The 110,674-nt window shown below is 35.7% G+C and overlaps 8 protein-coding genes and 1 non-coding gene across 12 annotated transcripts; 3 read left to right on the top strand and 6 right to left on the bottom strand.

The window, feature by feature from the left end:
* Positions 1-2,111: 2,111 nt before the first annotated feature.
* On the bottom strand, positions 2,112-7,469 carry ndufab1a (NADH:ubiquinone oxidoreductase subunit AB1a). Its single transcript, NM_001003418.1, is given in 5 exon segments — positions 2,112-2,348; positions 2,442-2,548; positions 5,406-5,493; positions 5,637-5,765; positions 7,284-7,469. Coding segments are annotated over 4 exon segments (468 nt in total). The 5' UTR covers positions 7,443-7,469; the 3' UTR covers positions 2,112-2,348; positions 2,442-2,456.
* A 1,569-nt stretch (positions 7,470-9,038) lies between these two features.
* On the bottom strand, positions 9,039-17,837 carry palb2 (partner and localizer of BRCA2). Its single transcript, XM_021471112.2, has 13 exons — positions 17,783-17,837; positions 17,487-17,538; positions 17,102-17,161; positions 16,822-16,963; positions 14,965-16,269; positions 13,560-14,878; positions 13,324-13,479; positions 12,243-12,325; positions 11,958-12,119; positions 11,757-11,873; positions 11,385-11,472; positions 9,641-9,789; positions 9,039-9,455 (listed from the first exon to the last, which is right to left on the bottom strand). Exons 2-13 carry the CDS (start codon positions 17,523-17,525, stop codon positions 9,248-9,250), a joined length of 3,828 nt encoding a protein of 1,275 aa, XP_021326787.1. The 5' UTR covers positions 17,526-17,538; positions 17,783-17,837; the 3' UTR covers positions 9,039-9,247.
* A 3,647-nt stretch (positions 17,838-21,484) lies between these two features.
* Positions 21,485-22,423, top strand: rasd3 (RASD family member 3). Its single transcript, NM_001079934.1, has one exon. The coding sequence runs from the start codon at positions 21,580-21,582 to the stop codon at positions 22,213-22,215; it is 636 nt and encodes a 211-aa protein (NP_001073403.1). The 5' UTR covers positions 21,485-21,579; the 3' UTR covers positions 22,216-22,423.
* Positions 22,424-28,345: 5,922 nt separating this feature from the next.
* Positions 28,346-36,857, top strand: plk1 (polo-like kinase 1 (Drosophila)). The gene is given in 11 exon segments (NM_001003890.3): positions 28,346-28,985; positions 30,066-30,234; positions 30,320-30,464; positions 30,599-30,692; positions 31,319-31,541; positions 32,011-32,077; positions 32,244-32,344; positions 32,544-32,621; positions 33,374-33,528; positions 33,610-33,792; positions 36,369-36,857. Coding segments are annotated over 11 exon segments (1,788 nt in total). The 5' UTR covers positions 28,346-28,619; the 3' UTR covers positions 36,576-36,857.
* A 2,133-nt stretch (positions 36,858-38,990) lies between these two features.
* On the bottom strand, positions 38,991-70,708 carry ern2 (endoplasmic reticulum to nucleus signaling 2). Of its 2 annotated transcripts, XM_001919315.8 has the most exons (22): positions 70,365-70,708; positions 66,663-66,780; positions 63,825-63,858; positions 62,696-62,768; positions 62,544-62,616; positions 61,285-61,407; positions 61,104-61,208; positions 59,604-59,871; positions 58,709-58,787; positions 58,479-58,632; positions 58,256-58,383; positions 57,983-58,111; positions 56,833-57,052; positions 56,387-56,477; positions 53,983-54,172; positions 51,735-51,834; positions 51,365-51,564; positions 49,376-49,523; positions 48,728-48,855; positions 46,544-46,667; positions 46,345-46,412; positions 38,991-44,563 (listed from the first exon to the last, which is right to left on the bottom strand). In XM_001919315.8, exons 1-22 carry the CDS (start codon positions 70,434-70,436, stop codon positions 44,393-44,395), a joined length of 2,796 nt encoding a protein of 931 aa, XP_001919350.4. In that variant the 5' UTR covers positions 70,437-70,708; the 3' UTR covers positions 38,991-44,392. The 2 variants fall into 2 exon arrangements, with proteins under 2 accessions (XP_001919350.4, XP_073805451.1); XM_073949350.1 differs by lacking the exons at positions 61,104-61,208; positions 61,285-61,407; positions 62,544-62,616; ... (2 more) ...; positions 66,663-66,780; positions 70,365-70,708 and adding an exon at positions 60,673-60,719 and having other exon boundaries at positions 42,929-44,563; positions 59,604-59,894.
* Positions 70,709-72,635: 1,927 nt separating this feature from the next.
* On the bottom strand, positions 72,636-72,743 carry LOC137489971 (U6 spliceosomal RNA). Its single transcript, XR_011009319.1, has one exon. It is a non-coding gene; the product is annotated as a U6 spliceosomal RNA (small nuclear RNA).
* A 1,097-nt stretch (positions 72,744-73,840) lies between these two features.
* chtf18 (CTF18, chromosome transmission fidelity factor 18 homolog (S. cerevisiae)) lies at positions 73,841-103,034 on the top strand. Of its 2 annotated transcripts, NM_001110102.3 has the most exon segments (22): positions 73,841-74,046; positions 75,908-76,075; positions 78,152-78,272; positions 78,353-78,578; positions 78,671-78,763; positions 80,446-80,498; positions 80,576-80,714; positions 81,216-81,428; positions 82,111-82,208; positions 82,289-82,412; positions 82,499-82,638; positions 84,346-84,439; positions 84,524-84,622; positions 84,696-84,826; positions 86,166-86,289; positions 89,389-89,613; positions 91,326-91,475; positions 93,864-93,994; positions 98,520-98,664; positions 99,515-99,631; positions 101,285-101,348; positions 102,667-103,034. In NM_001110102.3, coding segments are annotated over 22 exon segments (2,874 nt in total). In that variant the 5' UTR covers positions 73,841-73,958; the 3' UTR covers positions 102,798-103,034.
* Positions 102,909-103,847, bottom strand: gng13a (guanine nucleotide binding protein (G protein), gamma 13a). Of its 2 annotated transcripts, none has more exon segments than NM_001198746.1 (3): positions 102,909-103,237; positions 103,519-103,616; positions 103,744-103,847. In NM_001198746.1, coding segments are annotated over 2 exon segments (204 nt in total). In that variant the 5' UTR covers positions 103,744-103,847; the 3' UTR covers positions 102,909-103,131.
* Positions 103,848-106,090: 2,243 nt separating this feature from the next.
* On the bottom strand, positions 106,091-108,100 carry si:dkeyp-57d7.4. Its single transcript, XM_005170886.3, has 2 exons — positions 107,899-108,100; positions 106,091-107,821 (listed from the first exon to the last, which is right to left on the bottom strand). The coding sequence occupies exon 2, from the start codon at positions 107,690-107,692 to the stop codon at positions 106,832-106,834; it is 861 nt and encodes a 286-aa protein (XP_005170943.1). The 5' UTR covers positions 107,693-107,821; positions 107,899-108,100; the 3' UTR covers positions 106,091-106,831.
* Between the last annotated feature and the right edge of the window lie 2,574 nt (positions 108,101-110,674).

Raw genomic sequence — 110,674 nt, forward strand, 5'->3', positions numbered from 1 at the left:
TAGGAGGACCACAACAAACTTTTAAACCTCGAGATGACTACAAAATAATTGAAAATAAAATACTAGCTTTAAAATACATCTAAACAAAAAGAAAATCGATATATTTCTTGTTTATTTGCTTGATTTTTATGTGATATTTCTGCAGTAATGTTCTGCAAATATTGGAGAGGCCTTTAAATGTAAAGATGGTTCATATAGGTCTTTTAAAGGTTTACTGTCATCTTTTTTTAAATACATACATTAGTTTTTAATGAATTCATGGCTATTTATGTTTATTTAATGCTTTAAATGTTCTATAAGAAGATCCAAAGCTTCAGATGGTCCTTTTATGCTGAGGAGCCAATCCCAAAACTTAAAATTAAAGGAAACCATTTGCAAATGTAAGCAATAATGTTAAAGTATCACTTTTTAAACCTTTCTGCAATAAAATGTTAGGAGCTCAATAGGATTTAAAGTTAAGGTCATGACAGAGGAAGACTGTATTAGTTTTCATTTGCATTTACTTAAGGGGTGAAGGTTGAGCAGTGGACAGCATTTCTTAACAACGTCGCCTGGCTCAAACTGTGGAAAATTCTTGGGTAAGACTGGATTTGGACATCATTTCCACTGGGTGGTGCTATATCATACTAAACACGACCACTACTATACAGTACTGTATATGTGAACTGACATAAGTACTTTTAGAAAAAACTATTTGAATTTGACATGAACCTATAACAACAAATTTTGTGTCACTAATAAAGTCAGTGAAAACTAACTCAAAATTATACATAAAATATATCCAGTTCTCTCAAGAGATAAAGTTGATTATTCTGAATCTTGTGTTTTTTGTGGAATGAATGTTGAGACTGCTATGCATTTGTTTTTTGATTGTATGTATGTTAAGCATTTCTGGTTTGATGTTCACGGCAGCCCTGGTTTGGTTCCCGCCTCGGGGTCCTGTGCCGATCCTTCCCCTCTCTCTGCTCCCCACGCTTTCCTGTCTGTACTATCTACTGTCCTATTAATTAAAGGTGAAAACCCCGGGAAAAAAATATATACAGTTGAAGTCAGAATTATTAGCCCCCTTTTGATTTTTTTTTTTTTTTTTTAATTTCCCCAATTATTTTTAACAGAGCAAGGAAATTTTCACAGTATGTCTGATAATATTTTATCCTCTGGAGAAAGTCTTATTTGTTTTATTTCGGCTAGAATAAAAGCAGTTATTAATGTTTTTAAAAACAATTTTGGGACAAAACTATTAGCCCCTTTAAGCTAATTTTTTTTCTCGATAATCTACAGAACAAACCATCGTTATACAATAACTTGCCTAATTACCTTAACCTGCCTAGTTCACCTTATTAACCTACAGTAGTTAAGCTTTTAAATGTCACTTTAAGATGTATAGAAGTGTCTTGAAAAATATCAAGCTAAATATTATCTACTGTCATCATGTCAAAAATGAAATAAATCCGTTATTAGAAATGAGTTTTTAAAACTATTATGCTTAGAAATGTGCTGAAACAATCTTCCATCCATTAAACAGAAATTGGTGAAAAAAATAATAATTGCTGTGTAATAATTCAGGGGGGCTAATAATTCTGACTTCAACTGTATATATATATATATATAAAAAAAAATCTGATTTCTTAAAAACAAAAAAACAGCATAAAAATCAGCGATCTTCACTTCCTGCCTGCGATATGATATAAAGTGGGTATGAGACCAAACATAAAAATACTGCATTAAACTATATTTTTCTGTGTCATGTCTTTAAAATATGAAAATTAATTATACCCCAGTATTTTCAATGGAATTTCTGTGCTGGCCGCCTGTGGCTAATAATGGCACCTGCTTTTAAACAAGTCTCTTTTTACAAATGGATGCTTAAGTCTATTTTACTGATTATATTTAAAATACATTACAGCATCGATGCTGTAAAAGGAACCTTCTAGCTGTGCATATTGCCCATTAAATAAATGCAACCTTGGTGAGCAGAGACTTACTTTAAAAAAATCTTACAAACCCCAGATTATTGGTCATATCGATGATAAATCTTTTCAATAACTGACATGTTATAAGATTGATAAAGATTCATAATGTAAATGTGAAGACAAAAGTAATCTCCTTTAAACTGATTTAAAGTTTTTATTTTGCAGCATTCATAAGAATTATTCACAATATTTGCACGCTCTTTGTGCATGTCTCTAGCAGAAGAATACTGCAAACCAGAAAATGACAAGTGGCCACCAACAAAATAATGAACACAGATTTAAACATGTATCGAAATACAAAACGAATAAAGAACAGCAGAAAGAGTTCACGACAGAGTCTCCATGATCTTTTTCATCTGATGGGATTGTCTTGATCTGAATGAAAAAAAGCAACAAATAAATGTTTATGAGCAGGAGATTCATCTGAAGTCACACTATAACGTCTCGAAGATGTGAATATTAACTCACAATGAAAGGTCATGCTCATTCATGAACTTCCTTCTTTTCTGCGATGTACTGTACAACCTGTTCTGGGGTCATCAACTTTTCTGCATCCTCATCAGGGATCTCAAAACCTGAACATGAAAGCACACAATGTATCATCTGGGTAAATACACATACTATTAGATTGCACATTCATAATCTTTAAACAGAAGAAGCGTTTAAGAGAAAGAGAAAAAAAATAAATGTTGCACATCATGTATTTGTCAACAGTTATGTTAACCCTAACAGATGCATTAGGTGGATTTTTCTTAATGATAATAATAATAATAATAATAATAATAATAATAATAATAATAATAATAATAATAATAATAATAATATATTTGTATGGTGCATTTCTGGGTACTCAAAGTGCTTTAAAGGTTATGGGAATCTGCTCAACCATCACCAGTGTGATGCATCCACCTGTATGATGTGACATCAGCCATTTTGTGTCAGACCGCACACCACACACCAGATTATTGGTGAAGAGGAGACAGAATTAATGAAGCCATGATATATATATGGATAGAAAGACCGGTGGGAAAATTTGGCCAGGATACCTGAGACACCCCCTACTCTTTTTGAAGGACATCCTGGGATTTTTAATGATCACTGAGATTCAGGACCTCGGTTTAACTTCTCATCCAAAAGACGGTGCTTATTGGCAGTATGGTGTCATACCTTCACTATACTGGGGCTTTAGGACACACACAGACTGCAAGGTGAGCACCACCTGCTGTCTTCACTAACACCACTTTTAGCGGCAACCTAATTTTCCCATGTGGAATAAAGCATGTTGGAAGACCTTATCCCATGATCATATTTCAGGATGACAATGCAAAGACACATGACCCTCCAAATGTGAATTTTCATAGAGAAATTTGCCAAGAATTGACTCAGAGAGCAGATCATATAGGTTTTAACAAAATATTTAATTTGCAGTTTGTAAAGTAGCTGTTCTTCGAATGTAAACATCTGCAAAGTTCATCAAAAAAGTGCATGATAAATACTTGTTTGTATATTTATATACTATACTTACTCGTTTATTAATTTATTTGTATATTGACTATATAAAATTATAGCCCTCCAGTAAAATCTAAATGATTTTTTAAATATTTTTGACATAGCTGATGTTTAACAGAGCAAGGAAAATTTTCACAGAATTTCCAATAATACTTTTCTTCTGGAGAAAGTCTTATTTCATTTAGTTTGGCTGGGAAAAATAATTATATAATTGCATAGGTCAATATTATTAGCCTCCTTAAGAAATCTGATCCAAAATTAAATACATATGTGTTTAAAAACTCCCCTTTAAACAGCACTTGGGGATTAATTAAAAGTGAATTTAAATTTAACAAGTGGGCTAATAATTCTGCCCTAAACTATAGCAGTTTTAGAAATAAAAAGTTCCCTTCTTTGTACATGTAACTCCTAAATGCCAGAAACTCTGCATGTTCAAAACCAGACTTTAATATGCAGTTTGCATGTCATGTACTTACTGTCATTCAAGTTTCAGCTTAATAAAACATTATATAAAAAAAATAACTAAAAAGTTTCACTCTGCATCAGTTAGAGTTAAATGAATTATTGTGAAATGTTTAACAATCCAGATACATATTAATAACTAGTGATGTGACGTTGTGCATCGATGCTTCGACACATGTATCAAAAAAACGATACATGTCGCAGTGAAGCAGTGTACTGGAGCTTGATTCGTCTTACCATCATCACGTGATCAGTGACGTACGAAGCTTCATTTTCACCTATACTCACGTGACTGCTTTGAATTTTGATTCAAAGGTTTAAACACCCTCCTGGGTGTTATAGCGAGAGAATAGGCGTCGATTACATACATTTCTACTGTTTTAAAGCACTGATCCCACACACCAGTACTTAAACCAAAAAAATAATAGCAATTTATAGTAAAAATGTCTTGAACCATACTGTATTAGCGTATTTTTTACAACTATCTTTAAAGAAATCCTCTGCATATCGTAGTATAGTGTTTAAAGGAGGCCAGCTAGCGAGTGCAGCCCGAAAGCATCACTCACATAGCCTCCTCCTAGACTAGAGCATTCCCCTCCCATGCAGGAATCGCTGGTTCGATTCCCGCTTGGAACGAATGGGTGGGTGAACGACTAACTGGTATATTCATTCATTTTCTTGTCGGCTTAGTCCCTTTATTAATCCGGGGTCGCCACAGCGGAATGAACCGCCAATTTATCCAGCACATTTTTACGCAGCGGATTCCCTTCCAGCCGCAACCCATCTCTGGGAAACATCCACACACAAACACGCATTCACACACACTCATACACGACTACGGACAATTTAGCTTACCCAAGCTGTACCGCATGTCTTTGGACTGTGGGGGAAACCAGAGCACCCGAAGAAAACCCATGTGAACAAAGGGAGAACATGCAAACTCCACACAGAAACGCCAACTGAGCCGAGGATCGAACCAGCAACCTTTTTGCTGTGAGATGACAGCACTACCTACTGCGCCACTGCATAATTGGAATATGATAAATGTAATTACTTTTAAATAACTTGGATTTTACTATAGTCATCGGAGGTGTAATGTAACATACCTTATGTGTAAAAACTACAGTAACTGAGTAATTTGTTTATATTAATGTTACATGAATGAGTTGGTCAGTTGTGAACATTTGACATTATTGCAGCACAGTGCTTTCCCACACTTTAACCAGAAAAGGTCCTCATCGAGCTTTGATTTAGAAAGCTTCGAGAAACGAACCTTTTTCAGATCCAATTGAGTCGAGCATTTCAGAAAGCTTCATTTCACCATCACTAATAATAACTGCAGTAAGAAAAATTTGGCCAGGCAGTGCCCACAATAATAACAAAAGATCGCAATGCGCGCAATAAAAAAATGGTCAATGTGTGATACCGGGAAGAATTACAATTGTTAATGTAGTTACAAACCAAATTCATCTTCCATGGCCATGATGATCTCCACCTGGTCTAAACTGTCCAGTCCCAAATCTTTCATGAAGTGAGAGGTGACCTGAAGCTGAACAGAAATAATGAAAACAACCTTTAAATCATCACCAAACACAGATCATCTACAGAGTTTAATATAAATCTAAAGCTGGTATGGACCAATTCAATCTCACATGTTTGTTGTTGACCTGCTCAAACCGCTGGTGTGCTTACCTTCTCAGGGTTGATCTTGTCATAAAGCTTCAGGACGTAGAGCACACGCTCATGGACAGTCTTTAGGGTTAACGGAGGCGAGTCACAGAACTGCCTCCACTGAAAGATCTGTGGTGAACTGCCAGACACCTACAAAACACAACAAATACATTAAGCTAGGGAATGTGCCATTTTAGAGTAACTCATGAATATTGAAACAGATGCTACTATGACTATTATTCTGTACCATTTTAGCTTTGTATTGTTGTTTCAATATTTCTATAGTAAGTTAATCATTACAAGTTATCTGCTTTGACAAAATGTCAATATTTTTATCAAATATTTGATAAAACAAATAATTATTCTGTTAATATAGGTATGAAAAATAATAATAAGTTAATTCAAAAAGTATTATTATTATTCAATGAATCCATTAAGCTCAGTTTTATATATATATATTTTTATACTAAATTGTGTTTATGAAATATTTGTAATCCATATTTAACATGTTACCCACTAAATATAGCTTATAGTAGCACTTCAAAGTTTTATCTTTCAAAACAGACACGTGGCAGATTTAAAGTGAAATTAAAGCAATAACATGAACAACACATGCCATTATCAAACTATTTTGTATTTGATAGTAAATATCAGTAAACAAGCTATTAATAACTGAGAAAATTATCACTAAGATATTTAAGAAAAATTTCACTAAGATATTTTTCACCACAGTGTTGAACGCTCCCCACTGGATGAATTTAACTTGCCATTGGTCTCCTGTACTGTCAGTTTTGACCACGAAGAACACAATAGTGACTTTTTTCCCCAAAATTATTTAACATTTTCCAGCCATGTCCATGAGTTTACGCGTTTACAAAATGGCAAGTGCCAAAGACACAATTTGATGATTGAGGTAATGTTGGGTTTTTTCATTTGATCATTAGTTTAGTGACATGTGCCGTCTCAAATCGCATACAAGTATGACTTCAAAACAACATTAGCAATATTTAAATGACTGAACAATGTTGTAGTTTGATGGTCATTGACTGCTGATATGATTTCACTATTTAGGATTAGCAATGAATACTTTTCTAAAATTATATTATTAAGGAGAAAGTCTGAATCTGTGAACATAAAACCAACTTAACCTCAATGTTCTAATGATGTAAAAAAAAAAGTACATTTTTAGTTGTTTGTTTTGGTAAAAATGACTGAACAGAAGGATAATATCAAAGAATGGCAATAAAAATATATAAAAGATATAGCATATTTACGTTAAACAAATATCACATATTACAACAAAACCAAAAAAGGCACTTTTATTCTATCATAAACGTTTACGAACAGTGGTGTAATGGCCTATTCACGTATAAATCATTACAACTGATATACCGCAATTTAATACAGTACTAAAGCCAAATAAACATGTAAACAAAGACTACACGAACAATCTCTTATAACGTTACGTAAAGATAATGAGTGAGTTAAAGCAGTAAAATTAACCGTTAACCATTAACATTCATCTCATTTGTCTTAAACTTCTGCAGACTTATATAACACAGCACTGAGATGAAGCGAAATGAGGTTGTTTGTCGATATTGCTGAAGCCTTTCTAACTAAAGACACGGGTAGGTCATCGGACGTCATCAGTCACTCAGGAACACACACCTGCGCCAGTGAAGACTTGTGTCCGGTTGTCAGATGTGAAAGTGTGCGGCCATGGATGAGCGGAGCTGCTGTTAAAGTCGCGACAGTGTTTACACGGTTAAAATATAGAGAACGGTGGTTCAGCGATCGGACACACCGGGCAAGGATGCGCGCCGCCATGTTTCTCAACTAGCTCCCACAATGCACGAGACGGCTGCTGCGCATGCGCGACACAACACTCTCAAAGAATAAATCGAAATATCCCTCGAGTTAAGTTAAAATAATTTATGAGAATATTTTTTCATAGTATCTATGTACTATATTAACTCTCAGTGCATAGCAGCAACATTTATCCAATTTCGCACATTCAAAAAAGTGACGTTTGCGCCTTTGTTCTTTATTTCATAAACCACATTTTGAGTTGTACATAGTAGCTAACGTTAGCTGTATTAAAAACCCTTTTCTAAGGAGTTTCTCTCATATAAAAACGTTAAAATAGTTGCAATTTACAAAAAAATGGTCAATGACAATTTCATATAATTATATTTAGAATAAATTTATTTGTACACATCACTTCAGAAATATTGTTAATCTAAAACCACTTTAGCTCTGATGTTATTTTAAATGTTTGTTTAAAGTTTATTGTATGAAGTACAATTATGAATCTGATCCTGAACACTTAAAGGGAACCTATTTTACCCCTTTTTCAAGATGTAAGATAAGTCTTTTGTGTCTCCGGAATGTGTCTGTAAAGTTTCAGCTCAAAATACCCATCAGATTATTTATTATACCTTTCAGAATACTGGATTTTCTGCTTTGAACACAATGTAGCTGTTTTTGTGGACTGCCTTTAAAAGTTCACAAAACCCTCGAGAACTTTTTTGAGATTTTAACAGATTTGTGTGTGTTGAGCATCAGTTAAGACAAACTGGACAATTTTAAACTTTTGTCAGCTAATTTCAGCTTCCGGGTTTAAAATGATTTTTGGGGTAGGATCAAAATCAGCGACGTAGTGCAAAACTACAAGTGCAAAGATCACGCGTCGGTTTCTTATTATTATTCATAGCTGAATTTTCTTATCCTATGAGAAGAGCCGGCTTCCTAATTATTCATGACTGCAAGTGCTTTCCGAAGGGAAGGCAGACCTGCCAGTGCCAAGCTGTGAGACACAGACCCACGGCACACAGTATTTAGCTGTACATGAAGGGTTGAATGTGTTTATTTCTATGATCCACGGGGTTAGTTGCATGTTTTTCCCCGCAATGCTGTCAAGGTCGATAAAGCCAAGCTGTTTGTGTGCAGCAAGCATTTTTTGTCGGTAGAGCAGTACGAGAATTGGAGAATGGCGGCTTTTTCTTTTATCAGGAGTTTGTTCACATTTAGACACATCGCCGTGCTGCTGTGTTCACCTAAATCCTCTAGATCAGGGGTTCTCAACTGGTTTGACCATGGGACCCACATTTTTACATGATCATCAAGCCGCAACCCAAATTTTTAGGAACTATAACACAATTTTAAAAAATTATAATTAATTTGTATTTATTTACACAAGTAGTGTGCATAACATAGACAAGTAGTGTGCATTCAACATCTGGTAATTCAGTTTGGGAGATAAACAAATAAGAAGAGTCAATTAAAAGCTCTGTTGCGAACTTTCTACTCATTACTCTATATAATATATTGTAATTGCCATTTATTATAAAAAAGAACAGAAGCTTTTTAAATTATAAACATTTTACAGCTACAGTAACAATAATAATTAAACACAACAAATGCTTCATCTGCAGAATTGCCAGAATTTAGTTTTATTTTGTAAAATATATTTTTACATATCCAAAAGTACAACTGTTTCTGGTAATGCTTATATTTATGAATAGCTTGCATAAGACAGTGCACAACTCGCACAAACAACCGAAATCTGAAAACGTATCTTGATTTTTCTTTAACATTTAAAAAAAGATTCACAGAAACTTTGTATGAACCGTTTACGCCGATTTATAATGAAACACACTGACATCCCCGTTGAGATATCCAGTCAGTAGTGTGTCTGGTCCTGCCCATCGAGCTAATCGACACGACTCATCCAGCACAACAGTAGCTTTAGCTACACTCTCCCTAAGATCCCAAACAGCGAGATGACCATTCTGGAAAACACCAACCAGCCTGGAGCCCGAGACATCACCATCTAATAATCTGGAGAAAGAGAAACATGCTTATTCATTCAAACCATCAGCTACATAAGTTGATACTATCCACACTTTTAAAAACAGAATTGTTTTTGTCTTTGTTTTTGTTTTACTGTAATTTGCCATAAAATTCATTTAAAAGGAAAAGAAAATGCAGCAAAGATTTTGTGGATACTAAAACCCGAGTCTTACGGCTGTTTGGGTTGATCAGGGTGGCTGATGGAGGACAGTGTGATATGTTTGCCAGTCAGAGGATTTGTGGCAACCAGAGTAAAAAGGCATGTGTTACTCTCTTCATCACACACATATCCAGAATTTTGAAGCAATACACACAGCACACCCTGCAGGAAAAAAAGCAAGTTATTACTGACACGTTTATTAAAGGGTATCTGCTTGAAAATATTTGTTTATGACCAATTTTTAGTCATATTAAATATTGAAGTGAATTTCTTACAAAACTGTGGCAAACACAACAGTCTCTGGACTTTAAAATTAAGGAAAAAAAATTTTGTAATCTTTCTGGCCATCTGATATTAGGCATGAATATTTATTGCGATCATGATTAAGGAAAATATTAGTGCATTGTAAGCGTTTACTATTACCATTGATGTCAGACTCAAAATGTTTAATTCTGTCATCCTTTACTCACCCTTGACTTGTTTGAAACCTCTTTGAGTTTTGTTCTTTTGTTGAACACAAAAGATATCTTGAAAATTGCTGATATCTGGCACCCATTGATATACATAGTAATTTTGTTCTTACTATGGAAGTTGATGGGTGCCAGCAATCAGAATTCTTCAAAATATATTTAACAGAAGAAAGAAACTCATAGGTTCTAAATTACATGAGGGAGAATAAACAATGAGTTCATTTTCATTTTTGGGTGAGCTATCTAGTTAAAGTGCTGCACGGTGGCGCAGTAAGTAGCACAATCGCCTCACAGCAAGAAGGTCGCTGGTTCGAGCCTCAGCTGTGTCAGTTGGCGTTTCTGTGCGGAGTTTGCATGTTCTCCCTGTGTTGACATGGGTTTCCTCCGGGTGCTCCGGTTTCCCCCACAAGTCCAAAGACATGCGCAATGGGTGAATTGGGTAAGACAAAATTGTCCGTAAAATTGTGTGTGTGTGAGTGTGTGTGTTATTGAGTTTGTATGGATGTTTCTCAGTGATGAGTTGCAGCTGTGTAAAACATGTGCTGGATAAGTTGGCGGTTTATTCCACTGTGGCCACCACAGTTTAATAAAGGGACTAAGCTGAAAAGAAAATAAACCAATGAATGTATTAACATCCCTTTAAAGTGATCATTTATCCATATTCACAACATTATTACCTTTGATCCAAAGCCTCTGCAAACAGTCCTGAGTGCATTCATGAAGGTCTCATATGTGAGCTGACATATTTGTTTATTAACTTTATTTGCCTGTATATAGTGCTGATAGTTGCTGACTTGCGTTTTATGAATGACCAATGATCTTTCAGCTAAAACTCTAACTATCATCTTCTGAAGACAAAAACAGCACCTAATATTAGACGCCAACCAATTAGGATATGATTACACCAAGTACGACATGTTCTTGGATTAACATATATGTTGATCCTGGAACAACATTTCAATCAGCCAATCAGAATTAAGGGATATGTTTTCTGTTTATGTTAAGTTTAGGCTTACGGTTAGGTTTATGCACTTCTACATGATTGTTATCCAATTATTATTCCCCTCTGATTTTGGGAATAATTGACAGTTATGGTTGGGTTTAGGGGTGAGGAATAGGTAAGGATTACATTTTCGAACAAAAATGATGTTCCAAGATCAGCACAGATGTTAATCCAGGATCGCATCGTACTTGGCAAAATCATGACATCCTAGCCTTGGATGCCCTGAAAGAGTGTAAATTACCAGCACATTTTCCCTTTATTACAAAAACATAACATTTACTTACTCTGTAGGAATATCCCTTCATACAGTTGGTCCTGGTTAAAGTCTTCTCCAGGCATATAGTCTGAAGCAGCTGGCCTGACTTCATGCTCCTAAAATTTATCAAAGGGATAATCAATTATAACATTTAAACACTAAAGAAACTGACAACATGCACAAAATGTATCTAAACTGGACCACCACTTGGCTACCTATAAAAAACTGAACTGCCAAAACTATTTTATCATAATTTAATAATAAAAAAATAAAACAATAGTAAAACATCACTAACTGAATGTATCCCTATTATTTGATCTCATTGTACTGAATGAATACATTTAAAATGGTTTTTCAAAATGCACTGCAGTTAAACAGAATAAGTTGTCAAAATCATCACCATATAAGGAGGGTTTTACATTCTGTCAATCCAATCAGAGCCTCTTTTTCTCCTTCTACAGCTGCAAGGGTCTGAATGTTCTGCTTAGCAGAGATGAAGGGAAGACTTTTCACTACACTGTAATTATAAGACGAATGAAACATGAGTGAATGATGAATAGTTTTAGTTCAGGTGTTTAAAATACACATGATGGTTTGTTACCTTCCCTCTTGAGACAAGGTTAACATGCTGACTCTTTGCTGATATCCAGGGGTGGAGCAACACACTAGCCGACAGTTGGACACACCGACCACAGCTTGTAACGTGTCCGTGCACACAACAGTCTGAGAGAATGGTCCATCATTACCTGGACAGCAGAGCACCCTGTACTCAAAAACAAAGGGTGAATTAGCTTAGATTTTAGGTTCTGCAACAACAGCAAGAAGAAACCCCTCAAAAGGGTCTACCAGACAGTATTTTGCGGTTCATTTATGCTGTTTTTATTACCTTGCCTCTGCAATTTCCAATTGACCCAAAGTCACACAAAGCAACCCAGAAGAGTCTGCAATTGCTTGCAAAGACATGACGGACTGCAAATACAAGCAGAAGAATCAAATATTGCAGGGACACAGATACAGTGGGGGAAATGAGTATTAAACAAGTCATGTTTTTTTCTGTGAATAATCTAGAAGAATTTCTAAAGGAGCTGTTGACATGCAATTGAACCATATTTTGGAAAAAAAACACAAACATTACAAACATAACAATAAAATAAAACAAACAAAAAAAAAAATCTGAAAATGAGTTCTGTGTAATACCAATGGAATGACACTAGGAGAAAGAGTGGAACTACTGAAACGTATTTAATACTTTATATAAAAGGCTTTTTTGGTGATGGCAGCTGAAGGACGCCTCTCATATGGAGAATTAATTCACATGAACTGCTCAGGTGTGATTTTTTTTCTACAAAGTGTATACATCTTGATGGTTCTGTAGGTCTCGTCTATTGAATCAGATCTTTATTTTGTATTTACTACTGCATTCGAAACAGGCGATTGGCTGGGCCATTCTACAGCTTGATTTTCTTTCTCTGAAAGCATTAGGGAGTTTCCTTGGCTGTGTTTTGCATCATTGTCTTGCTTAAATGTTCACTCTGGTTTCATCTTCATCATCCTGGTTATGTAGATGTTTGACTGAAGCAGCTAATTTTAATTTACAATGAGGAAAGGCAGAGGGCTGCTAAAGAACTACTGAGAGATTTCAGCTGCTGTCTGGGCTTTCGCTGCCTTTTTACACCTCCCTTTCTTCACGTTCAATACTTTTTCCTTGTGTCATTTTATTTCATTACACATAACTTAATTTGTAAACTAAATAGTTTTGGTTTTTTGCATATATGGATTTCTATTTTTGTTAATAACATTCAGTGAAAATTTCAAGTCAACAGCACCTGTAGAAATAGGTTTTCTGAGAAAAATGCTGATTTGTCCAATACTTATTTGCCCAACTGTATATTTTACTTTTAATGGTAAACATCCACAACTACTACTCTTTAAATTAACACTGAAATGCAGTTAGCAAATAAATTCACCTGTGCAAATGTCCAGGAATGTGAAAGACTCCACGTCTGATCTCCCTTCCTTTGAGCCCAAAGACAAACACTCCATTGTCCAGCCACACATATGCAGCAGTCCTCTGATGGCCATCGCACCAAACACAAATCCAACACGCATCCATCTTCCAGCGCCTGAGTACAAAGATATACATATTAAGCAAATATAATTTTCATTCCAAATCAATCAAATATTTATTAACCTTTACTGACACCTTAAAAGTATGCATCTCCTGCAGGACTGTGGAAAAATGACCTGCATCAGAGAATGGCGTTTGCTCATGAAATAATGTCAGATTGTTGGAAGAAAATTCCTCTGACTCATTCCTTCTTTCTGTTCTCTGATTTACAGAAGTCTCCAAAGATATCTTATCAAAGGGAGTTTGACTTTGGGTTTCAGACCAAAGCTTAGAGCTTTCACAATTTTGAACAGGATTAATACTCTCCAGTTGGGGATTATTGTGGAGCTGAGCTTCATTTTCTGTTGTGCACTTGGTTTTATTTCCACATTCAAGATTGCTTTCTTCATCAAAACTTCTTTCATGTTCCAGGTAATTTCCTGAGATGCATGAGGACTCTCTCTTTGGGGTTTCTGGACTTTTTAAATGTTCATATCCCAATGCAATGTTCCTCTGAGAAGACATATTCAGTTTCACATTATTTTGAGCTTTTGTTATTGACTCTTGAGTCATTTTAGATGGTGTCTGAATCCTAGAGCCTCTCTGAACTTCAGCTCGACCTCCTCGCTTTATAAAGTTACTATTTTTTATGTTCTCTGAAGTTTTGGCTGAGACGGATTCTGGAGAAACACAACCCATGAGTGTCACTGAAGAGGTAGACTTAAGGATGCCAGATGATGAAAAGAGAGGGCTCCGGAGATCTAAGGGTGAAGCTGGAGTCAAAAAGTGAGGGGACATTCCTAGAGATGGCAGCACAGGATCTTGACTCTTCTGCGTGTGCGCGGTCAAAGATGGACTCAACTTCAGTATCACAGGAGAAAGTGAGGTTTTCTCTAGGAGTATGTCAGATTGTTTTTGTATTTGTGATTGCAGCCCTTTAATGTTTTCTGCTTCTGAGGATTCAACCTTTCTCTCATTATTCATGCATTCGCCTGGTTCAGTGCAGTTCATCAGAGCTGAAGAGATTTCATTTACAGCATGAGGATCTTTTGGTATCTCTGTCTGCGATTGGTCAGTGGCATCTGATTGGCAATGTGGTAAACTGTCCTCAAGTGAAGAGATATATATGGGTTCTGGAGTAAACAATTCCCCCACTGAAAAATGTGCATCAGTTTTACACTTTCTCGCTCTCTGGCGCCTGCTGCTCTGCCGTGTTTTGTACGCTAGATGGTGCTGTGGGAAGGGTTCTACGATTGAAGTGGGCAAGCATAATCTTTCAAGCTTCAGCTGGCCAAAATCCTCATCGGGTAAGTGGAAATCCTGGATATCATCAAGAGTTACTTGTCCACTTGTTGTTTTCTTTTCTTGAAGACCCTGGATAAGTGAAGTTAATGATGGCAAAAATGGCGACTGATCTAAAATGCAAAATAAAAAACAACAACAAATAAAAAATCATGACTGAAACACAACATTTTAGCCACAAGTAGGAAATAATTCTCACCATATTTATTTGTTCCTTTCTGAGACTCTAATCCAGTTTGTCCAAGCTTTCTCCTGAAAATAGGATACAAATTTGAATCCGGGATGAGTTGGGAGTCAATGTAAAGCTGAGAATCTGGGAGATGCTTTAAATCTTGAGTAGCTCCTTGCTCTGGGTTTAAATTCACTGCAGGCTCATGCAAATCGTTTGACTGAGACTCAACCTGCGGACCTTCAAGAACCAATTCTGATTGCCTGAGTAATTCATCGTGAGATTTGTTAAGAGACTCTGGAGAATCTGCTGTAAGATTGGCACATGATGTGGGTCCTACAGTCGTTCTTCGACGTCCTCTCCTCCCTCTCCGTCCTCTTCCTCTGCCTCTTTGTTGGTCAGTGGTCCTACAGACTGGTTCTAAACGCTCTGGGGTCACCTGACCTCTACTGCTCAATTGTGATTGGCTCAGTCTGCGTCTGCCTCGCCCTCCTGTGAGCTGGCTATAAATGACAGCATCTAGATCAATGGAGCTGTTAGATGCAGCCATGCGTCGTGTCGTCCGAACATAATACTCCACTGGAAATGGTAAACCCTCGACAAGTGTGCATGAGTCTAGAACACCAGATGTAAATGAGGATTGTTTAACATCAATTTTGTCATCATAATCTTTTTTAGTTGATGGCTGTTTGGTTTGTTTTAACATCTCTACTGATTTGTCAGTTGCCTCAGCTGACTGAGAGAAAAATGAGATAGACACTGGTGGACCAAAGTGTAATTCTTCCTTAACAGGCCAATCAGTAAGAGGTAAATCAACCTCTGCCTTGCTACTGTCAGCATTTTGATTTTCTAAATGAATTTCTATACTTGAAACCACTGGCAGTTTGTCATTTGATTGACTCACAGAGCAGTTTAATACACAGTGTTCCTCTTTTTTCCCATCATTCTCCAGAACTTGAGGTGGCTTCACAATTTTACTGTCTGTTTTTACTCGTGATGGCCTATCCTTACACTTCTCCTTCTCAATGTCTCTTTCTTTTATCTTTTCAAAGTCCTTCTCTTCATTTTTAACTTTTTTCAGACTGTTCCCTTTACTATTAGGACATTCCCTTATTTCGGCGTTCTCTCTTTCATGGATATTCTCTTGGCTGATGTCAGTGTCTGATTCTCGCTCTTTGTTCTGTAGGCGCAGTCGACTGCGTTTTGAACGGAGCCGGTGAGCAGGGCTTCGCTTGCATGCAGGGGAGTACAAAGACGGTGTAGATGTAATCTCAGCTAGTTGCAATTGGAAGGCAGGGGTTTTCTCAACAGCAGAAAAATCTGAGATGTTTCTGTCTGGAGAGCAAAATGAAAACCAATGTTTGTTAGTATTCAGAATTGATTAGAATTTTAAATAGGCTTTATGTAATTTGAACACACTTTAACTTTAGCACTACACCTAAATCTGGATAAAAACACTTTTTTTTCTTATTGTCCAAGGGTTGTTTTTTTCTGTTCATATGTCCAGTTGTAAAGAAACTGCTATTTCTACAGTATTAATAGTGGACAAATGTATGGTGAAAGTTCTAAAAATATGTTTGTTATATAAAAATTATGAAAACATTTGTTTTCATAAAATAAAATACATTTTAAATTAAAACATTAAATGTATTTAAAAGTAAAACTTAAAAATATTGAGAAAGCATTACCTTAGCAATAAATGAAAATAATGTAGCCTTGTAGAGGCTTAATGGCTTAATGTTTAAAACATTAAATGATAAGTTATAAAAAAAAATTATGCTACCTTTAGTTATTTGCAATACACAAATAAGAGTAAAACTTCATTATAATTCAGTAACATTAACAGTTCTATTTGCATGTGTTTCTTTACATTGAAACTGGCCTTACTTGTTTGTAATTGCAGATTCTGATGGTTTTCAAAATGATCTGAGGTTGACATGGAAGAAGCTGCAGAGGACGGCTCAGAAGTCTGTGACAACTCAATCTGTGTAAGTCTGTGTCTGCGAATGGCATCATGATGCTCTGCTCTCTTTAAAAAAAGCAAAAATACATAAACATCATCAACAGCTTTGACTGATTAAAATATACTACAATTCAAGCTTTGAACAATTTGAACATCAGCTTGACGAATAATTCTTGTATAACCATAAATATAGCACATCTTTACCTGTAGTCTTTGCGCCGTCCTTTCATATTCTTGCTTCAACTGCTCCAGTCTTCTCCTCAGCTAGAATATTACATCAATGACAGTTAAATATATTTTATTTTACTGCATTTTATGTACAAACACAAAATAAAAACATTGAATATTAAGGTAATTAAAAAGGCTACTGTGGTACAGGTAGGATTTCAGACGTTAATACAACGACACTACATAGTATTTACATCGCGTGCTTTACAAAATACCATGGTACTTACATGTCAACACTGTAATTGTACAGGTAGTTTGGTTATTTACATAAAGCAGTTGTGGTTAGTTGTCTGGATAATTAAAAGCATTTTTTATCTAGGTCGTTCACAAGTATATATATAAAACATAAACAAGAACTTACAGTCTCTTTGTCCTCGTTATGGAGAATCTCCTCCGACATCCTGTAAACTTATCTGCACATGTTTATTCATATTTTTACAGCTAAAACTTACTTGTCAAGTATAAATCTGACACAAGAAAATGAACATATAGAGTAAACAACAAACAACCACATATCATCTGACGCAATAAATTCACAAATAAACATATTTGGCTGGTCAGGCGATCGTTTATACAAACCAAACACCCATTCACACACACACAGGAGGAAAACAATACTCTCAAAAGTATCTTTTTAACGTTACTTTAGTTTCTAACCTGACAAGACTTGCGGAATATTTTGCCACGCTCAACCGTCCCGCGAGTTCTGACTGCAGACTAAACTAATCGATAACAACTCACTTTTATCAAACTTCGCTATCGCGTAAACAAAGACTGTATATGAAGTTACTCGGTTTTCCTACTAGTATTACAGTGTAATGTATTAAATTATCACATTAAATAGTCGCAGAAGAACAGTATTTAGGTTAAAACGGACTTGTGCATGACCTGTCTGATCATGTCATCGGGACTCGTCACTAATGTCTGTCCACAAGTTTCTCATGTGCTTGGCAGCAGATTTGAGGTCGTCTTCCCCATCTGGCTGCTGTAAGGTTTGCAGTTGTAGATTAAATATTAGCTAAAGGTGAATATTTGCATAAGAGAGAATGGTGCTTCATAAATCTTGTTTTAAAGGCTCACGTGTACAGATATTAGTTGCTATTGTAGGTTCAAGTGGCCAATATAGCAGGTGGTTTCTGCATTTATCATTAACCTTTCTGCCACCAGCCAAGACTGTAAATGTGCCTCTTTTTAATGAATTAGAAGGTGTTTGTGCTCTAAAAATTAGAGGAGAGTGGTAAGGAAAGTAACATTTTTCATAAAAAAATATTTTAAAAGAGAATATTAGATGTTTTAGTCCAGTATTATGGATGTCACATTTGCCATGAAATGTTTAAACATAAGTTAACGTAGAAAGTATACGTTAAGATTATATTGAAACATCTGTTTATTTTTTTCCAAAACAGCTCATCACAATCTGTAAACATATTTTATATTTTAATTGAGGAAAATTAACATGCGTTATGGATGTGACGAAAAAAGTCTGCGAGCTTACAGTATACAACATACTTTGTAGAGTGCACAACCCCAAAATAATGCTAATCTAAGGCTTGGCTCACTATAGAACAAACATGATTGGTTTTATTTTATTTGACAATTTTTGCATTTATTAGAAAAAGGCTCCATAACGGATGTGATGGATGTGAAATTGGCACCTGTGTGATTTTTGATGGTATGTTTAGAGTCAAAAAGGAAAATAAAGGAAATTTTTTTTCACTGATTTTTTAATTGGACAGTGTAGAAAACAATTATACTTACAACACCATATTTACGTAAAGCAGGGTGGTACAAAAAAAACTCATATCATCCAACATCATCTCATATACTTTATATCATCATGATACCTTTTCTATATATTCAGTCAGTTAATACCCTGACCATGTGCAAACGACTGAAAACACATTCATTCATTTTCTTTCGGCTTAGTCCTTTTATTAATCCGGGGTCGCCACAGCGGAATGAACTGCCAACTTATCCAGCACGTTTTTACGCAGCGGATGCCCTTTCAGCCACAACCCATCTCTGGGAAACATCCACACACACTCATTCACACTCATACACTACGGACAATTTAGCCTGCCCAATTTACCTGTACCGCATGTCTTTGGACAGTGGGGGAAACCAGAGCACCCGGAGGAAACCCACATGAACACAGGGAGAACATGCAAACTCCACACAGAAACGCTAACAGAGCCGAGGTTCGAACCAGTGACCCAGCGACCTTCTTGCTTCGAGGCGACAGCACTACCTATTGCACCACTGCATCGCCACATTTTTATTATACTACAAAAATAATAACACATGTCTAATATCACCTAATAAGATTTGCATCAGTTTTTTATTTAGTGTTTCTGTATCAGGACACTTGTTCTCTGCGAGCACGTACCTGTGGTCTGACGTAATGGTTTGTGGAGGTGATAGTGTTATTCAGATGTATCTGCATGTGGAGTGAAGACGGTGTGTCCCCAGTAGGTTAATCCGGAGGATTTGCACATAAAAGGTCAGTTCTTGCTCTCTGACATTTCCGGTCTGATTTCACAAAAGCTTACCTTGTTGTTGCTCATAAATACAATGTACTAAATGTACTCAAATACATGAAGCCATGGTTGTCTTGTAAATATCCTGTTTCCCAAATGCGATTACAAATGCATTTTTGTAGATCTGAAATTTTGATCTAACTTTTAGTTGCACTTGTTACACAATCAATTTTTAAAGTGATGCATAATAGAGCATGCATAAAAAACAACAGCATCTAAACTAAAACCAAATTATTATTGTCGCTTCAGAATTGCGTAAATCCAGTTTATGTCTGTAAAATGTCTTTGCTCTGAGATGACCGTGTGTATTGCCATGACTACCGTCAGATAGCATGATTTTAAATATGCAGCAAGTGGAAAGTCATCTCTGACGTGATGGCCTCATGAAGCATGTGAGCTGTACCTGACCTCAGGATGGGGTTGCCTGCTTTGATAACAATCCCAGCCTTGCTTATAGAAGCATTTGACTATTAAAGCCAATATTTTTATTCATTTTTTCATGGAAGAATTATATAAAATATGTAGTATGATGAATAATTAAGCTATTACTGGTAGTATTATTAATATTTCCTGGAGTCTTATGAAAGGTCAGTCAGTACATCAAGCTTGAGATGATTAAACATTATTCATCAAATAGTCTTGTAAAGTTCAATAATTAACCCTGCTATAGGTGTTTTAGCAAGCTGCCAAACCACACCTACAATATGTCAAGCATTCTCCAGTCAGAAATCCTGTTTGGGACAGCATAGCTCTCTATAATAACTCACAAATTAAAAACTGATTCTATTTAAAGATAAAACATGATTGAGAACAAAATATGCAGCAGCTCTTTTAAAAAGCGGCATTGTTGTCTCTGCAATTAATATTGTTTGAGTTCTTCTTTTCGAATTAATAGGTTATGATGCATAAATGGAACAAATGTTTGACATTTGCATATAAACAGATCCAGTTGTTAAGTTAAAGCTAATTAATTTGCAAATAAAATTAATTATTAACATGACATTTGACTTTTTTCAAAGGTTTCAGAAAAGATTTAAAGACTAATGCAAGCAGAAATCATGTTCCTCTGAGGATACAGTATTGTGTTGTGTGACAAAAAATGATAGTTTATTATCTTTTTAAATATCGCATATGTGGAAAAGCAAGTAAATTTGGTTATTGATACTTAAAGAGATCTATCACCTAAAAATGTAAATCTACTATTATAAAAGCCGTGTACCTTACAGAAGAACAATAAGCAAGATTATTAGCTGAAATCATCCATGATGATTCTTTAAATACATGTGAATGGTTACTGGCACTTTGAGTCTCTGAGTCAAAAAATGTATTGAGGTGAAACAAAAATCAATCAAATGGCTTTATAGTCTGAAGGCTTAAAACAAAAAAAAAATGATCTAGCTGAAAAATGTATACCTTTAATTCACAGACTAAATGGACCTTCCTGAGCACATTAAGCTTCTGAGCTTGTGCTGCTGCCTTTGACTTGCATTTTTAATTGCCAAGAGGTTTTCTAGCAAAACTCTTTCTAAGTGTTTTACTTAATAAAAAAGGTAACTACTTTGCAAAAACTATTTGAAAGCGCTAACAGACCACTCTTGCGCGAGAAACCTCAACCGGTTGCGCAAATTGCGACCCGAAAATTTCCCACTGACCCTCGCTGAACTCCCGAACACACTGAATAATAAGCACACTGTCTTGCAAACTGAACCTCTACAACGCAAGACACCCACGCGTCACGTCACTTGCGTTTCCATTGGCCACACCTGATCAGTGCGTAGGACGCAGGTGGGCTAATATAAGGACAGCAATTCTTGTCTCTGTTAAACATTGCAGGTCAGCATCTCGATGACGCTCAGATTTGCTCATCAAAAGTCTCCTCTGAGAGCTGTAACTTATTAAATTAATAACTGAGGCAAGATGTCTCTGTTAGTGCAGGAGCGTCGGACGGTGCGCTTTGTGTTTCTGGGCGCAGCCGGGGTTGGTAAAACCGCCCTGATCACCCGCTTCTTGCAGGATCGATTCGACTCCAAATACACGCGCACGGTGGAAGAGCTTCACGCGCTCGAGTACGACACTGAAGGCGCTCGGGTGCGCATTGAGATCTTGGATACGAGCGGAAGTTATTCCTTTCCTGCGATGCGCGCTCTTTGCATCCGAACCGGGGACGCGTTTGCGCTCGTGTACGCAGCCGACGAGCCAGATTCCCTGGAGGAGGTGCAGAGACTTCGTGAGGAGATTCTGGAGCTAAAAGGAGAGAGTTTTACTGGCATCACGGTGATCGAGAACAAAGCGGACCTGTGCAGCCGGAGTCGCCAGGCCACTGCGGAGGCGATGCGCGCGGTGGAGGAGGACTGGGGCGCGGGCTTCGTGGAAACCTCCGCGCGCACCGGCGACAATGTCACAGCCGTGTTTCGGGACTTGCTTCAACAGATGAAGTTACCGAGCCGGGTGAGTCCGGCACTGCGCAGACGGACACAGACAATGTCCAGAGAGCTCACAGAGAAGCGGGAAAAGCCCCCAATGAAGAAAAACAACAGCTGCATCTTGTCTTGATGGACATTTATATGAAAATGTAGTTATGCATCATACTGATGCTTAAGTGATCTGGATCAAATATAGACCCCACATAAATGTTTTATGTGTGTTTATGCTTTATCATTATCATTTAAGGGAATTCTCTGAATGCTGTATGTCTGGTCTCTCTAAATGAGAGCTAAAGTGATCTTTTGTGAGTGAATAAATGCAAATATGTTCCAGTCAACTTGTGTTCTTCTGCTTTTAATGAAATTTTAATAATGCATCTTAATGAAAATGTGTCTTACAGGTCAAAGGCGGAGAGGGGTTTTCATCCATTAAAACAATTAAAGTGTAATACAGTTTTACATTTTTTTCACACATGACATTCGGTGGTTGTCAGCAGAGACATGTTATTAGGCTATACACCAAAGACTTAAAACAATCTTGTCAGGCATATTTATAGCAAGAATTCCTTTAAAAATTTAACTGCATGCATCCCCCCAAATGCACACTGCATGCACACCTCAAATAAACAACATCATTGTTATACTTTGCCATCTTTCATAACACTTGACATCTTTTGGTTTATAACAAATTAATAATAATTAAAAAAGAATAAAATGAATCACTCATATACCTTCATATATAAATATGGTTAGAATAAGTGGTGAAAAATGTTTAAATATCTGTTACGTTAAATGACAAAACATTATTTTACTCATATTTTTGCATTTATTCATTTATTCATTTTCTATTCGGCTTAGTCCCTTTATTAATCTGAGGTCGCCACAGCGGAATGGACCGCCAATTCATCCAGCAAATGTTTTATGCATTGGATGTCCTTCCAGCTACAACCCATCACTGGGAAACATCCATACACACTCATTCACACACATACACTACAAACTATTTAGCTTACCCAATTCACCCATACCGCATGTTTTTGAACTTGTGGGGAAAACCCATGCGAACAAAAGAAGAACATGCAAACTCCACACAGAAAATGCCAACTGATCCATCCAAGGCTCGAACCAGTGACCGTCTTGCTGTGAGGCGATCGCGCTACCCACTGCGCCACCATGACGTCCCTTCTTACATTTATACAACCCTTTATGTAACATAAAAGTATACAATACTCATATTTAATATCCTTTCTATGCATATAAAGTCACTGTTGAAAATGCAATTTGATTCAGACACTATCTGGGCATCTTGTCTTTGACCTATAAAGAGATCTAATCTAACTAAACATATAGACTCTGGTTTATGGACATGTGTGTGTGTGTGTGTGTGTATGTATATATATATATATATATATATATATATATATATATATATATATATATATATATATATATATATATATATGGGCAGATAACAGCATGCAATAACAACATGCTTACTTAGTTTGACCCATCAGTTTTTCAAGAGAGCCATTGCATGAACATTTAATGGTAAAAAAGGTATAAAAAATGTCCTTTTGAGTCAAAACCTAAACCTCCCATCTAATAATTTCTAATTGATAAGATGTCGGAATATGAAACTGGTTTGAGCCTTGGCTGGATCAGTTGCCATTTCTGTGTGGAGTTTGCATGTTCTCCCCATGCTGGCGTTGGTTTTCCTTTGAGTGCTCCGATTTCTCTCACAGTCCAAAGACATGCACTAGGTCAATTGGGTAAACAAAATTGCCCATGGTGCATGAACGTGTGTGTGATTGCGAGAGTGTATGGGTGTTTCCCAGCACTGGGTTGCAGCTGGAAGGGCATCCGCTGTGTGAAACATATATTGAAATAGCTGGCAGTTCATTCTGCTGTGGCGACCCATGATAAATAAAGGACTAAGCTGAAGAAAAATGAATGAATGAATGAATAACCATCCAAATTGTCAAGACAGTTGTCAGGTTAATCTGCTATTTTTGGACTGTTTAATATAGCATATGCATAATTTATGCAGCTTTAAAGGAGGCTTTCTTGTTTTATGCAAAAACTTGAGTACATCATGCAACCCACCGTTTCACACATGCTAAAATTATCTAACTGCCATGACAACCTTTTAGAGAGACACTTGTGCTGTTTTAATGAGGAAACGCTGGACGCGTGACGTGTGCATTTGTGAATGAACTGGACAGGAGAAAGTCGTGAACACGAGCGTGGAGAAGCTGCCATGAAAAACAGTAAACAACCTTATTAGGAAACACTTCAGTAAGAGACAGACAAAAACACCTACACAGCTTATTAAAGTAACGTCTTGCACTTTAACAAATATCTGTTGATTAACACTCGCTATTTTGTGATTCAAAAGTGTTTTCTGTTTGTTTATGGTTGTGAATTGCATTATGGGAGCTTGATCTCTGCTCTGTCGTCTTTTGGTGTTGAAAATTCAATTCTACAGTTGAACAAAGTGACTTTTATAGACTTTTTAAAATAACATAATGGATAAGAAATACGGGGCGGCAGTGGCTCAGTGGTTAGCACTGTCACCTCACAGCAAGAAGGTTACTGGTTCGAGCTCCTGCTTAGTTGGCATTTCCGTGTGGAGTTTGCATGTTCTGCCCCTGTTGGTGTGGGTTTCCTCCAGTTTGCTCCGGTCCAAAGACATGCGCTGTAGGTGAACTGAATAGGCCGTAGTGAATGTGTGTTATTAAGGATGTATAGGTGTTTCCCAGTATTGCAGCTGGAAGGGCATCCGCTGTGTAAAACATATGCTGGATACGTTGGCGGTTCATTCCGCTGTGGCGACTCCTGATAAATAAACAGACTAAGCTAAAGGAAAATGTATGGAAGGATATTGAAATGCTGTTTGTTATTGCTCACTGACCTTGTTGCACAAAAACCAAAACAACGTTACAAGGGCAACCTTTCGGTTTATCTTGCTTTTTTTTCTCCTCCACACTTACACCCACACTTGTACAAATAAAAATGTGTGTTATCATAATCGACATGCTATTTTTTCCCCTGCACAAAGGAAAACGTGCCCTCGTTTGACCATTCGCACATGCACAAAAGTACACAAAGCATTAAAAGCACGTTGGTTTAGCTGGCAAGAAGTAAAACTGGAGCAAGATACTGGCTTTAAAATTGACTTTGAGATTAGATACTAAACAGACTTTAATGCTGCATGAATAGTAAAAACACAACACCAACTGTGCACGTGGCACATGGTTAAACACATGGAAAAATCTATTAAACTGATTCATTTTTTACATTTATTTATTCTTTTTCCTGCGGCTAGTTAGAATGAACCGCCAACTTATTCCGCATAAGTTTTACACAGCAGATGCACTTTCAGCTGCAACCCATTACTGGGAAACATACAAACTCATCCATTGGGGAGAACATGCAAACTCTTCACAGAAATGCCAACTGAACCAGCCAGGGCAAAATCATGACATTTCTTGATGTTTCTTTCTTCTCTTAAAAGATATTTTGAAAAAAACTAATTATGAACATTCTTCAAAGTATCTTCTTTTATGGTCAATGGGAGAAATAGTGTTTGGAATGGAGGATAAATTCAAATAATTTAAATTATGGCAGATTTTGTGTTTTTTTTGGGGGGTAAAATGTTTCTTCAAGGTGTTTGAATTTTAAAATAGATGATTGTTATTCTTTAGCCCATGTTGAGAGACCCCATCTAAAAGTCATCTTTTGGTATAAAGAAGCAACTTACATTAAATGGAGCTAAAACTCATTCATTCATTTTCTTTTCAGCTTAGTCTCTTTAATAAACTGGGGTCGCCACAGCGGAATGAACCGCCAACTTATCCAGCATATGTTCCACGCAGCAGATGCCCTTCCAGCATCAACCCAGTACTGGAAAACACCCACACACTTCCATTCACACACATACACTACGGCAAATTTTATCTTACCCAATTCACCTATATGTCTTTGGACTTTGCAAACTCCACACAGAAACGCCAGCTGACCCAGCCGAGGCTCAAACCAGTGACCTTCTTGGTGTGAGGCGACAGTGCTACCCACTGTGCCGCCATGCCGCCCTTGGACCTGAAATGTCATTGAGAAAATATTTAGTTTAGTTATTTTTAGTTATTTTATTTTATTTTAGTATTACAAAGTGGTATGATCTAATGCTTACAGTTAATAATTGTGTTTTGAAAATGTGTTTGCAGTATATACCTAATTAAATATTATACACTGTTGTTTTATTATACATTTTTATAATGTTTTTAAATACTTTTAAAATAAGTTTAATTAGGTTTTTAGATTTTATTCCTTAAATTATAATTATTTTTTTTATTTTACAATGTATCATTTCATATTTAGAATTATTTTACAATTCATTATTGTGTTAATTTCTTATTTTCTTATTTCTAATTTCTTGTGATGTTTTTATTATTATTATTGTAAAATTATTTTATAATTCATATTTTTTTATTTAATTATTTATACATTCATTGTAGCAATTTTACCATTTATTTTAAGTCTTATCCAAAATTAAAGGTATATTTTGCCCATAGATTAAATTTTATTAATGGAATTTACTCACCCTCAAATGATTAAAAACTTTTATGAGTTTCTTTCTTCTGTTGAAAGATATTTTGAAAAACGTTCATTCTTCAAAATATCTTCTTTTATGGTCAACAGAAGAGAGAAACTCATGTTTGGAGTAAATAGTTTTTCAAGGTGTTTGAAATTTAAAATAGATGGTTGTTACTGTTTTTGGCAAAGGACCTCACCTCATTCAAAAGTAATCTTTTGTTGTAAAGATGCAGCGAAATGGAGCTAAAATATTATTCAGAAAATATTTTAGTTCTATTTGTTTGTTGTTGTTATTTTATTACATTCTTTATTACAAAATACTATAATAATGCTAATATAATTGGTAATTGTGTTTTGAATATACTTTTGCACTATTTGTTAGAATATTATATATATATATATATATATATATATATATATATATATATATATATATTTGTTTTTATTATAAACTTTTATAATGTTTTTAAATACTTTTTAAAATAAGTTTAATTTGGTTTTAATTTTAAATCCTTTTTTATTATTGTTTATTATTTTACAATGAGGGCGACATGGTGGCTCAGTGGTTAGCACTGTCATCTTACAGCAAGAGGGTCGCTGCAAGAAGTCTCAGGTGGGCCAGTGTGCATTTCTGTGTGGAGTTTGCATGTTCTCCCACTGTTGGTGTGGGTTTCCTCCGGTTGCTTTGGTTTCCCCCACAGTCCAAAGACATTTGGTATAGGTGAACTGACAAAACTAAATTGGCTGTACAGTATGAGTGCATGTGCAAGTGAGAGTGTATAGGTGTTTCCCAGTACTGGATTGCAGCTGGAAAGGTTTCCTCTGTCCAAAACATATGATTCATTCAAGTTGGCGGTTTAATCCGCTGTGATGACTCCTGATGAATAAAGGGACTAAGCCAAAGGAAAATTAATGAATTATTTACTCATTTATATATCATATATTTTTGTTTTATTATACATTTTTATAAGATTTTTAAATAATTTTTAAAATAAGTTTAGTTTAGTTTTTTTATTTTAATCATTTTATTATTAATTATTAATTTATTATTATTTTACAATGAATAATTGTTATATTATTAGTTTTACAATTAATTATTGTCTTCTTTTCTTATGTTCATTAATTAATTATTTATGCAAAATTATAGGGAACATTTAGTGTAGCATTTTTACTATTTAATTTTACAATTAAATATATTTGTACACAATAATTATGTATACTTCTAACCTCTTTAAAAGCAGTCCATATTTTTCCAAAAGAATTTTTTTAAAGAATTTAAAGCACATAACTATTATTTTAGACATGAGAAAACGATATACAACAAAATCTCATCATGTAGCATTGTCCACAATCACGCTGTTCACATTTTAATATCGTATTTTTATATTAATTATATAAGTTATCAATTAAACGTAGTTATTGGTGTTTTATATTGTTGTTATTGACATGATTCACATTATAACGTGCCCCGTTCCAAAACAAAACTACATTTTCCCACATGCCTTTCCCATAAGAGTTAAATATCCACACAACACAAATAAAGTTTTTCAGAGCGTGCACGCCGAGTCCCATGATGCTTCGCTGTGTTTGGTCAGAATTTAAATCGCAGCAGCCAATCAGAGGCGGAGGCAACGAATCGAGCACAATTCAAAAAGTAGCAGCGATTCACTGCATTCCCAACCGAGCTGCGGGCCGACGCGCTTCACCACCGCCCGTTTACATCCACGAAATTCGACAAATGCGGTGAATATACGGCGTTTAGATACTTTGTTGTGCCTTTTTGTCTTGGCTGGCGGTATTATTTGAATGCGGATTTCAGCGGAGGAGTGAAGTACTGCGTGTTGTTTACGGATAAAGGAGCAGGAAACATCGCCTCGGTTGTTTATTTTTCAGGACGTTAGGGTGTATTTTTGTACTTAAGAGCATTTGTAGTGTACAACGATGAGTGCTGCAATTGCAAAGCCATCGGCGAAGCCATCGGCTCACGTCGATCCCAAATCTGCTCCTCTGAAAGAGATTCCCGACGTTCTGGTGGATCCGAGAACCATGAAGAGATACATGAGAGGTCGCTTTTTGGGAAAAGGAGGATTCGCCAAATGCTACGAAATCACAGATATGGACACAAAAGAGGTCTTCGCTGGGAAAGTTGTGCCGAAGTCGATGCTGCTGAAGCCGCACCAGAAGGAGAAAATGAGCACAGAAATCGCCATTCACAAAAGTCTCGATAATCCGCATGTTGTGGGCTTTCACGGGTTCTTTGAGGATGATGACTTCGTGTATGTGGTGCTGGAAATCTGTCGCAGAAGGGTAAGAGCTGGGAAAGCATTTTGAAAACAGACCGTCAACGGTCGGTATTCCTGTCACTGCCTCGTAGTATCTTGCAAAGCTCGACGTTTAACTCGTTTAAATTGCATTCTGTTAGGATGAACAACTACCCATTGTGATCTTTTTAAAAATGTTAATTATTTATTTAAACGAGGCACATATAAAGTGATTTAACTCCACTTTCCCCTGTACACTGCAAGTGGATTTTAAACTGGAGGAAGTGACGTCGGTTGACTTCGTATCTCGGACAAATTGTTGTTCAAACGAACTGCGTCTAAACGTCGCTTTTGTCGTCAAATTTTAGTGTAATGCGGATTTTAACATTTAAACCCTCACCAAAACAATTATTTAATTGTTGTAAACTTATCGCAACCATGTATTTGGCGTATTGTTAACGTTAACATTTTATCCAGTTTCACTAAACGTAACGTTACTGTGATTGTGTACAGTACAACCATAAAAACATGTTTATTGAACTTGATTATTTGTAAATTGTGAGCCCTCGTATAGTTGTAGTAAGTAAAATTATTATTCGTTTTGGGAAACTAAATCCTTTAAGAGAGAAATTGTTTTATTCTACAAGAGACCCGTTACGTTAAATAATTAAATTTTATCATTTTAAATCCTTTTCACAGGGTGTCTTAAATTACAAACTAAATTTTGGACCTTAAAAGTCTCAAATTTGCTAATTTATGGTCTTGTTGGTCTTAAATTTTTAATTGTTCTTAAGTTTCCTATGCCCATTTAAAGTTAACCACATGGGCAAAGACCTACCCAATCAGCAGCAACAGAACTCTATAAAACGTTTAACTAAATATAATAACTATTTACCTATATGGTTTTATTTTCCTTTGCGTAAAATTTATTTATTTTAAGGCTTCTTAGCATTAAGCCCATTTGTGAGTCTGAAATTTCGTTTATAATGGTCTTAAGAGTCTTAGATTTGACGAGACCTGCAGAGACCCTGTATTCAGTATTACAATATGGTCTATTCCTTTTATTTTTTTTATAAATTAGTTTTTGTTTGTTTTCTGCTGTTAACTTTTTTCCCCCCTCTTCCAGTCTCTCCTTGAATTGCACAAAAGGAGGAAGGCAGTGACTGAGCCTGAGGCCCGATACTTCATGCGCCAGACTATTCAGGGTGTTCAGTACTTGCACAACAACAGAGTCATTCACCGTGATCTCAAACTTGGGAATCTGTTCCTCAATGATGACATGGATGTGAAGATCGGTAAGCACACACAGATTTTTACAATTTTTATACCTGACTTTTTATATATACTTAAAATTAAGGCTATTTGTTCTCCTCTTTGTAGGTGACTTTGGTTTAGCCACTAAGATTGAGTTTGATGGGGAGCGAAAGAAGACCCTTTGTGGCACTCCAAACTACATTGCTCCTGAGGTGCTCTGCAAGAAAGGCCACAGCTTTGAAGTTGACATTTGGTCACTAGGATGCATTCTGTGAGTACCTTGTTGAATTAATTGCACAATGATGTTTTCACAATGTTATGTTCTCTGATGGTGTTTCATTCTTGCTAAAGCTTTAATTTTGTTTAACATGTACTGTACTCGCAGTAATTTCTTTTCTTTATCAGATACACACTGCTGGTTGGAAAGCCTCCATTTGAGACATCCTGTCTGAAAGAGACCTACATTAGGATTAAGAAGAATGAGTACTCAGTTCCTAGAGTAAGTATCTTTGTATTATTAGGTTTTCTAGTGTTAAGTCAAATCAAAGTTATTTTAGTGTTAAATCAAAGTTACTTCATTTTGTTTTTAAAATTCATAAGGTTAAGCTTATTGTGCAGTGTTCATTTATTCCCTTTTTAAGCTCAATATTTCTTTCATTCTTGTAGCTCAAACAGTAGAGCATGGTGCTAGGAAAATGTTTTCTGCAGAAAGATTTGCTTTGCTGTGATGAAATGTGTCAAAAAATTGAATCAAAGTTGTCATTTCCATTATTTTACTTGCTCTGCTGTGCAGGATATTTTCATTTTAGCAGTACATTTGTTTGTAGCACCCCCAAATGTCATCTAAAGTGAGTTAAAAAAATAACAGTAGGGAAGGGTATGAGTTTTAGGAAAACTGGTCACAAGAATAATTGAATGCTGGTTACTATCAGATTGAAATGTAATTAATCTTTAGCTGACCACTTGAGATTGGATCACTGAGAGCACAATATATCTGAAAATTGATTGATTTAATACCATCTGGAATTTGTAGCTTCTAATGTGGAATGCTTAACCCATTTATACAAGCTTAAACATGAAAAACAGATTGGTGACTTATTACATTGTTGGTGGTTTTTTTTTAAGCACATTAATCCAGTTGCATCTGCTTTGATTCGTCGGATGCTGCACGCTGACCCTACACTCAGACCTTCTGTAGCTGAACTGCTGACTGATGAGTTTTTCACCTCTGGTTATGCACCCATGCGGCTGCCCACTTCCTGTCTCACTGTTCCTCCCAGGTTCTCCATCGCCCCCTCCAGCCTGGATCCTGCCCTCCTCCGCAAACCTCTCTCATCACTTAATAAAGGTATACAAGTGTTTTTATTATTTTATTATAATTTTTTATATATTTATATATATATATATATATATATATATATATATATATATATATATATATATATATATATATATATATATATATATATATATATATATATATATATATATAAGACCATTTTAATGTGGTCATGTCATTGTGCCATGAACATTTCCTGCTTAAACTTTTATAGCCGTAACGAGGCAATTCAATCATAACTTGATGTTAAAACAGCTATCATAGCATTATTTATCAATATGTGGATCTTTTTGGAAGCATGAGAAATTAAAACTGTAAGACAAGAAATGCGTTGACACCATTGTGTTTTGTTTGCATCCCTCAAAATGGTTAATAGTCTTAGTGCATTCTTTATTAATCGAAAATTGTATTTGTGAATTTAAAGTAACAATTGTAAACATGCAATTTACCTGTTACTCTTTTGTATGTGCGCACACAGGCACAGATAGTCCAATTGAGAAAATGGGGAAAATGGATCAGCCACAAAGAGAAGATCTGCAACAAAGGTCAGTTCTTTAATCCTGTGTTGTGTTTATCACCCAATTTGGTAGTACTATTAAACCTATGCATATTGACTTGTATTAAATAGAGCAAATCTTTTAATAGATGTAGGGTTACAGCAATTGAGAATACATGTGTGCTTAATGGATGTCACTGAATTGTTTTGCTCAGAGATGGACCAGAGCAGCCTGACACTCACCTAACTGACATGCTGCAGCAGCTGGCTGTCGTCAATGCAGCCAAGCCGTCTGATAGAGACTTTATTAGACAAGGTAATGAATTTCTGTGTCTTGTACTTGGGAAGAGTTTAATTACTATATTTTAGTACTCTTTAAAAGGATTTTTGTATGACTGCGTTTAATTGCCGTCTATGTATTCATACAACAATCAAGTGCTGTTTGGAAAGGGTTACATGTTCTCAAATTGACAATCTTGTTGCAAATATTTTTTTTTCCCCTTACACTTTTACAGAGGAAGCTGAAGACCCTGCTTGTATTCCTGTCTTCTGGATTAGTAAATGGGTTGACTACTCTGACAAATATGGCCTTGGTAAGACACCATGCTAAAGTTCCTTAGTGTTTTTTATTTTATTTTATTTTTTTTTTTACACTGTTTTAATGCCTGAGGGGAAAAACGCTTGCAAATTAAAAATGTACTTGCAAGTATAATATTATGGAACATTTTCCTAAAAAATATGTGTCCGCTTGTTAAATGTGACGTCACGCTAAGCGGCTTCCGCGTCCAAGCGCTCTATTCAACTGTATGGGGAGACTCGTGAAATGGTAATAATAAACGTTAACAAAACTATTGAATACTTTCCAAAATCACGATCGCAATATATATGGCCATGCCTAATATCTGATGGCCAGAAAATAATTTTTTTACATTTTTTTTTATAAATTGTTAATTTTGGTATTTGTGATGCAGCAAGCCCAGAGATTGTTGTGTACACTGACTATATATAAAATTAAATTATGTGTAATATGAATAAAAAGTGATCATAAACGAATGATTTCTCAAGTCAAATGAGTGACTGCTTGGACCTGGAAACAATATTAAATGCGTCACAACTTAACAAGTGGATTGAAACATCCCACCTGTTGAATGGTAATCTTTAAGAGTGAGATAAAATAATGGTTTGCGGAGCCTTCCAATTGATAAGTATAATTAAAATAATGATACAAGTATGATTTGCAGCATCTGATAGTGCCAAATCTAACACTTTTTTTTTTTTGTTGTTGTTTTTTTTTTTTGGAAAATACTGCCACTTATGCAAATGTTTATTTATTTTTTTTTATTAGGTTACCAGTTGTCTGATAACAGTGTAGGTGTTCTGTTCAATGATTCCACACGGTTGATCATGTGTGCTGACGGTGATAGCCTGCAGTACATCGATCGCAACTCTCTAGAATCCTACCTCAGTGTTCGCTCGTATCCCTCTGCACTCTCCAAAAAGGTCTGCATGGTTCTGGAAATAATGTGTTGGATAAGTGACACTGATTTGATGTCCAGAACTAACATACTGTCTTTATTTTAGATTACACTCCTTAAGTACTTCAGGAATTACATGAGTGAGCACTTGCTGAAGGCTGGAGCGAATATAACTCCTCGGGAAGGGGATGAACTGACCCGATTGCCTTACCTTCGCCACTGGTTCCGCACAAAGAGTGCTATTGTGCTACACCTGAGTAATGGGACTGTGCAAATCAATTTTTTCCAGGTAAGAATGCTGCGTAACAATCTTGTATTAATCTAAAGCATTTGTCAGTATTAAATTTATCCATTTATAGACCATTTTCAGTGTGGTCATGACATTGGCCCATGAACATTTGCTGCTTGGTATCAAACTACTTCATAACTGTAGCGAGGCAATACAATCATAACCTAGTGTTAAAACAGCCATCATAACATTTATCCATATGGGATTCTCAAAAGTTATAGAAAAGATGTAAAACTGGAAATATATTGGGATCATCGTTTTGTTTACATCTCTCAAAATGGTCCATACTACAAGGCTGATGAATGCTTTTATCTGATTGGTTGTTCTAAGGTATTTATTTTCTATTAAATGCACAGCTGAAGTTCCAGACAGGTTTTAACCACATTAGTTCCATATCACCTCTGAATTATTTATTTCACCGCTTTCAAAAGTCATATCAGAACAAAATGTTTTGGACGAGATGTGTTACAAAACTAGTCTCACACTCCAGAGTTATTTGAGGACAAAAATATGACAAATGTTTTAATATATAACTGTTACCACTGTTCACTGTGACACTGTTCAAATGCTGTATAAGCAGAATAATTAAATTATCACCACTTTGAGTTTTTTTTTTTTTTTTAAATAAGAATAAGAGATAGATTGACCAAAAAGTCAAATCTGTTATTTGGTCATCTTTACTCGTTTCAAAATTTTGACTGACAAAAGCCACTTTCACATACACAGACTTTTCTGTAAAATTACCAGCAATTTTTCGAAAAGGGATCATGTGAGAACAGGATGTTTACTACGAATTGGACAAATCAGATGAATTCACATCTGTGCTGTTTATGAAAAATGCATTTTGAATACTTTTCCAGAAGCATTTAGCTGCTGCTTGTTAGTCGGGTAACATTTTTATGTTCCGTCTTAGTGCAAACTGGGGGAAAAATGATCAATAAGATTCTTATGATACACTGAGTTTACCTGCAGTTCAAGGCACATACAAAGGAGTGCTCCAGTCAGTCAGATTTGGGTAACCTATGGCAGGGCTGTGCGATTTTTGGGGAAAATATTGAATTGAGTTTATTTTTTTATATGTATATAAGCTTTGCTAAAATGCAGTGAGTGCTAGTTAAAAAAAAAAAAAAAAAAAAGAAAGAAAGAAAAGAAATGTTGGAGTTGTTTAATATCTTTTCAGTTATTCAAATTTTCTTTAAATATTTAGAAATAAAACTATCTCCTAGAGAAAACCGTAAGCACAATTAAAAATGTCCTTTTGCATCATATTATGGAGAGTGTTGTTTATTATAAAAACAAAAAAATTATAATTACAAAAATAAAGAACACAGCAAAACTTAACATGGCTTTTTGTACCTTTTTATATGGTCTAAAAGCAAAATTGTTGTCAGATGCTACACTAAAGATCATGACATTTAACGTAGAGCTGCATTACTGCAAAATGGGAAAAATATGTTTGAGTTGAAAGTGTTTATCAATAATTGGCAATTCTCCAATGGCTTTGACTTTAAAACCCAAAATATTCTCATATTAGCGATGGCCTGATTTTCTTTGATAGTAATTTAGTCTAATGATGTTTTGAAGTGGCAGCAGCCATCATCCTCTTTGTTTGGGGTTTAAAAAAATATATATTGTGAGCATTCTGAAGTTTGATTGGCCAGAACGAAAGTGTACCTTCTCAATTAGCTAAAAACTGTATACACACATAGACAGCAGTCCCACATTGGCTCTGGGTGGGGGAAATTAAATAACAGATTTAATATCGCAGCCTCTTGCATGGCTTTTTTTTTATTTTAAGCTAATCGCAATGTTTCCAATTGCAATTCTATTTCGATTAATTGCACTGGCCTACTCGACATGTGAAAGTCTTCCTTTATATCATCAGCATTTGTAATGTAGTCAAAAGTGTAAACAGCTGTTTTTAGCTGCGTTTAGCGCCTCTGCCATTGGATGGTAATGTTTATTTTGGTCTGTCTCTGGGACAAAAGCAGCATGAATGCCAGCATTTATAACAAAAGTGAAACCAACTTTGTTTACAAATACAAGTGTGGCTGTTTAGAGCTCGTTTATGGTAATGTCTGAATTTTACCAGTGTTTTGGAATGGATGTTTGCATGATCTTTTTCTAGATAAATTCTGAAACCTTCTTGCCTGTCTAAACGACACATTTTAATTTCCAGGTAAAGTTGTTACAGAAGTTTTTCTGGAAATTGACCAGTATTACTGTGTGAAAGGGGCTAAAGATTATATTTTGAGAACCGCTGGGAAAAACTGTCACCATTAACATTGACTTTTCACTTTCCTACTATTGTAGTCAGTGGTTGCATGCTTTGTTTTCTTCAAAATATAATCTTTGAGTTCAAGAGAATAAAGAAGCTCATAAAGGTTTGAAGCCACAAGTGTGTGAAATCAATGATTAATTTTAGAGTGAGCGTTTGTTAGGTTTATTTGGTAGATTTAATTTCCCATCATCAGTTATTCCTTGCATAATGTCAAGTGAATTTTGAATAAAGTTTATTTTAAGGTCAATAAAAAGGTCAAACTGAAACTGTAAATTCTTCTTTTTGTGCTCTCCAGGATCACACTAAGCTTATTTTGTGTCCACTAATGGGAGCAGTGACGTACATCAATGAGAAGCGAGAGTTTTACACCTACAAGATGACCTTAATCGAGGAGTTCGGCTGCTGTAAAGAGTTGGCTAGCCGTTTGCGCTATGCTCGCAACATGGTGGAGAAGCTCATGGCCTGCAAAAGCAGCACAACAGCTGCTACTTCAGCACGCTAACCCACTGACGTCATAAATTGTATAGCTATGAGTTCACCATCGGCTCTCACTTGAGTCTGAGGGCCCGTAAATATTACTACAGCAAAACTTGAACAGTTTTCTGAGTTCTACACTATGATGTCCTCTTCTGGATCTGTTTACTCTCTCTCGCTGTCGTTTGTTCATCAGGGTTGCACATCTGTGGCCATCTCTGTATCATGTGAATGCTCTTGTACATGTTTTAATATTTTAGATGCTGTTTATCTGTCCTCTGTTCTTTGTATAAAAGCTTTTGGATGAGAATCTTTTAACGTGTAAGAATATTTGAAATAATTTGGTATTCCAAAAATAAAGATCTTTTTAGACAAAATTTTGGATTGTTAGATACTATTGAGAAATACAAGTTTATATTCGAGTGTTTAATTAAAATATTCATGTTTGGAAAGTTAAAGTGTTTCAGAACTTTAACAAGCTGCTGAATGTTTGATTTTGATTGGCTGATGAGCATTTATTTGCTGAATAATATAAAGCTGAAGTAGTTCCAGGCAGATCCCGATCGCATTTCAATTTCATATCATGAAGCGGTTCAATTTCAGTCAACAAAAGCAAAAAGCTCAGAGAGATATGTAAGAAATGAATACTATACCAACACTGGAGCTGTATGAGGACCAAAACCTGACAAATTTCCTGAAATAAGTCATCTAAACCAGGAACTTCCAAATTCTGAAAGGCAAATTCTTTTAATTAAACTGTTTTTTTTTATCCAAAATCTACAAAAGAAAAAAAAATAGTACTTATTAGTTGCATTATAAAAACAGGCTATTTTTTTTCTCCATTGGATTACAACCTATTTACTAAATGCTAATGTAAGAAACTAAAACATTATTCATAATCTAAATGCAGTCTATTAAATCTAGCTAATTCAGTCTGGCACCTAAAGAACTGCAGAAATAAGTGTTGCCTTGGTTACTGAGGTAAACAAAGCAGCATAATGTCAAATCACGTGAAGGTGCGCGTTTACAACAGCCATTACGGTGTTTCCATTAGAGCGAGCAGCACAACAGGCCAACGTCAAGCTAGTAGGTTGTAGTTTTATTTTGCCCCACAAAAGTGTTCTTGGAGCTTCGTTTGGTTTCATTTAAACCACTGAAGTATCATGGAGTGCCCTGACAACATTGTGTTTGGCACCTTTTCTGCTCTTCGAATGCCTTGAGACCCTTGCTGTTTATGGAGGATAAGGGAGCTCTCGGATTTCACCTGAAGTATCTTAATTTTTGTCTCCCGAAGACGAACGAAGGTCTTGGGGAATTGAAACAACATGAGGGTGAGTGATTAATCTCAGCCAATCACATGGCAGCAACTTAATTCTTTGTAGGCCTGTAGACAAGGTCAAGATGATCAGCTGCAGTTCAAACCGAGCATCAGAAATGGGAAGAAAGGGGATATAAGTGACTTTGAATGTGGCATTTGGGTTGGTGCCAGACGGGCTGATCCAAGTATTTCAGAAACTGCTGATCTACTGGGATTTTTACTCACAACCATCTCTAGGCTTTACAAAGAATGGTATGAAAAAAGAGAAAATATCCAGAGAGCAGCAGTTCTGTGGGCGCAAATGCCTAGTTGGTGCCAGAGGTCAGAGGAGAATGGCCAGACTGGTTCGAGATGATAGTAAGGCAACAGTAACTCAAATAACCACTTGTTACAACCAAGGTATGCAGAAGAGCATCTCTGAACACACAACACGTCCAACCTTGAGGCAGATGGGCTACAGCAGCAGTAGACCACACCAGGTGAAACTCCTGTCAGCTAAGAACAGGAAACTAAAGCTACAATTCACACAGGCTCACCAAAATCAGACAAGAAAAGATTGGAAAAAATGTTTTCTAGTCTGATGAGTCTCGATTTCTGCTGTGACATTTGGATGGTAGATTCAGAATTTGCCGTCAACACATGAAAGCATGCATCTATCCTGCCTTGTATCACCGGTTCAGGCTTCTGGTGGTGGTGTAATGGTGTTGAGGATATTTTCTTTCAGTTTTCTAGAGCATCTTTAAAATGTGGTGGAGGAGATTCGCATCATGGATGTGCAGCTGACAAATCCGCAGCAACTGTGTGATGCTATCACGTCATGGACCAAAATCTCTGAGGAATATTTCCAGTACCTTGTTAAATCTATGCCATGAAGGATTAAGGCAGTTCTGAAGGCAAAAAGTGGGTTTTTTAAGGTGTACCTAATAATGTGGCCGGGGAGTGTATAATCTTGATTTTGTGTTTGCCATTTTCTTGTCAACAATCAAGAAATGATTTAAACTAATTTCATTGCATTTGCTAAATAACAGCACAATAAAACATTACGGACAAGAAGCGGATTCATTTATCATGGAATTCTTTCTGGAAAAATAAAACGTGATAGAGAACTATCACAAAGATACTCCATTACTTTAACATGGTTTATTTGGTTTTGTGTGCATTAAACAAAGAATATAACTGTCCAAAGTTTTTGTGCAGGGCACTTTTAGATGCTGTAGTAAAAAGTACCATGGTATGAACAATCCACCACGGTAATTCAGCATTTATTGAAGTATCTTGCAATTACCACAGTATGTGAACACCACCAGACATAATCAGTATTTTCTGTAATGGAAATCCAAACAAACAACATTAATCTGAATCAAGTTTAACAGTTCTTTGGTCTGTGCCACTTTAACAAATAATTGCACAGACAGTTTTCCAGTGAAACATAATCAGTACATTAACTCTCTGTTGGGTAGAAAAACAAAGGCACTTATATGTCGTCACTTGGTTAATATCTCCCATGGCAATAATCCTCAAGGTTTAATTGTTAAGTTTATAAAAAGATATGTTATGAAACTATCAGTATAAAATTTGAGTGTACAGCAGGCTGTGAAAATACTTAATGGAAACACCACATTAGAGCTGTAACACTGAGAGATGAGGATAAAACAGCAATGTGTGGCGGACAGTAACAAATCCATGATAAATATAGCATGAAGCTGCAGTTAAAACCACACAAAGCTGAAGAAAAAACAACAACAATCTGTCCTAATTTATCTGATTGACACAGACACGTTTAGATGTACACTTGGTGTACAAAAGGATTCTTAGACCACTAATTGTTGAAGATCTTCATATATCTGCAGATGTCAATAGAAGTTGTGCTGGCTTTTATGATATCATTTTAGCAACGCAGCTAAAGAATAGTTCAGCTAGTTCAACACAAATTAATATGATACATTTTTTAACTGTTTGTAACTGAGGCAACACTTTACAATAAGAGTACACGAATAATGATGTATAAATATATAAACTAAATATTACTTTATTATGAACTAATGATGAGTTAGGGCTCGCTAATCATGAACTAACTTTAACCACAACATCATGAAATGTCACATGTGTTCATGTGTGAATAACGGCTGCCTTAGAGGTCGATTACACCAAACTCGCTTTTACGTTCCAAAAACGCAAGGCGCACTGCAATGAAAAAAAGAAAACAAGAAGTGCGGTGTGCTTTTATTATGTCGCTAGCCAATGACTGAATCAGTTGCATATTGTGTGCGAATGTACAATATTATTATTTATTGGTATAATTTTAATATTTAATAATATTGTATATTCCAACACAATCTCACGGCAATTCGTAACTTTTTGATTTAGTGGCTAATTCGTATGAATTCGTACGATCTAATTCGAACAATTTAGTATGATTTGCTCATCCCCCAATGACGGTGGGGTTAGGTGCCACGCCTCCTTTTTAAAATTGTACATTTTCGTACGACTGAATTCGAATTGAATTAACCACTAAACTGGCAAAACGTAAAATACGTTTTCTTGTGAGATTAGGCTGGATATTTAAGATTTGTGAAGTCATACAGCTCTGAATAACTCAAAACAGCGACCACTAGTCAGCCCTCTATTTTCAGAAGTCTCCGTAATCATCTTGACAACACAAACACTGCTGTCACCTCAACAGAAACCCCGCCTCTGCTTTCATTTGATTGGAGAATTAAACAGACGCAACTGACATAACATGCTTTTTCACTCGGAGTTGACTTTTTTTTTTCAACTGTGAGCACACAACGTACAATGGCAAAAACGTGAGGCGCGCATAACGCATAAGCAGCACGCAAAACGCTCGCGTCCGTTAGTAAATCATTCAAAAAAGGCACCTCTCAACGCAAAAATAGAGTTCTTATTTACTTGTAAGTACATTCTTGTTTGTTGATTAAGGGCCTACTCACACTATGCTATACGAACCGTGGCCAGGCCCAATTTCCAGATCGTTTGAGAAGTGTTAGTGGATTCACTTGGCCGGCCCTGGCCCAGTTGGAAGAGGTGAGCGCGGTTCACTTGGGCTAAGCGCCTAAGCCCGAAACTGAAGACGAGACGGAACTGTTTCATATGGATTTATTAATCATTCTCACTGTTTAATGAACGCAAATTGTCTTAGATTATTAAAGACGCAAACCCCTCACTGCATGACAGCTGCACCTTCAGCAAACCTCCTAATTCCTGCAACACGAAGATTTTATGATTGTTTATGAGCATCAAAAGTGGCTGATCTGTTTGGCGAAATATTTGACTGCGTGCCACTGCATATCAAACAACTTAATCAATATAACTAAAGAAATCTCCACTGTGTTGAGGGAGTGTGCTTAATGAACAGTGCATCATTGATGAGTGAGGGCCGTCGGGGGAGACGGGAGGGGGGACAAGCGAGCTTTAGCTCGGTTCGAACTTTAGCTCGCCCTAATGTATTAATTACTACATTAGTTTAAGCTTAATTTAATCATCATGAACTCGTGACATGTTTATGTATAATTATATCATGACTTTACTAAGAGGGGCACATTATCATTAACTAGGGTTATACTGGAACGATACTGGAATTCGGTACCAATCTGTACTGAAATTAAAAAAAAATGCCCATTTCCTGCGAACATTTGAGCACTGTTGAGCACATTCTTAAACACGGTTGATTTGTCATTGGGTTCACATGCTCAACTGAAATGACTGTGATTGGCCGTGAAGGTCATCAGTTCACCGAACTCACTGCTGTTTACGGAGTGTAACCACAGATACAGGGACACTGGAGCGTTTTAAAGTCATGTCGATCAGCTGGTTTGTCTGTAAGCTGACATACGAGTGATCTGCTGATGAATCGCGGCTTTAAAATGCTACAGTGTCCCTGTATCTGTGGATTGGTACTTAATTCCAGCATCGTGACAACCCTATCATTAACCCATTCTTAACTACTCATGAACTCCTTTTGCATATCCGTCTAGTGTGTTTACACTGTCTACATCAACATGAACAGTTTAAACACAGGAGTTGATGAGTAGTTAAGGATGAGTTAACGGTGACGTGCCCCTTCCTTCAGTTCGTTCATCATATATATGTTCAGTTCACAAATTAATACATCGTTATTCGTGTGCTGTTATTGTAAAAGTATTGTAAAAGTGTTACCCACTCAATGTAACAATGAAAAATCCCTCCTTTTGTGTTTCTAATTTTAATTTTGAGATGAACTATTTTTAAGTACCATATAGAAGTCTACCTATTAAGAATATAAGTAGTCGGCTGGCGATTTAATAATAGTCTGAACAACAATAAACAATCCTGACAGAACAAGTGCCAAACTGCTGGCTAATATCAGCTAATCTGAAAAAATATGGCCTTTTTTATTTCTTTGTTATTTCTTCACATAATAAAACCAGCAGCCAATTCTTTAAAAGCCCTGTAATACACACAAGCTGCGTCCCAAATGCCACACTATGCACTATGCACTATGTACTTATGCATTCACACACTCAACAGCATAGTGTATGTATAGTGTCGTCCCAATTGGAACTCTAACTTTTTTTACTAAACAGAAATTCAAACCGTTTCCCAGATAACGTTTGATATTTGCCAAATTAGTGAAATGAATTACCAAACTACCAAATAATACCTGCCAAGAGTATAACCACATTCACCATCAGGAGACCATATAATCACTCTCGTAGAACTTCACAATCCAAAATAAATATAATCCAACATGAGCCACCCGAAAGCTCTGCAACTTCTATAACATGAAAAAAAACTGCGGTCGATGAGTGTGTGAAGTGTCCTACATTCCACACCATTTTACCTGCTGAATGAGTGCATCATCCCGGTAATTAAAGGGCACTTATTATTTTAAGAGTTTTCGATGTGAACGCACTACTCACACTATTTATACTGGAAAATGGCATAGAATAGTGTATAAGTATGTGATTTGGGACGCACCTATATTAACTTACTGGTTACTCTGATCTATAAAACCTGTTTCTATAAAACCATAATGTGTCCTTCAATTATACTGGCACTCTCTGTAAATTGGAAACCTGTGAAAAAGCTTCTTTATTGTATACTATTTTAATCTTTTAAGCATGTTATTGGATGAGAGTAGAGTTTTTCCCCTGAAACTCTTTCAAACTATTCATGGTGATGTCAGATTGTAGTTTTGGAGACTTTCTGAGCCCAAGACCCAAGTTCAGTAATTCTCCCGCTGTGATTCTTGGAGATTTTTTCATCCACGTAACTGTGTTTTTGGAGATAAACATAGAGTTGAAGTCAGAATTATTAACCCCCTGTATTTTTTACCCCCAATTTGTGTTTAATAGAAATAATTTTTTTTCAACACATTTCTATACATAAAGTTTTAATAACTCATTTCTAATAACTGATTTCTTTGGTCTTTGCCATGATAACAGTACATTATATTTTACTAGATACTTTTTAAGATGCTAGTGTGGGCTCTATGCACAGCTAGAGTTTTAAAGCCAATGATAAACTTCCGGTGAAAGCTTAATGTCAGTATTTACAATTTTACAAGGTTATTTTTACAGCATTGATGTTGTAATGTAATTACAATACATTCAATTAAACAGGCTTAAGCGTTTATTTAGTTGTTCAAGAGTTAAACGAGGCGAAAGACCATTGTAACCACTAGCGCCATAAGTAGCAACAGGTTAGTGCAGAAATTCCATTAAAAATACTGCGGTAAAATAAACAGTCATGTTATAAAGACATGGCGAGGGGATTCAATGCAGTGCTTCGTCCAATCTGAGAACCACTTCATATCGTATATCTAACAGGCGGTGAAGACCACTGGTTTTTAAAGAAATCAAATCTTAAACGTGTTATCTCCGTCTCAAAGTTTTCCCCCCTTCCACCCCTACTTTCCACTCTACTAAGTGTGAACTCTTGAAAAGTCCATGTGCATATAGCCCATTCAGCTTAAAGTGCAATCAAAAGGCTTAACTAGTAGGTTAATTTGGCAAGTTAGGGTAATTAGACAAGTCATTGTATAACGATGGTATGTTTTGTAGATAATCCAAAACAAATACTGCTTATGAGGACTCATAATTTTGGTCCTAAAATGGTTTTTAAAAAATAAAAAATTGCTTTTATTCTAGCTGAAATAAAACAAATAAGACTTTCTCCAGAAAAATATTATCAGATATACTGTGAAAATATCCTTGCTCTGTTAAACATCATTTGGGAAATATTTGAAAAAGAAGGGATAATAATTTTGACTTCAACTGTGCATCCATATCCTCCAATACTCATATTTACCAAGAAAACTAATATATCTGGAGGACACTATATGCAAAAAAAGACATCTTCTCTCAGCAAGTCCAGTTGGGTGTTTTCAGAGTAATGACTCAGTAGCTCATTGCAATAAAATGTGCTCACAGTTCATCCAGTAGTGCAGACGGATGCAGTGTTTATTTGAGGATCCTGCTTTTCCTCTTTAGTCCGGTGCAGGAACAAACAGCGTGTCTCTACGGGCGTCAGTGATGATAGTACGGGTGAAAGGGTCTCTCGGGGGCACAGATGCTGAGTGCTGTGTGCGTGTGAAGCAGTAACCGGGGGAACCGTGAGGTGAAATACGCCACAAAGCCATCGGGGACTTCACCGAGAGCCGACTGAACCTCCGGCGGGAGCTCGTGATAATGGTGTTTCTGCAGGAAAACATTACAAGACAGCTTGAAAGTGATTTACATTTTATTTTAAGTATAAATAACTAGGGCTGCATGGTATTGGACATTGCGATGATATTTAGTTTTTCTGCACTGTATATTGTGATATGAATATAATTTCACAATATTATTCAGGTAACTATTAGGAAGGAATGCATAGTTTTACAATGGTTGGAATGATTTTGTAAAGGAGCACATTTGCATAAAATATACAAAATAATCAAAAAATCTGGTAAATACAATAAACAAAGTAAAGTGAAATGAAAGAAGAGAAGAAATGATCAGCAGTTTATGGTTTCCTGTGGAGTCTAACAGAATTGATGTACTTAAATTAAGTAATCAAATGTAAAATTAGATGTTCTTAACTTTGGTTCCAGGTTAATTATAATACCAACTTCATGTTGAAGATTCTGCGATGTGACTATTGCAGATAATACGATAATAAAACGATATATTGTGATATACAGTTGAAGTCAGAATTATTAGCCCCCTGTTTACCCTGTTTACCAATTTCTTTTTAACGGAGAGAAGATTTTTTTCAACACATTTCTAAACATAATAGTTTTAATAACTCATTTCTAATTAATGATGTATTTTATCTTTGCCATGATGACAGTAAATAATATTTGACTAGATCTTTTTCAAGACACTTCTATGCAGCTTAAAGTGACATTTAAAGGCTTAACTGGGTTAATTTAGTTAACTAGGCAGGTTAGGGTAATTAGACAAGTTATTGTATAATGACGGTTTGTTCTGTAGACTATCAAAAAAAAAAAAAAAAAATTGCCTAAAGGGGCTAATAATTTTTTTCCTTAAAATGGTGTTACAAAAATTAAAATCTACTTTTATTCTTGTTGAAATAAAACAAATCAGACTTTCTCCAAAAGAAAAAAAAACACTATCAGACATACTGTGATAAATGTCCTTGCTCTGTTAAACATCATTTGTGAAATGATAAAAAAAGACAAAAATTCAAAGGGGGGCTAATAATTCTGACTTCAACTGTATATCCCTATTAATAACTAATATCAATAATTACATTTAATAATTTAAGTGTTTTCGGGTGTAAAATAAAAATACAACACCAGAGTTTTGACCATTACATTGTATCATAATTGATCATACTGCAATATATTAATTCATCATTCAAAAGTCGGGGGGCAGTAAAATGTTTTTAAGAGAGAAATATTTTATTTAGCAAAGATGATCTAAAATGCTAAAAAATTGTTAAATTAATCAAATTAAATATGATACTCACAATAATGATGTATTATTTAATATATGAATACAATTTTAGATTATTAACATTATATTATTATTATTATTATTAATTATAATACAATTAGTCTTCTTTCAAATGTATTACAAATATATTTTTACTAAAACATTATATTTTTCATTTATTAATTTTCTTTTTGGCTCAGTCCCTTTATTAATTTGGGGTCGCCACAGTCAAATGAACCACCAACTTATCCAACATGTGTTTTACACAGTGGATGCCCTTCCAGCTGCAACCCATCACTGGGAATAAACCCACACACTCTCATTTACAGTACACACATACACTCTGGACAATTTTAGCTTACCCAATTCACCTGTACCACGTCTTTTGATTTGCGGGGGAAACCGGAGAACCCGGAGGAAACCCACGCGAACGCGGGGAGTACATATTATATTATATTATATTATATTATATTATATTATATTATCAGCAGTCATTCACCTGTATGCAGCATAAACACATTAAAGCTCTAAACACTTACTTTATTCCTCATTGCTCTAAGCAGGTCTCTCACTGAGTTTCCTTTATATGTACGAAATTTTCTAAGATCTGCCAGATGGGAGAGAGTTACATATCAGACATGCAAATATACATGAATGAAATTTTCATATAAAAAAATCCACATTTCATTCCATATTTATCAAGTTATTTTAATTAGTCTCAGTAAAAGCAGTGCTGACCAGCCTGCAGCGGCGCTGAGATGTGCATCCTCCAGTTGGTTCTTACAACAGATCTGCCAGAGTTTTCCAGACGAGCCACTATAGGACTTTCTGTAGGCTCCTTCTCAATCCTGTCACTGACGTCCTACAGCCAAAACACAGTAATTCAGCACTGCATTGTTCTCCTTCATTGTTCTTCTCCTTTAACGCATTTGCGCGCACACACAAAAACTTTTACAGCTATCTTTGTAGGAACTTTCTATAGACATCATATTTCTTCAGCTTACTCCAGGGGTCACCACAGGGGAATGAATCACCAACTATTCCTGCATATGTTTTAGGTAGCACTTGCCCTTCCAGCTGCAACCCAATACTGGAAAAAACAAACACACTCATTCACACACTCATACACTACTGCCAATTTTGTTTGTCCAATTCACCTATAGCGCATGTATTTGGATTGTAGGAGAAACTGGAGCACCCAGAGGAAACTAACATGAATCAAGGGAGAACATGCAAACTCCACACAGAAATGCAGACTGACCCAGCCGGGATTCGAACCAGTGACCTTCTTGCTGTGAGGTGACAGTGCTAACCACTGAGCCACCGTGCTGCCCCCTTACTCAAACAATACTAATAAACCCAACCCTCATAGATAACTAGATTTTTACATGACATTTGTACACATGACAAGCAGTTTTGCTCATGCAGACAAAAAGAATGTCCCCACAAATTAGTGCTATGACTATACTTGTGGGGATATTTGGTCCTAATACTGTATTAGTTAATGTATTAGTACCTACACTCAAGCATTTCTAGGCTGAATTTCTTTGCTCTATTGTTGTCAATTGAATTGTTTCTTAAATTTATTTCCTGCAAACCTTTGAGTGCTGTCGAGGATGTTCTTAAACAGTGATGATGTAGTGATGAACTTCAGAGCCAATCACAGTTTTATCTGTTGAGCATGTGAACACGATGGCCAATCAGAGCTGTTTACAGGTTCAAGAAACCTAATTAAGATTTTAAGATTTGTGTGTGTTGAGCATCAGTTAAGACAACGTTAGCACTTGTCAGCTTTAATTGTGGGAAAAACTGGATAGTTTTGAGCTTTTGTTAGCTAATTTTAGCTTTCGGGTTTAAAATGATTTTTGGGGTGGGAACAAAATCGGTGACATAGCGCAAAACTGCAAGTGTAAAGATGACACGTCGGTTTCTCATTATTCATAGCCAAGTTTTCTTATCCTATGAGAAGAGCCGGCTTCCTAATTATTCATGACTGCGCGTGCTTTCCCAAGGCAAGGCAGACCTGCCAGTGCCAAGCTGTGAGATCCTACCTTGATGATCGGGTGAAACCGCGTTCACGGACCCACAGCACACAGTATTTAGCCGTTCATGAAGGGTCGTATGTGTTTGATTCTATGATCCATGAAAACATGTTTTGCTTGTTTTTCCCTGTGATGCTGTCAGGGCCGATACAGCAAAGCTGTTTTTGTGCAGCAAGCATTTTTGTCGGGAGAGCAGTACGAGAATTGGAGAATGGCGTACTTTGCCCTTTATCAGTGGAGTTCGTTCACATTTAGACACATCGCCGTGCTGCTGTGTTCACCTAAATCCTCTAGATTACCAACAGGGCTAATGTTTAAAATAGACAGGGCAAGAGACCTGCTGCACTGAGTCTCCATTCAGACCAAGGGATTGAGGGAAAAGTCCTCATTTATAGTGTTTATATGAACACGATTATCTTTATAATGATATAAATTGTGGTTGAGTGTATATGAAAATACAAATGACAAATACAGCAGGGCATTAAGTTACAGTTTATTTTTTTACATTTAAAGTTTGTGAACTATAAAATCATGCGTCTCCTCACGGTTTGTGTCTCATTTTGTGAGCCCACCTTCTCCCCTGCTCTGCTGGCCACGCCCACTCCTGCCTCTGATGGCGGAGCTCCACGCCCATTATGATGCTTTTTTTTAAATTCTGAGGTAGACTTGAATTGAAAGTGTGGGGTTTCATGACCCTTTAAGCAACATCCTTAACAGTGCTCAAATATAAAGTACAAAAAAAAAGATACTCTGAACAATGTTAGTGAAAAGCAGCCATTAACATCTATGGTAGGAACAAATATGGAACAAATTGGAGGACGAAAAATTATGACTATTTTCATTTTTGGGAACACACACACACACACACACACACACACACCTGAAAGAACTGCAGCTGTTTCTCTGGACTCCAGAAGAAGGGGTGTTTAAGAATTGACGCTGCTGAAGGACGGCTCTCTGGCTCTGCACTGATCATCCGCTCGATCAGATCTCTGCCAATCACGTCCTCTGCAAACACAAAAAGCAAATATCAAGTATCACTGCATGTACACTGCAGAAATAAAAAAATTTTAGGGGTTGAATTTAGATTTTTATTGAGGATCAATTTGGAATTCATGAATTGACATCTATACAACACTAGTCATTAGCTGACGCTAGTCATTTTAAAACATTCAAATGCAAACCCAATTTTCAGAAACAAAAATCCAGCGATGGGATATTCAATCAAATGTAGCAAGAGTGAAAAACGTTTCTTGTCAAATTTTTTTCCCAGACTAATGCTGGGTTCACACCAAATGCAGAGCAACAAATGACTCACTCTAGATCACACGGGTTATGCTTTTCACATCAAGCCAACTAAATTAGCATTATTTAAACTGGCACTGTAGATGCGACTGACACTAATTCGACATGCAAACAAATCGTTATCATTGATATAAACATTTCTGTGTGAAGTTTTACTAAAATATTTGAATTTGTTCATAAAAGGAAAGCATGCATACACATACTTGAATGCAGAAAAACACACCATGTATATCCTCCATGAAGTGATCGAGGTTATAGACTCCAGAGAGGATGTTAGCCTGACGCCGCAGAGTGTCACCGAACGGATGCTGTCCTTTAGACGTCACATAATAAAACACACATCCGGCAGAAAAAATGTCCACCGCACTCGTCTGAAGACAGAAAAACAGAAGAGCAATGAATTATAGTAAAATATAGCAACATAAACTGTGCATTTTTCCACATCTGAAATATTCTGAATTTTTTATAAGCACATGTTTTACAGTTGAAGACAAAATTATTAGTCCTGTAAAATTAATTTCAAATATTTGCAAAGTAATGTTTAACAGAGAAAGGGCATTTTTTTTACAGTATTTCCTATAATGTTTTTTCTTCTAGAGAAAGTTGTATTTATTTTAGTTTGGCTGGAGAAAAAAAGTAGTTTTAATTTCATTTCATTTTGAGGTCAATATCAATAGCCCCTCAAGATTTTTTCCCCCCGATTGGCTACAGAACAAACCATTGTTCTCCAATGACTGGCCTAATAACCTAAAAGATTATGTGCATTTTAGTTCAGTTGCATTTACATTGATTAAACTCTGATGTGATATGATGGGGTGACCTGTGCCTCAACCCCCACAAGCTGATAGGTGTGAACTAAATGACCCTTTTACAATCTCAATGGGTACTAGCAAAACAACAGCTGAAACAACAGAATGGTTTGTTTGATGCTAGTATAAAGTACTGTCTCAGACAGTACTTTGGGTTAAGTTACTTGAAGACCGACAGGTTAACATCACTGCTGAGGAACTGCACTATTGATTGTCTTAAATAAAGTCTTCTCCCCGTAAGAACTTTGGTCAGCTTACTTATTTTATGTATTAGAGACATCTGATACATTGGTGAGCCACCCGAGAATGGTTTAGCCAAATACAGCAAGCATAACCTAGTTAAGCCTTTAAATTGCCTTGATAAAGATAAATTGTATCTTGCAATATAGCTAGTAAAATATTATGGACTGACTTCATAGCAAAGCCAAAACAATTTCATTCAGTCATTCGTTCATTTCTTCATCTTAGTCTTTATATCAGAGGTCGCCACAGTGGAATGAACCGCCCACTATTCCAGTATATGTTTTACGCATTGGATGCCCTTCCAGTTGCAATCCTCATTTCTTCAGCTTAGTCTTTATATCAAAGGTCGCCACAGTGGAATGAACCGCCAACTATTCCAGCACATGTTTTACGCATTGGATGCCCTTCCAGTCGCAATCTTCATTCCTTCAGCTTAGTCTTTATATCAAAGGTCGCCACAGTGGAATGAACCGCCAACTATTCCAGCATATGTTTTACACATTGGATGCCCTTCCAGGCGCAACCCAGTGCTGGGAAACACTGGGTTGCAACTGTGAACACATTTACACACACACTCATACACTATAGCCATTGAACTGTGGGGGTAACCAGAGCACCAGGAGGAAACCCACACGAACATGGAAAGAACATGCAAACTCCACACAGAAATGCCAACAAGCTCAGCTGGGACTCAAACCAGTGACCTATTTGCTGTGAGGTGACAGTGCTAACCACTGATAACTAAATTGGCCGTAGTGTATGAGTGTGTATGGATGTTTCCCAGTACTGGGTTGCAGCTGGAAGGGCATCCGCTGTGTTAAACATATGCCAGAATAGTAGGCGGTTCATTCCGCTGTGGCAACCCCTGATAAATAAAGGGACTATGCCGAAGGAAAATGAATGAGTGAATGAACTAGTTTCAGTTCTCCTAAAATAAGTGCTAGACTGTGACATTTGAATGCCTCTATAAATACGTCCTGCTACATAATTATATTTTTACATCCCTTTTTCTCTTCTGAATACCATTAAATTGAAAAGATTTGTTGTTGAGTGAAGGGAAATCACATGCACATTCAGTAAAGCTGTACAGTATCTGTTTTTTACAGTTAACATGTGCTGTGTGTGTGCGTGTTTGTATGCATATTCACTAGCAGACATACAGGGTTCCCTTTCGGAGCGTTTATGAGTAATTCAGGGGCGATCCAGCCTTCGGTTCCAGGTATCCCGGAGCGTAGGCTGAAACTGTGCCGACCATCTGGAAGCTTCTTACACAAGCCGAAATCTGAGATGAGCGCCCGCACTCGACCCAGTGCCCCGGGCAGAGACAGCAAAATATTCCTGGGCTTTAAATCCCTGTGGACTGAGAATGAGAGGGTCATGTGATTACTAATGGCAGTGTGCTTGCATGCAGTTAGTGAATAGCAATTAATAAACATCAGTGCAATGCAACACCACCATGTGCAGCTGTGATGCATTATGATATAGTTTCAGAAAGGGATGTTGAGGTTGGACTCGTATTTTGGTGCTGACCGATGTTGAGGGAGTGCAGGTGACTGAGGCCACACATGGTCTGCTCCAGCAGGGACACCGGGTTCAGCTCTGAGTGAGGACAGCTCGGGTCTTCTACATACTGCATACAGCAACAACAGAAAAACAGAGCAGGATGCGTGTGGTTATACTGCTTATTACACCAGGGTTTTTTCTTTTTTTAGATCTTACAGGCTAGATAAATTAAAATCTGATGAACTTAAAATTGATTGATTATACTTTTTGTGTTAAACATTTTAATTAAACCTTTAATATTTTTATTGTTTATAAAAATATTCATGATTATTTTATAATAATTTACATAAGTTAATTAAACATTAATTTATATATTATGATTTTATGTTCATTTTATTCTAACATCTTAATGTTGGATTGTTTATTAAAATGTTACGTTCTAAAATAAATTATAATTAATCATTATTTTTATTATTATTAATTATTATTTATACTTTTCATCTCTGTTCTTAATTAATATATTTGTCCCGTTTTTTTTATATCTAAAAATCTTAAATCATAAATCCTAAACTATCTATTGCATATTTGTATTTTAAAGTGCATTTCACTTGACATCTGCACATATTTTCTGAGCCTTAATCTCTCTAATTTCATAAAATTTGTAAATATGTTAGATGATTTAATTTTAATGGCTAAATGTAAATAAACAAAAAAATGCATATATTTAGAGTTGAAGTCAGAATTATTAGCCTCCCTGAATTATTAGCCCCTGTTTATTTCCCCTGTTAATTCTAAACATAATAGTTTTCTTAACTCATTTCTAATAACTGATTTATTTTATCTTTGCAATGATGACAGTAAATAATATTTGACTAGATATTTTTCAAGATACTTCTATACAGCTTAAAGTGACATTTAAAGGCTTAACTACAGGTTAATTACGGTTACTTGGCAGATTAGGGTAATTAGGCAGGTTATTGTATAACATTGGTTTGTTCTGTAGACTATCAAAAATCTATAGCTTAAAGGGGCTAATAACATTGACCTTAAAATGGTTTTAATATATTTTAAAAAAATAGCTTTTTTTCTAGCCAAAATAAAACAAATAACACATTATTTATAAGAAAAAACATTATCAGACATACTGTGAAAATTTCCTTGCTCTGTTAATCATCATTTGGGAAATATTTAAAATTAAAAAAAAAAAAAAAATCAAAAGGGGGGCTAATAATTCTGACTTCAACCGTATGTGTGTGTGTGTATATATATATATATATATATATATATATATATATATATATATATATATATATATATATATATATATATATATATTGCTGAAGAATAAAATTGAAGTAAAAAATTAAACTGTAATCTTATTGTATACAATGAAATAAATAATTAAATAGAAAACCAAAAATATGCAGTAAAAGCAAAAACTAATTCTAATTATTAGCATAACTATTAGTATATTAATTGCATTAAAAAACTAAAAACAACACTGACACGTTTAAGACATTTAAAATTGAAGTTAAAAAAGTTTTGTGTCTGCCATGAGTTGACCTTTACATTACGATTACAAAATTCAGTTTTACTGTTTTATGCAGAGCAATTGCTCAAATCATGATGTGCCAACCATCCGTAAAACTTTGAGGACAACAAACACCTAATACCCAAAAACACTTAACTGAAAATGTACTGTATTATTCATTCATTTTTCTTCTGCTTATTCCCTTTATTCATCAATGGTGGCCACAGCGGAATGAACCGCCAACTTATCCAGCATATGTTTTACACAGCGAATGCCCTTCTAGCTGCAACCCAATAATGGGAACCACCCATAGATTCTTGGACTGACACTCATACACTATGGCCAATTCAGTTTATTCAATTCACCAATAGTGCAATTGTTTGGACTTGTGGGGGAAACCGGAGCACCCGGAGGAAACCCACGCCAACACGGGGAGAACATGCAAACTCCACACAGAAATGCCAACTGGCCCAGCCGGAACTCGAACCAGTGACCTTCTTGCTGTAAGGTGACTAACCACTGAGCCACTGTGCCTCCCGTACTGTATTATTGTTACATGTAAATTATAATTTATTTTGTAAGAACAATATATACTGTGGAACTACAGGTTAAATACTGCCAAACCTTTATATAACTCTCTCACCTTTCTGATTTTGACTGTAATGTAATGATGTGCACCTTTTGTCAAGCTGCTATGGAATAATAATCATTGTGAACTAGACGCAAACACACACATACACACACCTGCTGGAGTGTTGCAGCACACAGCTCTATGGCAATGTAAGTGAACTGTCTGTCCCGCTCTGTGCAGAAGTAACGGATCACATTGGGATGTTCATCTGATTCCCGCAGAAGTTGAACCTCTCGCTCTGCAAACTCCACACACTCCGGTAGGATTCGCTTCACCGCCACACGCCGACCGTCAAAATGACCCCTGCGGGTAATGCATAAAAGCAGTGAATTAAGGCTTCTAACCAACTAGACGTGATGATATTCAGTAAAACAATATATAGTGATCATGAAAATACAGTGACTAATTATTTACATTTTCAAAATGCCTTTAAATAGCACCTAAGATGCTAAATCAACTTTTGGAAGCTGTTTGGACAGAACTGTTTGTAAGTACAGTCAGAGGCGTAGCCAGCAATTTCGAGCCCTATGCACCAAAATTTCACAAAGGCATTAAAATAGGATCAAAGTCTTAGTGATTTTGAGGCCCACCGCATCGTGATGTAGGAATACGGATTGACTAACAGGGCGTATTAACATCTCTCCATAGTAACATGTATAAACATGTCCACTGAACAGGATTTGCAAAGAGGCTGGGATTAAAAGATCTGTTCCAACTCTCTGTGATCAGCTGCAAAGTTTAAAACGTTTTCATAACAGTGTATGTTAGTAATAATCTAAAGACAGTAAAATCACTATGTAATTCACGACTGGTGAAATCAGCATTGACATAGTGTCAGTTCAACAATATATACGAGGAGCAACAATATACAAAGCATATACAGTGCAAAGTTAAACGTGTGTGGTAGTGTGTACTGAAAACTTTGTAACGGAATTTATGTGTGACTCATCATTTCAGAAAGGCTTGAATAAACTCCAGATCAAATAAATTAGTTAATATTTATCAATCTTAGGTAATGTTTTAATCTTAGTTACATTTAATAACTCATTAAAAATCAAAAGTCTTGCCTGTTTTATTTAATGGAGCTAATAGCCAACAAATTCAATTGCATTTTAAGCTAACATTAGTATAATAACTGTCTACTTCTTACAACTGATGTTACTTAATACATTAACCGATATTTACTAGTGAGTCCTAATTGTACAGTGTTACATATTATACTTTACAATCCTTTTGTGCTTTTATTTGGTTAATATAAACATTTTCGAGGGCAAGGCAGTGGCGCAGTAGGTAGTGAATTATTTAAGGTAGGTAGGTTTACTGAATTATTTAAAAAAATCGTCTAAAATTAAAAAAATTAAATAAAAAATTATATTATTATTTTTTAAAAATTAGGTGAACTTTTCAAATATTTATGAAATATTAACTCATTTTGTAGCAGCACCACACTGTCCACGAGGCAGTGGCGCAGTAGGTAGTGCTGTCGCCTCACAGCAAGAAGGTCGCTGGGTCGCTGGTCGAACCTCGGCTCAGTTGCCGTTTCTGTGTGGGTTTCCTCTGGGAAATTATTTATATCAAATAATAAGCTTGACCTAAAAAGGTAATCTTATTTTAATAAAAAAATATTTACTGAATTATTTAAAAAAATCGTCTAAAATTAAAAAAAATTAAAAAAAAAATTATATTATTATTTTTTAAAAATTAGGTGAACTTATCAAATATTTATGAAATATTAACTCATTTTGTAGCAGCACCACACTGTCCACGAGGCAGTGGCGCAGTAGGTAGTGCTGTCGCCTCACAGCAAGAAGGTTGCTGGTTCGAACCTCGGCTCAGTTGCCGTTTCTGTGTGGGTTTCCTCCGGGTGCTCCAGTTTCCCCCACAGTCCAAAGACATGTGGTACAGGTGAATTGGGTAGGCTAAATTGTCAGTAGTGTATGAGAATGTGAATGTGTGTGTGGATGTTTCCCAGAGATGGGTTGCGGCTGGAAGGGCATCCGCTGCGCAAAAACTTGCTGGATCATTGGCGGTTCATTTCGCTGTGGTGACCCCGGATTAATAAAGGGACTAAGCCGACAAGAAAATTAATGATTGAATAAACATTTTCGGTCGGCTCAATAGCCTAATGGTTAGCACGCTGACATATGGTGCAGTAGCTTTTCAGGGCATCGTACGAATACTGCCTCGAGGACATTTCCGTCCCTATCTCCTCTCTCTCCCACTTCGCTAACTGTCTGAAATACTGTACTATCCACTTAATAAAAAGGCAAAAATGGCAAAAATAAATCTTTAAAAAAAAAAAATAAAAAAAAAAAAAAAAAAAAATATATATATATATATATATATATATATATATATATATATATATATATATATATATATATATAAACATTTACGTACAATAAGATAAGGCATTATACTGTATATTGTAATACTTTCATTAATTATCAAAAATTTGACACCGTCACATATCTATGAACAATCAATCAAACAAACCTGTGTAAAACGAGTACCCACCGAAACACGAAGGTTCCTTCTGTCCCATGACCCAACACCTCAGCGGGACTGAAAGAGATTTTACCAACTTCCACCACGTCAGCCTGTTCATCTGAAGAATATACATCACAATTAAAAAAAATCTCTAATTAAAATGTACAATAGATAACAAAAAGATAATGAAATATGTAATAAGCAGTAAACAACATATAGGTTTGTAAATTAAATAAACTATATATGACGATAAATGGGAAAAACTATGGGAATCACTGATAAAACACAAGCAGCAACTCATTTCTGTGTACATGATTCATAAAATGATGCTTGCAATATTATAGTTGATAAAGGCTGAACAGATTTGATTTAATTTCTATTTACACAGAAATTTTAATTCTGTTTTGTGAATGAAGCTCAATGGTTCTAATGAAGATATAGAAGATGTAGAAGATGTAGAACTGTTTTCATACTCTGTGATTGGCTGGCTGCTGTTACAGGGGCGGAGTCTTTGCTTGAGAATGGCTGAGTTTGATTGGATGCAACAGAACTGGTCTTTTCTGAGCGACTGCTGTTGCTGTAAGATGATGTTGAGGGCGGAGTGTTCAGTTCTGTAGAAGCGCTGTAATTGGTCAGACCAGAAAGTGGGGTGGAGTCCACTGGCTCTTCAGATCTTTGGGATTTTTTTACAGGCTGAAAAACAGAAAGCAGTTTGTTTTATATATTTGCTTCAGTTGTTAAGCTTTAAAAAGGGCCATTTAGCATTATTTTCCCTCTTATATTAGATTTGACTACTTGACAAAAAAAAAACTCCAAGCAAAAAATAATAATCAATTTTTTACCATCAATTACAGAAGACAACCACTAAATATCATTCAGTGTAACAATAGTTTATTTACAGAAATCTTTTGGTGTATTTATTTTGACAATTTAAAAGGCTTTAGAAGGCCCACATACAGCAACAACTGCATCGGCCCATTGCTCATACAAATAATTTAATTACGTAAGCACACATCAGTAAGTATGTTGTTTCATTTTACATCTGTTAAAGGTCACAATGAAAAAAGTGTTACCAAAATGGCAGAAAATACAGTTTTTGCTATGTTTTAGCGTTAGTCTATAAGTAAAAAGACAGCAGAAGTAATTTTTGAAAACCAGCCATTAAACTGGATACAAAACATTACACTAAATATTGTAGGCTATTAACTGGCCACTTATATTTCTATCAAATAATAAGCTTGACCTAAAAAGGTAATCTTATTTTAATAAAAAATATATTTGCTGAATTATTTAAAAAAATCGTCTAAAATTAAAACAATTAAATAAAAAATTATATTATTATTTTTTTTAAAATTAGGTGAACTTATTAAATATTTATGAAATATTAACTCATTTTGTAGCAGCACCACACTTTCCACAGTGTCCTTTTTTGAAGATGTCAATAACTTATGAATGACTATCAAATGAGGTCCTAATCATGTAACACAGAATGACGTCTAACAATCTGCATATGTAGGACAAAGGACCCCTGAGATGTATGCAGACAACTTAAGAATGTGACTTTAGATGAACACTGATACACATTCATTTAAAGTAGGTATGCTCAGTAAATGTATTTCTGACCCATTTGTGTGTGAGCAGGAAGGTGATCCAGGCTCCTAGCAGCAGCGTCACCACCAGCACCGTCATGGGCTCAGAGCTCAGCGAGTCTGGCAGCACTGGAGAAGAGCTCTGCTTCCTAACTGGTGGCAACTGGAAAACACAGAACAGATTTGTGCTTCTCTAAGAAAGCTTGCTGGCTCACCACACATTACATTTGCAAACTAATGACAGTTGAAGTCAGAATTATTAGATACAAAGACTTGCACAGATGAGTTTTATTGGCTTTGGACTCACTGGGTGAGAGGGAGAGCGGTAAGAAGAGCCGGATCCTCGAGGTGGGATGACATCACCAGAGCGCTGCAGGTTCTCTGGGAAATCTCTCAACATGGTGGTGTGAGCCAGAGGAGGGATTTCATGGTGACCTGTTCATATACATACACACACACATACAGTTTAAGTTAGAATCATTGGCCCTCCTGAGTTATTGGCCTCCTGTATTTTTCCAGGTGGATCATACCAATGAGCAGCCACTGATTCTGCAGAGAGCTGCTGCTTCCTGGTGGATATTTGACGTCAGTGCTGGGTGTGATCTCGCACTCAGGCCGTCCATTACCCATTGTGACGCCCGCTGTCATCGGCCCCTCAATGCGTGCAAGAGTGAGACCCTTAGGCTGCCGTGAGTGCACAATATGGTTAATCAGATGGACGTTTTGCTACTGGTTTTGACTAATGGAGAGCTGAACTTACCACTATTGCGACACCTTGATGGACAAGGGAGGCAGAAGCATACAGATGAGACTCCGTCTTCCCAACATACAGAGTGGGACTAGCAAAATATACACACAAACAAATATGCTTAATTCAATATGAAAAATAACAAAGGTGGTCGCTTTTAGAAAGACACGCAGGTTTGATATCAAATGCTGAGAAACAAAAGTCTGGATTTTGATTTTTAGGTGTACCATCTCTTTTTTGTTTTTGAAATCATTCAATAGTTTTACATCCATCCAAAGTCAAAATGTAAAATTTACTCAAAATTTTATTTGAATTTTCCAACACCTTTCTCATAGTGTCTGAAATGTCTAGTTTAAGGATCCAGTTTCTCTAAACCCCTCTTTTTTGTTTGAATATTATTTATTAATTTTTTAAATATGTCTATTCACTCTTAAGATTAGGAATTTACAGTTGATAATAACCTTAAGATGAGTGAATAAACACCTAAATATCATCTGAATTTCAGCTTTAAATTCTTCCTCAGCACTTCTACACACAGTTAGGTTAACAATAAAAATTGACCTTAACAATTTGAGCCTAAAACCACAACCTTGCAATTCAACCAGCAAAGTGGACTTACTTTTAAAGAGCAGAAATCAGTGTCTTCTCGGCATGTGGACAACAAAAAATGTGAAATTTTCAAAGCATCAGCTACACAGATTGAGGGCCTAAGCAGACACTGATTGCAGAAAGCCAATGAAAACCACAGACTGGCAATTTGCAAATGTGTTCTAAACCTACATATGTAAGTTCAGGCAGTTCATCCTCTTTCTTCTTTCATTTTTTAAGCTTTTACTTTGAAACTCTGCAAACTTTTTCAATTCACAAACAGCTACATGAAAGATAATATGTCATGAGACGGTCTTACACTAGCTGAGTCTTCGTGCTGTGGCTCTCCTTTGTGAACTGGTAGGTCCACTTCATGGTGTGGGACTGTGTGTTTTCTGCGGTGAAGGTCAGATAGCGCAGGGTTTCTGTTGCGACGGTCAGATGAGGGGCTCGACGGAGACTGTCCTGACTCCACAAGTAAAATCCAGCCACCGGAGAATCAAATTTCTGCATCCACAAAACCTCGCCAGAGTCTCGATCCACCGTAACCACCAGACCATCGCCACTCGATGCAAAGTGCGACATCTCTGGGATGAACAGACATACGCAACTATGATGAAATCAAAAAACACCACAACTAATATCTATTCTATATATACAGTTGAAGTCAGAATTATTAGCCCTCCTGAATTATTAGCCCCCTGTATATTTTTTCCAAAATTTCTGTTTAACAGAGAGCAGATTTTTTTCAACACATTTCTACACATAATAGTTTTAATAACTCATTTCTAAGATAATCTTATCTTTGACACGATGACATTACATAATATTTTACTAGATGTTTTTCAAGACACTTCTATACAGCTTAAAGTGACATTTAAAGGCTTAATTAGGTTAATTAGGCAAGTTATTGAATAAAGATGGTTTCTTGGACAATAGATGGAAATCTGTTCTTCTGGAGCCGTTTCACTGTAAATAAACAGTTAACGGTCAGTAATATGTTTTATTAATATTATTTACAAAAGAAATAAATGGTATATATAAGCAGCAAATAAATTAGCGAACAGTTCATCTTATTAAAATCAATAGCTATTATAAAGAATTAGTATCAAGTTATCAAATCTCATTAACCTTTTTCTTGTATAACTTAAACATTTGGGGCAGTTTCGAGGACACATTGGAGAGTGCCAACGTTCTGTTGCGAAACCGCCCAAATTATCTATACTCTATGTCATTTTAAACCCGCACAATCGTGTTCAAAACTGCCCAAGCTGGCAATACTGGGGGCAACGGCACCTGTAATGAAAAGGAAGGGAATCCCATCGTTTATATATTTATTTCAAACTGTTTTCATATCTTAATAAACCGAAAGCACAGAACGGACTCACATTTAAAAGCGTTAGGGCGTCACCTGGTGGTTCGGCGGTATGGTTGCGCAGAGGATAGAGGCTCGGCTCTTTAATGCTTGTTGCCACCCTTCAGAGAAAGACTGAAAATATGGGAGAAATAATGGAAAATACCTTTGTGGGATGATAGCGGGATAGAACTGTAAAATACAGGAGAATCCTGGGAAAAACGGGGTTGACAGATTTGCCTTAAAATTTAAATTTTTTAAAAAATTTAAAACTGCGTTTATTCTAGCTAAAATAAAACAAATGAGACTTTCACCAGAAGAAAAAATATTATAGGAAAAATTCCTTACTCTGTTAAACATTATTTGGCAAATTGTTGAAAAAATAAAACAAAATCACTGGAGGGCTAAGCATGTTGACCTCAACTGTATGTAAATATCTACAATCATGCATTGTGAGGAACCTACTATATTCATATTTTTTGTCGTCATATAGAGGAGCTGAGTAATCGTTGTATGTGGCATTCCAGCGGAGCTCCTGAGTCTTTGTGTCATACATGGTGATCATATATTCTGCAGAGAGAAACATGTATGAAATGCATATCAATACATATGCATAGAAAAGAGTGTGCTGTGTGTGTGTTCAAACCTGTGCGACCGATGTACAACAGAGGTGCAGAGGGACAGATGGAGTCTGAAGATGAGGTGCTCAAACTTGTCTGTTTTTCACCTGTCTGAGGATCGACCACAAACCAGGTGTCTTGTTTTTTACCTGGGAATACACAGAGTCCAAAAAGGAGAGCATACAAGGATGTACAGCTTTTTATCATTTTATAACCATACTATCAGGCTTCCCACACCCATTGACTAATGCTATCAAACCAACCCCTGCATACATTGCTAGACAGCGCACAATATGTTCCAGGAGGTACGTTTTTTGCAGTTTTTGTTTCCGCAAATCCACCAGAGGCCGCTGTGTATGCTTTTTCAGATCTCAAATTTCTCTCGTGAGTGCCATTTGTGCCTGCTGTTCTCACATAAATTCACCAGAGGCCGCTGTTGACTGACTGACAAACCAAACAAACCCCGCCTTTCCCAAACCCAACCAATAGTGTTTTCAAAAGCACCGATTGACTCTTCCACCCACTCCCCTAAACCCAAGCAACATGGTTTTCTAAAGCAATTCAGAAAAAGAAAAGCCCACACAGCTGCCTGATTTTAACCACATTTTCAGATCTTATCATGTTCTCACCCTGTTGTTTAATTGTTTATTTTTATTTTTTTGCCTTTTGTTTTTGTTTTACCTGCTTTCCGGAACTGTTTTTTGCTGTACTCATTGCGGTCAACTTCTGTCTATATCTCAAATTTGCCGACGTACGCAGCAAGCCACTGGGCAAACTGGTAACAGCAGGAAAGCCGTCCACGTGGAGGTAAGCGGTCAGCTGGTATCCGCAAAAAGGAACAGAAGCCGTCGGTGGCGTCATACCGCCCCGTAGCATTCGTTTTAAGATTAAATGCAGCCATACAGTACAAACCCCTGGCTACATAATTTGCGCTCTCTAGAAATGTATACAGGCGTATGTTTTCACAATGAGCCTGTGCTGCATCAAACACAGACTAAAATCCAAATTGAGTTGATTATGTGTTGTAGTATTCTGTGAAAACAGAATTGAATTTCAAGGCAGGACACAACAGGCAAAAACACTGTGGCGACCCCCAATAAATAAGGGACTAAGCTGAAGTAAAATGAATGAATGAATGTATTAGTTCAGGTTATATTAGCTCATTTCCCTAACTTTTTTTCTTCAAATAAAATCTAACATGACCACAGCAATCCTTCACTGCCACAAAACACAGTTATCAAACACGAATTTGACCGTAAAACATCATAAAGAGGTTTGCTGATACCGGTGTAGAGTACTCCATCTGAGCTCCTGCAGGGAGACGACTGCACCAGCTCTTGAATAGTGAATGGCAGTTTCTGAGAAAAACATTCATATAAATGTCAAGAGCTGTCACTCTCTGATAAACACATCCACAGCCACGCTCACAACACTCACCATCAGACCTTCTTTCCTCTTTCCTCCGAGAACATACAGACTGCCGTCATTGGGGTCTGGTAAAAAGCCTGGCCTACAGGCAAAAACAGACACGACTTTAAAGTTTGATCAAAGAAAAGTGAGCATTACAAACAAGAATAAAAGCAGACCTGATTGCAAGACTAAACTTTTTTTATTTGGCCTAGGTCAGAGATTTTTCAGTGTTAGGTGGTCTGTGGAAATGTTTGTGAAAAATGAAATGAAATTACATTTTTAACAGTGTACATTTGCCCTTTCTACTCTACCTGACAAAAGTCTTGTCGCCTATCCAAGTTTTAGTAACAACAAATAATAACTTGACTTCTAGTTAATCATTTGGTATCAGAAGTGGCTAAGGCAAAGGCCTCTAGATTACGCTTATTTTACCAAAATAAAATATGATCATGCCTTGATTTTTAGCTATTTAATTAGGACAGTAAGGTCTGAATTTGCTAAGACAAAAGTCTTGTCACTTAACAGAAATAATGTACAGTATAGATTAGGATATAAAGTCATGGTGCAGTGGAAAACGAATGAATATTGTGTATGACTCTCATGAGCTTGGAGCACTGCATCCAAACATCTCGGCAATGACTTAAATAACTTATGAATAAAGTCATCTGGAATGACAAAGAAAGCGTTCTTGCAGAACTGACTATATAAGAAGGAGCGCTATACTGCTGAAGAATTTGCCTTCTCCTGAGGTTTGTAATGTAATGGGCAGCACAAATGTCTTGATACCCCAGGCTGTTGATGTTGCCATCCACTCTGCTGATCTCTCGCACACCCCCATACTGAATCTAAGCCATTACAACTAGTATTACTACCATTAAGTTACAACTAAATAAATAAAAAAACAATAGCTTTTCTAATCATCAAATAATAAAAATGGAATGTTTCTTGACACTGAAGACTGGATGCTGAAAATCCAGCTTTGGGATCACAAGAATAAATAATGTTTTGATTGTAATACATATTTAAATTCTGATCATTATATGTTTGCAAATTTGGCAAAAATAAAAGTCTTTTTTTTTAAACTAAAAAAAGTGATTCTAAACTTTTGAATGGTCATGAATATTCATGTGTTTTCTGAAGCTGTTAAAACACTTACTCTTGGAAATACTCGGGAACCTGTATAATAGGATCTGAAAGAGAAAGTGAAATGGTTATGAATGTTTTTGGCCAACCCAAGCTCATTATGATTACGTACCCCTATACACATTTCTGAAGAGTCCCAGGAGCTACGTTTTTTTTTGTTTTTGTTTTTTTGAAGTTTTTGCAAATCCACCAGAGGCCCCTGTGTACACTTTTTCAGATCTCAAATTTCTCTCGCTAGTGCCATTCGCGCCTGCTGATCTCACGTAAGTCCACCAAAGGCTGGTGTCAACTGACTGACTGACTGACTGACTGATCAATCGACTGACCCACCCTCTCTCTGCCCTAAACCCATCCAATAGTGTTTAAAAAAGCCCTGATTGACCAGCGCCCATCCCCTTTCCTAAAATCAATGGACAGTTTTAAAAAGCAATCCAGAAAAAGAAAAGCCCCACGCCACGTTTTCAGATTTTACCACATTCTCACTCTGTTATCTACTTGTTTATTTTATTTTTTGGATTCTGTTTTTGTCTTACCCGCTTTCTGCAACTCTTCTTTACCAGACTCGCACCCCAATGTCACAGTTAACTCCGCTTTGTGTCTAGTCTATCGACGTACGTGGCGAGCTACTGGTCAAACTGGTAACAGTGGGAAAGCTGCCCATACAGAGGTAAGTTGTCAGCTGGTAGCGCAAAAAAGAACAGCGTCATACCACCCCGTAGCGTTCGTTTTAGAGACGAAAGGCAGCCATACATAGCTTTGGCTACATAATTCGCAATCTCCAGAAATGTAAACGATTTCAGAATGAGCCTATGCCGTTCTTGGCACATAGTAAAACAACTATTGCACTACTTTTTTCCCCAAGACAGCACTACTCCAACATAATGCCATTCTTTTGTAATATACATAATACCATTCAAAAGTGAGTAAACCTGTTGCTTTAAAAGTGATTAGATGATTTAAAAAGTGAGTAAACCAATTGCTTTTAAAGTTATTAGATGACTTTACTTTAAAAACCTTAAAGTTTTAAGTAAATGAACTGTGCATCATTAAAACTAAGTCAGCTTAAAGGAACACTCTTTTTTTTAAAGGCTCACTTGCTTTATTAAGTTTTTAGTTTTCCAGGTCTGACAGGAACACGTTTAGCTTAGATTAGCATAGATTATTAAATCAGATTAGACCATTACATCTTACTCTAAAATGACCAAAGGTTTTCGATAATTTTCCTATTTAAATGCTGACTCTTCTGTTATTGCATTGCGTACTTATGACAAGTTGCAGTTTTCTAGGCTGATATGGCTAGGAACTATATTCTCATTCCAGTTTAACAACGATAGTGCTCAGATTCTAAGCTGCTGATGCAAGTGCAGGGCTTGGTGATAGGGACTATTTTCAGGTGCTGTGTAATATCATTATTGGGCCGGCTGCAGCCATGGTATGGCCGCAAAGTTCTGTGATTAGTGAAATGCTAATGATTTAATACAATTCAATGATTTATCCTAAGCTAAGCTAAGCAAAGCAAAAAGTGCTATCGCTGGACCTGGAGATCAGCTGAATGTATTAGAAGAAATGGTAAAACTTAACTGCTTAACTACAGGGCAGTGGTTCTCAAAGTGGGGGTTGGGACCCCCTGGGGGGGTTGCGTAACAATGACAAGGGGTCGCTTGGTGATTTCCAAATCTCAAATAAGTTTTATTAAACTATTTGAATGACCATATTTTACTCATAACCCACAGAGGATAATAGTTGTGTTAAATAAACAACAACATACAAATAAACAAAAACAAAATTATTATTATATTATTATTATCTATTATAAACAAATAAAAATCAGTCATCAGCCTTTACGTTTTATATTATAAATTAATAAATGAATATAAAAAATATATATGGTTAATAGACTGTTGCATTTATGTGTTGTCAATGTGCTCATGTTTATACATGCCTATAGTTGTGTCTACAAGGTTTATATATTTACAGTGTAACCACCTTGAAAAATGGGGGTCGCGAGTCACTGACATTGTTATTTTGGGGGTCGCAGGCTGAAAAGTCTGGGAACCCCTGCTATAGGGGAGTTGTAAAATGAGCCTAAAAAAAAAAAAAAGTGTTCCTTTGAGAGTTCCAAGTTACAATGGGTTTACTCTTTTTACAATGGATTGACTTTTTTGGGGCAATGGGTTTACTCACTTTTTTTAAAGTAAAGTAATTAATGGCTTTTTAATGTGTATTATCACTTGTCATAAAATTTTAGCTAAAATCTTAGCTAAAAAGCCAAGGAGCTATCATCATTGCAACTGTATTGCACAACAAAAATTACTAACATTTGACAGTTTCTTATTTTATGCTGATGTGTGTTTAATGTATAAAATATTTCATGGTCTTGCACCACCACCCCTCAAACAATGTGTGATTGTCGGCAAGGACAATGTAAGACAGACTAGGTCATCTGTTAGAGGTGATTGTTCAGTTAAACTTAAGAGAACTGCTTTTGGACAATCATTTTTTTCAGTTAAAGCAGCAGAAAGATGGAATAAAATACCAGTGTATATCAGAGAGAGCAGCACTTTTAATAATTTTAAAACTGTTCTTAAAATCTGGCTAAAACAAAATCAAATATGCAGCCACTGATTTGATTTCATTTTATTGACAATGATGTATTGTATTTATTGTACTGTAAGTGTATATTGTATTTGTTATAAGTGTTAAATTTGTTACTTCCTGCCCAGGGACTACAGATGTAAATTAGCTTTATAGCTAACTCTGGCACAACATGTCATGTTGTACATTGTCCCTGTATAAATAAATAAAGTAAATAAAAAATAAATAAATAAATAATGCACATATACATAAGTACCTTCCTTCAATGTCCATTTGATGTCTCCGGTCTGTTTGCTGACAGCATGCAGACTTCCATCCAGTGTAGAAACAAAGAGCAGAGACTCGGGCAGAGAAACGGAGCTTCCTCCCTCACACTGAAAAGAAAACCAGGAAAACACCTTTTCACACACTGCAGATATCAGACTATTTAAAACTTATTGCTACCTGATACGTAGCTGCAAATACATACAGTGTGTGTGTTCTCTTGTGGGCGTTGTGGACAGGTTTGGCTACAATTGTGACACACAACAATTTTAAAACCATTTAGCCTAATATCTTATAATGTCAGCACGTCTGTAAGGGTTATTTTAAGAGGAGGTGTGGTAAATATTATTATTTAGGTCTGAAAACTATCGTGTCTATAAGAGGTCTTCACTGTAGTGCGCCACAAGAAATGATTCTTCTTCTCAAGTGTTTTTATCTTATTGTCTAAAAATGTGGGTTTACACAGGGCAATGTACAAAATCCAGGGTTCCACACAATTCCTTCATGTTGTCCCCACACATATTAAGTTAACTCAATTGTTTTTACAAATTTGTGTTGATGGAACATAAACAATTCATTTGTCTCTCAAAAAACTGAAGAATTTAGTTGATTCAGCTCATTTTAAATAAGTAGTTTAAACAAACAGCAAACACAGATTTTTTTTGTGTGTGAAGATAACACAATTGTAAGATTTTACAGACATTTTTAAGATTAAGTGATGATAACTGTTGACAGTTGACAAAAAAAGAAAGCTGAAGTATATCAAGATACATTTATTGGTAACATTTAAGTTTAGGTCACAATTCATTGTTATTAACTGCTGGCTTTTTACCTATATTATTAATATATTAACTGTTTATTAGAAGTAATAAAGTATGAGTTATTCTGCATCCCTAATCCTATACCTAAACCCAACTTCTACGCTAAAAATGTTGGGCTCTGCACAATTCCTTCATGTGGTCCAAACTCAAATTGATTAAGTTAACTCAATTGTTTTTACAAATTTGTGTTGATGGAACATAAACAATTCATTTGTCTCCCAAAAAACTGAAGAATTGTGTTGGTTCAGCTCATTTTAAATAAGTAGTTTGAACAAACAGCAAACACAGATTTTTTTTTTGTAAAGGTAACACAATTGTTAGATTTTACAGACATTTTTAAGACAAAGTGATGATGACTGTTGACAAAAAAAAAAATAAAGCTAAAGTATATCAAGATATATCTATTAACAATTTAGTTTAGGTCACAATTCATTGCTATTAATGCTGGATTTTTACCTTAATTATTAAGATATTTACTGTTTATTAGTAGTAAGTATGATATTATTCTGCATCCCTAATCCTATACCTAAACCCAACTTCTATACTAAAAATACTGGGTTCTGCACAATTCCTGGTTTTAATTCCTGGTCCAATTGGTTTTACAAATTTAAGTGGATTGATTCAGATCTTTTTCTGTGTTTTTTACAGTGTAGCTTTACAGGCTTCTTGTGTGTTTGTATTAGAGAGAGCAGTTAACAGTCAACATCTTTTAACCAGGATATCCTTCTCCACCGCCGTTACTGCCACTCCTATATTTACCAAAAACTGCCTGACATTATATTGAAAATGTGTGAAAGAACAACTATAAAAGAGTTCATATCTATCAACTACTCCCATATTTTAATATTTTGCCTCAAATTTTGTAATCCTTTATGCATTTTTGAATATTGAACTCAATTAATTTATATTTTCTTTTTGTAACATACAATGAAGACCCTCAGAAATGTCTCTTTTGATGACACCATTAAGATCTTATCCTAATAACTCAATATTCATTTACATTTACATTTAGTCATTTAGCAGACGCTTTTATCCAAAGCGACTTACAAATGAGGACAAGGAAGCAATTTACACAACTATAAGAGCAACAATGAATAAGTACTAAAGGCAAGTTTCAGGTCTGTAAAGTCTAAGAAGGGAAGTATTAGTAGTATTAGTTTTTCTTTTTGTACAGTTAGTGTGATATTCAAAGAGGCAATTGCAGATTAGGAAGTGAAGTGGAGACTAAATAGTTAAGTTTTTAGTCGTTTCTTGAAAGTAGCGAGTGACTCTGCTGTTCTGATGCAGTTAGGGAGTTCATTCCACCAACTAGGCAGATTGAGCGTGAGCGTGAGCGTTCGCGAAAGTGATTTCTTCCCTCTTTGGGATGGAACCACGAGGCGACGTTCATTCACAGAACGCAAGTTTCTGGAGGGCACATAGATCTGCAGAAGTGAGAGCAGATAAGAAGGAGCTAGGCCAAAAGTCACTTTGTAGGCAAACATCAGAGCTTTGAATTTGATGCAAGCAGCAACTGGCAGCCAGTGCAAACGGACTAGCAGCGGAGTGACATGTGATCTGAAAATAACTTAAATTGCAGTGTCTTACTTGTCATTTGGAACTATTTATCATGTTTATTCCGGTCAATTCCTGCCAACAAATGTTATAAGACACACGCCAAGTCAGTGATTCATAGAAATAGCAGCTTATTAACCCCTGACTGTTCTCTTTCTGCACTCCTGTTATAACACACACACACACACACACACACACACACATGCTGCACTCTGGAACAAAGCATCCCGACCTGCGCGAGCTCTCCAGCACAAAGCCTATTAAGCGCGCTCTCGTGAAGGTCTCGTGCTCAGGTTTGTGTGATATGACACTATTGTAGGAGCATAAATTGAAATGAGCTGAACTATTACAGGGTTAAATGTGCAACTTCTTCCAGATCTGATGCTTAGATCATGGCCCATGGGTTTTCAAGTTAAATAGAATGGGACAGTCCCCATTAAAAAATGTAAAAGGCATCAAGTTTCATGTACAGTAAAATACGCTGTTTTTAATATGATTAATTCAGTAGAATTATAATGTAAAATATTATTAAAAAGAAAAACTTGCCTAGTGAATTTTTTTTTTATTTTATTTATTTATTCATTATTTTTATTCATATTTTAAATGATATATATATTTTAATCTTATTCATGCTTTTTGTAGTGAAATATTAATGGATTTTTGTTTATTTATTGATGTTTACTTGAATAAATCGATGGGTTATTTAATTTAATATTTTTATTTTATAAATGAAATTGTGTATTAATTATTTATTGGCTTTTTTTTTTAACATAGTTTTGCATCTTTAAATATTTCCGCAGATCCTAGGGCAAATTTGTCTAAAATTATCTCTTAACTTTAACTTTAATAACTGGCAATGTTTATTAATGAAACTGATTCATAATAATAATAATTCTGCTATACATTTTTAAAATACTCTATTATCATTCTGTAATTAATATAATTTCTGATACACAAACCTAATGAGAGTCGGCCTCCAGTATCTACTAAAAACTTTTTGAACAGACTCGTTCAAACGAACCGTCGGACTGAATAAATTCGCCAAATCGAATCGGACTCGAACATCCTGTTCGTTATTATTGTAAATAGAAATAGTAATTGAATTAATCCTAATTTAATCACTATTACGGTTGTTGATAATAACAATAACCACACTTTCATCATCATCATTATTATTATTCCTAATGATGACATTATTTGTTATCATCATTCCGGGAACCCCAAAGCACCCGCCTCTCGGTCGCCAAAAATAGACCAACACATATCACTGTCCCAATGGTGACCAGCGACATAAAGTAAACACATGAGATCTGTTTTACCTGAGACACGATTCCAGCGAAGCAAACCAGCAACAGCAGCATCTGTGTCCAGTTCTTCATCATCCTCATCATCTCCCTGGACTTGACAGCTCTGAAAGTTGCGGGGTTTTCTGTTGTGTGTCTGTCAGTAAATATAAACTAAGGTCGAAAGGGCTCCAAACTCCTCCAACAAAACGCCATTATCACCGAGAGTCGGAACAACTTCACCGCGACATACTCAATAACTAACAGTACTACTGCGGTTCAGCGTTTGCCTGAAACACGCCAGACAACTGATCATAAATTATAATAACAAATATTGCACATTTCCGCGTTGGGACGGATCTGGTGATGTCACTCAAATCAAAGAGCATACAGTAGAAAACTAGAAGGCACGGCCATGTTGGGTTGATTGACAGCGCGTGTGGCCAATGGCGTGCCGCTGCGGCGAGCTGAAAGGCGGAGTTTCGAGAAAGCTGGATGTCATTTTGAAACACGTGTAACAATAACAGTTTGGCCCTGACAATTGATGACAACACGACCTGTTCTGCCGCTTGTTTCTTTTCCTTTCGAAGTGCAACATAGAATATTCCCTCTAGTTATTAACGGGGTGAAAGGAAAGTATTGATCTGTTTTCTGCTTTTTAGCACAACATGTTTTTTAACTAATGTAATTAATTAATTTTATTTAATGTAAAGCCCATTTATATGAATAATACAGTCCTACAATACACCTGTGAAACTAAAACGAATACAACATAGAACGATAAATTAACTAAATACATGTCACTCTTTTACTACAATTAATATTTCTCAAAGTAGCTGTATTTTAAGTCAATTTCTGTGTCAACACACCGTAAGGTCCTGGCTACAAAATGTCCATGAACGAAAAAATACTGTTCGTCTTAGATTTAGGGAATATTGAACATGTACAGCCTATTATTGACTTGATTTTAAACACTAAAAAACGATATTAAACGAAATTAAAACAACGAGAATGTAAAAGTTAGCTCGCAAAACGCTATTATATGGCTAACAAATTCTGTAAATAAAAAGTGTTTAACATTTGAAACACGTAAGTGTATTTTAATAAAAGGCAACAATTTGCATTAACGTTGATGAAACTACACTTGTTTTCCAAGAGCTTTGCTGCCCCCTTGTGTATAATCAAATGATCTGCATAGAAATTAGAAACCATTTTATTTAAATATGCCTACACTTTTTTAAATATTATGAATTAAAAAAAAAAAAAAAATATATATATATATATATATATATATATATATATATATATATATATATATATATATATATATATATATATATATATATATATTTATATTAATGTGTTTATGTTGCCGTGGGTTTCCTCTGGGTGCTCCGGTTTCCCCCACAGTCCAAAAACATGTGCTATAGGTGAATTTGATTGGTGTCCGTAGTGGATGTTTCCCAGTTATGGGTTGCAGCTAGGTTATCCACTGTGTAAAACATATGCTGGATAAGTTGTCGGTTCCTTCTGCTGTGGCGACCGCAGATTATTAAAGGGACTAAGCGGAAAAGAAAAATAATGAATGAATGTAGGCTTATTACCAGCCTATTAAGATCTTATACTACATAGCTACACCAACCTAAAACCAACTTGTTTCTGTTACCCTTAAAGATATTTAAAAATGCAATATCCACAAATGCAAATTTACTAATACCAAAATATACTTTCCATTTTTTTTGCATGAAGTTAGTCATTATTTAAATACAATTTCATTATCTGAAAATAAGAACGCAAACAGAACTATCTTATTTAGTAATGACTTTAATTTATATACTGTAATTGATTCGTTTAAATGTCTAACCCTCGAGTTTATTTCATGTTCTTTATTATTTGTTCTTTCTTTCTTTCTCTTTTTTCATTGACAATGTAATTCATATTCTGTATTGTTTATTTTGATACAAAGATGTCAACTGTTTTTTTTTTCTGCCTAACAATAATACAATAATTTCTCCTAATAATTTGGGCATATGCCATAATTAATGGTTTATTAATAGCGATAGTATTTCCTTTACCCTTTAACTACCCCACCAAGAAAAAAAGTTTGGACTGCATTTCTGCTTAACTCCTAATGTTGCTAGGTTACAGACTCAATGCTATTTTTACAACATATCCCATAATTTCTCAAATTTCAGCTTCTACCAAACGGTAGATATATCGGTTTATAGTATCAGACTTAATATACTATGACAAATCTGATAATATGAAGTGTAAGACAAATTTATTAAAACTAATTCAAAGTAAAACAAAATATTGATTCGCTTCACGATTTTGCGTGTCATCTTTGCGCAAGGGACCATGCTAATCTTCTCTGTATCGAACCAATTTTAGTATGTGTGATGTCTCAGACAACACAATCAAGCCGCGTCACAGACCTATATATAAGGTTCAGATACTGTCTATCAGATAACATGGCGGTAGCTAATTTTTTTTACAATTAACAAAACAGCTGATGGTTATATCTTAGAGTCGGTTATGGAAAATCCTGAGCACGATAAAAAATTTAAACCTTTATAAAAAAAATTTTAGACTGGTTTTTACTGTATTGTTTAACATATGCAAAATAGTTGCATTCTCGCAGAACGATTGGTTGCCTCTTGGTTTTCAAAATGACGTCACTCTCTTCTCGTTGAGTCTGCTGCAACTCAGAGGCACGGGGCCTTGCTACATCGACTTTATCCGGTGAATATTTATATTAAAAATGCCCTTTGTTCCTTTTGTAGAATAAAAGATGAATCTGTCGATCATTTTTGGGGAATGTGCCCGGCATGTTAAGATTTTTCGGACAGAATGTGCCTCTCTTAAATATGTTTTCTTTGTTATAAAAGGATGCTTCATTTTGTTTTTAATCATGTTGATAAAATAAAAGATAAATATTTTCTAATAAATCAGTTTATTTTTACTAGCAAAATGTCTATACACAATTGCAAATTTTCGTCTGCAAATATCAAATAGATTTTAAATGGAATATTAAATATTACTTGAATACAATCTCTACCCCCAGCGATCTCTAAAATCGATAACTATGTGAATTTAACAGTATTTTCTCTTTTTATAATATCCACCTGACTTTATTCTATGTTATCTTTTATGCATCACTGTGCTCATGCTTTGGGATAGCTTTAAAATGTTCTATTGTTATTTAAATTATCCCTGGCTTTATTTTTGTTTCTCTTTTTGTTTTGCTTTGTTATGTTGTCTATTTTTGCTGTTATAGGATTTATTTCTTTTCTGTATTAATTTGTACTCTTGTTGAACGTTCTAATAATATAAAACTCAGAAGCAGGTGGTTAAATTAAATTATTTTTTAAATACTATTTTATACTATTAAAGTACTATTTAATACTATTTTTATACATATAATTTTTAATTGGAAATAAATTTAGGAATCACATTTATAGGACTTTTATCGATCGGATGTAGGTCCTCATTGAAGCCGGAAGTACACTGAAATTCACAATTTTTTGCGCGAAAGTGTCTGTTGCCGTCTTGTGTGCTCTCGGTCGTTATTGTGTTCATATGTCAAGTTAAAAGAAAATTTCCTGCAAAAGCAGACACAATACTGCAAACATGGACGAATATGACGAAATGTATGGGATTGAGGATGATTTTGAACGACAGTTCGCAGATGAGTTGGAAGTCATGGCTGAATTGGAGAGTGAGTTACAGAAAAGTGTTCATGTCAAGTCTTTTACAGTGTATCTTACTGTGATGACCGTCTTGTTCGTTAATAATGTATAAAGATAGATTATAGTGAATTTTAGCTGGCTGTTCTATTTAGATTAATAGCATAGCAAAATGTTTTCTTTCTCTGTAACGTTACACACGCAGACACACCACATTGCTGTGTGTTGTTTGAAAATGAGGTAAAATTGGTTTTATATTCGTACACTCAGGCTTTTACTTAACGTTAATAGTATAATTTCAGAAAGCACACTTGCACATTATAAATAGCAAAATCATATTAGCAGTCACTCACTATCAAAGGACAACATTGTTCACAGTCAAATAAACAGCCCTAATGTTGTTTTCACGTCATACTCGCATGAGATTACTGACTGAATATTCAAAGTACCATTGTAAACAATATAGGGAGCATGTCACATGTTGTTACGAATTTGCAAATTTATAACAAACTTTACCTTCATTTTTTTGAGGAATACCAGTGTGGTACTACATGAATTGGGTAAATATCCTTGCTTTTGCATAATAATATTTTTAGCTATAATAACTATTAGTGAGATTTGGTTGTTATGACCTTTATTAATTATTTGTGAAAATTGTTTGTTTTAGCTATAATATTATTTTTGTTCTTTGTGATTTATTGTTCAGCACATTGGTCAACCTTTGGTTGTGTTTAATAGTGCTATATAAATAAAATTGACATTGACATTAATATCAAGCCACCATTACCACAATAACTAAAGGGATACAGTTTGTACTTTGTATTTCAACTTCCATTATTTTTGTTACTACAAAAAATGGCTGTGACAGATACATATGAATTATAAAGAAAAATCTAAAGGCATTATATCTAATTAATTATAAATGACTATAAATATATACTAGTCGACAATTGAAATAGATAAAAAAAGCTTCAAGACAAGAATAGATGTTGTTCATTAGTTTTAGGACAACTCTGATGAAAGGTTTACTGCCATAAATGTTAAACACTGTATATAAATGGATGTAGATAGATAGATAGATAGATAGATAGATAGATAGATAGATAGATAGATAGATAGATAGATAGATAGATAGATAGATAGATTGATTGATTGATTGATTGATTTGTCTTATATTTATTTTGTCTAAGATCACAGAGCAGATTCTCAAATAGAATTCATTTGCATAAGGGAATTAACCACAACCACATATTCCCAAACCTTAAGTTGTCGTCTTAAACACCCATGTCTGCTGCTCCGATTCACACCTGAAGCTATAAAGCGGCACGGGAAACAGGGTTTGGTGTAGTTCTTTACTGTACAAACTGTACACAAACAAAGGCTCTGTTCCAAATCTAATTGTGCTGCCTACCAAGACAGTGTTTCTCAGCACTATAGGATCAAATTTAGCAAATGTTGTTTCAAAGCTAGTTTCCATTAGCATTACCATTCATCTCAAATGGCAGCTGCACAGCTGGTACAGGAAGTAGACTGTTTGACTGGCATCCTAGCTCCTGGAACTGCAAAACCTTTAGCCAACATCTTGAGCCGATTGATGATGACACCACAAGAAATTTTTTAACATACTAATTGTTCAGTCTTGAAATGTAAAAAAAAAATGGACCCTTGCTAAATAAAATAATTAATTTCTTAACTCCCCCCCCCCCCCAAAATACCTTATAGACATATAGATAGATAGTTTGATGTTTTTTTCTATTTTTTTGTAGCTTATCAACAAATTACAATATCAAGTTTAACAATAATCTCTGTTCTGTTGTAACTTATTTGCAAATAAACACATAAAATAATTGAATTAGTTCATTCATTTAAATGTATGAATGTATCTGTGTGTAGGCAACAATCCACCAGCCGCAAAAGTGTCTGAATTTCGCAATAAGCCGCTCACACAGACGTTCGAGGAAGCCCTTGTGTCCGGAGACCAGCCATCAAGGAAATTAGTAAATAACCAGATTCCCGAGAGCATCTCTCCGCCGGTATACGAGGAGGAACAGGAGTCTCTGAGTGAGTGTTTTACATTGGATTTTTACATTTGTGTCATAAAACACATTTTTCGTTCAGAAGGTTGGGATAGGTGCGCTTTTAAATTCTCACAGATTGATTCAGTCAAAACAAAACAGTAATGTTAAGTTTTATAACAAACTAAAATAGTGCTGTCCGATATTGGAACATTTTTAGTTTATTTAATTAATTAATAAAAAAATGTATTTATTTATTGAATTATAGATTTTTTTGTGTGATTAAATATTGCGATATGAAAACAGTTTCACAAGATTGTTTAAATGGCACAATTTGACATTTTTTGGGAAGCCTAACAGTATTCAGTTACAGAAATTAAATAATCAAAATGCAAAAATAAAAAATAAAAATGCTTTTCTTACTTTCCTTTGTCTCGTTTCTAGTCCAAATATCAAAAAATAAACTATTGCTTTCAGCAAAATTAAGTTTCCTTAAAACAAAGAAAGTTTATCTGCCAGTGGGGTAAGTAAAATAATTGTGTTGTCACTTTGAAATGTAAATATTTGGACTAGAAAAAAGACAAAAATGTTAAGTAAGAAAAACGTTTTATTTTATTTATTTTTTTTTTGCATAAAACGTATAAATACAGTAACTAAATACAATTGTGTAGCTCCTGGTCAACTATAATCCAGACTCAACATTGCATGGGACTATAACAGATGCACACATTGTGATATCCATGCTTAAACAATATATTATGCAACCCTAATCTAAAATAACATTTACAGTTTTTAGTGTACATGATCATTCAAAATGCATTTGAATGTTGTGATTTGGTGTGTAAGTAATATTTTACATCATCAGTGTTGAAAGTAGGGTTTCTACTTTGTATTTTTGGTGGAAACTGCAATTCATGTTTTAATGATTTATTTTTTATTTAGAAATTACTTATAATTAAGCATTTAACTTGCATTTTAACCTGACTCCCCTTTAAGCTAGGGCTGGGCTGATAAACAATATTATATTAAATCGAGATAAAATTTATGTCGTTAACAATAATAAGCTATGGACTTTTTACTCTATTGATTAAGGAGCCAGTCACACTGCAGAAATGTGCAACGGTGAAAATCTAAAAGTTTTTTTGTGAAAACAACAAAAGTATCGGCCACCATAAATAGGTCATGTTATTTAATGGACCCTCTAATTTGTGGCTTCAGTCATTGTTGGTTTACTCTTTTAAATCTGGAAGCGTTAACAACTGATGTCAAAATATATATTGTTATTGTTCAATATAGAAAAAATTAATCGAGATTGCATTTTTGCCATATCACCCAGCCCTACTTTAAGCAAATTTATAGTGTTATTCGTTTTATTAAATGTTGTAGTGGCTATTTTCTCTAAGGAGGCTCTCTCAGTGGTCAAGAAACAAAGTCTTACCCGGGATGTCTTTTCAAAGTTTTATTCTTTATAAAGAAGATCACAATCATACAGCAACAACAGTTTCTGCAGAGTGAGATACTAAAGCAAAGTGTGTTCACCGTTTTATCTAGTTTGTACTGCTTACGCGGTCAACTCCCAATAAGGCCTCATCTGCATTTACGTCAGGCGTCTTCTGCCGTTCGTGCGATATGCTCATAACAACCACACATCTTTCTTAAGCAACCATACCTTTAAATGATGTATAGACCATAAATTCCAGTGATGCGTACCCAGAGAAAAGAAATGTGTTCACCCCCACATAGTCAGATAAGGGAAATTCTTAAGATAATCACATAAGCACGCACCTAGAGAAATATAGTTATGTATAAAAATGTACACATAGGTTTTATGGTGAACATATGGAGAACACAGATACACGCACATCTAAAAATGAGTCTTAAACAAGTTTTCAATATATAAAGGTCATCTAAAAATTATTTTCCATTACAATGTTGAAGAAAAAAAATTAATAATGTTAAAAAGTTCAATGATCATCATTTATTTAAATGTTTGTAACATTATATTTGTCTTGAATTGTAAACATTTTTAGTCCTAAAATGAAAAAGAATTAATTTCTTAACCTCAAAAATACCTACAAGCATTTGAAGAGGATTGTAGAGTATAAAGTTTGACTTCTCACAGCCCCTAAACCCAAGAAAAGGAGGCAAGATGTGGCGAAAAAGCTCCAGTTTGGCGTTGACCAAGATGATGACATCACTCCTCCATCTTCCCCAGAGGTTTACGACAGGGAAGTGAGAGACGGGTAAATTTTTATGCACACCATAGTTAAAATGTACCACTGAATGAAAGCGTTGGTTTTTGATCTTTTTTTTTTTTTCACAGGCCGAGATTTTCCCTAACCCTGAGTCCAGACAGACCAGCAGCAACAAAAATAACGACAAATGTTTTAGATATTAGTGGACTGGGAGCTTTACAGGAGTCACCGAAGCGGGTGATGGCAGCAAAACGTCATGCTCAGAAACGCCCACCTGCGATCGGAGATTACATCACAGTCACAGACTCTATGGGAAACAGGGTCTACCTTAACAAGAAAGAGGATGAGGAGAAGGTTTTATTCCATTTTAACAACTTAACTTTACAGCTTACAGAAGTGCAATACGCAATAAATATAATGGTTGATGTTTTTATCATTTTTCTCAGGCACCAGACCAGAGAGCCTTCCGTAACTCGCTGAATGGACTAGGACTGCTAGCTGTTCCCATTGAAGTGCTCAAGGAACAGATTGCAGAGAGAGTAAGTATAATGGGTCTCTTTACACCTCCGTGAAGTTGGCACCCCATAAAAACAAATAATCCCCAAAACTATGCCATTCGTTTGTGCTACGTTTGTGCTGATTTGTGCCGCAAAAACGAACGTTTGTGCTGCTTTGGGGTCTGAGATATCAAGCTTTTTTTTTTTTTGACCGTGTGACATCACTCTCCTCCCCATATTGCGCAAATGACTTCAAAACAGCACAGGTCGTTTGTGCTCGGTTTGTGCTGGTTTGTGCCGTTAAAACGAACACGGTATCTGTTTTCCTCCTTTAGAAATAAGCAAAATATTTCGGGAGCCGTGACGTCACTCTCCACGCCATTTCCTCTAAAAATCTTCCCTGTCGTAAACCACAAATCAGCACAAACGTAGCACAAACGAATAGCATAGTTTTGGGGATTATTTGTTTTTATGGGGTGCCAACTTCACGGAGGTTCTCTTTACTTGTTTATTTCCTATTATTTACACTATTGACTTATCGCACAACACATGGACATGATCTCAATCATTTTTGGTGATGCAATATACATCGCCCATACATAAAAATCAATTCTAGCAACATTTTAGCTGATCTAAAATGCTGATCTCTGCAATCTATCTTTGTTGGTGGTGTCAGTGTAAGTATGGTTAAAAAATAGTATTTACTATAAATTACTATACAGTATATTTCCATGTGGGTGTCTGACAGCTGAAAACAGATCTGGTAGCAGATATCACAGCCTCTTTTACTTTTTACCGTGCACTTTGTTTGTTGACATTAATTGTTATTTATTTGTTTAGGATATATACGTTTTCACATTCTGATTTCAGTGCCTACTTATTAAATAGTTAAAAAGACTACAATTAAACTAAATATTTTTAAAGGTGCTGTATGTAAGTTTTTGACTCTTCTAAAGCATAACAATACCATGATATGTTTGCAGATATTTAAGAAACATGCTAAGTAAACATACTTGTTTATCTGAAGTCAGATATTCTGCTTTGAAAATGTGTTTCCTGTGCCGGAATGGTGTGGTTCTTTCAACCTGCCCAATGCCAGTTTGGCCAATTATATTTCAGCAGACCTGGTTGCCTTGCTGGAAAACAGTGTATTCCATTTATTTATTTGGACAGTTCAAAAACATCTCCCAGATATCACAAAATTTAGAGGATTTTTTTTTCAAAAATTCAAGCTTTTCAAAAGCCAAACAAGTTATTAGGTTTCTCAACCAAAGTAAAATGTAGGGCAGATTAACATTTTTCTAACATAAAGCAATACAAAGCTTTGCTTGTATGAACTATAAATCAATCTCATTTATTTCTTTAATAGACAAAGCACAACTGTCTTCATGCATTATTTTATTCTATTTATTTAGTTTGTTTATTTTTTTCTGTGGTGTTAAAAACACAAAGTTTCATGATGATATCAAGATGTTCTATTAATTTATGCTGTTTTTCGCTTGTTAAAATAAAGCAATATTTTAAAATGCTATATGTAATTTGTAAAACACAAAATAGACACAATAATTCAATTTTGTAAATAAATTATCATTTATTGTTGATCTGTTAATGTATAACCGGTAAATATTCAGTTAACAAAGGGCAAAATTTACCGAAATGAGCATCGCTGGTGTGTGCATATACAAACAAATCAGAATCTGTCTGAATTGGGTTTGTTTTTACAGCGGCATCGACAAGTGGTGGAGGAATCTCAAAGGCTGACAGAACTTATGAAGAGGTGTGTTTTGTTCCAGTTAATACTTTTAATCAATACATGAACTTCTCTAGCAATGTTAACTCTAAATTGTGTTTTAGTGGAATAGATTCAGATCTTCTCGCAGAAGAGCAGACAGACTCAGGTGTGGATGGGGATAGTGGGGAAGATGAAGCATCTTCACGACTTTGGGTGGATCAGTTCTCACCACAGCACTACACTGATCTGCTGAGTGATGATGTGAGTCAAGAGCTGTGTTTTTCTCCACTTATATTTATGAGCATTCTAGGATATTGCATTAAAGAAATAACACCAAGATGCGCAAAAACATTTGGTCAATCGCATACATTTTTATTTAATAAAAAAGGTAATGCATATAAACTATGATAAAGTAAATTCATTTATGTGTGTTCTGCAAAATCCTTAGCAAAAGTCCATCCTAGACCTGGCTTCCAAAAGCAAGAAAACATGACAATATCTAATACTGTGTGTTATCTTCTGCTTTGACTGAGGGACAACTAACTTTCTATGGAGTTAAATATTATGAATATAATGAGTAAAAAAAAAACTTTATTATTTATATACCATACTCGTTTCTTGCTTTATTTGCATATATTTTATGTTAGATTTGAATTTTTACTTTAAATGGATTCATAGATGTGCTGTTTATTCAAAACCCGTTCTGGTTTATTGGTAACCATCAGTTTTGTTATTTTTTACATTGTCTCTGTATTCCTGTAGTTTACTAATCGCTGTCTGCTGAAATGGCTGAAGCTCTGGGACACTGTGGTCTTCGGGCGAGAGAGGAAAAGTCGTCCCGTCCCTGTAGAGGCCAGATCAAATTTTACAAACGCTCAAAATCAAAACCAGGCCCAACGTTTCAAAACCAAGTCTCAAATGACAGAAGAGATACTAGAGGCTGAGCTAGACCAGTACAAAAGACCGAAATTTAAGGTTAGTGCAATTGCGCAATTACAATGTTGTTAAATTTGTTTTCGATTATTCGATTTGTAATATATATTTTTTTAGATTTTATAATATTTTCATTTATTCATTTAATATTTGTGTCTGCTTCCCCTCTATTTTTTGAGAAAAAAATGAATGAAAAATAAATAAAAAAATAATAAAATTATATATATATATATATATATATATATATATATATATATATATATATATATATATATATATATATATATATATATATATATATATATATATATAATTTTTTAAAAGATTTTAAAGATTATTTTTTAAAAAGAAAATGACAAAATAAAAATTAAAATAGAGTTAATCATTTCTGATGTAAATTGTTTTTGTATTGTCTAAAATAATATAATTATCTGAAACCATTGTACCTTTTTATCTTTTTATTTTGTGCAAAAAATATTTTTATTGTTTATTTAGGAAGTAATAGCATCACTTTTAGTTTCAGAAAAGTACTGAAATTAATGCTAATATGTTACATAGATTATAGTAAAAATAATGTAGCTAAATAATGTGGTTCTTACTTTGTGTGTTTGTGTGTGTGTTTCAGAGAAGTAGTGAGTTTAATGCTAGTTTATATTAAAAATGGTGCAGCTAAATGTATTTCTTACTTTTTTTATATTTAGTGTGTGTACATTATTCTCCACAGGTAGCGCTATTATCAGGTCCTCCTGGACTGGGGAAAACCACACTAGCACACATTATTGCAAAGCATGCTGGTTACAATGTAGTAGAAATCAATGCTAGGTAAGTGGATACAAGCTCTGATGGTAATCTTGAAACAGAAGTATGTACTATAATATTAATGTAATATAATCTCTTCTCAGTGATGACCGTAGTGCAGAGCTCTTTCAGAAACGCATTGATACTGCCACACAGATGAAGTCTGTTCTGGGAGCCAATGAAAAGCCCAACTGCCTTATCATAGATGAAATCGATGGAGCTCCTGCTGTAAGATCGACCCTCTGTCTTGTTTACTGTTAATTATTTTTACTCGTAGTTGGTTCTGACACTTTTGTTTTTCCTCATTGGTTCAGGCTGCCATTAATATCTTATTGGCCACCCTGAACCGGAAGGACAGCAAGGATGGAGAGGAAACAGGAGTCAATGCCTTGAAAAAGAAAAAGAAAAAGCAATCTGTGCTGCTTAGACCAATCATCTGCATCTGCAATGATCTGTAAGTCTTCGGATATTTGAGTTGAATTTAAAATAACTTAAAAAAAAAAAAAAAGTCGAATGAACTTCAGGAAACGTACAGACACTAAAGAAATGCACGAAATATATGCTGAAACTGGAAATTCAGAATTCACTGGCCAAATTATTTTTATTTATTTTATTTTTTAATTAGATTTGTACGATTTTTAAAAATACATTTTACCTAGACACAAAAATTACAAATTTTCAGATGATAAAGAAAATGAAATAAAATATTGTAATTAATCACTTGATTAATTAAATGTGTTTAATAATCATTGCTCAATTACAAGAAATTTAATTAAATTGTTCATAAGCCACTTTTTATATAAAAAATTATGTCATATTTCTATTACATTTTTGGTAAATAAGACATCTCTATAATATTTATTACAATTTTAAATTAAATTTTATGCACATTCAATAAAAAAATGTAATATATTCAGTAAAATTACTTTTAAAGGATAAAGGATAAAGGCATTGAGTGGCTTACCTTGTTCAAGTTGATTTCAGACCAAAACTGAAAACTGTTGTTTCAGCCCAATGAACTTGGTTAAACATTTAGTTGTGTTTAACCATCACAATTTAGCATTAGAATTCTATTTAAATTCTGCACGTTCAAATAGCAGTCTTGTATTTGTTTTAAAAAAAGTATAAAAATTATAGGTGGGCATAGATAAATTTTTTTAATCTAGATTAATCTTGGAATTAATCTAGATTAACATAGATTAAAATGACTCATTTTAATTCTGCCGAAGGCATTGAGAATATGTGTGCTACCCAAATAATAAGTCTTTAAGGAACGGGTTTCTCAAGCCAGGTGGCGCATTAGACCAGGGGCTCATCTCCTGTTTCCAAAATGCATCATTTACTGCTTAAGAAACTGTTCTACTATGATAATTGGTAATGAAAATAAATGATGTTCAATAAGTTCTACTTGTGTTTACTAACTGTTTATTTAGGTAAACATGAATTTTGAACTGTAGGCCTACATAAGCTCCAAACAGCGAATTATTATTATTATTTTTTGATCACCTTAATTGAGTCATAACTGAACTAAACAGAAATGAAATTAAGATATGTGGAGTATGCTTATATTAGTGGCATTATTGAAGTAAACACTGTAATCTGTAAACAATGTCATGGAGGACTTTTCGCCATATTTTCCGACAAGATCCACACACTCGGGTGTCAGTAAAGGACCACACACGCACACACACACACATAGCAAAATGTGGAGGTTTTTTTTCTTTCCATTTGGTGTGTGTTATTAAATTTCGTAACACTCTCACCAGTCCTTACTCCTTATTTGTGTCTAATACCCCAGTTTGTCACAGGGCATGAATGAAATTATCAAAAGTTAAAGTGAAACTCCAGAACTGCAGTTAAAGTCAGGCATCTTGCTGATTTGATTAAGAAGGGCACTTTTTTGTCAGACACCTCACCACTCAGGTATATATCTGCACTAAAATATCAAGGTAAAAGTCATCATAGCTTGCGTAAAATAGACCCAGCTCCCAACCCAACTTTGAGAATAGATTTGAGAATAGATTAATAGAGATAGATTTTTAAGAATAGAGATATTTTTTATTGTGCGTTAAGTGTCTCGTGTTAACACAACACTTTAACGCCGATAACAGTACCACCGCTAAAAAATATAAAAATTTCCTGTTTTTGTACTTTTCATCAGATATGTTCCAGCTCTAAGGCCACTGAGACAGCAAGCTTTCCTGCTGGTCTTTCCTCAGACTCTGCCATCACGCTTGGCTCAAAGATTAGCAGAGGTGACAGACACACACACACACACACATTCACACAATGATTTCATAAACTCATGAATGGTGACAAGCTTTTGTTTCTGTGTGTAGATCAGCAGGCGTCAGGGAATGAAAGCAGATACAGGCACTCTGATGGCCCTGTGTGAGAAAACTGACAATGACATCCGTTCTTGCATCAACACATTACAGGTGAGAGAGATAACTGGTGCTTTAAAATATTTCACAGTTAAAACACGGGTTTGCTCATGCTATCTGTGTGCAGTTTTTACACAGTCGTGGACAGAAGCACTTGGACCAGCGCAGTGTCAGCTCCATGTGTGTGGGATTGAAAGACCAAAACAAGGGACTTTTCTCAGTTTGGCAGGAGATCTTTCAGCTTCCTCGACTGAAAAGGTACACAACTGTCACATGCTTTTACACTCTGCAGTCTGCCCTGCGACGCTTTTCAGTTTGAGAAATTAATAAATAGTCATAATAAGGTCATGCTATTAAAATACTGTTTCAAAAAAGAATCTTATATTTTTGAACTTGTTGGTTTTTATAAGTTCTTATTGGAAAGACATAATTACATTATTTGCATTTATGTTTTTACGAAATAATTTGTCATACTGGTTAACAAAATATCTACATATATCCACCTATTCAAGAAACAATATACGCAACCTCTCTATTAGGGTTGGGCCGATAGACGATGCCATCGTCAATGGCCGATGGCCTACAAACACCACGATGCTGAGCCGGCCACGCAATCCTCCGCCCCGCCCCCTTTGCAAATCCACTCACGAAAAATACACAATCAGGCCCTGTTTACACTAATAGGTCTTAGTTTTTAAATGGCATTTTAGAATGAAAACGATCTACATCCACGCTGGCGTTTAGTATTTCTGTGTAGCCCTCCTTCCACACTACCGCTAATAATGCACATCACGTGACCACACACACACACACATTTACACATAGGCACACACACAGATGCATACACACTGTCATGCGCTCCAGACAGCGGGTTCAGGCAGTCAGCGGGTCAGTAGACTGCTTCAATCTTTCACTTTCACACTTGTACTTAGTAATTTTAGCGAACACCTCGGATACTGTTGGCTGGTTCCTGTTGGTTGTGCACCTTTTTTACCGACGCCATTATAACGACGCAGATCACTCTGCCTATTCACGCCTTCACGCGTGCCGCTGAAAAAGTGATTGACAGGTGGTAATTATGTGTGTAACTCATCTTTATTCATTTACTCTATGATTTGTTTATGGGTAAAACAAAGACCATGCGGGTCAGTTAGTTAAAACGGTAGGCTACAAATAATTATGAATTATGAATATCATTATGAATTAGTTAATTATTCAGAATTAATTCACCACCGCCTATGATGACACCATCGTCCATTGCGATGTTTCATATTACACATCGTACGATGCCTAATTGGTCGACATCGCCCAACCCTACTCTCTATGTACATATTTGATGCAGAGACCAAAATGCCATTATAGCACTGCCCTTTATGCAATTCATTAATTAATTTGCAATGCATATGCATCCTAAAATAAATCCCATTTTCTTTGTTGCAAAAGAAGACTTTTGTCTAGATTTTTGGTATAACCAGAAAATAATTGAAGAAATAAGTATGATGTTATTTGTCATGTTGGTAATTTTTGTGCTTTATTTGACTGTTATATTCTCTATTCATTATGGTGCTGTTCAATTCATAATGGTGTTGTGATTTAGGAAGCGGATTGGTGGAGATCCTTTTAGTGGTTATGATGAGTTGGGACCTAAAGAGGGTGCACAAAGACTTCAGCACATCTTACATTTGGTCTCATCTACTGGAGAACATGAGAAACTCACTCAGGTAAATATACTGACATGCTCTCTGGGCTGTAGTTAAAGAATAATGAACATTGCTCTTGGACAGTAGCCCAACAAAAATCATAGATTCTTTTTTAATTTGCAGAAGCAATTTCAGTTCAATTCAAGTTTATTAGTGCTTTTCACAGCATTTGTTGTTTCAAAGCAGCTTTACAAAAGGTGCACATTGTTGTATTATAATCAAAATCAGTAAATAATCGACTTAATATTTCATATTAGTGACTCTAATTTAGCTTCTCTAATTTAACAAAGTAATTTTGACACTTAAAGGCAATCTATATACATAAACACAGTCCAAAACATTAGAGGTGAAAACATACATTTACACCGAAAGCGACATGAGCGTCAAAGTAGCTGGAAGTCATTCATTTTCAATTAGAGCTGGCGGAGGTAAGCGGCAAGGAGCAGCGCGGCGCGTCTTCGCCGATGTTGGCATTGAGGAGAGTTGAAATCAAGTTAACTCTATAGTAATAAGCTACGACGCGGTTCAGCTGCAAGCAATCGGAATGAAGTCCACCGCTTGAGAGGAGTTCAGAGAACACAGACCTGTGAACTTTGGTTTCCACCACAGTTGTTTACAAAGGTTTAATTATTATTGTCGCCAGATTTTTAATTATTTGCAATGTTTTCTTACAGGAACATACATTAAATAAGTTACTGGCGAGTCACAAATGTGCATTAATGTTATATATACTTATCTTTAAAAAAGCGAAAATCTCATGCAACAGTACAAAACAGTATTGCTGCTTCAGGATATTTCAGACATATGGACATATTGGATAATTAAGTGGAGCAAATCCACACCACATGCAACTTGATCTTCCATTATTAAATGAATTTGATAAAAAGTGTGCATCATTTTCACGCTAAAAAGCATGTTTTATGCAGGAATGAAACTGATATGCTGCAACGGCCCCTTTAAATAAGAGATCAGTGTAGCGAATTCTGACGCTCTCGCCACCGTAGCTGAAGACAGACAGCGTTGTCGCCAGGGCGGCCAGAGTGACCTTGGACATTCTCACCGCCTTCAGTGTAAACGCACAGAAACAGATCGGTCACACTTTACAATAAGGTTAATTAATTAATGTTTACTAATGCATTTACTAACATGAACAAACAATAAACAATGCATTTATTACTGTATTTGTTCATATTAGTTAACGTTAGTTAATGAAAATAAAGTAGTTCATTGTTAGTTCATGTTAACTCATGGTGCTTTAACTAATGTTTACAAGCATGGACTTGGATGTTAATAATGCATTAGTAAATGTTCAATTATGATTAATAAATGCTGTACATGTGTTGTTCATGATTAGTTCATGTTAGTAAATGCATTAACTAATGAACCTTATTGTAAAGTGTTACCAACGGATCACAACCAGCAGTTCGAAACGCATGTGACCTGCGAATTAATACATTTTCTTTACTTTCAAATTAATTCTGAATTTGTCACAATGCAGAGATCTCACGTCATTCAAATCATTTATGAAAGCATTTAGGCCTTCCTATAAAATATAATTATGACAGAAGTCGTAGGTTATTCAGTATGTGGTGGGTTTATTAAAGGTGTTTTCTGTCACTACTCGTTTAGCCTGCATTAATGCATTCAGTGTAAGCTGCACGATTAATCATTAAAAGATTGGGATCTCAACTCCCACGCATCATAAATTATAAATTATGTTAATTTTGTAAATTTGTGTTTAAAAAAAGCAAAACTCAAGAAACAGATTCAGTTTTTAGTCTTTTGAGTTAATTATGAAGTTACAAACAGTCAAATAACACAGAAGTACTGGGATAACAGTTTATAGTTTAGATAAAAGCTCTAATGCTTATGGTAAAGTTAAAAATCGCTGTCATATGCATTTAACTTGATGCTCAAAAATGAAAGTTGAAGGCAGCAATTACATTATTTAACCAATAGGTGACCATCAAAGATATGCCACTGAATAATTCTTCAAAAATGACACATCTTGCAATAAAACATGAAGTTTTATAAGTGAATAACTGAATCATTTATTGAAAATTGGACTAGAAAATAAATATGGGTTGTATAAATTACAATGCTAGATTTCTACATTTAGCGTTATCAGCAACAGTAGTAGTAACAGTGAATTTTTCATAGTACTGAATATTTTACCAATTACATTTATTCAGCTGATTATTTCTTTTTCATTTTACTTTATGAAACCAAAAGTTTCTTGCAGTACTGTTTTTGTAATAAATGAAAAAAAAAATTAATTTGTCGTCTCCCCTTTTTGGCTAATCCGAAAATGGTCCAATCCGTGACACAAAAACCATAATGTGATCCGAACCGTGAGATATATGATCTGTCACACCACTACAAAACATGCAGATTTGATGCAGATTCCAAACTATATATTATATTAGGTTATGGTAGTAAGAAGTAAATAAATAAATTATACATATTTAATCATAAAACCTTTTTAATGATGTGTATAATAGTCATGCAAAAAAGTAGGACACCCTGCGAAATGCCAATTTTTCCACATCAGGACACAAAAATTATCTTTGGCAGGACTTCAAATGTGGAAAATGAAACCTCAGATGAATAGAAAAAAAAAGCATAGACACAAATAAATCAAGCTCTACTAATCAAATGTCTTAACTGATCAGCAGCAGAAGTTTCAGAGGTTTGTTGCTTTGTAGACTTCGTATGTAATCATATATTTATATTTTATCTAGTTTTTCTTGATTATCATTGTTATTATTGTAGCTATTGTATTTTTATATTGTGTTATTGCATGTCTGCAGCAATATGGTGATGCCCATAAATAATTCCCTTTCAATAAAGTTTACTACTTCTATAGTTTTTTATTATGTCCTGTTAGGGAAAACCATGTGTCCTAAAGGGTGTCCTAAAGCTTTCACATGACTGTATATGTAAAACTAATGATGCATCTTAATGCATTTGCAAAATCTTCGCAGTTTAATTGATTTATTGTTTTTATTTGAAGTATTCCTTCAAGGTAATAACAGACCCAAAATGCATTGTTAGAGTTCTATATCTATGCAAATGTGTCTGGTGTTTCATCTGAAAGTATTCTTTCTCTCTGTTCTGTAGGGCCTCTATGACAACTTCCTAAGCATGAAGCTGAAGGATCCTGGGATGTTGGGTGTTTGCTCGGGTCTTGACTGGCTGTGTTTCTCAGACTTGCTGAATGAGTGTGTGTTGCATGGACAGAACTATTCGCTTATGCGCTACTTCCCCTTCCTGCCCGCTGCCTTTCACCAGCTGTACGCCGCCACCTCTGTCCCGCGCATCAATTATCCACACAGCCACTATGAGGTGAGAGAGGATGCAATAAACATCAAGAGCACACAATGTCTGTCCGCATTTATCCTTAATATACTAATGACCTGACGTTCCCTTTCAACAAATGAAAACTCTCTGTCCCAGTTACACACTTCAGCATAATGCCTCAAAGCACACCCTTGTACAGTATGTCTCCATTTACTATCATCATATTGAGGATTTACTAAGCATTTAAGTGTTGTGTTGGAAGTATTTGATGATTATACAGAAAATTTACTTGCAGATTTGATGAAAATTGACATTTTTTGAAAGTTAATATTTAATAAGTGTGTATTTAATTAATTATATATATATATATATATATATATATATATATATATATATATATATATATATATATATAATTATTTATATGTGTGTGTGTGTGTGTGTGTGTGTGTGTGTGTGTGTGTGTGTGTGTGTGTGTGTGTGTGTGTGTGTGTGTGTGTATGTATATATATATATATATATATATATTTATTGTTTGTTTGTTTGTTTGTTTGTTTACTTGTTTGTTTGTTTGCTTGTAGCTTTACAGAACATTTCCATTTCAAAGATAGCCTTGAACTTGCAGTTCATGAATGAATTAGAGTTTCCAAATTAACGTTAAAGAGCTAATGTGCTTCATCTAATGTTTTTTGATCAGCAAATAAACATGTTAATATGATTATTTTTGAAGGATTATGTGACACTGAAGACTGGAATAATGAGGCTAACTAAGTAATGTAAGACAGAATGAATCAAAATATTAAATATGTTAAATATTAATAGTTAAATATGAGTTACTATACTATACTAGACTATACTATACTGCTATACTATACGGAGAACACCCTTTGAAATGTAGCATTTTAAACAATATCTCAATGAAAACAGAAACAATTTCCAAAATGTTGACTAGTCTAAGTTTAATATAACATCTGCGATCTATAATCTATAATCAAGGCAGTTTACCAAAACCAGTCCTTATACTACAATAGGTTTATGAACTCCTATTTTTGCATGGATAAGACAAAAAGTCAAAGAATAAAGAAGTTAATGAAGCAAAAAAAAGAAAAACAAGCTAAATATTCTAGAAAGAGAAAATATTGAACCATCATAATCATTTTGACTGTAAATTATTTTCATGTTGGGCGACACGGTGGCTCAGTGGTTAGCACTGTCACCTCACAGCAAGAAGGTCACTGGTTCAAGTCTCGGCAGGACCAGTTGGCATTTCTGTGTGGATTTTGCCATTTTTTGGTTTCCCCATAGTCCAAAGACATGTGCTATAGGAGAATTGAATAAACTAAATTGGTGCGTGCGTGTGTGTGCGTGTGTGTGTGTGCGTGTGTGTGTGTGCGTGTGCGTGTGCGTGTGTGTGTGTGTGTGTGTGTGTGTGTGTGTGTGTGTGTGTGTGGATGAGTGTGTGTGTGTGTGTGTGGATGAGTGTCTATGGACGTTTCCCAATATTGGGTTGCAGCTGGAAGGGCATCCGCTGTGTAAAACATATGCTGCATAAGTTGGCGGTTCATGGGAACCATGATGAGTAAAGGGACTAAGTCAAAGGAAAATGAATGAATTATTTTTATGATTGAGATATTATATTAGATATTGAGATATGCTAGTATCTGGTGTACAAACATGTCTTAATGAAGTGATTTTAACAATTATTTATACATTTATAATGAAAGTATTAATAGATGGAGCCTTATATTTGTTTCTAGGCCTTTACCAAAACTCAGCACATCAGGAACGCCCTGCTCGCCATGTTGAACGACATCCCACCTGCCATACAGAGCCGTGTTTGCATGAGCTCTCTCTGTCTGGACATCCTCAGCCTTCTGCTGGAGCTCATCTCCCCCAAACTGAGACCGGTGAGTGACTGTAAAAACTGAAGTAACAGTAAAACAATTACAACTGGTTAATAGACATTTTCAAACTTTACACATGTATATTAGTCCCCCTCAATTCACAACAACTCCTTGAAATTTCACAATATTCAGACAAGAAATGTAAAACAGAAGAATAAAACAAACAAATATGTATTTTGTTGCGTTTCATTATGATTGATGATGTTCCTACAATTTATTTTGTAATTTAAGCCATTATGCATTAAGAGGTCATTTACACAACTCGTTTTTCCATTCCAGTGTGCAACTGTCCCCTTTGTTTTTCTTCGTCAATGTGCTTGACAGACATGTTTGACCATTTCGTTTACATCCCAGGTGTTTTGCAGAGCCTCATATGAACACTGCATTTTTAAGATGCCGTGTCAAGTTAATAGAACTTTGACTTTTCACAAAGCACCACTCAAATCAGAAGTAGAGGTGGGGCAAACATTGCAAACTTTTATTGACACATGTTCAGTTTGAATGTCCCCTTAACTACATCGACATTTCACCACAAATTCCAACTCGATAAATAAATAAAAATGATGTTTTCACATACGCAGACATAGGCTAGAGGAAGGGTGGGCAATTAATTTTTTTAAGGTGCCACATTAGACTCTGGGGTGGTTTTAGAGGGCCAGACCAATACATTTAATTTGTTTATATAAAAAAAACATTATGTGAAATCTTTCAGTAAACATTCATTAAAAACTGTAAAAGTTTAAGAAGGAATTAATTTACACAAAAAGTATTTTAAACACCAGCATCACAAAAGCAACTTTCTATAAATGTCATGGGGTTGTTTGTTTGATTGATCCACAGCCATGTCACCCTGCAGCCCAAGACCGGTTACTCACTGAAGCTAAGCAGGGCTGAGCCTGGTCAGTACCTGGATGGGAGACCACTAGGGAACACTAGGTTGCTGTTGGAAGTGGTGCTAGTGAGGCCAGCAGGGGGCGCTCAACCTGTGGTCTGTGTGAGTCCTAATGCCCCAGTAAAAGTGAAGGTGACACTACACTGTCAGTGGGTGCCGTCTTTCGGATGAGACGTTAAACCGAGGTCCTGACTCTCTGTGGTCATTAAAAAATCCCATGGCACTTCTCGTGAAAGAGCAGGGGTGTAACCCCGGTGTCCTGGCCAAAGTCCCTCTATCGGCCCTTACGATCATGGCCTCCCAATCATCCCCTTCCACCGAATTGGCTCTATCACTGTCTCTCCACTCCACCAATAGCTGGTGTGTGGTGAGCGCACTGGCGCCGTTGTCCTGTGGCAGCCGTCGCATCATCCAAGTGGATGCTGCACACTGGTGGTGGTGTGAAGAGACCCCCCCTCATGATTGTGAAGCGCTTTGGGTGTACGGCCATACACAATAAATGCGCTATATAAATACACATTGATTGCTTCACCTTAGTTCATTTTTATTTATTTATTCATTAATTTAAATATTTTTTTAAAGATGATGATGATGATGATGAAAAGCCTTTATTTGTCACATACACTTACATGCAGCGAAATTGGACCCAATTATCAAACATTGTTATCAAAGTTCCAAATAGGTAGATATCTTCAACATCCTCCAGAGACAGAGCGGCCAGGCACAACGTGCCTCTTCTCCCACCCGTCCATCATTTATCCAGCTGCAAACGTCCCCGCAGGACAGGTGGTTTCCCCCGAACCCAGACTTCTCTCTTTTATGTTCAGTGAGAGAATTCCAGCCATTGCTGGGCTGAACAAGTGCACTTAAGTCAGGTTGGATGTGAGGTGGATATGTGATGTAATGATCATCACTGAAAGAGGATCTATCTGCATTTGTTAAATTGTTAATCTGAGGTAATTAGTCTACCTTTATTACTATGTAATTCCATACAAAATGTGTAGCTGCCTGTTAGTTCCTGTCACATGACTCGTGGTTTGCTTGCAGCACTCTGAAATGTTTTGATTTGATGTTTTCGAACTCACAGCATCTAGAAAAGGAGAGTTGACATGTGCATCCCTTCCTATTTGCACGCTGAGTCTGTGCATCTCCATTTGAAATAATGAAACTGAGCATTTAAAAGACGCTATACATTAAAGTCCCCTTTCGTTGACTGGCATTATCAGACCTGCACATTACAAGGCCCTGTTTGCGGTTGTATTTAAATTATTAAATACTTCAGGCTGTCTGAACAAAGAAGTCCAGTGGGCTGTATTGTGAGTGAGTAGATGCTGAGGAACGTTTTGGGTGAGCTACCCACTTAAGCAGCACATTCGTTTACAACATTGATAATAAATGAAATCCACTTTTGACATCACAGAAGAAAATCACAATTAAAAATGTAATTGTTCACAATGTTACTGTTTTTACTGTATTAATTAACTGTGTCTCTCATGCAGGTGAACCCTCAGCTTTACAGCACCAGGGAGAAGCAGCAGCTCTATGACCTGATCGACACAATGATCAACTACAACCTGACCTACAGACAGGACCGAACGCCAGAGGGACAGTACACTTATGTGCTGGAGCCGTGAGTACATGCGCATACATGAGCAACATCATCTTGATCTGCAGAGTCATTCAACACAATGTTTTTATTTTGAGACAGAGAGCTTCATGCTTTCCTGTTATGCAACTCAGACTTCATTACAGGAATAAACTCCAACACTCGCACACACTGAGTCACACTATGTGTTCACCCGTCCATCACGATTTATGGGAGATTAGGCTGCGGCTGCAGATTATAGTCTCTCCCTCTGTTTCTCGTCTAATTTTTCTGTTATTTTCTGTCTGCTCTGGCATTTCTCTCTGTTGAGAACTTGGAGTTTTTGTGTTGCATGCCTTTGAAAGTCATGCATGGATTCACATGTTTATCACTCAAGAATTATAAAAAAAAATCCTGCAATCCTCTCTGGCTTACTGAGACTGAGTCCTAGCACTCACACTGATTGATGAAGTGATGCTGAAAATGTTCACAATCGAGCCTTCAATGCCCACCGGTGGAGTCTGTTTGGTGGAACTGAAGATGGATGGAAACCAGGATTAAGGCGATAAAGGCAGAAACCATTTGTGTCGTTGGATGGGTTTTCAGACGATGAGCTCACACTGGAAGTGAGGAAGAGCATCATCACTCTACATCATGTATGTTTACCTCTTATTCATTTTTTTAGTTGAACCTTGCAATAAGGTTTCATTAATGTTGATGTGTTTACTAACATGCACAATATGTTTATTACAGTATTTATTCATCTTTGTTAATGTGAGTTATTGAAAATAAAGTCATTTGTTAGTTCTTGTTAACTCGCAGTGCATTAGCTAATGTCAACAAGCATAGCATTGGATGTTTATTAATGCAATAGAAGATGTTGAATTAATGCTGTACAATTATTATTTATTGTTTGTTCATCTTAGTAAATATATGAACTAATGGGACATTATTGTGAAGTGTAACCCATTTATCTTGTTTTGTATAAAAGTTTTCCCATGAATGATCGTTAGTTGTAGATTTTCTCAAAAAAAGAAAATTAAGGTTAAGTACCTTATGCTTATAGGAAATACTGATATAATGTGCAGATATATATATATATATATATATATATATATATATATATATATATATATATATATATATATATATATATATATTATTATTATTATTATTATTGCTGATTTATTTCTTATTGATTTCATTTAAAAAATATATTTATTTATTTATTTTTAAGTTTAAAATGTGTATTTTTAAATGTAACATTTTGTTAAAAAATTTAAAGCATTTATAGATCAGATATATAGATATTTCACACATCTTTATTGCAATATTTGATCACTTTAATGCATTCTTGCCAACAAAGTATGCTTAGTAAAGATAAAATAATAACTTATTTATATATGTTAATACATGCAGGTGAGAATTTATCTTATGTTTTTTATTTTCACAGATGTTATTTGAAACATTAAATACATTCTTAAAGGATTAGTTCACCCAAAAATGAATGTTGTCATTAATTACTCACCCTCATGTCCTTTTAAACCCCTGAGCCCTTATTCATCTACAGAATACACAGTAATATATTTTAGATCAATCAGAGAGCTCCCTCATCCTCCGTAGACTGCAATGGTCCCAAGTAGGCATGGCGTGATAACCGGTTTCAAGGTTTACCATGATTTGGAAAAGTCAAGGTTTGAAAACACACAAAATAGTTTGTACACTGTTTCTACAGTGTATTTAAGTTTTTAATGTGTTTTTACGACTATTTTATTTAGTTTTTTAGGGCAACGGTATCTTCACATCAAAAGCTATTGGTCTGGCCACGATTCAGCAAACGTCTGAAAAACAAATCGCCTATAAATCAACATCCATGCATGCTATAGAGCTGAGCAGTGCAATGGCTTTATGTCCAAAAAAAGAAAGATCTCCTAAGACATAAATAAATAAGTGTTTTTGAAAACAGTGAAGACTGCTGACGTTTAGTCTGACGTTTACTGTTCCAAAATATTTAAAATGCTTATTAAAATAAAACTTATTGTGTTCAAAGGGGAAAAAAATTTTGTTTTTACCCTGACATTTATAAATAGAACATATTTTACAGCAGTAATCACGATACAGTCAAACTGTGAAACCATGATATTTTTATCAAAGGTTATCATATTGTCAGAATCTTACACCAACCCATGCCTAGACCTGAGATGTTCAAAGTCAAGGAATGAAAGACATTCTCAAAACAGTTCATGTTACTTTAGTGGTTCAGCTGTATTATAATGAAACTCCCAAGAACAATTTATGTGCAAAAAATGTGTTGTTTAGATCAGGGTGTGCGTGTACTATGGGTGGTACAACATACTGTTATTAGACTCAGCAGTGCAACATGCAAACGTGGTATTGGCTGTAGCATGATATCGTGCAAAACACATTGGCGAACGCAATTGTTTATAATTGTTTTGACTAATCTTTTACATTGCATTCATAATGTTTCCTGTGTGTACAAAATTATGTTTGCTGATATAACTCATTAATTAGTAATTTTTTAACTTATTTAATTAAATATGCTAAATGTAATCGCATGCGAGTATTATTATCTGTAAAATTCCAATAGTTATTTTGTGATTATTATTATTTTTTTTTTGCATGATGCCTTTTCAGAATCTGTTTTGTACTGATTCATTAAAACACAGTTCAAAGTTCTGCTTTTTGCAAGCTAAAATCATCTTTTTATTATTTTTGTTAAGCTTGTCAATGTAGTGGATATTACATCCAATTAATTATTATATCATCTAGTCCTACTTTATCTAGATTAAATAAGGAAACACCAGAGTTTGTTTGTCATCCTTATGTTTGTTGTGTGTGTGTGTTGTTGCAGAGTCATGCAGCAGTCGTTCCTGCAGGCGCGCTGTGAGGAGACGCTGGTCACCTCTGATTGGGGGATTCCTCTGCTGGTTGCCCTGCTGTTGCTTCTGCTGGTGTACGCTTTCCTATATCTTCCCGCCATTTCCTATCGAGCTCTACTCCAACAAGCGCTGGACAACCACACTGAAGCCATGACTGTGGATAACGACAAGATGCCCTGAAGATCACAGCTAAATGGTGCACGATTATAGAAGCAAAATGCATTTTGATTGCATCATCCAGATATGAGGAGAAATGTCTCAAATGATGCTGTTTTTGTTCCTTAATGTCCTATTTTGAAAGTCAAGACTGTGATGTTCAATCATTTCCAGTACACAGCAAGCTTTTCCATATAAAAGTTTCTGTCTCTCTCTCTCTCTCTGTTTTTTTTTTAACAACAAGCAGCATATGAGACATGATGAAGAAGAGATCACTTTGGAAATAAACTTTCATCACCTTTCCTGCCCTCTCAAAGGAAGAATAGTATTGACTTTAACATGAAACGGCAGTAATATATGGAAAAAAACCCACACAGAATAATGAACTGCTCCACATTTCTTTGACAGAAAGTTCTCCAGCTGTTGTGGGGAAATGACTGTGTGTTTGACTCAACTAATCCCGCATCAAGAGTTTCATCTGCTTGTGTGTGTTGCACATATTGGTGCATTTCAGGTTTATTCCTGGAACAGTGTTTTGACTTCTTAGTAAGAGGGATTATTTCACTCACCTGCTTTCAACTCTCATCTAATCTTCTGATTCTTCTCATTTGAGTCTCTTCTTTTAGATTCTCTTTGGCAATAATTCTATGGTGTTTTGTAAATGTTATTGGTATAATCATATAGGGCTGGGCGATATTGCAAAAATAATCATCACGATATCTTGTTTCATATCATTCAATATCGATAATTATTGAATATTTTTTATTACATTCAGCAATATTAGTATTTTTTTTGTTGATTTAACCTCTTTACTTTAATTTACCATCAGTACTGAGGCATTATTAGGCATAATTTGGTTTTAATAGTCAAAAACAAAAATATTTAAACAAAATATCTCTTAAACAAGTGTTAAAGAGGCTCTTAAACTTGATAAGTAAAATGTTACAAAGTGTGCAGTGGTAAAGCGTAAATACTGAACAATCAAAGCAAACTTTAAGGTTGATCAACATTTGTAAAATGTGAAAAATAATGACACCGTAAACCTCAAACTCTGTAAACAAAACAAATTATGATAATCAAATCTGAGCTTTCAAGTAAAGGAACCGACCATCATTATTTATACACATATTGCAACATTACTAATGTGCTCACGCATTCAAAAAACTTAAGATGTTTTTCAACTAGCATCATGTGTGCGGTGCTTGCACAACATGTGCGCATCACTCCTATATGCGCATCGGGCAAGTCGCGCGACTCCATTGGAAATGTCAAACTTACACCCTAGGCTTATTGGCATTGCTTCCATGTTGCGCGCTTATTAGCCACATTTCAATACAACTAGAGCGCTTTATACTGAAACTTCATACCAGATTTTTTTTTAGCGATGATGACGATGTTTGGTCAATAAATATTGATACAGATTTTATCATCCAGCTCTATGATCATATTTTAATGTTTTTAGTTATTGAATGTACAAGAGGTACATTACTGACCGTTGATGTTTATTTTGACAGTAATATTGAAGATGTGGTGAATTATCCTGGTTTACCTCCTCGGAGACAGTTAACCTATCAGGTGAAGCAGCTCATCGCCAGGGAGACGGAACTGGAGAGGATGAGGAGAGTAGAGAGAGCACAGCAGAGTCGAAACCCACAGAAAGTAAGAATTACACACACACACACACACTCATAGAGAGAGAGAGAGAGAGAGAGAGAGAGAGAGAGAGAGAGAACATAGCATAATCAAAACTTACAGTAAGTAAGGCATGCGCACACACAAATAAATGCATTTACAAGCAGAACAATACTATAAAGTTGATACAATACTATAAAGCATCTGAAAAAAATCTGTATAAATGATTTTATATGATATAGCATTATAATATGGATTTGTTTAATTAACATAGTACATAATGTAGTACTTAAGCTAAATAAGTAATATTAGATTTTAATAAATTATTAAGATGTTTTTAAAACTTCAAGTCGCTATTAAACTGTAAAAAAATAAAATGGTGCTAAAATGTCTATTTATTTAGAGACAGTTTATTATTTTTATTATATCAGTTTACATTGAGGTGGATTTGTTAATATTAGTTAACTACTTTAGTAATGTGTACAAGTGATGAAAAATACTCCTAAAGCATTCATTATTCTTAGTTAATCTTCATTTCGAGATGTAGTAATAACTGAATACTCTAATAAATTGAATTTCATTGTTTATGCATTAAAGTTAACTAATAGACATTATTGTAAAACTTAATGCTTTTGTACTGTAAAAGTCTACCATTTAAAACATAGTATCTGCTATATTAAATTATATGAGTGTCAATACATGGACATTTAAATGCTTTTAGATTAGAAAGAATATTTATTAGTTATTCTGAAATACAGAATTAAATGTTTCATAGGTTTTAGTCTATTTAATTTAGTTTGTTTTCTGAGGTTCTGTTTATGCTTTTGTCTAAACAGAATTATCATTATTTCTAAGTTATTATTCGTCCTGTGTTTAGATGGAGACCGTAAATAAGAATCAAGAAGAAAAGAAAACCGAAGTGAAGAAACAGACAAGCAGGAACCATCAACAGAGGCTGGAGAACATCGTAAAACAGACTGTGGTGGAGACCAGGGTAAAACACTTATGTTAAACCATATTAAATCCTTTGGATCTGTCCTAAACGATCTCTGCAGCCCCAGAAATCCTCCCATTTTTAGGCTTTAATTACACTTGCCGGTTTTAATTCAGTTGTGCATTTGCTGTTAGTGTGGTTCATTTGAATTCATCTGAATGCTGATATTCTAATATTTGTATACAACCAAACAACTGAACCCTGTAAACATGGGCCTCTGTCCACTTCACAATGTTATCTAGTATGGTTTTAATCAACCATGGACATCTAAATTAAGTAAAGACGTCTAAAGTAATCAAAAACTGGATTTGACAATAAAAAAAAGCTCAGAATGGTACAAGCATACCTGATTTGCATGTCATGAATGCTATGTTGAGCATTGTGGCTGTCGGAAACCATTAGTTTTCCAGCAGATCTTCATTTTTTTGTGTGCAGTAGGGAAATTTCTGATGCTGTTTGGACTTCTTTTACATATTTTGTAAGATTGTATGAGCTCTCAACTGATAAAATTCACTTTTTCTGTATGCATATGCAACAAGCATCTTTAGTCGAGCAAACAGCATTGTTTTTTTGCTTTGTTTGTTTTTTGGTTGGTTGGTTGTTGTTTTTTTAAGTTTTATTAGCAAATATGCCATACCATTTTTTATGTATGTATCTTTAGGTTGGGTTCAAAAGGGGATCTATTATGCCCCTTTTTACAAGATGTAAAATAAGTCTCTGATAACCCTTGAGTGTGTGTATGTGAAGCTCAAAATAGCACACATGTAATGCTTTATAACTGCCCCTTTCATGCTTTGATTCAAAATGTTATTTTGACGACTGTCGCTTTAAATTTAAATGAGATTGTGCTCTTTTTCAAAAGAAGGCGGAGCTACAAATGCCTATGTGTCAGCATAGCTGCAAATTCAAAAACCAGACTAATGTCTTATGCTAATGAACGAGAGTTGATCACTAGTGGGCGGGGCTTTCCCCCACTGATGACATGTACAAAGGGTTTTTTTATTGAGTGTGATTACAAAAAAAAAATTGTACCAATAGAAGCTGGTTATATTCACACACTTCTGACACACTTTGCTTAAACCCCCTATAAAAGTGAGTTTTGCATCATAGGTCCCCTTTAAAAATGATAGTGTGAAGCTAAACAAATCAGGAATTGTTTTGTTATTTGGTCCACACTAGACAAACCAAAAAACAAACTGTGAACACAACTTTAAATTGTATTTAAGTCCAGTCCATCATGTATTTCCATAGCAAATTCAGTGCTGAGATTGTGGATTTACAGCTTCACTCTGGCATTGTGTAACATTTGTCAGTTTTACATTTTTTGCAGACAAAGTTTGCAAATGTTGGCTTTAGATTATTGATTAAATTCAAGATGCCAAAAATGAACCTAATGCCCTTAAATAATTTAGTTTGTTCCTAATGTGAATAAAAAAACGCTGCTTTTGCACTGAACTTAGCAAATTGACCTCTTTATCCATTTTACACTGATTCTGTGCCACCATTTAATCTAATTGACCTCACACTGACTCTGTTTACATATGCTTGACTTATGCTTCATAATAATCCAACATTAATTGGGTTAATAGTGGATCAGGGTCAAAGTGCTTTCACACGTGAATGCTTGCTTATTTATTCTTTTCACGTTTACAGCCCGAATTGGACTTTTTTGGACGAGCCATTGTACCCAAGGAGAAGCCTGTGGTCACTGCTACAAGTATGTTGATTTTTATATACACTCACCGGCCACTTTATTAGGTACACCTGTCCATCTGCTCGTTATAATATCTAATATCTTAACGCAATATCTAATCACATGGCATCAACTCAATGATTTTTCTGCATGTGGACATGATCAAGACGATCTGCTGCAGTTTAAACCAAGCATCAAAAAGGTGATATAAGTGACTGAACGTGGCATGGTTGTTTGTGTCAGACTGGCTGGTCTGAGTATTTCAGAAACTGCAGATCTACTGGGATTTTCATGCACAACCATCTCTATAGTTTACAGAGAATTGTCAGAAAAAGAGAAAATATCCATTGAGTGGCAGTTCTGTGGGCGCAAATGCCTTGTTAATGCCAGCGGTCAGAGGAGAATGGTCAGACTGGTTCTAGCAAATAGAAAGGCAACAGTAACTCAAATAAGCACTCGTTACAGCTGAGGTATGCAGAAGAGCATCTCTGAACAGACAACACATCACACCTTGAGGCAGATGGGCTACAGCTGCAGAAGACCTGCTGGGTGCCACTCCCGTCAGCTAAGAAGGTAACTGTGCCTACAGTTTCCACAGGCTCACCAAAATTGGAAAATAGAAGATTGGAAAAACGTTGCCTGGTCTGAAGAGTCTTGATTTCTGCTGCGACATTCGGATGGTAGGGTCAGAATTTGGCATCAACAACATGAAAACATTGGTCCATCGTGCCTTGTATCAATGGTTTAGGCTGGTGGTGGTGGTTTAATGGTGAGGCGGATATTTTCTTGGCTTACATTGGGCCCATTAGTACCAATTGAGCATCGTGTCAACGCCCTAGCCTACCTGAGTATTGTTGCTCGCCATGTCAACCCTTTATGACCACAGTGTACATATCTTCTGATGGCTACTACAGCAGAATAACGCACCATGTCATAAAGCATGAATCATCTCAGACTGGTTACTTGAACATGAAAATGAATTTACTGTACTCAAATGGCCTCCACAGTCACCAGAACTAAATCCAATAGAGCACCTTTGGGATGTGGTGGAATGGGAGATTTGCATCATGAATATGCAGCCGATAAATCTACATCAACTGCATGATGCTATCATGTCAACATGGACCAAAATCTCTAAGGAATATTTCCAGTACCTTGTTGAAACTATGCCACGAAGGATTACGACAGTTCTGAAGGCAAAAGAGGGACTTACCCTGGTACTAGTAAGGTGTACCTAATAAAGTGGCTGGTGGGTGTGCATGTATACTTTACCGTACAGTAAATGGCAGTATGTTTGTTCAGTATAATGCTAATTATGAGCTGATGTGGTTTCTCTCTGCAGGTGAAGATGGCAAAGTGAGTGGCGTGCTGAACATTGGTAAAGCTGTGGGAAACAGCGACGTCTGGTTTCGTTTTAATGAAGGTGTGTCCAATGCAGTGCGCAGAAACGTTTACATTCGAGAGTTGCTGTAAACTGATCTGGAGAAAGGATGAAGTACATGTCAATCTGTAAAAATCTAAAATGTTCTGAATAGTTAAACAAAACAGTCATCTAAATTGTTTGAAAAAGGAAAAAACACCACTGGTTCCTCATTTTCTTTTTATTGTGCTGTTGTATAGTTGTCTTACACTTTTATAAATACATGTTTTCACTGAGAAACATTCGCTTTCTTATTATCATGAGAGTAAACAACAAAGCAGATTCACTGACAATGAGTTCATTTGCATCTTAATCATATTCAAAGTCAGCCTGTGTAAGAGGGCGGAGCCACTTCTGCTGCCATAGGGATGATTGACAGCTCTTGTGCTAGAGTATTACACATTTGCTCGACTCCACCCACGGGTTGTCCTTCATGGCATCTGGATTCACAAATGGATCCTCTGTCATTTTCTCCTCCATCCATTTAATTAACCTGAAAATAAATGCATTAGTGGAACAACTAAAAAATGCGCTACTAAGCTTTAATCTATCAGTAATCTATCTTTATATATTTTATTTGCTTTACTAAACTTTGGACTTCAAAATCTGATTTGATTGTTATATGGATATGTTTGAACATTGTGATAATTTGTTTTTAGTAATTATTATTATTTTATTTAATTATACATATAAATACTTATAAATATCGACTGACAGAAATGATTTAAATACAGCTACTATTTATACATGCAGTTTTGTGTATGTGAGACTCACTCTGGAACAGAGACGGATGTGTTGACTCTGTTATACTTGAGCTGTTGCTTCAGGCTTTCCACATGATTCTTCAGCTGATCTTCATCCAGCTCATCCATCTAAATCACCAACCATCATTTTATTCTTATTTCAACATCTCAAAGCTAAACTATCTATAAATAATAGCTAGAATATAATTAATCAATCACAATTGATCTATAAAATATCTGTATAATTTCAGCCTACCGTGAATTCGTTGTTATGTCGCTCAGAAATGAAGTGTCGGTATTGTCAATAGCTCCTGTGTGAATAGCTTGAGTGCGTTATGCCACTTGTGCACACAGAGATTTAAACACACACCTGACACTGAGGTTTAGGAGCATTCAAACTGCTTTGTTACTCAAATTTTCAGTCGACATCATAAGATGTAATAGGAGAGATGAGTAGCTCGCCGGCCTCATTGCACGTCTATGTAAAACACATGCAAATTAAATGTTAATAATGCTTTTTGGCCTCACCTAGTCTTTGCCAGGGAGAATCGGTTTAAGAGTAAATGCTGCAGACTACTGTTGAGACTGCTTTAAGATACACAACTTACTTGAAAACTTCTATATATGCTCTTTCAGTCAAAGTCATAGTCTGTGTATATGATGATGTCATTCTAAAATGCGGAAGTGCGCCTGTTTTCACGATTGTTTTAGAACTTCCGATTGAGTCGCCTGTGAGAGAAATGACTAGGAATAATAAACGGCAGAAAACGGCCAAACTAATTGCTCTACAAACAAATGTTTGCATTACTATACAGACCAAGTAGAATAATATAATAAGAAAATATCAGTTTGCGACATCAAGCAGCGTAACGAGCAGTTTTTAACCTCTAAAAATAAATGGAAGTGAATGAGAGCGGAAGTCTTCAGCCTAAAAGATTCAAATGGCTGCGCCCGCTTGTCGGCAAAGAATAAGGTGAATACAGCAGTGGAAATAAGTATTGAACATGTCATGTTTTTTTCCTTTAAATAATATTTCTGAAGGAGCTGTTGACTGAACCAGATTTTGGTAAAAACCCAAACAATACAAACATAACAATAAAATAAAACATAAAAATCTGAACAATGAGTTCTGTGTAATAACAATGACAGAAGGAGAAAATGCTGAACTACTGAAATGTATTTAATACTTCATATAAAACTTCAACGGAGTGTAAAAATCTTTATTGTTCTGTGGGTCTCGTCTATCAAATCTGATATTTATGTTGTATTTTCAATTGGATTCGAGTCAGGTGATTGGCTGAACCATTCTACAGCTTGATTTTTCTTTCTCTGAAAGCATTAGAGAGTTTCTTTGGCTGTGTTTTGGATCATTCAGGGTGTCCATGGCGTCTTAAAAATTATTGAAAATTGATACATCAATTTAGAGGAATTTAAGGCCCTTAAAAAGTATCAAAGGCTATTTTACAAGGCATTAAATTTGGTATCGGTTTGCTAAATTTTACCAGAATTAAATCATTGAATATTGGGATGTTGTGCAGTTTATCAAATAAAAAAAATCCTGTTAGATTTGGCATCACACTGCTTTGTTTATTGCAGTAACCAGGGAAACACTGTTTTTCCTGCTGCTGTAAAGGCGCCACCTGCTGGATTAACATTTTTAATCTGTATATAAATACAGTTTTAGTTTAGGATTCATTTCTTGCAATCAGTGTTTAGTAAATATGCTGCAAGTTAAAATGTCCACAATGTTACTGGTTGGAAGCCTGAATTGGTGATGAGATCTTAAATTGTATGCATAGAGTCTTATAAAAAGTCTTAAAAGGTATTGAATTTTAATCTCCGATTCCTGTATACCATCATTGTCTTGCTGAAATCTTTACCCTTGGTTTATCTTCATCATCCTGATAATGATGTTGCACTAAAGCAGCGAAAATGTATTTGCACTAAGGAAAAGCAGAGGGTTGCAGAAAAACTGCTGAGAGATTTCAGTTGCTGTCTGGGCTTTCACTGCCTTTCTAAACCTCCCTTTCTTCATGTGTTCAATGCTTTTTCCCTGGTGTCTTTTCATCTTAATACACAAAACTTTGTAAACTAATTAGATTTGTTTTCTTTGCATATTTAGATTTCTTTGGTTGTTATCCACATTCAGTATAAATTTTAAGCCAACAGCACCTTTAGAAATAGGTTTTTTGGAAAAAATGGTGTGGTGTTCAATACTTATTTTCCCCGCTGTATATTATAATTCATCTGGTATTATATAATAAAGTAGAAAACTTTTTTTTTAAATTATGACTGACAATATTTTCGATATTTATATTATCAATATTCGTATTAAATGTCTGCCAAAACAACTAGCGACAATCATTTCTTCTTGAAGAAACAATTCCTGGTGACTTTAACCTTTGCTATTTGCTTAAAAGTGAAGTCACTTGTCTGTTAATGAGATTAGGAAGTGCTACGAGTGAGCAGTGTTGTTTGTTGCTAAGTCTGTCTAAACCCTGCCCCTTAAGCTACTTATAGTAACACAGCAAATATATCTTTGAGTCGTGCGTGCACTTAGGAGGAAAAGAGAGGCTTAATGTGATCATGCAGACAGCAATGAATTGTGGGAGGATGGAGATCATCTTTTATTCAGAGTTAGATCAATAAACATTTTGGGTACTTGGTATTGGGTAAAACTGGAAGTGTACAAATCCCTTTTTAAAGAAACTGCGTTACAAATTAAAAACACAATCTTGTTGCATCGTAAGCTTGACCTCTGGATGGTCTTACAGTTAAATGTAGATATAATTATCATACAATTCCTATTCAGCTTCAAATCAGATGATGTATTCATTTCACTGTTAATCAGTTGCCTGAACTTGACAAGTCAAGCACAGATTCTGTCATGGTTTGCTGCCAAATGTGTCCAGAACTTCTAAAATTCCACAAGAATACTGAGAGGCCAGTGGATCAACATCATGCATAGCTTATATTTGGCTTGTATATATAAAAAAATAAATAAATGAATGCATGCAAGGAATGCATTACCTTGGAATTGAACCCATGACCTTGCTTGTATTAGCTCCCTTCCCTACTGTTGCAAACCGATCATTAGCCAATATCCATGTCCATTAAAATAAAGAAGTGTTGGTTTCCAATGACTCAATCTAAAACACACCAGTAGCAGCGTGAAAACTGGCTATAATAATGGTGGGAATTACATTTACGCCTAATTTTCTGCAAGTAATAAATTGTTTAGCATGTATCAGCCATAAGGCACCTAGCTGGTTCAGTCTCGGACATTGCAGGACCCACATCAGTCGACCACTACTCAACTCCCACGTTTAAGTCACAAGTAACTGTTAGATGCTCTTCTGACTGATTTTATCCACCCTTCCCAAAACGGTCGCTCCGGCAGCATTTTCCACCCCTCGCAACCATTCCGAACACTTCAGCAGGATGCTCTGATCCACACCTTGCTCTTCATCTTCCTCATACTCCACGTCGTCGTATCGGTGACGCTCGTTGAGAAGAGAGATCTTCACCAATGGGATATTGGATCGAAAACTTGTCTTGGCCGCTAGACGGTCTTTAGGTTGCAGGGATGTTGAGTTGTTTCGACTTGCGCGGAGCTGCTTCTCACGGTTGCGTCTCTGCAGGAGCAAAGTGGCCTCGGGAGTCAAGTTGAGAGAGAAGTTTGATTCGCTATTCAATCCGTGGCTTGATCCGGAGGAGGCTGGAGGACTGGAAGGCTCCATTGGGATGCTTGTTGCTGAAACGCTAATAGGAAGCCTTTTCTTGCTTGAGGTGTTGGTTGTAGAGATCGGGATGCCTGAAGTACTTTTAGAGGAACTTGTTGGACCTGCAGGTCTTGAAGGCAAAACCCACGTATTCCTTCCCTCCATCCTTAATCCTGAGGTGGCTCGACTGGTGGGCAGCTTGCTTTTATGCGGCGTGGCCTTCTTGCTTAACTTTTTAAGCCGCTCCTTCACAGAACTTTTCTCTTCTGTGGTCGTAACCAGAATGACAGGAGACGGTCCTGGAAGTTTTTCTTTGCTGGAGTTGGGTAGACTCCGAGGTCTGGTTACAGGTGGGAAAGGCATCTTGGAGATGTAGAGGAACAAGTAGGACAGAAATTCAGTCTTGGAGGTGCAGTGCGGCAGGAAGGGGATGTGATCTTTGGCATGATCAAGACAGCTATTTGTTTTCAGAGTTCCGAACATCCACTTCTTTCTTCAGACGCAGTCACTCTGGAAATGGCACGCGGGAATGGTTTGGCTCTTTATAGGATGCCGGGGCTTTAAAGGGGCTTGGCTGAGGAACGATGTGTGAATCCTCTGGCCTAGGTAAGCCTGACACGTGGAGATTAAGGGTTGCATAATGAACAGTGATGCAAACCACCGTAGAGAAAGTTTACATCCTTGCTTACCTGTGGGATTGCAAAGGTAGTTGTGTATACGAGACTAGGCTAAGATATCTTACAGATTTAACATGGGTTAAATTCGACTCAGCAGATTTGGTGGTCAAAAGTGTTAGTTGGAAATGTAGTTCCATTGCACAGGTGTCAAATTCCTGCTGGGCTGCTGCTCTGCACAGTTTCTGCACACCCTAATCAAACACAGCTGATCCTCATAATTGAGATGTTCAATAGAATCTTGAACACCTTGATTAGGTGGAATAGCTGTGTTTGATTAGGGTTGAATCAAAACTGCAGAGCTGCGGTCCTCCAGGAACTGATTTTGACACCTGTGTTCCAAAGCATCAGTCTGTTTATAATTGACTAAAGGGTATTTGTTGTTGAGTGTACACTGAAGTTTTATATTTTATGGTAGTCCGTTTCAGTGCCAGTCAAGTATCTGATCAACACGTGTCTAATCGTTTTCCCAATTAAAGGATCTACTGGACCTAATCTTTTTAAGAAGGTCACGTTATCTCTTTCACACACAGTCTGTAAGTTTTCATTTACTTCTGGCAGGAGGTAATCATTCACAACCTAAATATAACAGCTCATTACTGAGGTTAGGCCAAGACCTAAAAACTTCTGTCAGGGAGGAGAGACATTTGACATCATTTGATTAGTTTTTATTAGACCTTAATTTTTTTTAATGCATCTTCTCTTTATTTCTGTCAACCACACTAAAACTGCATTTTAGTCACTTGCATGTTGTTGTATAGACTCTAACAGTGTAGCTGTACTTTACCCTGAGAGCTTTCAGTTTTAAAGATATTAAGAGTTTAGTGAGACTGTTCTTAAAGGTTCCATGTAATTAAAATACGTTTTTTTCATATATGTTAGTATCAGTATTCTTAATTTTTAGGATACCTATAAGCTAGTGCACTGAAAAAAAAATTATTCAAAGATGATTCCTTGGATTTACTCAATTTCTTTATGTTAAGAGGTGGTAAACAATTTATTTGGGCTGAATTTAAACAAACAAATTAAGTTGAACATTACTAAACTTAATTTGTTTGTTTAAATTCAACACAAACAAATTGTTTGCAACAGTTCTGCATGCAACACTTTTTTCAGTGTGTGCACCAAAACAGTGACAATTTAAGATTCAAAGATATAAAGCTGATATAAACATGTGAAGCTTGTAGTTTGTCACTTCAGCCTAAATGGATCAACGGTTTTAATCACGTCACCTCATACTTCAGTTCTCATCAAATCATGACCAATCAAATGCTCTCTAGTATCTGACATGCCCCACCCCCTTATTTTGCCGTGCTCGAGATCAATCACTTACTGGCAGAGCGATGATAAAACAAAATGCTATTGGCTGTTATTTTAAAAAGGGAGGAGCTACTCAAACATTGAATAAAAATGCATATTATAAGCACTTCACAGGACCTTTAAGTGTGAAACAATAAGAAACACCTGGGCTAGCTAATCAAGCTCTTACTAGGCTTTCTAGAAACATCCATGCAGGTGTAAGGCAAGTTGGAGCTGAAATCTGCAGGACACCTGCCCTCCAGGTCTGAGTTTGGACACCCCTGGTGTAGGTCATGGGTCTCAAACTCCAACCTTAATGAAACAAGTAATCGAGTAGTTCCAAAATGTCTCGAATATCTTGATTAGTTGCATCAACTGTGTTTGATTAAGGTTGAAGCTAAGTTGTGCAGAGCTCAGAAATTGGCCCTCAGGAGCAGCTCTCCGGGAATTGAGTTTTAGACCCATGGTGTAGATGCCAGCATATTGCCCAAGTAGTTTTCGGACATCTTTTAAAGACTGCTTTTAATGCTGCATTTTTTGAGGGGACAATGTGTTTAACTGATCCTGATTAACATCCGTTTGTCATTTAAATGCAATGGCTTTCTTCGTGAGGGGGTTTGGGGTCACCACAGCATTGTTTCCCGATACGCTGTTATGTTATGACAGCTGTTAAAGGGATAAATTAGCCAAAAATTACAGTTGTCATCATTTACTCTCCCTTTAAAGTTTCTTTCTTCTGTTGAATACAAATAAAACCTGTAACCACTGACTTCCACATTTTTTATTTTTCCTACTATAGAAGTCAATGGTTACAGGTTTCCAGATGTATTTAAAATATCTTCTTAGGTGTTTAACAGAAGGAAGGATTTGAATCATTTAAGGGTGAGTAAATATTTATTTTGGGTGAACTATCCCTTTACAGAAAGAGAAACAAGTCTCTGTTAGCAGACATGAGGAAAAGTACAACTTTTCCTGACAGGATCTTTCAGCGTTGTTGACTAGTGTGGCCTGCTGTATATTCTGATATTAGTATTTTTTGCAAGACCTACATGTTGCAAATATTTTCAGAATACACATTTCCTCTCTGCTCTCTTTGAAATCACAGGTCAGAATAGTTACTAGCAAAGGGATTTAGTTTGTACACAGTTGTGTGGGTTAATCAGGCATGATTAGCCTAAGCAACAAAGACAGTGAGTGCTGAGTCTGTGCCAAGGATATTTTTGTAAATGAAAACGAAGATGTATATTTATATATAAAACAAATCCACTAAATCGAACAAAACCACTAACATAACCAAATGTAAAACTAGTATCAAAATAAAAACATTTTAAAAAGCAAAACTATAATAAGCTCGGTCTGTGCCTAAACATATAGGGAACAGTTTCCTCTTAAATGTCATTTTAAACAAAACGTCGTCAGCATTCTCCAAATGATGGAGATAACAGTCTAATCAGACCTGCAAGTTGTTTTTATGAGGTATGAGGTGGTGTAG

The sequence above is a fragment of the Danio rerio genome, chromosome 1, assembly GCF_049306965.1.
Source record: "Danio rerio strain Tuebingen ecotype United States chromosome 1, GRCz12tu, whole genome shotgun sequence".
NCBI classification, from domain to species: domain Eukaryota; kingdom Metazoa; phylum Chordata; class Actinopteri; order Cypriniformes; family Danionidae; genus Danio; species Danio rerio.

Coding starts and splice junctions, on each gene's coding strand:
- rasd3 (NM_001079934.1), top strand. CDS start 21,580: ATGTCTCTGTTAGTGCAGGAGCGTCGGACGGTGCGCTTTGTGTTTCTG.
- si:dkeyp-57d7.4 (XM_005170886.3), bottom strand. CDS start 107,692: ATGTTCGGAACTCTGAAAACAAATAGCTGTCTTGATCATGCCAAAGAT.
- palb2 (XM_021471112.2), bottom strand. CDS start 17,525: ATGTCGGAGGAGATTCTCCATAACGAGGACAAAGAGACT. Junction 12,120..12,242: donor TTGGAAATTGCAGAGGCAAG/GTAATAAAAACA, acceptor TTTTGAGTACAG/GGTGCTCTGCTGTCCAGGTA. Junction 9,790..11,384: donor TGAAGGGATATTCCTACAGA/GTAAGTAAATGT, acceptor TTTTTCCTGCAG/GGTGTGCTGTGTGTATTGCT.
- ern2 (XM_001919315.8), bottom strand. CDS start 70,436: ATGATGAGGATGATGAAGAACTGGACACAGATGCTGCTGTTGCTGGTT. Junction 61,209..61,284: donor GTTGTACATCGGTCGCACAG/GTTTGAACACAC, acceptor TTCTCTCTGCAG/AATATATGATCACCATGTAT. Junction 51,565..51,734: donor CCTGCACTCCCTCAACATCG/GTCAGCACCAAA, acceptor TCTCATTCTCAG/TCCACAGGGATTTAAAGCCC.